This window comes from Bos indicus x Bos taurus, chromosome 9 (assembly GCF_003369695.1).
Source record: "Bos indicus x Bos taurus breed Angus x Brahman F1 hybrid chromosome 9, Bos_hybrid_MaternalHap_v2.0, whole genome shotgun sequence".
Lineage (NCBI taxonomy): Eukaryota > Metazoa > Chordata > Mammalia > Artiodactyla > Bovidae > Bos > Bos indicus x Bos taurus.
The window spans coordinates 50,514,935-50,659,113 of NC_040084.1; the positions used below are offsets into that span (position 1 = coordinate 50,514,935).

The 144,179-nt window shown below is 43.1% G+C and overlaps 1 protein-coding gene across 4 annotated transcripts; it reads left to right on the forward strand.

Moving 5' to 3' along the window:
* The first annotated feature begins 712 nt into the window (after positions 1–712).
* FAXC (failed axon connections homolog) lies at positions 713–78,728 on the forward strand. Of its 4 annotated transcripts, XM_027551356.1 has the most exons (7): positions 1,139–1,327; positions 1,806–1,927; positions 7,346–7,481; positions 17,706–17,902; positions 27,657–27,880; positions 50,988–51,104; positions 70,141–70,430. In XM_027551356.1, the coding sequence occupies exons 2-7, from the start codon at positions 1,821–1,823 to the stop codon at positions 70,428–70,430; spliced, it is 1,071 nt and encodes a 356-aa protein (XP_027407157.1). In that variant the 5' UTR covers positions 1,139–1,327; positions 1,806–1,820. The 4 variants fall into 4 exon arrangements, with proteins under 4 accessions (XP_027407158.1, XP_027407159.1, XP_027407157.1 ...); XM_027551357.1 differs by lacking the exons at positions 1,139–1,327; positions 1,806–1,927 and adding an exon at positions 713–796; XM_027551358.1 differs by lacking the exons at positions 1,139–1,327; positions 1,806–1,927 and adding an exon at positions 855–1,039.
* The last annotated feature ends 65,451 nt before the right edge of the window (positions 78,729–144,179 follow it).

The following is a 144,179-nucleotide window of genomic DNA, read 5'->3' on the forward strand; positions in this document are numbered from 1 at the left end:
CTTTTCTGGTTGGGACTGACAACACGCCCGGATTTTATTAGCTATATGGCAGCACTCACTTGGAGAAGGAAATGGCAACCCATTCCAGTACTCTTGGGTGGAAAACCCCATGGACGGAGGAGCCTGGTAGGCTGCAGTCCATGGGGTTGCTAAGAGTTGGACACGACTGAGCCACTTCACTTTCACTTTTCACTTTCATGCATTGGAGAAGGAAATGGCAACCCACTCCAGTGTTCTTGCCTGGACAATCCCAGGGACGGGGGAGCCTGGTGGGCTGCCGTCTCTGGGGTCGCACAGAGTCGGCGGACATGACTGAAGCGACTTAGCAGCAGCACTCACTGCCTATTCTAAGTGGCTGGCGTGGTAGGGGAAGTATCAACAGAAAGGGGGAGTCCCCCCTTCACTCCAATCTCCCCTCCCTCATACAAAAGCTTAGATTCCTATATCCATCCATTCATCCTAAGAGTGATAACCCCTACTACTTGAATTTTTTTCAGTTCCTTTTAACAATTTTAAACTGTCCATGCTCTTGCTAAAATTTGTGTGTACATCCTACACTTCTATGAAGCGCGACCCTGTTCTTAGCACGAATGAACTTTTAAAAATCAAGTTAAAGGCAAAAACAATTCAACACACGCGCACACACACACGTTTGACAGATTTTCTGCACCGAAAAGGAAAAACACCACTCCCCCCGCCCACTGCCCCTCCCCGGGCCCACCCTGCTCCATCCCTAAGTTCCCTGATAATGATTTCCAAGGGGAAAGACTAGGACTTGGGCTGTGTCTCTCAGAGGGTAAGTCTCTCTAGGATACACTTTTGTAAGGGTACACTTTTGCTGTTGTTAAACCAAACATCTCTCCGGGGGCACATGGCCAAGACCCAGGTAACCGTGTACTGTGATAAGAGTGTTTTTATAAGTTCTGCAAAGACACGGCGCTTTCCCGATGGCCAGAACAATGTAATTCGCGACCTGGCCCGGGCCCTGGTCCCCGGCTCGCGCGGGGCGGTGTCTCGGGGGAGCTCCGCGCGGTCCCAGGTGAGTTCTGCGCGCGCCCCGCTCTCGCGCTCGCGGGAGGGGCTGGAGCGGAGGCGGAGGACAGGCCGCGGGGTGCGGGCGGGGGGACGGAGATCCGGGCCCGACTGCAGCTTCCTCCGAGCGGAGCCGCATTTCCAGCCACCTCCGCAGCCCTGCCCTCGCGCGCCGAGCCGTTCGCGGCCGTGCCGCCTGGAGGCGCGGAGCCCGCCCGGCGCGCCCAGCCCTGCAGCTCCGGCCGGGGCGGAGGCCGCCGGACCGCGGAGATGCGGGGCGGGGGCAGGGCGCGGGGTAGGTGACTTTATCCCGCCTCTGTTTCCCTGCCCCGGGGAGCAATGACATCACGCGGCCTTCTCCCGGCGCCGACACAAAGAGCGGCGCGGAGAGGCCGCTGCGGGGGGAGCCGGCGGCCGCCGCTGCCGCCCAGGGCCCCCGGGCCCCGCCGGCCAGGCCCGCCGCCCGCGGCCCGCGCCCTCCCTCCTCTGCCGCCGCCGCCGCCTCGGTCACCGCTGCCCGCGCCGCCCGCCACCCCAGCGCGCCGCTGAGCCCGCGCCCGGCCGCGCCGGCCCCTTCCCATGCGGGCGGCGCGGGCCCTGGGAGGGGCGCCCGCAGCCAGCCGCGCAGCATGCACTGGGGGGTTGGCTTTGCCTCGTCCAGGCCGTGCGTGGTGGATCTGAGCTGGAACCAGAGCGTCTCCTTCTTCGGCTGGTGGGCCGGGTCCGAGGAGCCCTTCTCCTTTTATGGGGACATCATCGCTTTCCCTTTGCAGGATTACGGTGGGATCATGGCAGGGCTGGGCTCCGATCCCTGGTGGAAGAAAACCCTTTACTTGACCGGGGGAGCTTTGCTGGCCGCAGCTGCGTATCTGCTCCACGAACTCCTGGTCATTAGGTGAGCCGGAGAGAGGGCCCCGCGCAGGGGCGCAGAGAGGGGCACCTGGCTAGGGCCGGGCCGGAGTGAGGGGGGACCCATGCCGGCCCCTTGGTCACGCTGCCCAAATGCCCGAGTCCTGTCCTTCTGTTTCGCCAGAAGACAGTCCGTGGTCACCCGGCCATGAGGGGCAGTTTCGAGTTGACAGGAGAATTAAACTGGTACCGGGAGGGGAAAACACTTGAATCCCTATCGTTTGGTGCTAAAGCAAAAATTCTCTGGGTTGTTATGGAGCATACTAGTATGTTATGAAGATCATAAGTGCAGTGTGTTTGCGACAATAGAAGTAGGCCCTGTAGAAATACTAAGTTACATTTTTATGAAACGCCCTGTTTGTTTATAGATGATCATGCTGGAATATTAACCACTCCTTAAAGGTTAGTTTTTCATTGTCCCTCCCCAAGTGTCACCATCATCAAAAGGCTGAAATTGCACAAGCTCCAGAGAGCTCTGGGTCCCTGTGAGGGATGCACAGCGGAGTGTGCGAGTTTGATGCAGCCTTAGCCCGGTTATCTGCTAACCTGGTATTTAAAGCTAAGCACCATCTTCAGGTTTAAATGCCATTGTTGTGCGAACAGTAGGGGATCTGAGGACTGAACGAGCACATGGGCGTGCACAGGAGTTGCCCAGTGCCGGAAACACTTGGATCTGCTGCCTGCCGCAGAATGTTTACAGGATTGACACGGAAATATCAGAAAATGGAGGCCCCGGCTGTTGGTACATTCAGCCGGACGCCAGATCTTTGAATAGAATAATACCGTAGGCTCCTGGGACTAGTGGTTTGGCTAATTGGTACAATTTATGGTTAAAATTTCCATGCGTTTTAGACCTCTGTCTCTAGGAGAGGACCAGGAAGAGCAGTTTTCAGTATCTCAAAATGTCCCTCTTGGCCAGTATTTTCTAAAGAGTGAGAAAATGTGTCTGCATGCCTTTTTCCCATGGGGAATCCTACACAATAGGTTTATAAACAAAGACAGTGATAGGTGACCTTTAAGGGGCCTGCAGGGATTCCAGGAGGACATTGTGACAGCCTAACAGGTATTTGGAAAATTTCTAGTCTCGGAGAGAGGAAATTATTTAGGTCTGGGGAAGTGTATTGGCTTGCATATTTAGCCATAATTGAGAAGTTTTACTTTAAGCTTATCATTGAATTCTCTGACTTAGCGCAGTGTCTTGAATATCGTTGAACCAAATTTTAAAAAAATTACATGAATCGTTTCCCTAGATTATTTTATATATTTGCCAGTTTTAGGACTCAATTTCAAGTTAGGTTTCAAGCTATATGAAAAACGAAAACATCTGTGCAAGTAACTAAAATGTCACCCACTTGTTCTGAAATTAGATACCTGTCCAAAGCCTTTTGAGGATCCTGAACCATGTGGCCTCTCACCAGTCTTCCACTCTGAGGATGGAGTGAGGCACAGCTTCAGGGGACTGAGTCTAAAACTTGCTTAAATGACCTTGCAGAAATGGGGAGGCGGGTAGGAGAACTCAGAGTTGACCCTGGGAGCAGGCCATACCGTGGTAGGTGTGGTTGCAACTCTCAAGAGCCCTCTGCCCACTTGGATACTTATTTGAGAAAGTATTTTTGGTCTTTGGTTTATTCACTTTTGTTTCTTGACAAAAGTTTATATTGAGTAGGGAAGCCCTGTTGTAATGCAAATAATAAATAATTGCCCATTTTTGAGCCCTTAGTAGCGGGCTCTGCTTAGAAGTGCTTTACCTTCCTGATTGTGTTTCGCCTCCTCCTCTGCCACTACCATTGACTGCTTGATCTCCACTTCGTAGATGAGGACATTCCAGCTGAGGGAGGTTAAGCGATTTGTCCGAGAGCACGCAGTAAGAGTAGTGGGATCCAGGTTCAAATCTGAGAATGTGTGTCTCCAGCGCCCACACTGTTACCACTTTCTCCTAACAAGCACTGATTTGGGAGTAAGTTTTGATGGTAGAAAGAAAGCAGAATTGGGGCAGTTCCCAGGGAAGACAAGCCTGTGGCAGCGACCTGAGTTTTTGACAACTGCTAAGGGCACGGAAGGGATAGGGAAAGAAGACCCAGGAAAGTGGGGCACTGAGATTCGGAGGTTACAGGATAGAGACCGTACCTTGATGGGAAATCCGAGTTTCAGTTGTCAGTGTAGTTTAGGCAAAAACTCAGAACAGTCTGAAATACATGGGATGGAAAACCCATCTTGCAATGGCTACACTGTCTGAGTTTATTGGCAATCATAGTCTTCACCGCTGCACTTGGATTTCCTGCTGTGTTGACTTAACCATAATCTATGGGTACATCTCCAGAGTGGATAGTAAAGTTGACAGGTGAGAATTATTTAGGATGTTTACTTAATGAGTACCGTATAATAACTAAAGCAGGTACTTTGGATTTTTCTCGTATTTTTCCCATCCTGGTATTTTTAAAGAAATACAGTCCCAGTCCTTTACTTGATTCTCTCCTAGTGGAAAGAGACTTGCAGCTCTCCTGAATTCAGTCCAGCGTTTGGAAATGTGTTGTTTGTAAATTGTATGGTACTGAAATGACTTGTTACCCACACAACTTGTCTGCACTAGGCACAGGGGCTCAGCCTGCCCTAGAAAACTTAGAGAATCAGAGCAGCCCATGGGTCATGTGATGTCTGTAAACTAACAGCCCATCGACAGTACACAGAGGCATGGTCATCTGTGATACCCTTCACCATGGGAGTAGGGCTAGTCTTGCTGCTCGACAAGTGTTCTCTTGTACAGTCCTTATCATAAGGCCACTTTATGTCTAGAGTACCTGCTCCTTTGATCCCATGTTAGAGAGTTTCCTGATGTTGAGGGAGGGCTCTGGAGCCAGACTGGGTTCAAATTCATTCTGCCTTAAACCAACCATGTAACCTTGGACCCAAGAGTAAACTTGGTTACCCAGTGTGAAATGGAAATAATCTGTGAAGTAGGAATAATAATACTAGCCTTCCTCACAGAGGTGATTACATAAGTTAACATGTGACATGATTAGCAGAATCAGTTAACTGTCAAATCTACAGAGTCTGGCCTTATAGTGAGCATTGGCTAAAAGTTGGCCATCATTAGTTATTATAGGCTTTCATCAGAAAGTTCCAGGCTTGAGTGGTCTGAGTCAAACTGGCTACTTTAATAAAATTAACTGGGAAATTGCCCATTTTGGTGTAGTCGAACTGCTTGTGAGTTTGGGAACTAGAGTTATTAACAATTTGATCTTAAATTGATACTCCTTGGGCAAATTACTTAACCTCTCTGAACTTCAGTTTCCTTGTCTACTATAAAATATAAGTATGGTATAATATACTAAATTTAGGGACTTCCCTGGTGGTCCAGTGGTTAGGGCTCTGTGCTTCCAATGAAGGGGGCTTGGGTTCAAACCTTGGTCAGGGAACTAAAATCCCACATGCTGTGTGGTGTGGCCAAAATAAATTTTTTCTAAGTACTAAATTTAAGCTATAATGATATTCACTCTATGGTGTTACTGTCAGAATGAAATAATATATATAATGTCCACAAAGTCATTGGCATATGCTAGTCGCATCCATTTTTATTATGATAGGGCCCAAATTAACCATCAGAATTAGGTTGTTCTGGCCAATGGGCAGGGAATTTTATGCTTATCTTTTCTTCTTTCAGTTCTTTAATTTTTGCCTGGCTGAATTTATATGAACTTACTCTGACTTGAATTACTTGACTGGACAAGATCAGTTAATTGTCAAATCTACAGTTTGCATTTTCTAGAAACATAGTCTAAATGGCTTCTTAACTTTAATATCTGACCTCCCAAACATCTCATCTAAATGAAAAAGTTTGTTTTATAGCAAGTATTGTCAAGAGGCAGCAAATATTTTTATTCTTTTGACTAGTATTTTCAAAATGAGTTGTTTTTAACTCTTTAAGCAGGAATGACACTCACATGCTAAACTTCTCCAAGACAGTTTGTTTTTCTGGAGATTCTGCAGGAAATGGGCATCCTTGTGAAGCTGATACGAAGAGCCTGCCCTTACTTGCTTGGGGAGAAGGATGTGTGGGATTAAACTGGGAACAGTGTGAGAGAACCCGAGGCTCAGGGAATGCCAAGGAGGAAGAGTGAGGTTTATCTGACTCAGAAATGGTTGGGTAGAGTGAAAGATGGAGGTTGCAAAAGTTTCCGAATATGGTGTATGAGTGGCGCTGTGTGGAATGAGATTTTGTTCCTTAAGGGGATAAGACCATATCTCTTTGAATGAGAATGAAGTCCACGGCTGGTACATAGTGTTTGGCAGCCACCAAAGGTTTACAGATGCTGTCTTATTTAGTCCTCACGATGAAGGAGGCAGAATTGGTATGGTCCTCACTTTCCACCTGAGAGTGTAGACGAGGTCTCAGGTGACATAGCTAGTAGGAAGTAGGGATTGCACTTGACCCTACGTGTCCAGAAGTAGAGTCCAGCATTCCTTCTACTACATGGCGGCTGTTGAAAAGCTGTACCAAGAAAGTCCTCATCACCCAGAGAAGTAGCCAAAGGAAAAGATAGGTGTGTGGATGAGAAAGAAGAAAGGGAAAAGGTGGAGGTTCGGGGGTATATGCTGTGTGGTGAAAGTGTGGAGCCTTGAAGGGAGAGAGGAGGAGAGAGCACCCAGAGGGTAGGTTCCTGGGCACCACGGGTGAAAGGCCAGGGGAGGGCACTAATGGTTTGGAAGAGGGATCAGCAGAGTCGAGTCTCAGGTTCCCTGCAGACTTGAGTCATGGCAGAGCAGATCTGCACTGTTCCTCTGAGGTCCTGTGGGTGAAGAGACTGCTTCAAGGTACAGACTCATAGTCGAGAACGTAGGTTCTGACTACACGGTTTAATCCAGGGTCTGCCATTTACTAGCAATGGGACTTTGGGTAAGTTTATCGTCTGTGCCTCAGTTTCCTCATCTACAAAACATAGATAATAGTGGTACTGATCTCATAAGGTTATTGTGAAGATTAAATGAGATAATACCTGTGAAGCCCTTAGAACAATGCCTGATGCACAGTAAGCACAGAATACCTTTTTTTTTTAATCCATCCAGCTTGTCCCTGGCAGGTAGATGTAGCCAGGAGAAGAGGTGGACCTATCCCAGAAAGTATACCTCCATAGGTTACAGGTGCTAGAGAGAGGGTGACATATAGTTACTCCCCTGAGCCCACGCTGTGAGCCTGTGTCGTCATGGTAACAGCAGACTTTGTGAGGTTCTCTTGTGTTTTGACCAAGCTTTCCCCCTCAAAGTGCTTCTGGGTGAGGTAAGGCCCTGTGACAAACAGATGTATTTATTCCTTGAGGAGCTGCACCTAGCAGGGACCTCTGAGGAACTAAGGGAATCACATGTATAACACATGGATTGTTCTTTTTTTCTGTTTTGGTTTTGACAGGAAACAGCAAGAGATTGACTCCAAAGATGCTATTATTTTGCATCAGTTTGCAAGACCTAACAATGGTGTCCCCAGTTTATCTCCTTTCTGTTTGAAAATGGAAACTTATTTAAGGATGGCTGACTTACCCTATCAGGTACTTGCGTGCAAATATGTTTTATCCTCGTGGCAGCAGTATTGGCTGGCAAGGCAGGGTGGTGGGTGATGGGCGGAGGGGAAGTACTTACTCTCACAGTGGGGCAAGGGTTCGCTCTTGGTGCCAGAGGAAGTGGATATGAAGCAGCAGTGCCCAGTTCTTAGTAGATGCTCAGGAAACTTAGTTCCAGTCTTTTGATTTTTATATCCAGTTTAATGAGTGATCTCATTAAATCCAGAAGGGTCTGGATTTTTCATAGGTTTCAGGCAGGGACCATGTTATTTTTCTCCTGACAAAGAGTATTCTTTGGTTAATAGTGTGGATAGGCCTGCTGGGCGGCTGTAAATAAAGGTGGGCCTGACATGGTTCTTTCCTTTAGGTTTCTATTTATTGAAAAAATTGTATTTATCTCTCATGAATCTTGGGGGCAGAGGATCCAGCAGGCCACCAAGGAGATATTTGCAGATTTTGTGAGTTTTTCCCCTGGAACTTTTCGCATTCTCTTTGGGTGATTGTCAGCGAAACACTTGCTTATTTCAGCCTTAGAGAGGGAACGGAGGAATGAATGCATTGAAAATATACATGTTTTTCTGAGTAAGGCTGGAACTGTCTCACAGATTTGACAGGCTGTGTTTTCATTGTTGTTCAGTCATATTTTTTAAAATTCCCTTATGATTTTCTTTTTCACTTAATTTCTAGCCATAGGCATCAGAAAAAAACAAACTTCAATTTTGTTATTTTTTTTTTAATTTTATGGTCACAGCAGGTAGTCTTTGTGATATGAATTCCTTGGAATTAACTGACACTTTAGCTTAGTGTATGGCTACTTGTTACAAACGTTGAGAATAGAGACATTCTCTGAGAGCAGAGCTCTTTTTATATACTTGTTTGAGTATGTTTAGTATATCATTTAGAACCGTTATATCTGTTTATTTTTTGTCTGCCTCCTCTAGCAGTTTCTGGAAGGACTGAGTTAAAATATTCAAGTATATTTTTTGATTTGTCTCTTTCTTGTCATTCTGTCTATTCTGCCTTTAGGTAAGAGTATGTATATATTCAAGGTTATATTGTTTAGGGCCATATGATATGAAAGATTACATCTTTTACTGTTTTATTTCTTTTTGTGGTATATAGCATCCATCTCTGTCCCTTATGAATTTTTTAACCTTGAGTTATGTATTATCAGATATTCAGATTGAGTCTCCAGCTTATTTGCCTGGAATATCTTTCTTCATCCTCTTTCTCTATTTTTTTTTTTTTTTTTGTATTTGTCTCTTGTAGGCAATGTATTAGTTATAACCAATTGGAGAGTCCTTAATTGGTGAGTTTAATCCATTTTTACTTGTAATGATTATTTTATTAGGACATATTTCTAACATCTTTAATATTTTTTTCCTCCCTCTACTTTTTTTTTTTCATTTTCTGCTGTCTAATAGGTAAAATTTTTTTTCTTGTCATTTAAAATAAATCTATTTTTGTTCTTACGGCAGTTGCTCTTAAGATTCAAATTCGTGTTTATTTATCCGTACTCACTTCTTATACATGTCAGAATCTGTGTTTGCCCTCTAATGATACAAGTCTGCTAGTAGGTTCATGTTAGTCTTGGGCTTCTTTCTTTTCAGGGCTCATTCCAGGTGTGTTGCTATTACCTCATGTTTTAAATCTGGAATTCTGGAAATCCTTTCTCTTTTTATAGTCCTTTTTTTGGCTAAGAAAACTTACCAAGTTATTTGACTAGCCTTATTTCCCATATGTCTTATCCTACAAGATTTATTTATGTTTTTCTATAAGTACTTCTTTGATGAATATTTTGAGTGAGCCTTTATGGGGCAGACCTTCAGTGGATTTGCATGCCCCAGAATGTCTTTATTATGCTGCACTTTTGATACATCTGTGTCCAAAGTTCTTTTCCTTTGGTGCTTTAAAAATATTACTCCATTGTCTTTTTGCATTGATGTTGCTGCTGATAAGTCTGATGTTCATCCGGTTCTCTTTCTTTCTTTTTGGAAGTTTTTAGAACTTGCATTTACGCTCGACTCTTTTTTTTTTAATATCTATTTATTTGGCTGCACCATGTCTTAATTGTGGCAGACGAGACCTTTTAGTTGAGGCATGTCAGATCTAGTTCCCTGACCAGTGATCGAACCCCGGCCACCTGCATTGGGAACATGGAGTCTTAGCCACTGGACCACCAGGGAAATCCTTAATCTCAACATTCTTAACTATCATCATTCTCTGGCTTGGTGTGGATTTGTATGTATTTTCTTTGGTCCTTTATATACGCTTTTCATCTGAAGTCTTTAATCTCTTTTTAATTCTGAGAAACTATCTATGTTCTTCACGTATTTCTTTTTGTTTTTTATTTGTTTGTTTCCCCTTCTTCTTTCCTGTTCCTGATTATCTTGGAATCTGGATCCTGGAATCTCTGCTTTTATTTTCTGTTTCTCTGAACCTATCCTTTATCCTTTATTCTTTTCCTCTTCCTCCTTGGAGAATTCATTTTTCCGAGCTTCCATTGCATCCCTCTATTCTCTTCTTGTAACCATCCTACTATTTATCTCATCCATTGTGTTCAACTTTGCGTTTTTCTTCTATTTCCCCTTGGTTTGTATTACAATCCCTTCCTTTATCCCTTGGAGGATATTTCTTATGCTCATTAATTAAATTAAATTAAATTGGTATTTCCCAATCATTCTGCTTTATGTTGTATATATTCAGTGTGCTGCCCTTCTCTTAGTTACTGTACCCCTTAGATGTCTAGTTAATTTGGTTTGAGATCTCCTCTTTCCAGGGATGTTAGCTTCCCTGCCCAGGACTTTGCACTGGGAAAGGTCTAAAGCTTAAGATGCAGGCTGTGTGCCTCTGAAGGAATATAAGTAAAGTAGGGAGGTGAGCCCCAGGCATCCCCACACTGCTGAGATTCCTCCAGTTTGCTGCATTTCCTTCAGATGATCAAGGTTCAACATTAAGCTCTTACAAAGTAGTAGCATTGGGAGGGGTGGTCTTAGCAGGAAGCAGAGCAGCTGGGAGGTTAGAGAAGAAGTCCCTCATCTAGCCAAGCTTTTGGTTGCCCTGCTAATGATATTACTCCTCCAAGTCCTACCTCCCAGTGGCCTATGCTTTCTGAGCTCGTTTCTCTACAGAGAAGGCATGTGGGATGGAGGGGTGTGGCACTGATCTTCCTAAGGCAGGGCTGGGAGAGTTGAATGAAATGCTCAGTTTGGTCACTGGTCCTCTGGGAATATGACACTGAACCTGGATTTCAGTCTGGAGATCTGGGAGAGCAGAAGGTGCTGGAAAAGATTGAAGGCAGGAGGAGAAGGGGACAACAGAGGATGAGATGGTTGGATGGCATTACCAAGTCGATGGTCATGAGTTTGAACAAGCTCTGGGAGTCAGTGATGGACAGGGAAGCCTGGCATGCTGCAGTCCATGGGGTCGCAGAGTCGGACATGACTGAGCAACTGAACTGAAGGTGATCCAGGTCTTAGACTCACAGAGGGTCTTTGTAAGTGGAACTGGAATGCAGGGGGTGAGTCTGGACAGAGAGGCAGGGAGATTATTCAGGATTTTGGAAATGGAGGAGAAAATAGCAAAAGACCCCACAAGGCTTGAATCATTGTTCAATTGGATTTGAAAGACCCTTGTTTAGCTCGGTGTGGACAGCCAGTGCTTGAAGGTGTGTATCACTGAGGGACTCCCATTGGAGGGAGAGACTGCTCCCCAGCGGCTGCTTGCCACTGGTCCCTCATCACTATGACCGCTTCTGGACATGAGGGCCCAAACCTGAATTTTCTGCTCTGTGGCCTCTCCTGGCTTTCTATATTTCCTGTGCCCCCCATCCTTGATGAAGTCATCCTGTGGGCAATGGTGTGGCAGCTGCCACGCTGTGTTACCTTTTCCTTCCCTGGTGGCTCAGACAGTAAAGAATCCACCTGCAATGTGGGAGACCTGGGTTTGATCCCTGGGTCGGGAAGATCTCTTGGGGAAGGGAATGGCAACCCACTCCAGTATTCTTGCCTGGAGAATCCCATGGACAGAGGAGCCTGGTGGGCTACAGTCTATGGGATCACAAAGAGTTGGACACTAACACTTTTCTTTTAAAAGAAAGAAGGTAGATGATACCTTTTTTTTTTAAATTATTTATTTTTGCCTGCACTGGATCTTCACTGCTGTACATGGGTTTTCTCTTGTTGTGGCTCCTGGGCTCTAGGGAGCAGGCTCAGTAGCTCTGGTGCATGGGCTTCATTGCTCCATGGCATATGGGATCTTCCTGGATCGAATCTGTGTCTCTTGCACTGGCAGGAAGATTCTTCACCAGTGGACCACCAGGGAAGTCCTGCCCTTTCCTTGCTTGCCTTCAAGCCCTCAAGCTCTAAGTGCTCTACCAGCAGCCTAACCACCTCTGGTCGTGTTTCAGGCTTCTGCTTTTCATTAGTATAGCTGGAGCAGCTGGACACACGCCTAGCTCTGAAGCCTGGAGAAACCTTCATGAAGGGGACTGCTTACCCCTTCTAAAATTATTATTTCCTGTTAAGTTATATTTTTTATGAAAGGAGTGATATTGGAGTGTTTCTTCTGTGAGGTCTCTATGGAAAATAAATGAAGTGAGTGTTCATCGGGGTAGGTAACAGGAAGATGGTTTTATGATTTAGAAAGGGATGCTCTGATTCCGTCTTGGGGTGGGGGTGGGGATCCTTTGAGACCTTGTGCATCCTCAGTGAGGGTTTGTGTTGTTTCTGGTGGCGCCTGGGAAGTACTATTTGGGCTCTCTGCTTGGAGGATCAGTAGAGAGGTATTTTGTCATCAACCCAGGGAGCACTACCCTCTGCCCCTTCTTTGCCCTGTGCCTTTTAAAAAAAGATTAAAATGTCATGTTCCTAAGAGCATGACTTTATATTTGAAGCTTTTTTATTTTTTAATCGAAATGAGACAGGGATAAATATTTGATGACCATTAGTAGGAACTCACAAGGGTTTTCTTAAAAAGCCTGATGTATTAGTTGCAGTTGTTAGCTTTTTAAAATAAGAATATAAATATTGGTAGATGAATTTTTAAAACTTCATTTTGTTATAATTATAGATTCATAGGAAGTTACCAAAAAGATGTAAGGAGGTCCTGCAGATATGGTGATTTTTTTTTTTTTTTCAAAATGAAAACAGCTTTACCATTTGTTTTTTTTTTTTTATTACATTTGGATGACATGGCCCTTATAAGAATTTTAACAATTTCAACAAAGCGTCAGTGGAAAATGAAAATCGATGATATCTTACTAGCTGGAGATTATCATCACAAATACTTCTGAGCATCTTTCCATACTTGTTTTTAGACATACATACATACATAAAGGGCTTCCCTAGTGGCTCAGATGGTAAGAATCTGCCTGCAATGAGGGAGACCTGAGTTTGATCTCTGGGTCGGGAAGAGCCCCTGGAGAAGGGAATTGCTACCCACTTCAGTATTCTGGCTGGAGAATCCCATGGACAGAAGAGCCTGGTGGGCTACAGTCCATGGCGTCGCAAAGAGTTGGACACGACTGAGTGACTTTCACATAAAGATCATTTGCCATAACTGATTGTAAAAGAAGCATGTATTTCACGCAATCCTTCTTTTTAAATCTGAGAAAGAAAAGAGAAGGAAATGGCTCTTTTTGAAACTCTCTGCTCTGGTTCTTAGCCCTAACTTCTAATGTTCTATTTGTTTGCTCTTTTTGTCTGTACACCACACTCCTGCCCTATACCACCCCACCATCTTTTTGTTTTGGAAATTTTCGGAGCTACAGACAAGTTAAAAGAATAGTACGTGAACATCCATATGCCCTTCCCCTAGACTCACCAATTGTTAACATGTTGCCTTCTTTCCTTTACTTCTTTTTATGTATACCTTTATGAAAAAAAAATTTTAATGCAACATTTGAACATAAGCTGTAAGAATCTCAACACTTCACCCCTCCATACGTTAGGGTGCATCTTCAAAACAGAAGGACATTCTTCTACAAAACTATAGTGTGTAGTTATAAAGGGAAGTACTCAGATTTTTCCTTTCTGTGTTGGGGAAACCAGTCCCTCCCTACTGTGTGTTTCTCCCCATGAGTCTCCTTTTCGACTCACATGAAACACTTCATTTCTGACACTTCTGGCCAAACACGAGGCCCACAGCAGTCAGTCCTCTCTGACACCAGCTGGACGTTGTTATTCAGTTGCTCAGTCGTGTTCGACTCTTTGTGACTTTGCGACCCCATGGACTGCAACACGCGAGGCTTCCCTGTCCATCACCGTGTCCTGGAGCTTGCTCAAACTCATGTCCATTGAGTTGGTGAAGCCATCCAACTGTCTCATCCTCTGTCGACCCTGCCTTCAGCTGGACAGCCTACACTTTAGTTCAATCCTGACGCTACCCAGAGGCAGCATCAGATTCCCTGGGTTAAGTCCCACAAGACTGCCCCCTGGTTTAGATGCTAGTTGCAAGCCCAGATTGTCACCTGTGCTTCTGACCAACCGACTGTAGATCAGAGGTTCTAATGACCCCCCTTAGGTTTGATTACTAGGCTAGAGCAGCTCACAGGACTCAGGGAAACACTTATGTTTACCAACTTACTGAAGGATTTGATAAAGGATACAGATGAACAGCTACATGAAGAGGGACATGTGGGAGGGTCCTGAGTAGGAACGTCTGTTCTTTCGTATTTGGGAGTATCACCCTCCCAGTGTGGATGTGCTCACCGGCCTGGAGGCTCTTCAAGCCCCATACTTAGGGGATTTTGTGGAGGCTTCCTCAAGTAGTGTGCACATGTGTGCTAAGTCATTTCAGTCATGTCTGACTCTTTGTGACCCTGTGACCCGTATGACCCTATGACCCTGTGGCCTGTAGCCCACCAGGCTCCTCTGTCCATGGGATTCTCCAGGCAAGAATACTGGAGTGGGTTGCCATGCCCTCCTCCAGGGGATCTTCCTGACCCAGGATTGAACCCGCATCTCTTAACATCTCCTGCATTGGCAGGTGGGTTCTATATCACTAGTGCCACCTGGGAAGTCCTCCTCAAGTATTTATGACCAGTTAATAACTCCATGTCCAACCCCTCTCTGCTCTCTAGAGGATGGGGGAGGAGGTTGAAAACGCTAAGCTTCTAATTGTGACTTGGTCTTTCTGGTGACCAGTTTATCCAGGAGCCCACTCAGAGTCACCACCTCAGAACAAAAGGTTTTCCTCATGCTCTGAACACTTAGGGATTTATAAGGATTTTAGGAGCTCTGTGCTGGGAGCCAAGGGCAGAGACTAATGCATTTATTTCTTATTCACAATAATGGATGCATGAATTTTTTTTCAACGTGTTACATAATCCACAAAAGGTGCTAAAATTTAGCTCAAATTTACCCAGTGGGGGACCTTTCAAGGTGGTTCCAGAGGTGCTGTGAATGTAATGGATATAAATTTAACTGAAAAGTTTGGGGCACTGTGGCCAGTGTAGCACGTCAAAGTTCCAAGATTGGGATTTCTCTGAAGGTTGCAAGTTCTCCATTTTGAAATGGGGATGGTGATGTCAATACTTCTGATAAAGGCACTCTGTCAAACACATTGTGTGCATTTTCTCATTTAATTTTAGCCACTGCTATTATCCTAATGGGCTTCCCAGGTGGCACTAGTGGTAAAGAACCTGCCTACTAATGCAGAAGGCATAAGAGACGTGGGTTCGATTCCTGGGTTGGGAACATCCCCTGGAGGAGGACATGGCAACCCACTCCAGTATTCTTGCCTGGAGAATCACATGGACGGAGGAGCCTGGTGGGCTACAGTCCACAGGGTCGAAAAGAGTCGGACACTACTGAAGCGACTTAGCGTGGCATAGCATATTATCCCAATTATATATAGATGAATCCAGGGGGATTAAGGGAGACCAGGGAGGTTCAAGGTCACACAGTGACTAAATGAGGGCACCAGAGTTTTAAACCCAAAGCCTATGGCTTTCACTGCTGTGCTAATAATGTAGTGTAAATGTAGATGCATTAATCTCATCTAGGACAGACTTGCAGGTGGAGACATCAGCTTGGCAAAGATAAAGAGGATTTACCTCTTCATCATTCTTCTCAAAACTACTTTCAGAAACTGTTGTTGGTGGGCCAGTCAGACTCCAATTGCCTAAATAAAATTAGACCAGGAGTTCTTTAATATGTTTAAGGAAGTTAAGAAATATTAAGTATTATTTAAAAATTATATAGATTTATTTTAAAAGGAATATAACATTCAGAAAAATTGAAATTCATGGAAAAAAGATTACCGTCATCTCACACTTAGTTTTACTGGTTACTTTTGTGTCTCTTTTTAAAAATATTTTTTGAATTCATCTAATCTTTAGATATTTTCATAGTATCTCTAAAATGTTGTCTCCTGCTTCCTGGAGTAGGAAGTGGCAACCCGATCCAGTATTCTTGCTGGAAAATTCCATGGACAGAGAAGACTGGTGGGCTGCAGTCCATGTGGTCACAAAGAGTCAGACACAAACTGAGCGTGTGAACGTGTGCGCGTGCACACACACACACACACACACACACCCGCCACAAGAAAGCATATGTACAAGTCTTTGCATGGACATATGCTTTCTTTTCTCTTAGATAAACACCTAGGAGGGAAATGATTGGATTGAGTGGCAGGTGTGTACTTAACCTTTTAAGAAATTAACAAATGGTTTCAAAATGGTTGTACCATTTTACATTCCCATCAGCAATGTCTGAGAGTTTAGTTTCCTCCACAGGAACCAACATTTGGCTACTAGTCCGTAGTATCTGTGGAGAAGGCAATGGCGCCCCACTCCAGTACTCTTGCCCGGAGAATCCCATGGACGGAGGAGCCTGGTGGGCTGCAGTTCATGGGGTCGCTAGAGTCGGACACGACTGAGCGACTTCACTTTCACTTTTCACTTTCATGCATTGGAGAAGGAAATGGCAACCCACTCCAGTATTCTTGCCTGGAGAATCCCAGGGATGGGAAGCCTGGTGGGCTGCCGTCTATGGGGTCGCACAGAGTCGGACACGACTGAAGCGACGCAGCAGCAGCAGTCATAGTCTCTGAACTGTTGACTTGTATGAAGTACCAGGAGAATTTTGTAATAATATGATTAATTTAAGCTGTGTAGACCACCCAAAACTGGATTCAGATTTAAAAATCAACTTTGAGGTTCACACAGTCCAAATTTACTGAGAAAAGCAGTTGGATAAATACGATCATTATCACAGAATCCGCTCCAGCAGTGTGGTTAAGATCTTTTTATACAGGGATCAGAAGATGTTATCCTGTCATTCTCAATGCTTATAAACTCTGACTTCACCCCCACCTCCCACCAACCCCGTTTTGGGATTAGAATCTCCCCTGAGACACCATAAACTTCTAGTGTGGGTATAAATCAAAGGGAGGTTGTCAAATGTACAGATTCGTGACCACCTTTCCCTGGATTCTGACTCAGTGATCTGGGTGTGGGCCTAGGAATCTGCATTTTCATAGGCACTGGACTTGAATGTGTTGGGCGCACTTTGTTATACCCCGCTGTTGTAATTTCTGGTACCACTTGTTTGCAATATAGTGGTATCATGATAAGCATTTTCAAGTGTAAGGTACTGTTACAAGTGAGGTTTCTGATCAGTAGCCCTATCAGTATATGCCTCCTTTATTTTCAATTTCTGTGTTTTTAGATTGTTCATAAATTATAATTAGACTGACTCTGACCAGGATGAAGATGATTTCAGCTCTCATCTTCCTTTCTGCTCTTAAAACAAACAAACAAACCAGTAAGCCAGAACAGTAAGGGCTTCCCTGGTGGCTCAGATGGTAAAGAATCTGCCTGCAATGTGGGAGACCTGGGCTCGATCCCTGGGTTGGGAAGATCCCCTGGAGAAGGGCATGGCAACCCACTTCAGTATTCTGGCCTGGAGAATCACCATGGACAGAGGACCAGTCCACAGGGTCGCAAAGAGTCAGATACAACTGAACGACTAAGCGCACACAAGCCAGAACCATGATAAAATGTATGGGAGTAAAGTAATATTTTCATGTGAGATAAGCCTTTTTTCCCCCAAATTAACTGTTTATCCCCTTAAGAGTTTTTATGCTGATTTCATTCACTTGAATAGTGCAGTCACTATCAAATATACTGTTGGAATGTTTGTTTCTGTTAACCATACAGTGAAGTTTAAATAAAACTTTGCTTTTCTCTTTACAATTTACTCTGCTTAGAATTATTTTGGTGGAAAACTCTCTGCTCAAGGGAAAATGCCTTGGATTGAATATAATCATGAAAAAGTTTCCGGGACAGAATTCATAATTGACTTTCTGGAAGAGAAACTTGGAGTGAATTTAAACAAAAACCTTGGTCCTCATGAAAGAGCCATCTCCAGGGCAGTGACTAAGATGGTGGAGGAGCATTTCTACTGGTGAGTCCCCCCAGGGGCCTGGGTGGGTGTCTAGGGCACGTCCCCATCATGTGAAGCAAGCCAGTGGTTTCACGTTTCAGGCCCACCCCCCCCCCCACCCCCCACCTGCTGAACCTTTTCCAAAGTGTTCTACATTCTGACCGACTTAGGGGTCAAAACTATGACTGTTAAGTCTCTAGGTATCTAGAGCAGAATTGACGTTTTCTGTTGAGGCCCAGCTAGTACATATGTTAGGCTATTTGAACTGCATTTGTCTGTGGCAACTACTTAATTCTGCGGTTTTAGCGCAAAAGCAGCCATAGATGATACACACATGAATAAGCATCACTGTGTTTAAATAAAACAACAAAAGCACTGACATTTGAATTTCATTTAATATAAAATACTGTTCTTTTGATTTTTTTCCCCCTCAACCATTTACAAATATGAAAACTTCTTAGCCCATGAGGGAGATAGACTGGGCTTTTTACAAATACGAACTCCTGAATTAATGTTGCATCAGATACTCAAAGGAGGGAACAGAAGACTAAGGCAGATAGAAGTCTCAGGTGAAATAAATTATGCAAGCTTTGGCAGAGTATTGTCAGTTTTCCCTGTATGACAAGAGCTTCTCCCTGATCCAGAAGTAAAGCTTACTACTGTTTTCTGAGTACCTTTGCCTTGATTGGCTGACTCCTAGCTTGTACTTTGTCCTGATTGGCTGACTCCTAGCTTCCATATTCCCTGAGTTTGAAGCATTGCAGACACTGTGTGGGTTAGGTGCCCCTGTTTTGCAGGTGGTATGCTGCTGTGACATTGCATGAGTTAGGCAGACTTGGTTCTTCTTGCTTTACAATCTCATTGAAATGTGGGTTTTGTTGTTTTTTTTTTCCGTTTATCTTCTAGAGTTTTAGCCTTTCTATACATTCCAATAGGTAAAAAATATTTTCTCCCTGATTTCTGCACTTCATCTTGTTCTAAAGATTTAATAAAGAATTGCTGAGTCCACTTTTTTGGGGCATTAATTGTTACTACTAGGTCATTGCTCACTGAGTAGCTTTCACCTCTTCCACGGAGACTTACAGTCAATGTGGGGTTGACTAGAAACTTCCTTGGCTTCACATTCCTATTTCATACATTCAGCTCTTGCTAAATGGAAAACTTGCCTCTTGAATTTTGTGACCTTCTGCTTTTTTTCTTTTTCCGCTTTCAGTTCTTGCCCACTTTATTCCAGGACTGACCTGAAGCATCACTTTCTTCTCTTTCTCACTGCAGAGATGAAGGTGGTGGGAGGAAGGAGAGAGTCAGGCAGAGTGGAGGCAGGGCTGCAGATCAGCGTGGGAATGATCACAGGCTCAGTGTGGTCTGTTCCTTATAATACTTATGGAGAACTGCTTGCCCTTCCCTCTCAAAGAGTGCAGGGGTTACAGGGTGGACCAAAATGCATGAGTGCAGGTCATACGCTTAGCCTCACACAAAAGCCCTTGGGGGACAGAGTCGTCTCACTTGCTCGCCTGGGGTTGCAGGTCCTGCTCCGCAGTGATCAGGAAAATGAAGAACCAGCATAGGGCCACCCAGGCTCTCTGTGCCTTCTCTTGCTAAGCCGCCACCCCCCACCCCCAAGTGCTACTTCATTTGATGGATGGGCCATTAATATGGAGAGCTAGCACTTTTCAGCTGCCTGAAAAGCTGAAAGCCTTACAGTTAAGTTGGTACTTTTGCGACACTCTTTGATTTCTGTGTGTGCTGTGTGTGCGTGCATAAAATTTATATTCGGCTTAGAAATCCAGCAAGATTTCAAGGATCACCTGTCACTGCTTCTTGCTCTGGGTGTTAGTGACGTGTTATGTATATTAACTTCCTGAGAGAAGTTCATCTTCTGTTCTTCCCTTCTCTTATTTTCCTAGTGATGTGATGAGGGGGCAGGGTGTGGTGGGGAGGGCTGGGAGGGAGCCTTGGGAGGTGGTACTCCAGTGGGTGAGAATCTTAATTTTACAGATCACAAACCCCCAAGTGCTTGGGAAGTTGCAAAGGTCATATGTAGATTCTTCTCTTTTTAATTAAAAAATAGTAATTTTAAATTAGTACTTTAAAATTTTTTTTATTCTTTTAGCTGTGCTGGGTCTTCGTTGCTGTGGGTTTTTTTTCTAGTTGCTGGCGGGGCTACTCTCTAGTTGCAGTGTGTGGGCTTCTCGTTGTGGTGGTCTCTTGTTGCGGCACATGGGCTCTAGGTTGCCAGGGCTTCCGTAGTTGCAGCATGAGGGCTCAGTAGCTGCAGTTCCCAGGCTCCAGAGCACAGGCTCAATAGTTGTGGCACATGGGCTTAATTGCTCTGTGGCATGTGGGATCTTCCTGGATCAAGAATCAAACCTGTGTCTCCTGCACTGGCAGGTGGACTCTTTACCACTGAGCCACCAGGAAGGCTCTTAATTAGTATTTTTAAATTAAAATACAAATAGCTTACTTTTGGGGGTTAGCTACTATTTCGCATTTGTGTCTCCTCAAGCGTTTATTTGAGAAATGAATAGTGAAGGTGGGAGGTCAAGTCTTGATTGAGATACAAATATCCAGTGACCTTTAAAAAAAAAAAATCCTAGTTCCTCCAGTTTCTTTTAGTCTTCAATAGCAGAAGGAAAAACAAACTTTCTCTGTTTCTTTAACTTTCCAAACCTTTAGCTAACTTCTTGCTTTGGGGAGATCCTGAACAGTCTTTCTTGAGAGCTCTAAATCCCAACACTTACCCCCTTTACCCGGCGCAATCCATGGTAAGAAAGTGCATGCCTGTGGAAACCGGGGGCCAGCATAGGGAACTGACCACAGTATGTAGGAAAATATTACAAGTATGAGCTTTCCATGAGAGCTTGTTGAATTTTGATCATCGATGAGCTCTAACGTTGTGTTTATACTTACAGAAGTGTAAGAGGGAGAATTAATTATTGGACTCAATTGATTCAGTTATCTGGAGTTTTCAGATATGTCTGTCTTGGTCTGAAACTTTAAAAATACTCTACTTCAGATATGGTTTTCTGAAAAACAAAGGCTCCTGATATTATATAATGAAAACATTATCTAACATCATATAATTCTGAAGCTCTGAATCAGGTCTGTACAAAAAGCACACTCAGCTATAAAGTGGTTTTTTCTTGCACTTGAAATCCATACAATTATATCCCACTTGCGTTATAAATACTATTAGTGAAGATGAAGGACTCAGGTTTTTTATCCCCTTTATTTCACTGGATGCTAAAGTTAAATACAGGGAAGCCAGAATAAAGCAAAGTCTGAGAGACTTGGGGTCAGATTACTGGAATGAAATTGTTTTGATAACAGATGCTATAGTGGCTTCTAGGTGACATACTGTCCCCTTGTGGACACTACTGAGTATTGTGTGTGTGTGTGTGTGTGTGTGTGTGTGTGTGTGTCAGCAGCTCAGTTGTGTCCGACTCTTTGTGACCCCATTGACTGTAGCCCGCCAGGCTCCACTGTTCATGGAATTCTCCAGGCAAGAGTACTGGAGTGGGTTGCCATTTCCTTCTCCAGGGAATCTTCCCAACCCAGGCAATGAACCTGGGTCTCCCATATTGCGGGCAGATTCTTTACTTTCTGAGTCACCAGGAGTGTCTTAAGCTCTTCTAATCTCAATTGTCAAACTCCCTATAATCATAACAATTTCACCCATAAAAATATAGATGTTAGAAAAGAGGATTCAAATCACTTCTAGGTTGGCTATAATTAAAATATTTTTGATGTGGACTATTTTTTAAAGTCTTTATTGAATTTTTTGCAATATTGTTTCTGTTTTATGTTTTGTTTTTTCCCCCCCTTGAGGCATATGGCATCTTTGTTCCCTGACCAGTGATCAAACCTGCACCCCCTGAATTGGAAGGTCAAGTCTGAACCACTAGACTGCCACGGAAGTCCCATTTTTTAAAATTTTGAGCTTGGCTTTTGGTGAGTGGGAGAGATGGGATGCTTTAATAAAAGGACTTACCTGAGATTTTTCTCTAAAAGCCAGGAGACTCTCTCTCCTTGATTACAACTCGATTGAAATGGTCCCCTCTCCTTTCTTTTTTGTATCCCTCCCCCCAGTTTTAGATGTAGTGAGGGCCCCATTCAGAGAGGCATTTCTAATACTGTGAAAGGTGGTGAGATTGCAGAAGCATATCATATGCTCCTGCACCCTAGAGCATCTAGACTACAAGTGAAAGGTGGCAAGGAGGTGGTAGCATGACCAGGAAAAGGGCGTTCTCATGGTTGGAAAGGCCACATGCTAAGATTCATTCAGCAAACAGTAGGTTTGCACTTTCTTCCATATGTGCTAATAGTCATTTCGGCCACAGCCCAGGCTTCATGGGAGGTTATAATGAGAGATATCCTTAGTAAAGCATCAGAGATCTTCTTTCCTTCCTAGCTTCTTTAAAAATGTCTCAGCTGGGTTTACTCTTCAGTTCTAAGATCATCGATAGTGGGGGAAAAAAACAAGCCTATTTGACGTCATTTTGTAGGAAAGACCAGATATATCAGTTGTGATATATAAAACAAAATGAGTATCAACTTCCTGACAGAGGCTCTCAGAATGAGAAATTATTTTAATTGCTCAGCCTGGCCCAGTTTCCAAATTGGCCCTCCCTATCCTCTCTAGTTTATAATTCACAATTCCCTGAGTAGTGGCCTCTTCCCAGCAGAGAGTGAAGAGACAGATCCCAGAAGGAGAAAGGGGGCAGCCCTTTCTTCCTCAGTCTCTGCAGGCCTCTCTCATTGCATTTTCCTGCGTAAATATTGTCAGCCTTTAGAAACACTACTTTGCAGCAGCTGGCTCAGAACTTTCCATTCAGTCAACAGTTCATCCTTTCAGCAGAGTTCCAGGATGAATGACCACTAGGGGCTGGATGTCAGGGAAGACAAGGTGCCTGTCCTCAGCTGGCTCACAGGGGAGGGCGCCATCCAGCCTGCATAGCCAGGCAGCGCTGGGGGAGAGTCTGAAGAGCACCTGCTGGAGCGATGTGACGCAGGCACGCAGGCTTCCGGAGGAGATGATGTCAAACAGGATCTAGGGCCAGAGTAGTGGGGGAAGGGATCGGTTGAGAGGGTAAGATGAGGATGTCAGGGGGAGGGGGCAGCAGTCTGCAAAAGTTTAGAGGCAAGAAGGAGGCAGTCGGGGAGGCATGTATAATTCTGTGGGGAAGCAGTGCCATTTTGGGGTCAGGCTGTGGCGGGGGGTGGGGGTGGGGTTGGGATGGGGGAGGCTGAGGTGCCAGGTGAAGCAGCTATGGGGAGCAAATGCATGACTCCGAGAAGCAGTGTGATACCATGGGATTTGTGTTTTAGGAAGCTTTTTGTGGCTGACTAGGGGAAAATGGATTTCTAGAAGTCCTTAAGAGGCTGTTGGGAGACCTGTGAGGAGGCCACCGTCCTCAGGGTTGGGCAGTGATGCAGCCTGAATGATAGTGTCAGTCGAATTGGTGACAAAGCCGCAGGGTGACTGGCTATCAGGAGGGAGGGGTGGGGAGCGGTGAAGAGGATCTCCCGGGATTCCTTCTGGTTTCCGTGCAGAGTGGCAGATTTGCGAGGAAGAAAGAGGGTGAATCCAACTTTGGAAATGTTGGTTTGAGTGCCTGAGGCTCCCTCATTGTATCTGTGGATCTCAGGACAGGTCTCGTGGGCTGTGATATGGAGTTGGGAGTCCTCACTTTGAAATCATGAATGTGAAACATAGAAACACCCCACGAATGAGGTGTAAGAAGGTAGAAGGGATAAAGATAAAAATCTTGGCAACATGTAAGAGGTGAGAGGAAAGTAAGAGACGTAAGCCAAGAGAGAATTCTAAGAAAGAGGCTGATAGTGTTGGATGCTGCAAAGAGTTCAAGGAAGATAAAGATGAAAAGAAAATGTATTTGAACTTTGCAATAAGACGGGATTGTTGACTTGGACGAGAGTGGTTTCGGTGGAGTGGTCGGTACGGAAGTCCCTTTCACGTGGAGATGTTCAGGAAGCTTTCATGTGGGAAGGTGTGGACTTGTGGTTGTCAGGAAATGGCAGCATGTGTGAGGGATGTCTTTGATCTGTAGAAATTGACTTAGGGACCCTTGAAGCACGCATTTTCATTGACATTGCATTTTATACCCACTTCACAGGACTTGGCCATAGAAGAGCCTGCCTGGCCCTCATTTGCTTCTATTCCCTGATACTGGTCTACAGTTTTGGGCACAGGGAGTGAAAGAGAGGAAGGAAAACGAGAGCAGGGTGGGGAAGAGAAGGAAAGAAAGCCAATGTCTGAGGTTATTTTCAGCTGCCACATTCTGAATCAACCCAGTATTTCTCCTGTGCCCTGCATCTAACCTACTAATGCAGGTGGAGAGCCTTACACCATAGCCTGGGGCTGGGGATGGTGTGTGTTTCTCTTCCCTGCTCAGCTGTGTGGCCCAGACAACAGCCGCCTCCTCTGTCCCTATGGCTCTTCTAACTCATTAGTCTTCCCAGACTCTCTTCCCACTGCTGCACCCTCATCTTCTGCGCATGCCCTCATTTCCTGCTCTCAGAGGAGACCGAGTTCATGGGGCGGAAGCTTGGGACCTCCTTGCAGCCCCTTCTCCATCTCACAGAGAGTGGTGTCCCTACTTCTCTCCATGCTGGCCCTTCCAGCCTGGCCCTCTAGTCTTCTCACTTGCCTTTGAACTAGGCTTCCCCCCAAACCACTCCTTATCCTAGAAACTTTCTTAGGCAACCTCAGCTCCTCTTGCATCTTTGAAACTGCCACCGCCATGCCCCTGCCTGTAGAACCTAAACCTTCGGGATCCTCCCTTGCAGGTTTTATGGAACTTTCAAATGCAACAGGTTAACTCATCTTTCATCACCTAAATCTGTCCACTTCGTGTGTGCTGGGACTGGTTACCATCCACGCCAACCATCAGCCTGGGAGATCGTGTCCTCTATCATTTCTCTACTTCCGGTCCTTTCCTCACCTTGCCACACATCTGATTATGTGTCTCATCTGCTTAAAACCTTTTGGTGGTTAAACTTGGCTTTCAAAATAAGTCTTAGTCCCTTTTTAGCAGGCACATCTTGACCCAATTCTTGCCCATCCTTCTGGCTCCAGCCCTTCCAGGCTCCCTCAGGCATCCCAGGCCCCACCTGCCCATCCTGAAGTTCTTGCCGTTCATGGAGCAGCTGGGATGCTTCATGCACACGCCTCTGCCTCTGGTCTACCTAGTGAACTGCTGCTCATTCTTCTAGATCAGTTGTGCTTGTGATCAAACCCATGTGATTTGCCTACAAAGAATGAATTCTTTTTTATACCAATCTATCTGTTTAGAGCCACCCCAGTCCTCATTTTTACACTTTAGATGCTTCCTGGATGCTATTATTACCTGGTCATGCTTAACTTAGGGTAATTTTAGTTTTATTTTCAGATCACTGACTACTTCCAGAATAATCAAGGATGGAATTGGCCTTTGTACTGTGAATTTAAGTCTATTACTAGAATCAAAGTGCTGATTAGTGGAATATGAAAAGTGACACCCTAATTATTGCAGGTATAAAAAGAACAACTAGAAAAGCATTTTATTTGCACATTTATAAAAAAATGCGAGAATAAATGAAATCTTTTATATCAGAAGTTTTATTGACTCTCTACATACTAAGTAGTTACCATTTTAGTGTACTTTTTCCTCTTTTCAGTCAAAATTTCTTGCCTCCTCAATACTTTATTTTGAGATCCTTACTAAAAGAGGTGCACAAATCTTTCTAATGAGATTTGTAAGCATCTTTTAAAAAGCTGATAAAAAAGAGTTATAGTTGTAGAGTATGTTGACATTGGTTGTGAGACTTTTTAGTGAAAATCAGGAAGACTTTAAAAATTAGAAAAATCTGTTTTTTCCCCCTTATTTTCATACTTTAAAGAGTAGAGCTGTATAAAATGATCAAAATATCAGGATCTTATTTTCTGCTTTTGTTTCTTTTTCTTGAGATAGAAAGCAGCTACAATTAGCTATCACCCCTTGTGTTCTCTCGGTAAAAAGTATTTTCACTCCTCTGATGTTTTCCAAGTGACCATTGCTGCTGTATCAACCAGCAGTGGGAGATGACTCCAGTACAGCTTTTATTGCTCACTGTGAGGAAGAGCTAAAATATCTCTTTTACTTTTTAACGCCCACAGCTATGTTTTTCTTAGCCTCCAGTAGGAAAACCTTTTAATTTCTATCTACCAACACTAGGAACCATAAAAACAGTCTGGCGATCACCCCAGGTTCAGAGAACAAAATCAGCAAAGGCCTGAGTATTGCAGCCAGCACACCACACAGGCAGCTGTTAACCACTTAGCTGTGTACACAGATCACATAGGAGCCTCTGGACTTTCTGCCACAACCATCACCTAGTTGGGAAGAGTGATCCAACCAAGTTCCTTTGGTATTTCTATACTCTCTAGGGTCCTGGAGAACAAACTGAAGCAGAGAGCTGCCTTTCTGGAGAATGAATCATTTGTATACTATTTATAATTTATATAGTTCATAGTAAACGTGGACAGCTATAACTATTCTGTGAAAGTGAATGTGTTAGTCGCTCAGTTGTGTCTGATTTTTTGTAACCCCATGGACTGTAGCCCACAGAGGAGGCTCCTCCTCTGTCCATGGAATTCTCCAGGCAAGAATACTGAAATGGGTAGCCATTCCCTTCTCCAGGGGATCTTCCCAACCCAGAATCAAACCCGGGTCTCCTGCATTGCAGGCAGATTCTTTACCATCTGAGCCACCAGAGATTCTGTCAAAAAGGCAAAAAGATTTCTTTTTGGAAAAAAATCCTTTTATATCAGGAAATATAAAATGTATACATAAAGTGTACAAAACAAAAAATGTGCAGCTTAATCAACATGGAGCATAAAAAAAAATGAAATAATGCCATTTGCAGGAACATGGATGGACCTAGAGATTATCATACTAAGTAAAGTAAGCCAGACAAAGACAAGTATCATATGATATTGTTTATATATGAAATCTAAAATAATGACACAAATGAATTTATTTACAAAGCAGAAATGGACTCACAAACATAGAAAACAAACTTATGATTACCATAGGCGGGGAGGGGGACAAATTAGAAGTTTGGGATAAAAATATATATACTACTATATGTAAAATAGATAATCAACAAGGACCTACTGTATAGCACAGGGAATTATATTCAATATCTTATAATTACCTATAATGGAAGAGAATGTAAAAGAGAATATAAATATGTGTGTATATATACGTGTGTGTCTGAATCACTTTGCTGTATACCTGAAACTAGCACAATATTGTAAATCAATTATATTTCAATAAAAATTAAAAACACAGAACAGGCTTGTATAACCATCGCTTTGATCAAAAAAGAATGAAACCAGCACCCCAGTCACTGCCATCTCCTTCCCATTGCCACCCCCTGCAACCCACCCACATAGGTACTCACTGTCCTTTTAAAACCCTTTTAAAGTGGGTTTCTACTTGTTTTCTGTGGGGCTGCCTGAGAGAGAGCAGAAGCACGGCCTTGGGGGGTTGGGGGTCTCCGGGCAGGTTCAGAGGAGGCTTGTTGGATAGTAGCATGGCGAGCTATCTGACCCTAAGTCCAGGCATGGACTTGAGTCTATTGTAGTATCTGCCATGCAGACTGCTCTTTGTAAAAGCTGCCGTGATTCAGTCCTCTAGCATGTGCTGAATTCCCAACCCCTCACTGGAAATTGACTCTGTGGACCTGCTATGTATCTAACACACAGTAGTAACTTCTTTCCACGCAATTCCAGGACCTTAGCTTATTGCCAGTGGGTGGACAATCTCAATGAGACCCGGAAGATGCTCTCTCTTAGTGGTGGCGGTCCCTTCAGTAACCTGCTGAGGTGGGTCGTGTGCCACATAACGAAAGGAATCGTGAAACGCGAGATGCATGGCCACGGCATTGGCCGCTTCTCCGAGGAGGAGATTTACATGCTGATGGAGAAGGACATGCGGTCTTTAGCAGGGCTTCTGGGTAACGTACCACACCTTCTATTCTGCATTTTTTATCCTTTTTGCATGATTAGTAAAGCACTGCTGGTTTCCTGCTTTAAAGCTTTATTTTGGTTGATTTCTTTGCTTCTACATGTAGGTTGCAGTCCCACCTTTTAACCAAGTCCCCAAATTTTCAGGAACATGTGTCTCTCTTCTGAATCACTAGAGGGTGAGTGTTTCTAGTGTGGTGAAGCTCCCGGTGAAGAGAACATAGAACGTGGCCTAGCATTACTAACTGGCTGTAAGTGATGGTATTTCTGAATGTGTTGTGAGCCAAGGAGGAATTTGAGCAAGGAAGCGCCTCTATTTATAAATGGGTCAGGGTGAAAGGCTATTTATAGACATGTCTGCTCAGAAGATTCGACTGGGTACTGTTGACCTCCAGCTAAATGCCAACCCAGCCCAAGTGAATGAGAAAATTTGACATTTTCTCACGTCTTTCATTTCTCTTTGTAATCTGAGTCCTCTTCTTATTAGCATGTTTGAGCTCTTCTGATTTTGTATTTATTGCACCCAGTGGGTTTAACTGCGCTTGGGAAGCCTCTCAAAGAGAAGCACCGAGGGGCCTCTCTCCATGGGTGCGTGATGATGCTCAGTCGAGTGACCCACCTTTGCTCACCTGGTCGGCTGGTGGCTGGGCTGATGTGACATTGTCCTGAGTGAGGCTTGAGCCTTAGCTCTGACAGTTCACAAACGGATCATTTGAATTCGGCTTCGATGTGTGAAATAATGGCCTCTCCTGGAAACAGTTCGTGTATACGGAACCAAGGTCATAGGTCCTAGTCCTCCAGAGCTGCCGATTTTGTCCAGCGACTGTGGTTTTCCTTGGGCCTCCCTTGGTACCCTCATCTCTGTTCTGGAGCACATTAAGTACCTCCTCCAGGAAGTGGAGTTTCGGATTTGTTTTGTTCAAACCTACCTCGTACCCAGGAACTGGGGGGCGTTCTGTCACCTATGCAGAGTGACACACTCTGACTAGCTCCTTCCTGCTCCTTGCTGCAGATGCTTACTGGACCTGGAGTCCTCCCTGGAACCTGCAGAAGGAGATCCGAGCAGCACACCCAGCTCTTGTTCAGCTTTGTTGTGGGGCAACAGCAAGGGGGGGTGGGCCTTGATGTGCTGGGTTCCTGCTCTAAACAGACACTCCGAAGCCCCGCCTGGCTTGGAGGTTGATGCTGTCTGGACCTGCTGGTGCTTTGTTTCTGTGGGCCCAGGGGGGCCTGCCTGATGTAGGTATGAGTGGAATTTGCCTCCAGTTTGTCTCGTTCCTTTGGAAACTTAGTACTGGACTCTGGGCCACACAGAAGCCAGTGGAGAGAGGACCATTTCTTCTCAGCAGTGGCTTCATCTGCTCCTGGCTTCTTCCCCAGTTTTCACTGTAGGGAGCCCCAGAAAGCCAGGAGTTGAGCTTCCAAAGTGAAGATAGTTCATCTCTAATGGTTTAACAGCGCTGGTTCCTTAACCAGAGTGGGGTGATCATCTCCCTTCTAGAGCATTTTTGGTTGGGGAACTTGGAATCAGGGTGGTAGTCATAGGATAACACCAGTGTCTCTTCCATGTTTGATTTCTCCCCACTGCTGGTGAGATGGGAGGCAGTTGCATCACTGATTGCTAGCCTGGGTCCCTGGCAAGTATCACAATGGCATTCTGAGTCCAGATGAGTTTCTAGGATGAGAAACTGAGTGGGTTATTTGAAAAGCTAAAGTTTGCTAGAGTTCTATTCTGAATGGGGGTCCAGGGAGCAGTCTGGTTTTGAATTCTATCATAAGAGAAGCACATTTTCTGTGTCTAGGGAAGAAAGGCTCTCTGGCTGAGCATCATAATTTTCTTACTAAATGAGGCAGAAAGCATCTACTTTTCCCTTCACCCAGGATATAGCTTACTTATAATATCCAGCTGTTTTATGATTTTGCTCTTGGAGGCTGAGGGCAGCATGGACTATGGAGTCTCATCATTGAAATCAGTTTCCTGGGCTTTGTGAGTTGAAGTCATACTCGTCCTTAGGAGGCTGACTTCCAACAAGGAGATGTATTAAAACTCCAAGCTTAAGCGTACAAGTACTTGAGGAGAAAAGGTCTTTTTCTTTTTTAGGAGCTGCTATTGAAAGAGCCCTGCTGGCTCAGTAGTAAAGAATGTTCCTGCCAATGCAGAAGATGCGAGTTTGATCCCTGATTCAGAAAAATCCCCTGGAGAAGGAAATGGCTAGCCACTCCAGTCATTTTTGCCTGGGAAATCCCATGGACAGAGGAGCCTGGCTGACTACAGTCCATGGTATTGTGAAAGAGTCAGACAGGACTTAGCAACTAAACAATAACAACAACAATGGAAAGAGCCAAATAATAAAGTAGAATTTGTAAATGAAAGTGAGAAAAACAAGCTGGTTTCCAGCCAACTGTATTAGGCTAAAGTGAAAGTGAAATGCATGTTTCCCTCCTGGTCCGAGGCTTTATTGATTCATGAAAATGGCTCGGGGCATCTTTATTTTTCAGAGTCCTTGTTGCCATTGGGTTGGCACATGTCAAAAAGTCAGATCTATTGGTTATTTGAATAAACATCAGTGTGTAATCTTGGCTATTTAATAAAGAGTAATGGGATGTAATTCTTTGGAAGGAATGATGCTAAAGCTGAAACTCCAGTACTTTGGCCACCTCATGCGAAGAGTTGACTCATTGGAAAAGACTCTGATGCTGGGAGGGATTAGGGGCAGGAGGAGAAGGGGACGACAGAGGATGAGATGGCTGGATGGCATCACTGACTCAATGGACATGAGTCTGAGTGAACTCCGGGAGTTGGTGATGGACAGGGAGGCCTGGCGTGCTGCGATTCATGAGGTCGCAAAAAGTCGGACAGGACTGAGCGACTGAACTGAACTGAATGGGATGTAAAGTAGTTCTTCTTTCAAAGGAAGCAAAATGAGTCACTTGCCATGTGTATGCTTCATGTCACTCTTATCAGCATGTAGAGTTACAATGTGGTATAGTTTTTCAGAACGATTGTATTTTGCTGTTGAACTAAAAAATAAAATCATTTAAAATTTGTTTATTTTTCAATTTGTAAATAACTTTGTTTTTCAAATATATAGATATTCAACTGATCACTTAGCTCTTAGATAAATAATATGTGAAAGTGAAAGTTGCTCAGTCACGTCCAACTCTTTGCAACCCCATGGAATGTAGTCTGTGGAATTCTTCAGGCCAGAATACTGGAATGGGTAGCCTTTCCCTTCTCCAGGGGATCTTCCCAAGCCAGGGATCAAACCCAGGTCTCCTGCATTGCAGGTGGATTCTTTACCAGCTGAGCCACAAGGGAAGCCCAAGAATACTGGAGTAGGTAGCCTATCCCTTCTCTGGCAGATCTTCCCAACCCAGGAATCGAACTGGGGTCTCCTGCATTGCAAGTGAATTCTTTACCAACTGAGCTATCAGGGAAGCCCATAAATAATATATAGAAGATTAATAATATATAGGCTTTGTGACTAGTAATAGAAAAATCTCTAACTCTTTTTGAACCTGAAATACTTTTGGGGTCCCATCTGTCCAGACTGAAAAGGCTTGCTATGGAGCAGAAGTGGTGATGCAGTATATTAATTTTGTATCTTGCAACTTCACCGAATTTATTGATGAACTCTAGTAGTTTTCTGGTGGCATCTCTAGGATTTTCCACATATAGTATCATGTCATCTGCAAACAGTGACAGTTTTACTTCTTCCCTTCCAGTTTGGATTCCTTTAATTTCTTTTTCTTCTTTGATTGCTGTGGCTAGGACTTCCAATACTCTGTTGAGTAAAAATGGTAAGAGTGCTCATCCTTGCCTTTTTCCTGATCTTAGGGGAAATGCTTTCAGCTTTTCACTGTTGTGTATGATGTTAGCAATGCGTTTGTCACATATGGACTTTGTTATAAGAGAACTGGTCTTAGAGTGTTGGGACTGCAGAGCAGGAAGCTGGGCTGGGTAAGAAATAGATTGGGGTGAGGATCTTGTAGCTGCAGTACAAGAACTTCCCTCTTTGGGGAATGTGACTTAGGTTGTTGCCAGACTGCAGTTTTATAGTCCTTGTTTTGTGGTTCTCAAGCGCCTGATTGCAATATGAAGCTTTTGGAAAGCAGCTTTTGTCAGGTGGACCGGAACTAAGGAAAGGTGAAGCGGTAGCTCCTCGTGTGTGGGCGTTGGGGGTGGATGAAGCTGGACCGAGTTTCTTCTCATATCTCTGACTGCCCCTCAAGTTCAGGCTGGGCAAACAGTCTGCAGGATGGGGGTGTAGGTGGTAATTCATACAGTTATGAAGGGGTCTTCAGGGAGCCGTGCATTTATCTGATCATAATGAAGCAGCACAGATGACTGAACTCTAGTGTTTCTTTGCTTTTGATTGCACCTTTATAGACCCTGCATAGTGACACAGCACTTATGGGAAAAGCAAATGAATAATTGGCAAATAGAGTTGGTTTGGGAGACATAATCATATAGGGGATAGAATAATAAGAATACAATTTCAGTTATGAGGCTCAGTTGGGCACTGTTGGTGGGCAATAGATACCTGCTGGATGAATGAAGGAGAAGAATGAATGAATGTCTGGAGATGTTTAGCAGCCAGCCAATGAGGCGCTCCAGGATCTGTGCATCTGAGGGTACTTTCTGAGCAAAATTTGAAATCTGTGAATGCTTTTAAGAGGCAGGATCAGAAATAAGCCTGGGCTCTCTAGGTGGAAACTGAAAAATCCTATGAAAGAATGTTCTTTTTAAAAATATATATATACATTTAGTTTATTTTAATTGGAGCCACGGCTGGAGACCTTACATGGGAGACTGTACTTGGAATGATTGGAATGCAGACAGAAGGGTAATGCCTTTGACTCAGGACTGTATGAGTCTGACTGTAGGAGCGTAGCTGCCTTCAGCTCTTTGTAAGGGACTGTGAATGAGTTGGGGATATTTATTGATTTATTTTCGACTGCGCTGGGTCTTCCTTGCTGTGCACGGGCTTTCTCTAGTTGTGGCAAGTGGGAGCTACTCTTCATCGCAATGCACGGGCATCTCACAGCAGTGGCTTCTCTTGTGGGGCACAGGCTCTAGAGTACAGCTTTTCCATAATGGTGGTGCAGAAGCTCAGTTGCTCCTCAGTGTGTGGAATCTTCCTTCACTGGCAGGCGGATTCTTTACTGCTGAGCCCCCAGGGAAACCAGATCCTCCTGATTTCTGCATCTGCAGTTCAGCCAAGCCTGGATCCTGTAGTACTATGTTTAGGACATGGGATTACCTGAGTCTGTGGATGTGGAACCTGTGCATATGGAGGGATGACTGAGGGACTTACTTGAGCATCTGCGATTTTGGTATATGTGGGAATCCTTTAACTGATATCCTAAGGGACGACTGTAATTACTAGATAATTAAGCCTTTCAGGGTTTTTCCTAAAAAAAAAAAAATTACGAGAATTTTTATCTATAAAGAGGATTATAATGCTGAAACATTGATTATGATTATTAATAGTATGGATTTTTTTTGTCCAGAGTGCTTGGTTTTTGTTTGATACGGTAACAGGAAGCTTAAGTTACTAGGCACTCACCACTCTCTTTTTCTTCATCCTTATCTGCCCCCTTATATTGTCAGCTTTCCCTTCTCTTAGGGCAGCTGAAGGTTTAACCTTAGGTGGCTACTTATGGATCGTTTGTAAGTAATTTGCATTTTTCTCCAGAAAGAATGATGCATTTCATCCTTTCTCTTTGATCACAGGCATACCCAATGAAATTGTTACTACTGCAAAGGGTGCTCTAAAGAGCTGAGCAGAGAGCTGTAATGTCAGGAGACTGAGGATTGTGGTTTGCAAGAGAGCTCAGAACATTTAAAGGTTTTTTTTTCAAGGATGCAAACTTAAGTGACAGCGAGGATAAAATCAACACTCAACTCATAATTTGCTTCTACATAAAAAGTTGAATTGAAATCTAAATTAAGTGAGAAGGTCAAAAGAGAGCATTTCAAGATTTTTAAACAACTAAAGACTAACAGGAAAACGACCTGAACATTATTTTTGTATCAATTATGCACTGGCTGCTATGCTAGGCTCTTGGGAAACAAAGATGAATAATAATGGTATAAGAGTGTCCACTTTCAGGAAGCTTATAGTATATTGGAGCTCATGTTTCTAGGCTGACAATATCCTAGGATGTGAAGAATTTCCCCATGTGATCTTAGAATTCTGACTGTACTCTTTCAGAAATGAGGAGGCTAGGAAAAATGTCAGAAGATGGAGATAGGAAATCATCCTTGTTTCCAAAAGAGGGAGAGAGAAAGTAGATTCTCATAATGAAATAAAACACTAGAATGAATTATTGAATAGATGGCTGGTTTTCTTGAAGGACTATTATTGGTTCATTGCGAATGTCATATCAAAAAGTGATTGCAGTCGTCCCTCTGTGTCCATGGGAATTGGTTCTGGGACCTGCTGTTAATACCAAAATCCGCGGATGCTCAAGCCCCGTTGTTGGGTCTTTGTATCTGTGGGTTTCACATCAGCAAATTCAACCAGCCTCGGATCATATATGTGAACAGTGTATTTACTGAAAAAAAATCTGCATACAAGTGGACCTGCAACAGTTAAAATTCATGTTGTTCAGGATCAGCTGTTTATTTTTCTTGACTTGCTGGGCCTACTGATTGGATAGACAATCTCTTGATTTCTTCAAGAAATTGGAGACCATCTCTCATGATATGCTTGTGGAAGATGGCTCATTTTCAAAGGCCGCTTCATGGATGCCTATGGTACCACCAAGGTTTCTTGAGTGGTTTGTTGTGGGGGAGAGGGATCCCTTGATGGCTAGACTCTTTCTACCCTTTCTTCACTTAGATCAGCTCCTCTGTTACCTCTCTGTGTATTGGGAATCTGTTTCATTTTGTTTGATAGAGAACTTCCCCTACCAAAGAAAAAAGTTGGAAACCCCCTGGATTAATTGGTGGTGGATGTGCGCTTGGTTGAGTATCTGTGTCCTCACAGTACCCATTAAGGGACTGATATCCCCTGAATCTCCAGGGACGCTACTCTTGTCTTTTCTCAAAGATCTATTGACAACTTCAAAGACAACTTTTTTTAATGGTTTTTAAATGACTCCAAGTGGAACGATAGCTAAAAATTGGATGGAAAAATCAGGAATCAAAACTGTCAACCATAACAAGAAGAAACCCAGTAGGGATAAATGTCAAATTCTATACTTAGGACCTCAAATTGAATTGCACTAATACAGGGTGGGGAGAGATATATGAAAAAAGATATGAGGATTTTAGTTGACTTCAATCTCAATATGTCACCAGCATGATGGACTTCCAAAGAAGCTAATAAAAATGTAGCCTGTTTAAACAAAGCATAATGTCTTGGATTAAGTTGTTTCCTCAAGGAAGCCTTTCTGGAACTTTCTCCCAGACTGTGTCAGGAGAGCCTGTTCCCTGCTCCCAGGCCCCTGGTGCTTTCTCCCCCAGAGCACTTCCGGTACTATCTCTGAATGGTAGGCTTGACTGTCTCCTCAGCTGGACTGGGTGCCAGGCCTGGTGGATAAGTTTCTGTCTCTAGAGCCCGAACAAGCCCCTGGTGCATATGAGGCTTTTAGCAAGTGTTTGTTGAACAAAGGATGCAATACTCAGTTCTGAGGTCCATCTTTTAAAAAGAACATGGCCGAACCTGGGTGCATCCAGAGAGGGGTGATTAGGAAGGTGGTTAGTCTCAAGATAATTTCCTGTGAGGAAGAAAGTGGGCATAGATAGTCTGGAGAATTGCAGATATAAGGGTCATAAACTAGTTTTTTTCCCGTTATTTAAGAGGGTGCCTTAGGTGTTACTGCAGGTGATGGGCATGTTTGGGCAGAGGAAAGGAGGGCAGAGGGGTGTGTATGAGGTGAAATGACAACAGATGGCAGCTCAGGGTGTGACAGCACTGTAGAACAGACCCATCTACAGTTAGAAGGGCTTGTGACAGAGAGGCCTGGTGGGCTACAGTCCATAGGGTTGCAAAGAGTCGGACACGACTGAAGCGACCTAGCACGCGTGCATGCACACATTTGTCATGTGGTCGGAGCCACTGTTTTTTATGTGCTCCAAGAGAGTGAGGACCACCATCCAGATAGCCGGGGAGTCTTTTCACAGGCAATATGAAGCTTAACTAGAAACTGTAGTGGGGATCCTTTCAGTTCTGATGGTTTGATAATTTTGTATTCATTCTCTAGAGAAAAGAGCAGAGGCGGGTTTCCACGTTATAAGACGAGGCAGAGTTATTCACTCATGTTCTCGTTCATCTCTTGGATTGAGATTTATGTTTGGGCTGCCACTCATGACTTCCAAAAGCAGAGTGCTTTAAATGATCTGCATTTACTCTGTGCCCCTTGTTTTTAAATCTACTTTTTGAACAAGGTTGATTTCCGATAAACCTCTCTTCTAACCTTCTACTTCTTTTGAAGTGATTTTTACTCCACGGCTTTTGGACAGTAGCACAATTGTTTTTTGTTTTTTAAGAGAGCTTGAGAATAGGCTGTTTTAATAGCTGCTCATCCTACCCTGTTTAATTGCATCATGTAAGCTGCACTGCCTTCTCATGAGGCGTTCAGGCTGAGGCTGGGAGCCTAGCTGGCACGCAGCAGCCACACGCCATGCCTCCCAGTGAAAGTGGCAGGGCAGACTCTTCACAACTGGCAGCAGAAAAAGATGAGAAACATTAGGTTATATCTATGTACATATTAGCATATTTAGCATATGTTGAGTAACTGAACAGAGGGCAGAGGAGGAGAACAAAGACAGGAGTAATTATGCCTGTCAATCTAGCTTGAAAGAGAAAACCCACAGATAAAGAAGAATATAACAGACACTATAAGGTATGTTCTGGAACCTCAAAGCAGTGTTTCCTAATGTAGATTCTAAGCCCTTTGCAAATTACAGGGGCCTGTCTAGGACAGTGATTCTCAGCCTTCATTGCTTATTAGGATCAGGGCTGGGAAAGGTATTTTTAAAATCCAGGAGGTGATTCAAATATGTTTGTCATTTACTATAGGGCAGAGAGAAGGGCGGCTGTGTGTTCTGGGAAGGGGCCACATGAGGGAACTGTGTCTTGGTTAGGGTGACCCTGGTTGGGTCTGTCTGCATGGGCCTTGGCCTACTCCTTCCTTCTCTCCATGTCACAGACCTACTATGCAGACTTCAAGGGTTTTTTGTGTGTGTGTGAATAAATTTTAGACAGTATTTTTAACAGCATCCTGAAGATGTTGTAGTCTTACAGCACCCGTGGGAGTTAGTTATTTCAGATGAGAAAGCCCAACGGGAGTCAGAGAGGCTAGGGAGCCAGTCTCAGGCTGTGCAGCTAGCTAATGAAAATGCATTTCTTTTGCTTCAGGACAACTTCTGTGTCTGTACATTGGTGGCTTGTTTTTAAAGTCACCTGCAAGAATAGTAATAATTTGACTTGGAAACCATAAATTTTATTTTTACCTGGATTGATGGGGTTCCTGTGAGAACTTAAGCTTTGTACAGATTCATACCGGAATCTGATGTGACTGAAGTGAAGTGATCCATGTACTCTGAAAGATCTTTACATATTGTTGAGTAACTGAATTGCTGCAGCTTCTAATGGAGAGGGCCATTAGCTCCAATCCTCAGAGAGCAGCAGCTCTTCTCTTCAGGCATCACATCCATTCCAGGCTTCCAGAAGGAGGGAGCAATGGAGGCCTGGGGGGCCTGGCCACCTTCAATAGCCCGGGATTGATTGGTGGGGCCAGGCCCTGCTCTTGTTAAAATCTTTATACCCTTATGGGGACTACACAGCTGTGGCCTTGAGTTGTGGCTGATTTCTTTTCTAGTTTCATCGTTGCTATCTCAGTTGGTAAAAATGTGTTGATTATTAATGAAATAAAAAAGTCACTTAGCAGATTAAAATGAAATGCTAATCAGTGTTGAATTCTTAGAATCTTTATGGCTTATTTAGCGGCACAAATTGGTTGATGTCATTCTGACAGAAGCAGTCTGGTTTTTGCTTCATCCTGGGGATCTTCTAATTGTTTCTTCCCTGAGAAAAGTCACTTTATGTTTAAATGTAGTATGTGTGTGTATCCAACTTTCTGCGGCCCCGTGGACTGTAGCCTGCCAGGCTCCTCTGTCCATGGAATTTTCTGGGCGAGAATACTGAAGCGGGTTGCCATTTCCTATTCCAGGGTATCTTCCTGACCCAGGGATTGAACCTGTGTTTCTTGCATCTCCTGCATTGGCAGGCAGATTCTTTACCACTAGTGCCGCATGGCAGGCCCATGTATTTAAATGTTTCAGATTCCAATTCCTGAATGATTAAAAGAAAAGAAAAATATTCACAAGATAATGCCATGCAGACAGTAGATCTTTAAATCCCACTCCATACTGAATATTGTATAATAACCTATAAGCCTATAAGGGGAAAAAATATATATATATATATATATTTAACACTTTGCTGTACACCTGCTGGGGTCCTGCCTTCTTTCCGATTTCACTTCTTTTTTTTTAATTTATATTTTTATTGAAGGATAATCACTTTACAGAATTTTGTTGTTTTCTGTCAAACCTCAACATGAAACAGCCATAGGTATACATATATTCCCTCCCTTTTGAACCTCCCTCCCATATCCTTCCCCATCCCACCACTCTAGATTGATACAGAGCCCCTGTTTCCTGAGCCACACAGCAAATTCCCCTTGGCTATCTATTTTGCATACAGTAATATAAGTTTCCATGTTACTCTTTCCATACATCTCACCCTCTCCTCCCCTCTCCCCATGTCCATAAGTCTATTCTCCAATTTCATTTCTTAAACTTTGCCCACTCTGTGAAAACAACAGTTGTCTTCTCTCTACTTCGCAAACACACCATGCTTACCCTGACCTTGTGATACTTCTCTTAGCTGTTTTCCCTGACTAGAATTCCCTTCTCCGGATTTGTGCACCACTAGATCCTTCTTGACATTCATGTCTCTGGGTAACTATCACCTCCACAGAGAGGCCTTCCTTGACCACCAGTCTAACATAACTGTCAGTCACCCTCTATCACATCACCTTACTTTAATTCTCTGCATTGCACATATCACTGGCTGATGCTTTCTTATTTATTGATTGATTTGTTTATCATCTCTCCATGGGATGTAGACTCCATGAGAGCAGTGACCTTGTCTGTTCTGTTAGTCACACAATCCCAAGTACCCAGAGCTGTGTCTTGCATATAATCAAAATAATATTAAAAGCTGACATTTATGGCACATTTCCAGTGTGCTTAGGCAAATAGTAATACAATACATAGTACTTACCCTCATATGGTAATATGTATGTACTTTTATAATAATATACATGTGTATTTGAAAGAAAGTAAAAGTCTCTCAGTTGTGTACAACTCTTTGTGACTCCATGGACTGACTATACAGTCCATGGAATTCTCCAGTCCAGAATACTGGAGTGGGTAGCCTTTCCCTTCTTCAGGGGATCTTCCCAACCCAGGGAATGAACTAGAATCTCTCTCATTGAAGGCGGATTCTTTACCAACTGAGCCACAAGGGAAACCCCACATGTGTATATACATTAATTATATAATATACAACATAATAAAACATAATATATTATACATATGATGTATGCATGATATGTAAAACACACAGAGAAGTAGAATAGTATTTAATAGTCCAAATAATAGCTTTATAACCATCACCTCTATTTAATAATGTTTTGTCATACTTACCTCAACTATTTTTTCTTAATGTGGAAATGTTTTAAAGTTACAGATATCATGACATTTAACCTGTAAACACTTTTAAATGCTGTGCTGATATTTTTCTTCTGTGGTTGTCAGCCTCCAAGATGCCCCAGTGATCCTTGCCTCCCAGGATTCATCCTCTCGGGTAATCCCCTTCCCTTGAGCACAGGCTGAACTTACTGCTTTGCTTCTGACAAACAGAATATGGCAGAAGCAATGGGATGTCCCTTCTAAGATTAGGTTTTAAAAAAAATGGTAGCTTCTGTCTTGCACATCTTGTCTCTCCTGCCCTTGATCTTTCACTTGCTCTGATGGAAGTCTACACCATCGTGAGCAGCGTGGTGGAGAGGCCCACGTGGCGGGAACTCATAGCCAGGATCCAGCAGTGCTATATAGTCCTGTTAACAACCTTATGAGTGAGTTGGGAAGCGTCTTCCCCCAGTCAAGCCTTGAGATAACTGCAGGCTGGCTGACATCTTTTTTTTTTCCCCCAATATTTGGGATTTTTTGTTTTAATTTATTTTTTTTATTGAAGTACATTTGATTTACAGTATTGTGTTAATTTCTTCTGTATAACATTGTGACTCAGTTATATATATATACACATTCCTTTTTATATTCTTTTCCATTATAATGTATCCCAGGATATTGAATATAGTTGCCTGTGCTATACAGTAGGATCTTGTTGCTTATGCATTCTATTTGTAATAGTTTCCATCTACTAACCTAAAATCGCAGTCCACCCCTTCCCCACCTCTCCTCCCCCTTGACAACCACAAGTCTCTTTGCTGTATCTGTGAGTCTGTTTCTGTTTCGTGTGTGTGTGTGTTAGTTGCTCAGTCGTGTCCGACTCTTTGTGACCCTGTTGACTGTAGCTTGCCAGTCTTCTCTGTCTATGGAATTCTCTAGGCAAGAATACTGGAGTGGGTTGCCATTCCTTTCTCCAGGGGATCTTCCTGACCCAGGATCAAACCTAGGTATCCCACATTAGAGGCAGATTTTTTTTTTTTTTTTTTTACTGTCTGAGCCACCAGGGAAGCCCCTATAGATGAATTCATTTGTGACATATTTTAGATTCCACATGTAAGTGATATTGTATGGTCTTTGTCTTTCTCTTTCTGACTTGCTTCACCTAGTGTGATAATTCTAGTTGCATCCCTGGCTGACATCTTCATTGCAGCCTGTGAAAGACCCTGAGCCAGAGGCACCCAGTGAAAGCTGCCTGGATTCTTGACTCACAGAAACTGTGAGGTAATAAATATTTGGCCTTTTAAGCTGCTAAATTTTTGAGGAAATTTGTTATGTAGCCATCAATAAAAAACGCACCTACATAGCCCCAATCTCATTAATCCTAGGATGAGCCTAATCCTACTAGGATGAGCCTCTTTGAGCATTGCTGAACCGTGAAGGGTACAGCTGGGTTGGCAAGAGGAAAGGGTGCTTATCCTGCTGTGATGGGCAATAGGCATCAAATCTCTGTTGCCTTAAGTTATGTGGATAAAAGATTTTACATCTTTTGGAAGTGGAATCTTATCTTTCAGTGTCTTCCGAGACACTTATTACCACTCATTCTGGTTTTAGCAGTGTTCTCGTCTTGGCTGTAAATAAACCCGGATTTCTTCCGAGATTATAGAGCTTGACTCACAGGAGGTTTCTGTCTCTGGATTCAGTGATCTTTGAGAAAGTGGTGTGCTTTGGGGAGACAGTTCTGTGGGACATTCTTAACCATCTAATGGTCAGGATACATGGACAAGGGGTTTAGTAGGGGAGTAATAGGTCTCCCACAGGGTAGGAGCTAAAGACTGAGTCCTATGCTTGAAAAGACACAGCACACAGAATTCTGATGTGATACCCAGCATACTCATGGGTATATCATCTGAGAAGGAATCAGATTCCTTTTTTTTTTTTTTTTGCCATTCCCAGATCAGGAATCGAACCCAGACCCCAGCAGTGAAAACACTGAGTCCTAATATTGGACTGCCAGGGAATTCCTCAGAAAGATGAGGTCGATAGCAGTTTGATTTCATCCCAAGGGACCTGTGCCTATTGTGTGAATCAGGTCTACCACTCTGGCCGGATGCTAAACAGTTCTGGTGGTTAAAGATTTTCACCAATTTTTGGTGATTGCTCAGATGTTTGAGTGGAGAAGGAAATGGCAATGCATTCCAGTATTCTTACCTGGGAAATCCCTTGGATAGAGGAGCCTGGCTGGCTATAGTCCATGGAGTTGCAAGAGTTGGACACGGGTTAGCAACTAAACAAATGTTTGAGAATGGTTGAAGATCCTGGATTCCAGCTAAGGTGAAACCTGGGGTCCATAACATGAAGAAAAATCCTCCAGGAATGTGGAGTCTGCTTGCAGGACCCTGATGGCCAAACACAAAACCTGCCATTAGAATCTGCTTCTGTTCAACTTTCTTAGAAGAAGGATAAGTTCCTTACAACAGGATTTGATTTTAAACTTCAACATGACATTGAATTCAGTCTGATGTGTTATTTTATTAACTAAATCATATTTGAGGGCAACCAGATAGTCTTTATTGAATAAAGAGTACAGCTGCCTCCTCTGTTGCCCAAATACAGAACTGCCAGGACAGAAATGAAATTAAGGAGAAAGCCTCTTGGGAAGTGATTTGACTTGGGGTGCTCTATATTCTTTACCCTTAGAAGGTGTAGCTGGGAAAGTGAAACTGGGGAGATACATAGAGCTTTTGTACTCCTCAAATCTCACTATTTCAGTTAAATGTCTAATCAGACCCAAAACCAGCCATATTGCAGCAACTTCAAGAAGAGAGATAAATAAGAAGGCCGATCATCAGTGAGTCAGTAACGCTGCGTCATTGTTAGAGATGTCAGCTATGGTTCTTGAAAACTTCCAGAAGCTGCTGTTTAGTGATATTAAATTATAATAATAAGTGAAGCTAATCAGGTATTTGCCTCCTCCTGGGAAATGTTTTCCTGCTCTAGATCTCCCATATATGAATTTTTTCTACGACTGCTGCAATTCCTTTGTCCCACTTCCTTAAAATTACAAGGTATGTGCATGAATGCTTTGAGTGTGGAGTTCAGAAGGTGTTCAGACACATTAATAGGAGGACTGAAGTTCAGAAGAGCAAGTGCAATCCTGTCCTTATAGTGGAGAATGTATGTGCATCCTTGTTTGATCCACAGAAAATTTTAAGAGCAGGGACATCAACAAAGAGAAAATCGGGAGGAAGAGGTGAGATGGCAATTAGGGAAGGGGTCAAGATAATGCATGTACACTGAAAAAAATTCTCTTGTATGTTCCTCTAGGGAATTTTGTAGAAGATTATAGGAGTATCTAGTTGCCTTCCAGAATGCAATCTGAGGAGCGATTAAATTCAGGGGCTTCTTCTGGTGCCTGCCCCCCACCCCCACCCCCAACCACCTTAATTTTTTCCCAGAGTGTAAGCCAATTGGTGCATTGCCATCTATGGGGTCACACAGAGTCGGACACGACTGAAGTGACTTAGCAGCAGCAGCAGCAGTAAATGTCAGAATGTTGTAAAAGTTAATGATTTTAATTCTGATATTTACCCATAAGGACTGTTAATCATCTCTTATATAAGATAGCACCCCCTGCAGTTGAAAGAATCACACATTCAGTGATTTTAGAGTATGCTGGGAATATGAACAAGAGCTTTTTAAGAAGTGGCCTGTCCTATTGTTTCTGACAAAGAGAAGTCTGATAAGAGTGTAAGAGAGACTAGAACGCAGATTTCCTGCTGCTTTGCCCTCTGGGAGAGTCTCATGCAGAAAAAGAACTTCAAGTGTGTGTTCTTTGAAGGTTGGAACATTACTGGGATCTGTGCCATCCTTGGGGAAGGTACTCAAAATTTTCTTTCTCAATAGTCCTTAGTCTCAGTTAATTGAGAGAGGGACAGTTAGAAAAGGAATGATATCGACATTGACTTCACTGGAATTATCTGCTTATAAATGGTGTTGGTGCTCAAGTATAGGGAACACTAAGTAGGTGAAACATATTAATTATCATTTATTCTTAGACTAATAGAAAAATGAGTGCTTGAAAGTCTTTTGACTATTAATTTTTAATTTCTCTCTAGAACAATATTTTCCTGCATAGCCAGTCTTTTTTGCCACTTACAGCACTTGGAAATTTAGCTAAATGGCAGAAATGGAGCTGATAGTGGCCAGTAAAAGCTGGGAACAGAATTAGTAAGGGAGTAAGTAGATGTAATTCTGTGTTCATTTCTGTAGCTGCTTCCCAAACACTCTACTCACTATCCTACAGTGATACATGTGAAAACAAGTCATCAGTTTTTACCTAGAAGCATGTTAATGGAGATTTAATTTTCCTAGGAGTGCTATGCAGAGTTGTTGTTTAACGTCTAAGTCATGTTTGACTCTTTGCAACTCCATGGACTGTAGCCTGCCAGAATCTTCTGTTCTTGGTATTTCCTAGATAAGAATACTGGACTGGGTTGCCATTTCCTTCTCCAGGGGATCTTCCCAACTCAGGAATCAAATATGCATCTCCAGCATTGGCAGATGGATTCTTTACCACTGAGCTACCAGAGAAGCCCTGCCATGTAGAGTAAATATGGCCATAAATACTTTGTGTGCTTCCAGAGGAAAGATCTGGAATCAATGGTAGATGTCCCCAGGAGACATATTTTGTCTCAGTATAAGGAACTGACTAACCATAAAATTGCCTGCCTTGCCCAGGAAATGATGGATAAATTCCTGGAGGGCTTGGGTGTGGGAACTGTCTGGTCAGAAAGTGGGTGAAGGGATTTCTATACTGGGAGGAAAGTTGGAGCGTTCTGCCCACAAATAGTACTTGTTCTGTTATTGGTGATGAGTGTAAAATAATTGCATATGTTAGAATAGCACCTTGTAGTTTGCAAAATGCTTTCACATTTTTACGTTTTAAAATCCTTACAGGAGTTCTCTATGCTAAGAAAGCACAGAGATCAAGCATACTTAAATCTAGTTGCTGTTGTTCTTGTTTAGTTATTCAGTCGTGTCCAACTCTTTTGTGATCCCACAGACTGTAGCCTGCCAGGCTCCTCTGTCCTCATGGGATTACCCAGGCAAGAATGCTGAAATGAGTTGTCATTTCTACCTCCAATGGAGATCTTCCAGACCCAGGGATCTAACCTATTGGCAGGTGTTGGCAGGTGGATTCTTTAGCACTAAGCCACTAGGGATAAAGGTGGTTAATACTTAAGGCTATCAACACCTTATTTGATGATTTCTACTATGATAGATTTCAGATGGACAGAAAAGTAAAAGAGGGTTACCTGCCCTCAAGGAGATTAAACACTACTTGAGGAGATAGGACACACACATAAATAAGACTATGAGATGACATGTGTGAATTACCTAATGATTGATTTAGGTGAGTGTTTCCCAAAGTGTGGTTCCTGGACCAGCAGCCTTAGCACTACCTGAGCTCTTGTTAGAAAGGCAGAGTCTTGAGTCCCACCCATACCTACTGAATCCAAAACCTGGGGATTTGTGGGAGACAAATCAGTATTTTTAAAAAGCCCTCCAGAGGATTATGATGCATGCTTGAGTTTAAGAACACTGATATACTCTAGTCTAGACCAGCACTTCTCAAACTTCAGTGTACATGAGAATCATCTGGAACAGCACTATTCAAAGCGTGGTCCAAGAATTACTGGCTGTCTAAGAATCACTGACCCAAAAGCTTGTTAAAACACAGATTCTCTCCCAGTCTCACTCTCAGTCATTTTGATTCAATAGGTGGCATTTGTGATGCTGATGCAGCTGGTCCCAAACTGCTCTTTGAGCAGCCCTGCTCTAAGCAGATGTGCCTCTGGGGGTTGGCAGAGGAGAGGTGCTCGGCACTGGACGGTGCAGGTAACCTTTCTGGAGTGGAGGAGGGAGCCTGTGATCTGAGCCTTAGGGAAGTGTTGAGTTAGGCCAGTGGAGGTTATCTGAGGAAGGATGAGATGGGAGGTGGTGCTGGGAGTACTGTCAACTGCTTCTGTGCATCTCTACACATGAAAATGAAGCTGGAGTTGCCTCATCACCCAAGCCTTCTTCCTCAGTGCCCTTCAGAAGGGCCCTTCATGTTCTATTTTTGCTGAAACCCTCCAGTAGTTAGAACTGGGGCCCACTTGGGGAAGCCTGGGGATGCTACAGACTTGAGACTTTGACTTGGCCTTTTCATCTCGAACCAGAATCTAATCTAAATTCAGTCTTTTTCTTAAAAATACTTCCTGCTAAGCTCAAAAGACCAAATTTGGAACAATTTGAGCAACATAAGGAATAAGGAGAGTACTGGATTACTCTTTACTGGAGTAAAAGAAATATTGACAAGTGCATGCTTATATAAATAATTGAATATGTCAGTAAAAGGGGGATGAAGGGAATAGTAGTATTTGAATCAATAGATGTAGAAGTAATAGAGCAATAGAAAATCCTGATTAGGCAAACTCCACAGTATTTAGTTGTTTCATTTGATGTCTACTGATGGATGCTAAAATTAGTGGGCCAAAGTTTGAGGAGAAACAGGATAGTGATAGAGTCTCAAAGTTTCTCCCCCAAGGTTATTAACTGCAAAAGGAAAACTAGTGACATTACAGGGAAGAAACCTTATGGATACTACCTTTACCATGTGGTCATGGTTAATATCCCCAGTGATAAGACGTATGGACATTATGGACCTCCTGATATGATGCTCTGAGAAGGGGTATTGGGGGTCTCCAGAGAAATAAACCAATAGGAGATACAGATCTAGATATCTGGATCTATCCATGTCTGTTTCTCTCATATAATAAATTTATATGGGTTCATACAATTATGGAGGCTGACAGATACCAAGATCTGCAGAGGGGGTTGGCAAGCTGGAGACCAAGGAGGGCTGATGGTGTAGTTCCAGGCAGAACTGGCTCAAGACCCTGGAAAAGCCAGTGTTTCCATTTAAGTCTGAAGTCAGCAAAGGCCTCTGTCCTAGTTGAGAGGCAATTAGGTAGTAGGAATTTTCTCTTCCTCCGGGGAGAGTCCGCCCTCTTGTCATATGAAGGCCTTCAACTATCTGGAGGAGGCCCACCTGCACGACGGAGAGTGCGCTACTTTGCTCAGCCTATCACTTAAATGTTAATCTTGCCCTGCTGCTGCTGCTGCTAAGTCGCTCCAGTCGTGTCTGACTCTGTGTGACCCCATAAACGGCAGCCCACCAGGCTCCCCCGTCCCTGGGATTCTCCAGGCAAGAACACTGGAGTGGGTTGCCATTTCCTTTTCCAATGCATGAAAGGGAAAAGTGAAAGTGAAGTCGCTCTGTCGTGTCTGACTCTTCGCGACCCGATGGTCTGCAGCCTACCAGGCTCCTCCATCCATGGGATTTTCCAGGCAAGAGTACTGGAGTGGGGTGCCATTGCCTAAATCCCAGAATAATGTTTGACCACATCACTTAGCCCCCCATGCTGTAGTCAGGTTGACATATGAAATAACCATCACAGGAGCATTTGTAAATGTGGATGACTACTCTAATGATTAATCACCTTGGACAAACCCAAGTTGATGACCATTTTGCAAAATAGCTGATCAGTATTCTTTAAAAATGTCAAGGTTATGAAAGACAAGGAGGGACTTCCCTGACGGTCCAGTGGTTAAACCTCTGTGCTCACTATATGGGGTTCAATCCCTGGTCAGGGAACTAAGATCTTGCAGGACATGGCTGTGTGGTGGGGTAGGTGGGGGCGGGGGTGACAAGGAGAGACTGAGGAACTAGGGCGACCTGACAACTACATGCAATGTGGGATCCTGAGGCAGAGAAGAACATTAGTTGAAAAACCACTAACATTTTAACGAAGGGTACAGCACTGTTAATTGAATTATATTGATGTTAATTTCTTAGTTTTGGTAAATGTACTGAGGGACTTTCCTGGTGGCTCAGTGGTAAAAAATCTGCCAGCAAGGCTGGAGATGCAGGCAGGAGACATGGATTTGATCCTTGGGTTGGGAAGATCCCCTGGAGAAAGGAAATGGCAACTGACTCCAGTATTCTTGCCTGGAGAATCCCAATCCATGGGATTGCAAAAGGGTCCAACACGACTGGGCGACTAAGCAACGACAGCAACAATAAATGTACTGTGGTTGCCTGGTTCCGTTCAGATCAGTCGCTCAGTCATGTTGACTCTTTGCGGCCCCATGGACCACAGCACACCAGGCCTCCCTGTCCATCACCAACTCCTGGAGTTTACTCAAGCTCATCTCCATTGAGTCGGTGATGCCATCCAACCATCTCATCCTCTGTCATCCCCTTCTCCTCCTGCCCTCAATCTTCCCCAGCATCAGGGTCTTTTCCAATTAGTTACTTCTTTGTATCAGGTGGCCAAAGTATTGGAGTTTCAGCTTCAACATCAGTCCTTCCAATGAACACTCAGGACTGATCTCCTTTAGGATGGGCTGGCTGGATCTCCTTGCAGTCCCAGGGACTCTCAAGAGTCTTCTCCAACACCACAGTTCAAAAGCATCAATTCTTCGGCGCTCAGCTTTCTTTATAGTCCAACTCTCATATCCATACATGACCACTGGAAAAACCATAGCCTTGACAAGATGGACCTTTGTTGGCAAAGTAATGTCTCTGCTTTTTAATATGCTGTCTAGGTTGGTCATAACTTTCCTTCCAAGGAGTAAGCGTCTTTTAAAATTTCATGGTTTAGCCACCATCTGCAGTGATTTTGGAGCCCCCCCAAAATAAAGTCTGACACTGTTTCCCCTGTTTCCTCATCTATTTGCCATCAAGTGATGGGGCCAGATGCCATGATGTTAATTTCTTGAATGTTGAGCTTTAAGCCAACTTTTTCACTCTCCTCTTTCACTTTCATCAAGAGGCTTTTTAGTTCCTCTTCACTTTCTGCCATAAGGATGGTGTCATCTGCATATCTGAGGTTATTGCTATTTCTCCCGGCAATCTTGATTCTAGCTTGTGCTTCCTCCAGCCCAGTGTTTCTCATGATGTACTCTACATATAAGTTAAATAAGCAGGGTGACAACATACAGCCTTGACGTACTCCTTTTCGTATTTGGCACCAGTCTGTTGTTCCATGTCCACTTCTAACTGTTGCTTCCTGACCTGCGTACAGATTTCTCAAGAGGCAGGTCAGGTGGTCTGGTATTCTCATCTCTTTCAGAATTTTCCACAGTTTATTGTGATCCACACAGTCAAAGGCTTTGGCACAGTCAATAAAGCAGATGTTTTTCTGGAACTCTCTTGCTTTTTCGATGGTTACCTTAGCTGTTCATTTTAGCAGAAGCTAGTTGAAGGGTATACAGAAACTGCTATTTTTGTAACTTTTCTATAAGTCTAAAATTAACTAAAAAATTAATTAGGAAAGTTTTTTTTTTAAAGTTTCCTGCCATTGGGTACTCTGAGGACTTCTTAATAACAGAGTATTTTTATACTCTTTAAATTTATAACTGTAGTGTGTGTGTGTATACATGTATAATTGTGTGTCTACCATGAATGCTAAATTCTATCCATTTTTTGAGGGAGGGGGCAAGTACCTTTAAAAACCCTTAGACTTTTCTTCCTTTCTCCTTCTATATTCTGTATTCCCTCCTGATGAAAAGCATCCTTTTGTAAACATTCACAGCTTAGCCCTCCTGCTGTTCCTTGGGGTCTTTATCTCATAGATGAAGCTTTCTGTGGCAGCTTGTGCAGAGCAGAGAGTATCAGGCTGGGAGTCAGGAGACTGGGTGCTGGCATTTTTAGTCTGTTTCTGTTGTTATTAATAACTCAGGGTCCTTCTAGCTTTAATGTTCTGAGCCAAAAAGCAAATTTGGGCTGAACGCTATATGTATTAGTTGATGTATGGATTCAAATGATTATATTTATGGTTATTATTTTTCTTTTTTTTTTATCAAGGTCTTATGTGCTCTATTTTTAGGTTTCCTAAGTTTTTATAAAACTCATGTACATTTTTTCCTCTTGCTCCCCCAAATTTTTGGAGTCTACAACAGACTTCACATTGTACTCTAGCATTTCCCTTAGACTCTTTCCTTTTAGCAGTTTAAGGAAATTTCAGGGGAGCCAGGAAGCCATTATAGCTCTCCTTTAACCTGTTTTCTTCCCTTTGAATCTGGGTCGTATGTGTAAAAGTGAAATTTGAAAGAGAGCTGTCTGACTGAAAGCTTCCATTGCCATGAGAGGGCTTTGAAAGAAGGCTCGTGCTGGAAAGATGAATATAGTTTATGAGATGGAGAGAAGTAGGGGGCACATATGGGTTTTGGGAGGGCAAGGAGATGTGTGGGTGCAGCATGAGCAGAGGTGTAGCAGTGGGAAGCATGAAGTGGGCTGGTGAATGGGGCTGTCCCAGGCCTGCTGGGTTAAAGAAGGGTGAGGGGCAAAGCCGGAATGTGGGTGGGAGCAGAATGTGATGAGCCTTGGACTACAGGTTGAGTTTGGACTGTATTTCATAGCCCATTTCATAAATCATTAAAAGTTGTAAAAGGCAGTGTCACTATGAAAAGAATGTCCTAGAGATTTAGCTTTGGGTGAGATATGGAATAGACTGGAAAAACAGAAGGGCTCTTATCATGAGTGCTGGTATTTGATGAGTTACCCAGATTTGGTGCTAAGTGCTTTACATGTGTTATGAAATTTAATCCCCACAGTGGTCCTAGGAAATACCTTTAATATCATCTCCTTTTCCAGATGGGAGAACCGAGGCTTGGAGAGGTTGATTAATGAGCAGGCTTTCATAGTGAATAACAGTGGGACCAGGATGTGAAGGAGGATGGATCCATTTCCTCCTGGGCCACCTTTTTATCCTAAAGTTTTAAAGCTTCTCTTTATGTTTGTTTCCTGTTGGTGCTCAGTGGTGAGAACCTTGCCAAGACCATGGAGACATCATACAGAGCCTTGCTTCCTCCAGACTTCCTAAGTAGCTTAGGGTTCTGGTTCTCCCCAAGGAAATGTAGTAATTTAATAAAGTAAGTGCCGAGGCTGGCTGTGCTTGACTTGAGATGGTTTAAGCAAATGTCCAGATGTTCTTAAGCATTTCAAGCTTTAACAACTGGAGTTGGAGACAAGGAGGTGCCTCTGGGGTTCTAGGGGTGATAAGTTCTCCCTTTTCTCCATGAACCCCCTCCCTCATCCGCTTACCTTGGTATATTCCCAGTTACTTCCCTGCTGTGCTATCATATCAGTTGATATATCGCAGAATTGTTTGTTTTACCTTTGTTTCTAGTTTTTGGTAAAAGAAGGTGCATGCATTTGGTTTTGCAAAGCTTCTGATGCTCTGTTAAGCAGATGTATGATGGAAGATGCTGAATGCCATTGTGACTTAGCAGGACAGCAAGGGCCAGCCAGTGACCTCTCTCTTTCTCTGCTGCAGGTGACAAGAAGTACATCATGGGGCCCAAGCTCTCCACCCTCGATGCTACTGTCTTTGGACACTTGGCCCAGGCAATGTGGACCTTACCTGGGACGAGACCTGAACGGCTGATTAAAGGCAAGCCCTATGAAGCTCTCAGGTTTGGGGAGTTGCTGGGGGCCGGGGGTGGGGGCAGCACAGTGGAGAATTCTGGGCCCAAGCCTGTGAGCTTGGCTGTGCTTTGTGGAGACACCAGGCTGTGGTGTCCGGGGCCAAGGTTGGTTTTCTGTGTCAGGATCGGTAGAGGCAGAGGAGGAGAGATGGAGCTTCTCGCCTGTCATCCTGCACAAACCATGTTCCTAGCAAAGCTGACACAAGTCCTGCCACGTTCTACACAAGGGCTTTTCTTCCAGCAGCCTACCTAGTGGATTTCATACTTGTCACTGAAACAGGACTTAAAGTCCCCTAGTGTCCTAGTTTTGTCAGTCTGCCTTAATTTCCTTTGGATGGTGGTGGCTTTCCAGTTTCTGGTTTATCCAGCACTGCGGCACCTGAGGTTGGGTGGTCGCGATGGACTCACTGCCTATCTCGCATGCTCCTTTTGAGTACAGACTGGTCTTAGATAGTTCACATGTGGATATAGGTACATAGGATTCTGTGTCATAAGTTCAAAACACTCCCTTCTATTCCAGTTGGGTGTCTGTAGATCATACCTGGAGAGTAGTAGAGCTGGAAAATTCAAGAACTTTGTGGGAAAATGAGGAAAAAATGTCAACAGATTCTTTGTAAGTCTGGTGCTATGTGAGGTATTATTATTGATATTATATGTACGTTTTGACCAAAGAAATACAATCTTGTATCTTTGTTGTGTGATCTTGATGTAGGCCTGTGAGAATTATAATTCTAAACTGGTGGAATAAAAGTGGGCTGAATGGGGCCAGAGCTAGAGGATGAACATATGTGTGAGGGTAGGGATGGGGATGGTTGCCAGGGGTCAAGTTCTTGTTGGCAGTGGGGCAGGGAAAGTCAACTCAACCTGGGTTGATGTTAAGGGACCAGATCGTCATGTGTGTTAGTTTGTGTGTATGTGTGTGTGTGTGTGTGTGTGTGTGTGTGTGTGTGTGTGTGTTGGAGTGGAGTATTGGAATATGCATGGCTGCTGGGGCCTCTGAGAGAGGCTTCTTCTGCATGGATGAATGGAAACCACTTTGAGTCGTCTCTGGTTTGAAACAGTACCTAAGCAAGTACCTGGTGTTAGGAATGTGGGGATCAAGGTTCTATATTTTGGTTTGGGGAAGGGGAATGAGAGGAGTTAATCAGGGCTTTGGTAGCTTAATCAGTAGAGCATGGGACTCTTAATTCCAGGGTCATGCGGTCAAGCCCCATGTTGGGTGGTTACTCTTCAATATTTGGGCTTCCCTGGTGGTTCAGACAGTAAAGAATCTGCCTGCAATGCAGGAGACCTGGGTTCAGTCCCTGGGTTGGGAAGATCCCCTGCAGAAGAGAATGGTAACCCACTTCAGTATTCTTGCCTGGAGATTCTGATAGCTTATGGTGAATGGTACTGCCAGATTCGTGGTCTCCGAAGGAGAAGATTTAACTCTGGGACCAAAGACAACCTCAGTTACTCAAAGTTTTGTGTCAGTTCAGTTCAGTTCAGTCGCCCAGTCGTATCCGACTCCTTGCGACCCCATGAATCGCAGCACACCAGGCCTCCCTGTCCATCACCAACTCCCGGAGTTCACCCAGACTCACGTCCATCGAGTCAGTGATGCCATCCAGCCATCTCATCCTCTGTCGTCCCCTTCTCCTCCTGCCCCCAATCCCTCCCAGCATCAGAGTCTTTTCCAATGAGTCAACTCATGGCATGAGGTGGCCAGAGTACTGGAGTTTCAGCTTTAGCATCATTCCTTCCAAAGAAATCCCAGGGCTGATCTCCTTTAGAATGGACTGATTGGATCTCCTTGCAGTCCAAGGGACTCTCAAGAGTCTTCTCCAGCACCACAGTTCAAAGGCATCAATTCTTCGGCGCTCAGCCTTCTTCACAGTCCAACTCTCACATCCATACATGACCACAGGAAAAACCATAGCCTTGACTAGACGAACCTTGTTGGCAAAGTAATGTCTTTGCTTTTGAATATGCTCTCTAGGTTGATCATAACTTTCCTTCCAAGGAGTAAGCATCTTTTAATTTCATGGCTGCAGTCACCATCTGCAGTGATTTTGGAGCCCCCAAAAATAAAGTCTGACACTGTTTCCACTGTTTCCCTTTATTAAAGTAACAGGGATAGAGAAAGCTTCCAACAAGAGGCACTGGAAGGGGTCAGGAGAGTACCTGCCTCACAGATTTAAGTGAGGCCTTATATACTTCTCCGGAGAAGGCAATGGCAGCCCACTCCAGTACTCTTGCCTGGAAAATGCCATGGGCGGAGGAGCCTGGTAGGCTGCAGTCCATGGGGTCGCTAAGAGTCAGACACAACTGAGTGACTTCACTTTCACTTTTCACTTTCATGCATTGGAGAAGGAAATGGCAAACCCACTCCAGTGTTCTTGCCTGGAGAATCCCAGGGACGGGGGAGCCTGGTGAGCTGCTATCTCTGGGGTCGCCAGAGTCGAACATGACTGAAGTGACTTAGCAGCATATACTTCTCAACTAGCTGCTAAGAATAGATAAAAAGGATACCTCAAGATTGTAAGTTCCCCCAGACACTTTCCCAAGGCATACATCCTGAGATAACTTTGGCACAAGATTAGCCAGGGAGAACAGTTCCAGCAATGTCTCTGGATGAGATATACTGTTGCTGTTAATTAGGGATACAAGTCTTGAGAAACAGATTCCCAGCCAAGATCTGTTACAATTACAATCATTAACATAGAGTTTAAGAAAAGCATTTCCATGAGTAAGATGTTCTGTGTGATCATTAGTTCCTGGACCTAAAGAAAGGCCAGTTCTCAAGTAAGATACATTGTTGCATAAGGCTCAAGGAAAGCATGAGCAGCGACTTTTCACATTCTCCTTAAAGGGCTTTGGACTGCCTGCCCAAGCTTTAATTCTTTCATTCCTCCCTTTTTCTTTTAGGAGAATATGGTTGCCAGGGAAAGGGGTGGAGCAATCTTTTGGTAACTTCTTCCTGCTGGTAAGGGGCACAGACCCTAAATTGTTGAGGCAACATATTCTCCTTACCCTCATATTGAGGGTCTCTGATCCAGGAGCCCTGAGTAATAGCTAGAGGAGGCAGTAAAAACTAGAAGCATGAACAATCATTAGTAACTTAAATGTCTCAAGCTGCTTAGATACAAAATTCATTATACAGTTACATATATAAGGAGCAAAGAGCAAGAATAAAATGATTACGATTATTACTTTCAAGATAGTTTACCACTAAGGAGAGCTTCTAAATCAAGATTGTATCTGTGAGAAGAGTGGAACATCAGGGGAGTCCATTTTGAAGAGTGACCAGAATCTCTGCATCACTGTTACTTTGGGAAGCCGTTGTATCCTTTAGAAAGAACAAACTAGACAAGTAGATTAAAAGGCAGAGATTAAGTATCAGTAAAAGAATTACTGTAATCAGCAGCCCAAGCAAGAGTCAAAGAATCAGGTTACATTTGGAAGTAACTTTGATCCTGGTCTAGATAGAGTCAACACTTGGGCTGTCCTATTTATAAGAATGGAGCCATTTGGCATGTTCATATACATTTTCAATGTAGGTATCCCAGACCCAGTTAGAAGTAGTTGAAAGAATGACAACCTGAATCTTAACAGACAAAATAAATATTACCATTTCTTTTTAGAAAAATGAGTCTGAACCCCAACATAGACAGATATTTTAGGGAGACTTGTAGCCGCTGGATCATTGAAAAAGCAAGAGAGTTCTAGAAAAACATCTATTTCTGCTTTATTGACTATGCCAAAGCCTTTGACTGTGTGGATCACAATAAACTGTGGAAAATTCTGAAAGAGATGGGAATACCAGACCACCTGACCTGCCTCTTGAGAAACCTATATGCAGTTCAGGAAGCAACAGTTAGAACTGGACATGGAACAACAGACTGGTTCCAAATAGGAAAAGGAGTACGTCAAGGCTGTATATTGTCACCCTGCTTATTTAACTTATATGCAGAATACATCATGAGAAATGCAGGGCTGGAAGAAGCACAAGCTGGAATCAAGATTGCCAGAAGAAATATCAATAACTTCCAATATGCAGATGACACCACCCTTATGACAGAAAGTGAAGAAGAAAGAAATGATGAAAGTGAAAGAAGAGGGTGAAAAAGTTGGCTTAAAGCTCAACATTCAGAAAACTAAGAACATGGCATCTGGTCCCATCACTTCATGGCAAATAGATGGAGAAACAGGGGAAACAATGTCAGACTTTATTTTTTTGGGCTCCAGAATCGCTGCAGGTGGTGACTGGAGCCATAAAATTAAGACACTTACTCCTTGGAAGGAAAGTTATGACCAACCTAGATAGCATATTAAAAAGCAGAGACATTACTTTGCCAACAAAGGTCCATCTAGTCAAGGCTATGGTTTTTCCAGTGGTCATGTATGGATGTGAGAGTTGGACTGTGAAGAAAGCTGAGCACCGAAGAATTGTTGCTTTTGAACTGTGGTGTTGGAGAAGACTCTTGAGAGTCCCTTGGATGTCAAGGAGATCCAACCAGTCCATTCTAAAGGAGATCAGACCTGGGTGTTCATTGGAAGGACTGATGCAATACTTTGGCCACCTGATGCGAAGAGTTGACTCATTGAAAAGGACCCTGATGCTGGGAGGGATTAGGGGTGGGAGGACAAGGGGACGGCAGAGGATGAGATGGCTGGATGGCATCACCAGCTCGATGGACATGAGTTTGGGTGAACTCCGGGAGTTGGTGATGGACAGGGAGGCCTGGCATGCTGTGATTCATGGGGCTGCAGAGAGTCAGCCACGACTGAGTGACTGAACTGACTGATAGCCAGGTAGCCAGTTGTCTAAGTTTGTCCAAGTAGGCTTTAGCCTCTTATTGTGGTATTAACATATTAGCCAAAGTAGTTGTCACCACTGACAATTTTAGCATTTTTTTAGGTATGAGAAGATACAAGAATTTGGGTTCAAGAAAATCTTTACCTGAAAATATCTAACTTTCCGAAGGCCTGTTTTGTCCATTTTTCCAGAGCACAGAGTAAGTGCCTAATTTCTGATTTCCACCCTGAATTCCATTCAGGAGATGTTGAAGGTCAACAGCTGTAGTGTCCATGATTTAATCTTTGTAGATGCCCATGGCAAGTGCCAGTTTCCAGTTGCAGGGCCCCTGTATGGCCCTGAGTTTGACCATAGTTTGGGGGGCATTTCATGACCACCTTGTCCCACAGTACTGGGAAGGCTCATTCCCAGATCTGTCGAAGATTTCACCGATGGGCCACTCAATGTGCTGTTATTGGACTAGGCCCTGTGAGTAGCAAAAGTCTCTCGACCTCACCTGTCTCACTAGTCTCTTGGTCCAGGAAAACATTCCTTCTTGTTGCTTCTTCTCATATACAGAGTCACACCATTATAACTATGGGTTTCATATGGAACTGTGACTCAGTCACACACTTGATAATGTAAGGGACAATACTTCTTGAAACAGGCAATATAGAAAGCAATATAGTTAGCAGTAATAGTAAAATCATAAGTAAGAACTTAAGTCAAGAACTTCCACTAGGTATAGCCCAGTGACATCTCCAGGAGGAGATGACTTAGTTTGTTAAATGACTACAGCCTGTTGTTAATCTCCTGGTTGCATATCCTGGAGCATTTTATCTTTATTCAAAGACTGGCTACTGAGATAAGCTTTAGAGATAAGCTCAGAGTGTCCTTTTTAATAACTTAATTAAACCTCTTAGCAATGTAACATAACCACAGGGAACTATCTCAGAAGTGAGTTTTAGTAAATACAGACCTTAATTAACAAAACTAGAACTTAATATTTAGGGAAACATAATAGATGCTGTAGGCCTGACATCAGTTTGGTGGATTTTTTCTTTTAGAGCTCCCCAGTATACTTTGAGATTTCTGTATATATCCAGAAACAGTCTTTTTTACCTTGATGAGGCTGTTCAGAACCCAAGTGTCTCCAGTTTCTCGAGGGACGAGGCAGAGAGAAAAGAAAGATGTTTTAATTTTACCCACAGGTGTAAATCACTAAATTGTTTTAAACCATCAGTAACTTAAGGAGAGAGCTTCTTTATATCTGAAAACAAAGATTAGAAGCCAGTAATATGTCAGAGAAAAAGTCATAAAAATTGAGTCATATTTAGCGGTCTATTCAATCTCATGTAACCTAGCCTTTGTTCTGTCATCCTTGCCCGACGACCGAGGATGTCAGTGATAACGATAGTCTCCAAGAAGCTTGTGAAGTTTCTTGCCAATGTCTGTACTACCTGTCCAGCAAAGTGGGTGCCCCAGTCACTGGAGATTGTAGAAAACATATTTTAGACATTTGTTCTCCATTGTGAGATACTAACCCTGAAGCCAGGAAAGGCTTTATCTTATCAAATAAAAGTGAGGTTTGTCGGGGAGCTAGGAAAAGCCAAGTGGCTGTCTTGGATTTCCCATAACCCCAACTATTTAGTTTCTAGCCATTGTTTATCTGTTTTAAGTTTCCCGCTGCTGCTGCTGCTGCTAAGTCTCTTCAGTCATGTCTGATTCTGTGTGACCCCATAGACGGCAGCCCACCAGGCTCCCCCGTCCCTGGGATTCTCCAGGCAAGAACACTGGAGTGGGTTGCCATTTCCTTCTCCATAAGTTCCCTGATGAGGGGTTAATTTTTGTAGAAGCAGAATGAGCTTTGTCTATGTGTGCCATAGTCTGTCATCAAAGGCCACATTCAAAGAAAACTTTGTTCTTTTAATAGGAAGAGAAAACCAAATTCCAGATTGGTACCAGCTTTTATTCACTGTGAAACAATAGTTATTCACTTAGTCAAAGTAACAATAAAATGTTTCAAAGACAGTTTAATGTCTTAAGAAGCTTGCATCATACACAAAACTCTCTTCCCCTTGCCACAAGCCTTTTTTATACTTCTGTGTGGTTATTTTATTTGCCCATTCAGAGAACAGCCACCTTTAAGTTCAGATTTACTTCCTTTCCCTTAATAGAATGTTATTCCATTCCTTATGCCTTTTTATTGAAAACACACATCCTACTTTCCTTCAGCAACCATGACCTGTACTTTATATCATCATTTTGTAGAATGGTAAATATAAATCACCCAAAGCTATATCATTGGCAAAAGTATCTTCACAATGTCTATGTTAATTAGATCAATAAACAAACATCAATACCAGGTATCAATTCAATAGTGAATATTTACCAGTTCACACAAGCCTGAAATTCATTTTAGTTTAATTTTCTTAAATTAGAATTGTTTGATTCGTAAGCACTTACTTTTCTTTGGGCCAATTAAATAGAGCTCACTGACCAATTAGCCTTTAGCAATGTTGTCCAAGGACGGAGACACACGCTGGGACACACATATCTGGACAGACAGAAACCTCACAGTTTTCTGCCTGAAACTTAAAATGTCTATTTGCCTTTTTTTCCTTTGGCCTGAAGTTCTACCAGTTTGCTCATGGCTGGAGTCCCAGACAGAATGGGCTGTGTATCTCAAGGACATGATAAGAGGTAACTTCAGAGTTTTTTCCCAGGCATGTTTTTTGTTTCTCAGGCAGGGTTGGAGCTCCAAAAAAAAAGTATTTTAATAAACCAGCTTTTTCCTAATTGCACAAGCAAAAATAACCAGTTTTGCAATTTCAAAAAGATTTCATTTTAACCAGTGTTCTCCGGAGTCTAAAGAATATCATGGCCATTCAGTATCAAAAATGTCATCTCTCTTTTTTGTAGTCATAGTTTCATAGCTAAAATTTAAACCAGAGAGTGTTCAAATTGGCTTTGATGACAGGGGTAGCCTGATTGATAAGGTGTTGTCCCAGCAGGGATTGTCTCTCCGGGAAGGTGAGGGCTTTTCTTAAAGTAAAGAGATCCTGTTTAGAAGGGGCTTTTTAGGCTCTGGGGATCAAACTTATCCCAGTTTTTCAAGATACAATTCAAAGGGGTGGTTCTGGAACTGTTAGCTCCCATCTGTAAGAGAGAAAAAAGCGGCACCCAGTGCCGTGGCTTTTTTCTACCAGAGGCATCCCTCCCTGCTCTAGATGGGAGTGGAGACAGGTCTTCCACCTAAGCTTCCTTCCCTGGCCAAGTTAATCTGTCCTTACCAGCGCGGGTGTCCCACTGTCGTCCATCCCGGTTCTACCACCGAGGAGGGGTGGAGATGCACCAGGGGCAGACCTGATGGCATCCCAGATTGATGTCCAGTTCCTCGCCATTAAAACCTTTGCCTGGTTTCTGCTCCTCCTCTGAGGTCACCTGGGGTAGAGCAGAGTAGCCTTCCAGAATGTCTCCCAAGCTCAGACCACTAGGGGAAACACCCATCTTCTGTGTGTCTGTGCACATTCCTGAGCACATTCCTGACCTCAGTAGAAGCAGTAAGTTATAAAGGGCCAAACAGAAAAGCCAAGATGTCCCTTCTGAGAGCTTCCATATCCGCCTATGTGATAAAAAAGGAGGCGATGGAGGGCTGGCCTGCTAGGAAAAGAATAATCTTTCATGTTCATGGAGTGTCAAGGTCAACCTTTCTATTCCTGTCCAGCAGATTGTACAAAAAGAATATCTAAAGAGTTGAAATAAGGGTCACTGGAGGGCTTTATTTGGTCCACAAAGAGCTTGCATTACCAAGGGAAGAAGCCCGCTGCATTTCCAATCTGCCCAAATCTGGGGTTCCCTGATCTGAGTCCTCAGGAATCTCATGTTCACCAGTAATACATCCATCCGTATAGTCTGGAGGCATGGCCATAACAAGAACTCATCTCTGGGTCTCTGGGGTCAGGAGGGTGATTTTCAGTCTGAGAGATGTCCCTGGAGCTAGAGCTCCACTTAGCTCCCTAATGTGTTCCTGCCTGCAGTGCCCTGTTGGAATGATGGTCTGGCTAGAAAAACTCAATAACAGCATGGATTGTAAGTCTCCTGACAGTCTACAATCCGGCATATTAGGTTAGTACCTTGACTTCCTCAAGCAGTTATGAAAGCAGTCAGAGAGACCAGGAAAGGCTGACCGGGGAAAAGAAGTTTGGTCCATACTCTTCATCCATTTTTGACCACTCCCCTCGTGAGGACATTGGTTCTTGACACTGGCAGGTCAGTATAAACCCCGGCAGGCATACTGCCATATGAGGATCACCATGGAACCGTGGAGCAGGACACAGCTCTTGCTTCTTGCACATTCACACAGACAGACACACTGAGTTAGGAAAGTAGAGACTTTACATTAAAAGAGCAAAAGAGTCCCAGCTCTGAAAGTTCTTACTTTGTCTTGAAGATCCCAGACGAGACCCCAAGATGATAGCTTACAGTGAACAGTGTTGCCAGATTCATGGTCTCTGAAGGAGAAGATTTAAGTCTGGGACCAAAGGCAGTCTCAGTCACTCAGAGCTTTGTGTAGATTTTGTTAAAGTAACGGGGATAGAGAAAGCTTCCAGCAAGAGGCACTGGGAGTGGGTAGGAGAGTGCCCGCCTCACTAGTTGAAGCAGAGTCTTATATACTTGTCAACTAGCTGCTGAGAATCAATAAAAAGAATACCTCAAGGTTGTAAGAGTTCCACCAGACCCTTTCCCAAGGCATACATCCTGCGATAACTTAGGCACAAGATTAGCCAGAGAGAAGGGCTCCGGCAGTGTCTCTGGGCAAGATACACTGTTGCTGTGTACTCAGAGGTACAAGTCTTGAGAAACAGGTTTCCAGGCAAGATTTGTTATAATCATTAACATAGAGTCTAAGAAAAGCATTTCCATGAGTAAGACATTGTGCTGTGATTATTAGTTGGGACCTAAAGAAAGGCCAGTTCTAGGGTAAGATACATTGTTGCATAAGGCTCAAGGAAGGCATGAGCAGAGAATGTTCACCTCCTCCTTATAGGGCCTTGGACTGCCTGCCTAAGCTTAGCTCTTTCAGATCCATGGGCCAAGGAGCCTGGTGGGCAACAGTCCATGGGGCTGCAAAGAGTTGGACATGACTGAAAAACTAAGGCTTTTCACTTTACATATCCTGGCTGAGAGACTGGGGGTGTACATGAGATCACCAGTGAATAACATATATAATACTCTTAATTAATGTTGGATGGATGGATGGGACCAAGCAAGGAAAATCATATAAGAAACTGAGGCAGGTGAGCAGTCATGTGTGGTAGTCACGGGTGGGTGGGTAGGGAGGATGGTGAAGGCTGTAACTGTGTCTGTGTGTGTCTACTCATGTGTATGTCCAGAGGTTCAGACCAGGCTAATGGCAGCAGGAGTACGCTCCAGATTGGTGGGGATAGGACTTCAGATAACATTTTACCAGGCTTAGTTGGAAGGAATCAGGCATTTGTTGAAGGTCTTCTGAAACTACCACTGAGTGGGGGTAAGGATAGTATGGGCTTATATTTAATTTTCTAGATAATCAGCATGAAGATATTCCTTGTCTTGTGATGTGTTGGGAATTATCTAAATTGAATATTCAATTCATAAATTGACTATCAGATTGGTGATGCTTGTAGCACTTAAAATAGTTTCCCTTTAATGTAATCAGATTTTCCATGGTGGTCTAAAAGATACTGATTACTTTTAGTTCATTTAGGGGTGTGTTTTGTATATATTCTCTCTTCCTGTTACTTCCTACTCTCTCCTTCCATTTCCCTGCACACCTGTGAATACAAACACATTTACTCACATAGTTCTGTACATACTCACTTATTCACACACTTATACTTTTACCCAAGTGCAAACACATACCCTGTACACATACAATCACATGCCCTATGCACACAGGCACTACATTTGGCGCTTGAACAACACAAGTTTGAATTGCACGGGTCACTTATACGTGAATATTTTTCAATAGTAATGACTGTAGTGCTACACAATCCATGGTTGGTTGAATCCATGAATGTGGAGGAACCTTGGATACAGAGGACTGACTATAAGTTCTATGTGAATTAACCCCCACTTTGTTCAAGGGTCAAGTGTATGAGGTCATCTGTTATTTTAGAAGGATTTAGGTATCCAATATCAGTAGAACTCTTAGATTGTACAGAATCCCTTCTTAAGGAAATGAGGCATCTTTAACTGATTTATTTATGACTTGGCACTTTCCTCTGTTACTTCCTGGAGGGACTTGAGGCATTTAGTATTCTTTTTAAAGAAATGATTGGTGTTTTTGGAGAATTGATTTTTGAGTCTCACTTGGAGATGCACACACTGGGAGAATCTGATGCTATCATCTGCAGGGCATTGTTGGCACATAGTTGCAGGCACTTTGATTCTTAGAACAAGTTAGTAGCTTCCAGCTCTCCTTGGGGACTGGAGGAGCACAAGTCATTCAAGTCCACAGTGACTCTTTAAAAGTCATTTCAGTCATTATTCCAGGCCCCTTCTAAGCCTTTGATCAGAGCTGCTAGTGCAGGCAAGCTACTAATCTGGTCTCAGCTTCTTTCTCTGCCTTTGCTTTTTCTGTGGTGGAGACTTTCCCAAGAAGTAACAAGAGGAAGGAGAAGTAGAAACAAACCACCAGGAGCCTGAATAGTGGAGACCTGGCTCACACCCAGGCGTGCAAGTGGCTTGGATCTGGCAATTTTCTGCTGTAGCTTTGGGACAGCCAGGGCGACATTGTCCTTGCCACCTGTGTGAGGGTGTGTGTATAAATATTAGCTTCTTGGGAGTTCCCTGGTGGTCCAGTGGTTAAGTGGTCCCTGGTGGTCCAGTGGTCCATGCCTCCATTTCAGGGGGCAAGGGTTGGATCCCTAGTCAGGGAATTAAGATTTTGCATACCTCATGGTGCAGTCAAAAAGTTTTAAAAAATTAGCTTTTTGATCCTAGATATTATTTACAATATCTAGTTACACAAACTACTCCAGGAAACATCCAGAATAGTGGGCAATTTTCCTTAATTTCAGTGAGTAGGAGGACAGACTTTGAACATTCGACAATTCTTAAAATATATATAATATGTTTGTGTATGATGTGAAATATTTCCTGACTGGAAAAATTTAGAAAAGATAAAGATTTTTTAAAAAAGATTGTATGGAACAGTCTTATGGAATCTGTGGGAGAGGGAGAGGGTGGGAAGATTTGGGAGAATGGCATTGAAACATGTAAAATATCATGTATGAAATGAGATGCCAGTCCAGGTTCAATGCATGATACTGGATGCTTGGGGCTAGTGCACTGGGATGACCCAGAGGGATGGTATGGGGAGGGAGGAGGGAGGAGGGTTCAGGATGGGGAGCCCATGTATACCTGTGATGGATTCATTTTGATATTTGGCAAAACTAATACAATTATGTAAAGTTTAAAAATAAAATAAAATAAAAATAAAACTCACCAATCGTGAAAAAAATAAAAATAAAAAGATTATTAATAACTTGTGACCCTAACACCCACAGAGAGCTTCTGTTAATATTGTAGTGTGTTTCTTCATCTTTTATCAACTACATGTATGCATTTATGTTTCAAAATTGAGATCATGTTGAAATAGTTATATCCTGAAGTTGGCAGTTTTTGATTAACTGTATTATGGCCATTTCCTTTGTTATTAAATATTCTTCAAAACAATGTAGTTAATCATTGCAAAATATCCTATAGCTACACTGTAATTTATGTGATTAATCTTTTTCTGGACTTGTGGGTGGTTTGTTTTACTTTTTCTTTAGTTTTGGCTGCACTAAGTCTTCGTTGCTACATGCCAGCTTCTCTGCTTTCAGTGGTCAGGCTTCTCATTGCGGTGGTTTCTCCTGTTGCAGAGCACGGACTTGAGAGTGTGCAGGCTTTATTAGTTGTGGCTCAAGGGCTCCAGAGCACAGTCTCAGTAGCTGTGGCACACAGACTTAGGTGCCTCAAGGCATGTGGAATTTTCCTGGGCCGGGACTGAACCCATGTCCCCTGTACTGGCAAGTGGATTCTTTACCACTGGACTACTGGGAAAGTCTCTTGCTGGTGATTTTAAATAATTTTTACTAACATTCTATAGTGAATATTGTGTATTTATTGTATACATATATATATACGCTTACCTCTGGTTGTTTACTTAAGCTAAATTTCTAGTTGGGGAATCACTGTCTCAAAGGGTGCAAACTCTTGGTCTACACAGCTAAATTGCTTTCTAGAAGGACTGTTTCAATTTATATTCTCATCAGCAGTGTCTGGAAGTACCTCAAATGGAATGGAATTGCTGTATCATATGGTAGTTTTATTTTTAATTTTTGAGTAACCTCCACGTTGTTTTTCATAGTGGCAGCACCGATTTACATTCCCAACAGCAGTGAATGAGGGTTCCTTTTTCTCCACATGCTCACCTATACTTGTTATTTCTTGTCTTTTTCAGCAACCCTTTTAATGTGGAGTCACATTTGATATTTTTACCAGAGTATCCTTACTAGAGAACTGCATGTGGATGGCCCTCTTTAACACAGGTGTGGAGCATGGAGAGCCTGGAAAATAAAACAGCAAAAGGGAAAGGGTTTTGCCACTCCACTGCTCGCCCTGGGGAGCCAGATCAAAATCAAAGAACCTAATGCTATTTTTCTGAATTTGTAAGAAACACAACCCTCCATTGTTTTTGTTTTTCAGTTGCGACCCCATGGGCTGCAGCACGCCAGGCCTCCCTGTCCCTCACCATCTTCTGGAGTTTGCTCAAATTCATGTTCATTGAGTTGGTGATGCCATCCAACCATCTCATCTTCTGTCGTTCCCTTCTCCTCCTCCCTTCAATCTTGCCCAGCATCAGGGTCTTTTCCAATGAGTCAGTTCTTTGAATCAGGTGGTCAAAGTGTTGGAGCTTCAGCTTCACCATCTGTCCTTCCAGTGAATATTCAGGATTGATTTCCTTTAGGAATTGACTGTTTTGATCTCCTTGCTGTCCAAGGTGGGGCTCTCAAGAATCTTCTCCAACACCACAGTTCGAAGGCATCAATTCTTTGGTGCTCAGCCTATTTTATTGTCCAGCTCTCACATCCATACATGACTACTGGAAAAATCATAGCTTTGACTAGACAGACCTTTGTGTTTTAAGAAAAACCCTGTTCAGCAGATTTTCTATCAATAATTATTTATTGTACTTGGATGTATTCTTTGCTTATTTTTTGATAGATTATAAGATAGAAAGAATGCTGGAATCCTTGAAAAACATACTCACCCCATACTCTTACTGTTCCCTATTTGGAGGTGTTTAGGAAGAGGTTGTGGGGGAATTTGGGTCTTGGGAAAAGGTTGGCTTGAGTGACCTTTGCTGGTGTTTGTATTTTTAGATCTGTGAATTAGCTTCAGGGAGACTGGGAAAGGGGCGGGGTGTCCTCATTGCCACATTCAAGTTTGATAAGAACTTTTCTAAAGAGGAAATGTTCAGCACCCTTGCTGCTCGTGTGACACGGGGTTAAAGGAAGCAACCACGGGCACAGCTGGCACCCTGCACAAGCATGGAGAGGGAGGTGCTGAGGGAACGCCTTGAAAACAGAGTGTGTGTGGGCGCCAGCCCCGTTTTCTAGGTATCAGCTGGTTAAGGGTCCAGGGCTGCAGCGGTGCTGGGAGGAGCTGGAGTGATACAGGAAAATGAAATGAGTCACTTTTTCCAAAGAGTGGGGAATATTTCCATTAGCGAAACTTCAAGAGAAAAGTTCTTTATCCTGTCTGGGAGTGTCCTCGGGGTGAAGGGCCATTTGGTTTTCTGATAAATAACCTCTCCAGTTTTCTGAAAATATTAATAACCACTCATTAGTCATTTTACTAATTTATTTTATTGGATCTTTAAATTAAAAAGTAATACACAATTGTCACAATAAGTTGAATTAGGCAGGTGTGTTTTAAAAGATTTATCATCTCCTCGCCTATATTGTGTGTGTGTGCTAAGATTGCTTCAGTCATGTCTGACTCTGTGCAACCCCATGGACTATAGCCCATGCCCTCCTTCAGGGGATTTTCTCCACCTAGGGATCGAACTCATGTCTCATGTCTCCTGCATTGGCAGGCAGATTCTCAACCATTAGCACCACCTTCCTATAGAATATTGTGCAGCTATTAAAAAGATATAGTATTCTATTTAGTGAAAAGATTATAATGTGTATAGTGCAATTCCACTGTTTAATTTTAAAATAATAAAATAAAAAGACAGTTATATATAGGTATGTAAATTTGTGTATGAAAAATAAAGGCACAGATGTCCAAAATCACTCCCATAGAAAACCAAGATTAGGGATTTGAAGTGAACCCTTCTGTACTTTTTATTTTTCATATACAAATTTACATACATATATATAGCTGTTTTTATATTATTTTAAAACCAAATGGAATTATGTTATACATATTACTTTATAATTTTTTTTTGCTAAATAGAATATTTATTGTTTTAATAGCTGTACAATATTCTATAGGATTAATATGACAAATATCAGTCAATCCTTATTGGATATTCAGGCTGTTTCCATCTTTGTTTTCTTTCTCTTCATTGACATAATACTACATTCAACATCCATGTGCATCTGTCTTTACATACTGATGCTTTTATTTTAGTAGAAAGTGAAAGTGAAATGTGAAGTCACTCAGTCGTGTCTGACTCTTTGCGACCCCATGGCCTGCAACCTTCCAGGCTCCTCTGTCCATGGGATTTTCCAGGCAAGAGTAGAAGAGAGTACTAAAAGCAGAGTCCTGAGCCAACACACAAGTGCATTTAAAATTTCAATAGGTAACCTCACATTACTTTCCTGAAAAGCTTTTAACAATTTATACTTCCACCAACCATGTTGTACAATGTCTGACTCTCCACATTGGATGGTATCAAGCTTTAATTCTTACCAGCCTGATAGGTGACATTATCTGTTTGTTGAGTACTCTTTGAGAAAAAAACCTCCTGTTCTAAAAAATTATTTCACAAAGTTTACATCTTCAATATAGGCATTTATGTTAACATGAGCATATCACACACACACTACACACACAACCTGTTTCTCTGCTGACTTTTTTCATTCTTTTTGGCTGGTAGCATGTTGAGTGGATCTGCTGGTAGAGGGTCTATGCATAAGAAGGGATTGGCAAATCCAGATAAAGGGAGAATTGAAGTGTAAATTTTCACTCTTTGCTTCACTCTTTTTATCAGGGCCAGGATATGAGGATGGGCATGTGAGCTCCCAGTCTTTGCTTATCGAAGCAGACCATTTCTTAACGGCATGATAGAATGATTGCTTCTTCATGACAACCCATTGTCTTTGAGTGACAATACCTGCCCTCTCATAATTCTTGAGACTCTAGAAAGAATTACTGAAAAATAATCTGTGATAGGTAGTTGGAAGCTATGAATTCCCAGGCCAGGCTGTCAGCTCATCAGGAGAGAGGCAAGGTCAAGTCTTGGTGGAGGGCTTGGAGTCTGGGGACTGCTTTTGTTTGAATCCTGGCTCTGCCACTGTCTAGCTGTGTGACTTCAGGCAAGTTAATTAATTTCCTTGTTGATTCAGTTTTCCTATCATAAATGCACATAGTAATAGCTCCTCTCTCATAGGATTGGTGCCAGGACTAGGGATGGGAGTTAATATGAATTCAGTAGTAAATAAAGCACTTCAAGTATTGCCCGGTACACAGTAAGGCCTATATACATGTTTGCTATTTTTATTATTATTAATTTTTATTGTTCCTGATTGAAAAGGTTCTAATGAAACATAGTCATGAAGGGGGGCAACTCTCTTGGATGAAAGGTAAAGAAAAGGGCTGTAGAGAGGATAGCCACAGAAGGCGTGCACAGTCATTTATCATCTGGATTCCGTGCACTTTGTACCTAGGTTCTGGCTTTCTGGGAATGGACTTGACTGAGGCAAAGAGGTGGTCCCCAGCTGTGAAGTGACCCCAGTTCATCTCTGATATCCTCCACCCCAGTGGCCCCTTGCTGCCGCTTCCTCATCTTTATCTAATTTTTGGTCGCCAGCAATACCAGATAAAGCATCTTCACAACTGCTTCCCTGAGGGAGAAAATAGGTGAAAAATTTGCGTGTGTCTTCCCAAAAGGAGCAGTGATGTGGGCTTCTCGGCTTCTGGCTCCTGAGCTCATAGATCTTCAAGTTGGGGGCAATCAGAATGGACTCAGAAGCGTGAGTCGAGCTATTTTGATCTGAGAAAACTGAACATGGTGAACCATGTACAAATCCAGTAGTTTACAGGATCCATGAGGCAGGGGGATTCGCCTTATGTTTTGTAGGGGATGGGTTTATTTAAGCAGAACAGTAATCAAAGTTTTGAAAAACTTTAGTGGGAAAATGTTTACAATGTTACAGGAAGTGACAACTAATGATAATAATGACAATACATAAATTGAAAAAATACTGAAAGAAACACACCAAAATGTTAATTGTCATTACCTTGCATTGGTGTGATTATTGATGCTTTTGTTTTCTTCTTTATATGTGTGTGTGTGTGTGTGTGTATTATATATATTTATACCATTTCTATATACAGACTTAGGATTTTCCAAAATGAATATATATTATCTTCTTTGATAGAAAATGAGATAGAGTAGTTACTGTAACCGATAAAGCTATTAATATAGATACAGCCTAAATGGCTATAATAGGGAGCTGAAGTAAAATGAAACTGTGGTACATCTATATAATGAAGTAGAATACAATTATCAAGGTGGTCATAGAGTAAAATTAAAAGGTTTTCATCATATGTTGTTAAGTGAAAAAAGTAGCATGGGAAACTAGGAAAAGCTCACGGGCAGTAGGGAAGACCCAGCACAGCCAAAAATAAATAAATAAAAATTTTTTAAAAAGTAGCATAGGAAACAATATGTAGTAAATGCTACATTGTAAATGTAAATATATGTAAATATATATATGTGAAAAGTGAAAGTCAGTCACTCATGTCTGACTCTTTGTGACCCCATGGACTATAGAGTCCATGGAATTCTCCAGGCCAGAATACTGGAGTTGGGTAGCTTTTCCCTTCTCCAGGGTATCTTCCCAACCCAGGTCTCCTGCACTGAAGGCAAATTCTTTACAAGCTAAGCCACAAGGGAAGCCCACATGTATATATAAATAAACTTAAATTTCAAGAACAGCATAAATGAAAATGTTATGACAAATGGGATTATTGGTAATTCTTTTATTTTTTGCTTACCTGTATTTTCTAATTTTCTGAAATAAAACATGGATTACCTACACAGTAAGTGAGTGTTTATATAATTAAAAAAAATAAACATCCAAAGACTATTAGGGCAATAAAATCCTGTAAGAGTTAGTGACAAATTATATGCTTATTGAGCAGTGTTGCCATCTGGTGGCTCAAAAGCAAAAACTCACTCTCTTTTTGCAGTTTGCATTTGAAATTAGGAAATGAAAGCCAAATACTGTGTCATGTTTCAGACGAATGCCTGGATAAATTTAGCAAGTTAATGAAAGTGTTCCTTTGATTCACAGTAGAAAGAAGTAACCTGGTGACCAAGCAAGAACCCAATCATGGGTGTAGTGTTGAATTTTACTTAAAAAATTAAACAATCTCTGTTTTACTAAATGTGCTTGCAGGCATGTTCATCCATAAAGACAGTTCTGAGTTATCTATTTTATGGATGATTCAGGGCAAAATTTCCTTCCTAACCTATTTTTTTTTTTTCAACTACTTGGCACAGCAGCCTGTAACAACACTACAAATATTTGTGGAATGAATGATCACTTCTGGCTGACTTAGTCCAACTAACAGTTGGTGTGTTTTCATGGACTATAAATTAATTTAGAGATGAACCAGCTGAAGCACTAGTTTTCTTGACATGCAAACATAAAATAATAAAATGTTTCACAAAGCCAAACGATGGGTAGTTTAGCTGCCATTTTGAATCAGCTACCCTGCTCACTCCTCACCATCCTAGGACTCACCCCTGAATTTCATCCAGCCCACTCACTGAATTTATTTTTTCCCACTCACCTTTCTTCTGTGTATAAAATCTAAACATTTGAACAGTGCCTCTGTGGAAAAGCATTGTTCATGCCTACCCTACACAGTTCTTCTGAGTTGCCCAGAAAGCCAAGTGGCTGGTAGATGGTTGCTTCTGAGAACTAACCCTTGCTTTCCTTACCACCCTGCAGGTGAGCTGATCAATCTCGCTATGTACTGTGAGAGGATAAGGAGAAAATTCTGGCCTGAGTGGCACCATGATGATGACAACACCATCTATGAGTCAGAGGAGAGCAGTGACGGGAGCAAAACACACACACCCCTGCTGGATTTCAGCTTTTACTCAAGGACAGAGACCTTTGAAGACGAGGGAGCAGAGAACAGTTTTTCCAGAACCCCAGACACAGATTTCACTGGACACTCGCTCTTTGACTCTGATGTGGACATGGATGACTACACAGACCATGAACAGTGCAAGTGATGGGCAGCCTCGCTGACCCTCCTCTGTTGGAGCTGCCACTCCCTGGGGTCAGTCCAGTTTCCCAGGCAGAAATCCCATTGAGCTGGGAGGAGATCTTCGTGCTTGGCACAGTTCTCACAAGCTAACTGGAGTAGAGCAGCCTTATTTCTTTTTTGTACAAACAAGACACAGAACCATTCCAATGGCTCCATTTAAAACAAAGAGGCAAAAAAATAAAAAAGTCAGCATGGTTCCTGAAATCCATTTTTGTTTTCATTAGAAAACTAACATTGTGTGGTAGAGCAGTGCAAGTGCGGGTTGTCCACAGACAGCTTATACGTTGATCCCCTGCAACCTGAGGGTTTAGGTGTGAGATGGATCCTTGAACATCCTTCATCCAGTAGGATTCAAAGTCATGAGTGATGTCATCAGAAGGAATGCAGGAGATAAATGTTCTTTGGTGGCCACTTGTATTTTCTGTGTGTATATTGTATGTTGAAATATAAGTCAAATAAAACCCATAGATATTCAGTGAACACCTACTATGTGCAGAGCACTGTGCTAGGTGCTAGCCAGTACTGGTTTTATCCTAAGCCCTGCCAGTGACTAGCTGTGTGATTCTGGGCAAGTCCCTTAATTCTTGTGTGCCTCATTTCCCCCACCGGTGAAGTGGGGGACAATAGTCTCCACCTACCTACCTCACAGGGGTGTTGTGAGGATTCATGTGGTAACATTTGGCGCTTTCAACCTCTAGGAAGAGGTGTGACATAAACACATTTTATTCTTTAATGTGCTTCGTGCGTGTGAAGATCGGCGGGCGGAGGAATTCCACATTCAGGCAACAGCAGCCACGGTCACTCGCCCAAGCCGAGCTGATGGAATACACACCAAGGCACAGTTAGGACGCGCTCATCATCCTCTTTGTGATCTTGCTTGAGTTGAAACCTTTCGTTGAAAGAACCTTGGAAATATTTTTACAGATCATCAACAGCTACAAACAGTCTTCAACTCTACTGTATATTTGCAGAGAAGTCTCTTTTGTTGTCTGAACTCACACTGGAAAGCTGTCCTTTGTTGATTCCGGAGTGTTAAGTTGCCTATGTTTGGATTACCTGGAGGGTATAAAGCTCAGGAATAAGATCTATTTAATAGAAGTGAAGGGGAAAGGATTTGATTGATTTTTTTTTAAGCAGAAGCTCGCCAACTTGTAATGTCTTTTTTGAAAACAAACTTTGCAAGATGTACTGAAAAGATGAAGCAGGAAGAAGATCGTTGTAAATGGTAGCAAAGCACTTTGTGCCGTGTAGACTCTATGCAGTTTTTATTAATGCAACTTTTCTGGTCTTCTCGGCCCTTGTCCAGTGAGGGGAAGGCAATGCTGAGGAGAATCTTAATGTTTCTTAAGGATGTCCCCTCCCCTTCCTGTCCTCTCTTTCCCTCTCCAGTGTTGACTAAGGCACTCTATCTCTGAAGACATGGTTTTGGTTGACTTAGAACATTTTCCAGTGAAATATGGGGTGAAGATCCTAGGGCGATGGCTGTGGATCTGGGCTTCTGACCACAACTGCCTGGGGAAGGGCTATTCCTAATGGGGTTAAAAAGGAACTTCTTAAAAGACAGCAACTTCTGAGAAGTTCATATACTTTATTTGAAAAAGACTGAATATAGTTTTGGCAAAACAGTCCTAGAATGCTGTGGATTCACAAAGATGTAATGGGAGAGAGTTTTTGAGGTGATTTACCGTTTAAGCAATGTATAACTGGGAAGAAGTGCTGAAACACTCTAAGCTAAAGATTTTTATTCCACATAAAACTCAGTTGTTAGTATCTTATCAAACCCTTCATCTTTGAGGGGACTGTTTGCTGCCTAACGAGAATGTGTTGGAAGATATATGAATGGATAAGCCTATCTTGTTTCCAGTATCATTTCCAGGATTACCCACCTCTTATCTCTTTCGCAAATGCATTCCAAGACCAACTGGTGGTAGTTCTGTGTGACAGGGAAAGTCCTGGCCTGAAAATGTGAATGGAGTCGACAGACTCTGGACCTAGCTCTGCTAAGACTGAGTTGCCCTTTCCCCATCTTCAGCGGAAAAGAGTTGTGTTTGAAATTTTGTCTATAATTTATTCTTCCTGTATAGCACAAAGTATACTGTATCTTCATGACAAGAAGGTTTAAGTTATGAGTATGTGGGGTCACATATTTTTTATTGTGTATTACTTGGAGGGCACATCCATGGAGAACCAATATTAAATATGTGAAACCTTCATTCATTCTCTCCAGGTGCCTCCCACGGGGGCTGAGTCCTGAGTACTGCCCGACCCCTCATGTTTGGGTACTCAGCATTTTGTAGGTATAACTTGATTAGGAACCCCAGAATATACCCAGGCTTTACTTTCCCAAAGTGGGTTATGGAAAAATAATGACTAAGACAAAACCCACAGTGATGTGGGTGACTTACGCAGTCTTGATTAGGTGGGCTTTAATTTTATATGTTTCATTCTTAGGCTGCCCAGATTGAACTGTTCTCCTATTTGATGAACAGGTGCTACTTATAAGAAAAATAACAAGAAATTAGGGGATGTTTTGGTCATCTAACTCTCTTGTTCAAGTTCTGTATTTCTTTTTTATTGGAAGATAACTTAAGGAAGTGTGATCTTTAATGCTAAGAGATGCTTTTGGATGGCCAGAAGACCTGGGGGCTACCTGTTCTTTTTAACCTTTCATTGTAAAAATTAAATTCTGTCTTTTTCTCTACTTCCCTTTGCCCCACCCCACCCTCATCTCCACTTGTCTGGATGAAGGAGCAGCCGAATTATACTTTGCCTTGCATATGTCAGAGTAGATAACAAGGATGATTTAAATTTATGCAGAGGTAAACTGTCTTGCCAGAGGTTCCCATTTTTTTATAACATCATGATTTGTGAATATTAATGCTACCAAAGTGATGGGCTGCCCAACTGACTGATCACAGACTTAGAACAAATGGACTTGAACTAGAATTAGAACCAGACTTTGAACTAGAACATGAGCCCTACTTGTGTGTACTGAGGTATGAGGATATGTGTTTGTGAAACAACTAGGGTTCAAGGAAAGGAGGTGTTAAGGATTGTAGCTGTGGGAGTCTTGCCCAGATTACTCGAGAGAAAGTATAGACTCATAGACATGGATAGCTGGGTGGTGGATTTGCTCTGGAAAGCCATATTTATTTGAAGGGCAGGCCCAGAACTGAGGTCTTTCACCTTGCCTTACAGAGTTGTTGCCATTACATCACCTTGACTTGGATTATTTTTAAAACCACCTCCCTGAGCACTCACTCCATGTTTGTAGAACCAGCTCATCCCAGCCTCTCAGAGAGTGCTCGAAATCTTTCAGTTTTGTCCCCTGTATCTCTTTACCCTGGTCAGTTCAAGGGATCTTTGTTCGGTATCTACTCTGTACAAAGTGCTGCTTGTGCTCTGTGAATGTCACCAAGATGGACATTTAAGTTACCAAGACCCTTGTTCTTGGATTAGATCTTTTAAGGAATCCGTGCCCATGTGATCTCTCACTAGGTATTTAGTTACTCACTGATGAGTTGATAGCCCCTTACCCTAAGCCTGGCCCTGGAATCCACACTGGATATAGAGTGGTGAACAGATGTGGCGTCCTGGTTTTAGGTATTCTCTTTTGCCTAAGCTTCTGTGATAATCTCTTTTACATGCATCGCCACTTCCCTGATCCATTCTACCCATCATCTTAGATTAATATTTCTCAAAACCCCCATAAGGCACTGTATTGCTCTAGGATGAGGTATTCCTTTGGGCCTGGTGTCCACAATTTTTATTCATCTTGTTTGCCAGGGCTCCTCCATGTAAGCCATCCAGTGGATCCAGGCTGGTCCATTTGCTGTTGCCTAGACATGCCTCACGTGCTCTGCTCTGTGCCTCCATTCATGGCAGCTCCTCTCCTGAAATGCCTGCCCTTCCTCTCCTTTGGCTCACACACCTCACATGGCCCAACCTTGTCAATTCTGCAGGACGAGGTCTCAGCTTATTGTAACTCCCACTTCCTCTAGAAACACAGCTCCCATCACTTCCTTCCCTGAAGGTTGCATAGGAGAAGGGATTCCCAGGAAGAGGGTCATACTCTAGAAAGATATTGGGCTTCCTTGGTGGCTCAGCAGTAAAGAGTCTTCCTACAATGCAGGAGACCCAGGAGATGTGGAGTCAATCCCTGGCTTGGGAAAATCCCCTGGAGGAGGAAATGGCAGCCTACTCCAGTATTGTTGCTGGGAAAGTCACATGGACAGAGGAACCTGGTGGGCTAGAGTCCATGAGTTTGCACAGAGTTGGATACGACTGAGCACACACACAGTGGTTTTTTAATTTTTGTGTCTCCATTGATAATCTAATGCAAGTCCTATGCCCTAGTCCCAGAAAAATATGGAGATATATGAAATTTTGCATGTAAGTTCAGGAGATGTAGAAATGTCTTGAAACTACCTGTGGATTCCTTAGAGGGTTCATGGACCACAGCTGAAGAAACCTTGTTTGAAAAACAGCCTTTAAAATTCACAGCCTTTAAAATTCAGTGTTCATTCTTGCTTGATTTTATCCCAGCCAGACAGGAGATAAATTAGAATGGGAGGTGCAAGCACAAGTAATCTGTATCGTTATCCACATGGAGAGTGCTCTGTGACAGGGAAGGAAGAAGAGGTGCTTCACACTGATTGAGAAAATATCCTTCTTCTGACAAGTTTGGCATTTTGAAAGTGAAAGGATTTTGTTGTCATCATCATTGTCATCTACCTTCTGACCACCCAAAATGTTGATTTTGCAAAATCAGTTCAGGGACAGGGGCTTCACTTCAGCCCTGAAACGCACCACTTCTGCATGGATAAGCTGACTGGTCTGTGGCTTAAGGTACTAGAGAAGAAGCTGGATTTTTCCTTATAGGAATAAGTTCTGCACAATCAGGTTTTTCTGCATTAATTAATTAATTGAACAATTGTTGAGTGTATTTTCAATAAAAGGATGGTGCCTTTTGTTGATAGGAAACAACTCAGGCTTTTCCTCCTCTTCGTTTTCTTTCCCTTCTCCTTCTTCATCTCCCCCATCCTCTCCCTCTTTCATCTCCTCCTCTTCCTCTTTTTTTTTTTTGTTAACGGGTGAGACTATTTTCATTGCTCTTGGCTATTACCCAGGATCCTTTGTTCTCCTGTCTATGCAGTGCTATTTAAGAAGAACAAGGACTGATGAAAGTACATTCAATGACAAATATTTCTTGAGTCTAAATGCGGAACTCTGGCAACCCATTTCTAACAGGTCCAGGATCGATTGCCTGTGACTGTGGCATGCTTGACTTTTATTCATTTACTTTTGATGGTCTGGATGCAATTTGCAAAGTTCAAAAGGACCCCTTGGTGTGTGAGCAGGAGGCTCCTCTGGATGGCAGAACGCTTGCTAGTGCCAGGAGTAAATGCAAATGGATGTGGGATTTTTTTCATTTTTTTAGGTTTTTAGTCCCTGACTTTAAAGAATATCTTAAAGGTAATTAAGGCACTTAATCTTTAAGGTAACTGGAACCAGCAACACATTGGCCTTGCCCCTTAAAGGTTACAGAGAATACTGAAAACATTCTCTGTAAAAGGAAGCAACTCACTGTTTGGGGGCTGACAGTATGACCTCCTTAACAATTCTGGCTCTGGCCAAACAGGGACTTTGTCCCCAGACCAAAGCTCTCTGAAACTTCTGCTGCTGGCTAGACCATTTGGATGCTCAAATGTCAGGTGGATTATTGCCCCTAATTATCAAATTTGTAGACAAATAAAGGGGACCATTGCAATAATAAAACAGCTTATGAATATGGTCCAGCCAGCACCAATACTCTTGACCATTTCCATGGGGAAACAAGTTATCTAGAACCAAACATTGGTACAGTACTTAGGTGTTCCATACACAAATAATTTCAGCAATTAACTTGATTACTGTTATAATGTTCTTCTTAAATATTTTTCAGCTGCTCTTGTCCCTAATTACAGCTTTAAATATTTTGAAACAATTCACTAGCTATAGAGTGATATATATTTATGATGCTATTTCATTTTATGAAAAGTAGTATTACTAAAAGTGACTAATTCACCTCCCATCCCCCATTGGCAAGCATCTTTCCCCTCCCTTTTTTATTTTTTACTTTTAGCTCTAGAATAGAGTAACTTTGATTTATTAGTATAATTTAGACCTTCTTTAGTATTAAAAAAAAGTTACCCCATGGGTTTGAAAACAGTAGGAGTTAGCTCCTAAATTGTCAAGTTAATCAGCAGTGGCTAAACAGATAGCAGAGGGAATGTGATATAATTCGAGGCTAGAAAGGAGTAATGCTTTGGGTACTTACTACCTCCCTCCCTTAAAAAATACTACAATCTATAGACTGTTCCCTTTAATAGTTGTTCAGAATTGGAAGTCTTCTCTCATACTTGTTTCTATCCCCCAATAAGAGATCATGTTTGGCTTATTAAAACATCAACCATGTCCAAATGATTGTATTTTTATCTTTAACAAATTATATCTGAATTTTTTTTTTAGCAATAAGACTAGAGATAATGTTCAAATTTTGGAGGGAATCTCTGCTTCAGTAGGAGCAACATGTTTGTGTGACTCCTGTCAAAATGACTTCACCTAAAGTAAGCAGTCTCGTGGGATCATGTTTATCAGAAACGTGTTTTTCCTAGTTATCTGTATCCTGCTGAGTGTCTGACAACTCCACCCTTGATGAGGGTGACGTTCCCCCCATGGTGGTGGTTGAAAAGATGAGGATCCAAGTCCTTCCTCTGGTGGTGTTTGAATTTCACTGAGTGGGAGGAGAAAAGGAAAGATGAACAGATACTGGACTTCAAGCAATTGTGCGGTGTGGCTGTGTTAGAGAAGTGTCAGGCACGTTGAGAGTGTTCTGAGTGGTGGCATCTTACTAAAGCAATCCAAAGGACTACGGGTTTAAATGAAAGATAAATGCAATCTGTAGGGAAGGACTGTTGTGGTTATTCCAGTGGCCCGTGCAGCAAGCCCTGGAGTAACCTTGATCTTTATCCTAGTTTCTGGCTTGTTCTCGTCCTACCTGAGTCTGAGCCTGGGAACTGGAGGAGTGGCCCTGGTGTGTTCACTCCTTTGATTCTGGAACTTCCTTCTTGTCTCTCAAAAGTGTTTGTGACATAGAATTTCCATTTTCTAATATAAAAAATGTACAGAGTATATTTGTATATTTGTTTGATAGAAGACCCTTAAATGTTTGGAGACACCCACCTCATCTCTATGTAGGCAGTGGTCTCCAAACCTCTGCGCTCATTGACCTCATCAGTAAGACTTTCTAAGCATGCCCCGCAAGGTATTTATTTAAACTCACACACACTGCTCCAATGATTTGTTATTAAAAACATAGCAAACATAGAAATTTACAGGGAATAGTCTACTCGATAGAGTTTAGAGTATGGGGCAAGAAGGACTTAAAGGTAGCACGTAGAAGGCAGCAGTTGGTTAGAGAGTGTGTCTATATTGTTGGTGGGCAAGTAGATGTAAAATAGGCATGGAAGCATGATTTTAGATCAAGGTTATTCATTCATTCATTCTTAAGAGCCATTTTTGGCTAGAAGAAAAGAGTGAATAATTAGATGTTACCTTTATAAGAACTCTTTTCAATTCTGTTTTGGGGACCACTTGATATAGTACATCTCTTAAATTCCTGAAAATTTTCTCAGTACGCTGATTTAAGCAAAACAAGCAAAGAAAGGAGGGAGGGAAAAACCTCAATAATGCAAATGCTGACTCTCATGCCTGAGAATTTCTGAATCTGAAAAGCACGTTTTGATAATTCCTGGTAATCATCACCTCACTGATTATTTGTTTTTCTTCTATTTGTTTATTACCCCGTGTCTCCAAATGTGTGGAAGATGTACAGATTTATTTTCAGATACCTGAGATAGGAGGGGCCAATGTTGGTATAATTGAACCTACATTTCAGCTGCTTGGGGGCTGATGGGTGGACACTGCCCGGAAACAATGACTCGCACCCTCTGTTTTGCAAACACAGTGGATAGCATCTTGCTGAACGAGGGCCTCGATATGGAGGCGGCATTCCAGTGTTTACTTCTGGACCTATGAGTTCCTTTAGCACAGTTATTGTTAGTAGTTTATAAAGCCATATTTAAACTTGTACACTTGATTGTAAGATAGATTTGAATTGTGCACTATGTTGATTACTGTATATAAATGTGGAGATTCTGTATATTTGGTCTCATTGCTGTATGTATTTGATGTGTATATGATAACTAATGGATATGAAATAGCTGGCTGTGAATGTCTTTATTCCAGTTTGCTTCTCTTTTGCAAATTTGAATGTTTAAACTTTACACCCATGGGGAAAATCTGAGATATTTTTTGCATCTAATATACTGTTAAGTGGTGGTCTCTTAGATGATTGGGAGAATATTTAATTTTAAGGCTCATGTATAATGAGAAGGGAGGTAATGAATTTTTTAGGCGTATGACTTTCTGATAGAATTTTAAATGAATGTTTTTTAAGTAGAAAAACAGGTCTCTGGATTATGCGGTCCTTCCTCCCTTGCCCCTGTTTCATGCCCAGTGTGCCCGTCAGAGCTCTGTCAGGACTGATGCCCACTGGCAGAGAGGAGAGAAGGAGATGCAGAGGGGAACACGTGTGAAGACCGTCACTGTGGCTGCTGAGCCTGGTGGGTAGACCAAGTCCCCTCTGGATAAGTAAACATGCCTCAGTTAGTTTTCCCAGCTATTCAGGGAAGTAATTCTGATTCCTATTTTATAGATAAGAAAAGAGGCTTGAAGTGGTAGATTAGGGTAATGTGGCTAAGAGATGCTCAAGTCAAATACTGGGGTCAGAGATTCACAGTAAGGTTTTGGAAACACAAATCTTACTAAGTGTTTCACACACATGCCTGGCAAGGAACTGCGAAGGAGAGGTGGGCCTGTGGGCATTTCAGAATGGGTGGAGGCATTCAGAATGTTTAAAATCTGTTCTACGAATTTGAGCAACTATTATTCAAATGTTAGCTTTTTACCTGTTAGAGCAAATTACAACAAGGTAGCATTCAATATCTCAAACTTGGGAGTTCCCTGGTGGTCAAGTGTTTAGGATTTGGGGCTTTCATTGCTGTGGCCCCAGTTCAACACTGGTCAGGGAACTGAGATCCCCAAAGTCACGCAGCATGGCTAAAATCACCCCCCACCCCTAAACAAAACAAAACAGGAAAAAACCCAAACCCCACAAAATCCCAAACTCTTCAAACCATGGGACTATCTATTAGGTAAATAATGAAAGAACCCCCCCTTTCCACATTCAGAGATAATAATTTGCTTTTTATCATTTAGATCACCTTTCTCTGGTAACCTGTAAAGCCTGACTATTCAGCCTTTATTATTTATTGTCTGTGTTATTAGTAACATAGACCTCAACTGGAAATGCTCTGGGGCAAATCTACAACTCTTTCAACTTAAGTGGGTTCAAACCCTTCTAGAACCTGTGTGGGGGTCCTGGACTCAGGCTTGGTGTCTGTCCCTTCAGGGAAGATTTGTGCTCCTTGCTTTTAGAATGAAGGGGGTGATTTGCCTTTCCAAAACACTTTGCTCCCAGAAGTGTTAAGAGAAATATTTTGCAACCAGTTGTACCGAGTATTCCATGATGCCGTTTTTCACATTTTCGTCTTTTTCCTTCACGGGGGAGATGGCACAGTCGGTCTCCGTGTTCTCTCAGGGGCTGCCTGTGTGGTTTGCAGATGGTGCCACTGTCAGCGCCTTTTAAACACTGCCCAGCTGGGTTGGTGCTCACTGGCCACAGAATTTCCTTTTAGTGGTAAAGAATTCGCCGCCGCTGCAGGAAATGCAGGAGATGCGTGTTCGATCGATCCATGCATGTTTGATCAATCCCTGAGTCAGGAAGATACCCGGGAGGAGAGCATGGCAACCGGCTCCAGTGTTCTTGCCTGGGAAATTCCATGGACAGAGGAGCCTGGCGGGCTACAGTCCACGGGGTCGCAATGTGTTGGACACGACTGAGTGACTGAGCACGCATAGGCACAGGCAAGGTTAAAGCAGCTTGTCCTTTGGATGAAAGGGAACTTCGGAAAACAAAGAGGAAAGAGAACCCACCTCCTTCATCATGGTAACGTCTGCGTTGCTGCCCCGTGTGCCTAGTGGTACCTGGTCTATTTCCCTGACGGTGTTCTTATGGTGAAGACTTGGGGGTCATCTCCAGGTGAGGGATGGGCAGCATTGGAGTTCCCCTCCCTGGGCTGTTTGGTCTGGGGAGAGCTCACTGGGTCACTTGTGCTCCACACAGAATGGAAAACCCTGATTAAAACAGCATCCCAGGCAGCCTTGGAAGGGAGGGGACTTGAGAAAAGGGCTGAGTGTGGGAGGGAGCAGCCCCAGGCCTCTTCCCAACCCTACTGTGCCAAGGGTTTATTGTGGGGCAGCCTGGTGCTGCTCTTCCATTCTCACAAGCCTCCTCCAGCCTTAGCTGGTGCATTTCAAGGAAAATAGCAGAAATTCTAAAGACTACTCCGGCATGTCAATAGTCTTGATTCGATAGTGGCACAAAAATGGGAAGGAGGGTAAGTGGGGAGAAAGGACCCGGGGGCTAACTGTTTGGAAAGTCATCCCTTTGCAGGTGAGGAAAGTTTCTGAGCTGTGGACTAATGTAAGGAATGAGTATTTAGACGAGATTCACTGATGACAGCCTGCATGCAGCACTGGTCAGAGAGCAGCCAGACCTGATCTCATGGCTTGGAGTGAAGTCAGAGGTGGGACATGAGGACAGGGATGGGACATGGGGAGAAGGGAGAGCAGCCACCGTGCACAAGGAGAACCCGAGACTCCCGGCAGTGGTGAGCCTGGGAGGGGGTGGCGGTGGGGTGGGGGGAGATGGTGAAGGCGGCAAGGTAATGCTGGAGACTGTGGCCTGCTGCTGCCAGTGCAGAGAAAGGGGAGGAAGCGGGGACTGATATGGGGCAAGAGCAGTGCTTGGTTTTAGCCGCCCTGAATTTGAGGAACCAGTCTCTACTGGACTGGAGCTTGTGAAGGGGTAGAAGTGAAGCCACCTCCCTGAAGGGATTGCTGAAGCAAATGGGCTGGAGAGATAATAAAAAATTATTGGCATCTTGTATTTGCATAATGTATATCTTTAAGGTACTGTTAGAGTCAGTAACACTGAGACCACATCACTTAGTGTCTTCATTTACAAAATGAGGCTTCCTACAGGTTGATCTTTAAGATAGCTTCTGGCTCAAACTTCCTTTTATCCTTCCCTGAGGCTGAAAGCCACTCCTCTGGCAACACCTCCTGCTCTGCTGATTCTTACAGTGCTGAAAGGAGGAGTTAATTGACCAAATCAACTAGTAATAGCTAATTAATAATATTAACTATAGTGATACAATAATGAAGCATTATGCACAATTATTGTGTTATATGTATTTTAATATTACTGATAGCTAATTAATTATTAGTACCTTATTAATTGGACTTCCCAGGTGGCGCACTAGTGGTGAACAGTCCACCTGTAATGCAGGAGACACAAGAGACCTGGGTTCGATCCCTGGGTCGGGAAGATCCCCTGGAGAAGGAAACGGCAACCCACTCCAGTATTCTTGCCTGGAAAATTCCATGGACGGAGGAGCCTGGCAGGCTACAGTCCATGGGCCTGCAAAGAGTCAGACATGACTGAGAACATACACACCATATTACTCTGTGCCAAGCACTGTGTTCTTAGCAACCTCCTTCTGTTTATCATTTAATCCTCACCATAGCCCTGTGAGGTTTTATCATTCCTCATAATCACCCTCATCACCACACCTTGCCATCAGCATCATTGGTTTACAGATGAGGAAAATGAGAGAGAAGTCAAGTAACTTACTCCAATCTCTGTCAGATGATCAGCAGAGCTGCAGTTTAAACGCAGTGAGTCTGAGAGTTCAGCTTTTACACTACTGTCTACCGCTACCTTAATACCGCTGAAGAGATAAAGGAGGCAGAGGTATTATAGACAGGCTAAAATGGAACAAGCGTATCTGTGTTGCTCAGAGGCATCGTGCCAGCTGCTTGGAGCCAGATGGTGGGGGCTGATTGGGTGTTTGTACCTATGTCTTAGCATCAGGGAAATAAACCCCCTTTTCCCTAAAAGGAGCTTTTCCCTGTAAGCAGGGCCTGAGAAACTGCTTAGAGAGAGCCCCAAGGATGGAGTTCTCAGGGAACCCCGCCCCCAAAAGCTTGTGGTTGTATCTTCCTTAAACACTTGTGTTACTTTTTCATTGCTGTTGACTCCCCAGGCAGGGGTCTCAGCCATGGGATGTCTGATTTCTGGTGTTGGATAACTTTAAGGGTTTAAAGCCTGCAGCAACTGGAGGTCCCCAGGGAAGAGGCACAGGGCAGCTCTCCGCATGGTATGGTGCACATAGTAAATGATCAATAAAGGTTAGTTACAGGAATGGACAGATTCTCAGGTAAAAGACAAATCAAAGTGCAAAGAAATATCCAAAGTTTAAGATTTGACAAGACAGACTGTGCCAAGGCAGCCCATAAATTACTCATAGAACAAACCGCAGGTGACTGAAATACGGGGTAGTAATTTCTGGAGGCTCAAGTGGCTTATGCAGTCCTCAGGATCCCTTGATGGAATTATAGCCCCATAATTCAAACAGCTCGCATTTCCTTGACACACACACACCACACATCTGAATCCCAAATCCTGCCCGTGGTTGGCACTGTCTTCATCTCCACCCTTGCACTCTTGTTAGAGCCTCCGGTGTTAGGCACATTCGCCTACTCTTTGTCCTGTAGTGTTGCTATGTATTATAGGATATTTAACTTATTAAGGAGACTGCATACATTAAAACTCTGTGTATGGCTTTATTTAGGGGTTTTGGAAGTTTATTCCTTTTAGCTCTGGTTTTGCATCCTATAGGAACTAGAGCAGAGTTAGAGATGCTTTCTTTGGATTCAGCCTGAACCTGTGCCTAAAGATAGAGGGAGAAATTCCTAGTAGGGAGGAGATGTCTTCCTCTTTTTTTTCTCCTCATGCTCTAAGTCTTTCTCTGTATTAGGAATTTGAATTCATAGTAATACGGTATTGCTCTTAGCCCTATTTCCTATATCATCTTGTGAGTATGCAACTAGTAGCTTAAAAGTAGACATGTCAGGTACAGTCATAAATTACCTTTTTTTTTTTTTTTAATTATAACTTTCCCTGCAAAGCTGCTCTGTAGGGCTAGTTTTCTCCCTAAAGTTGGATGAAATTTTAGGCAAGTCTCATCATTTATCTGCTCACTCTTAGATGACTGAAAGATAGGGATCCCTTAAGTCCCTCAAAACAGTTGCAGTGCTGAACTTATGGTTACCAGGGGGAAGGGTTGGGGGAGGGATAGTTAGGGAGTTTGGGATTGACAGGTACACACTGCTATATTTAAAATGGATGACCGACAAAGGACCTACTATATAGCACAGGGAACTCCGCTCAACATTTTGTAACAACCTAATTGGGTAAAGAATTTTAAAAAGAATAGATACATGTATATGTATAACAGAATCACTTTGCTGTACATCTGAAACTAACACAACTTTGTTGGTCATCTTTCAGTTCAGTTTAGTTCAGTTGCTCAGTCGTGTCCGACTCTTTGCGACCCCATGAATCGAAGCACGCCAGGCCTCCCTGTCCATCACCAACTCCCGGAGTTCACTCAGACTCACGTCCATCGAGTCGGTGATGCCATCCAGCCATCTCATCCTCTGTTGTCCTCTTCTCCTCCTGCCCCCAATCCCTCCCAGCATCAGAGTCTTTTCCAATGAGTCAACTCTTCTCATGAGGTGGCCAAAGTACTGGAGTTTCAGCTTTAGCATGATTCCTTCCAAAGAAATCCCAGGGCTGGATCTCCTTTAGAATAGACTGGTTGGATCTCCTTGCAGTCCAAGGGGCTCTCAAGAGTCTTCTCTAGCACCACAGTTCAAAAGCATCAATTCTTCGGCACTCAGCTTTCTTCACAGTCCAACTCTCACATCCATACATGGTCATCTTTACTCCAATATAAAACAGGAAGTAAAAAATAAAAATGAAAAACCACAAACAAACAAAAACCAGTTGTTTGTCAGTTGCTCAGTTGTGTCCGACTCTGAAACCCCGTGGACTGCAGCATGCCAGGCTCTTCTGTCTTGTTTGTCCAGTTTTCTGTCCAATTATGGTTCTGATATTAATATGTAGAGTTAAGGGCAATAATACAAATTCTGAATTGCACTCAACACTGAAGCTGCTCCTCTGCTTTGCATTTGTTGCCATCAGAAGAAGGGCGAGTTTCATTATCTTTATTCTGTCAGCTTCCTCTCCCTGCCTCCTTCTTTCCCACTCCACAGGTATTGATTGGCTAGCCTCAGCTTCTGAGGCCACTAGGGATGAATTAGAGAAAGGCGGAGGAGTTTAGGGGGACGTGTCTAACTTAGCTGCTGCCAAAATGGTTGCCGGTATTTGCAGATGTTTGAAGATGATTCTCATGCGCACTTTCCCGGGCCATTTGGAGACCTCCCTAGTACCAGGAAATCTTCTACCTGGAAGTTCCCAGGATACAGGTGAATGCTTCTCTGGCTGATCACTTATGATTCTGTTGTTGTCCTCTGGTTGGACTTCTAGCACTTTTCCAGAAGTCCTCGTAAGCAAAGTCTCTTATTTATTTATTTTAAAAAATATTTATTTGGCTGTGCTGAGTCTTGGTTGTAGCACTTGGGGATCTTTAGTTGCAGCAAGTGAACTCTAGTTACAGCATGGGGGATCTAGTTCCCTGTTCAGGGATCAAACTTGGGTCTCCCAGGGAAGACCCAGCAAAGTCTCTTTTAGATGGTACGTTATCTGTGTCTCTCTTTGTGCTAAAATGTTGGCCTCTCCAGCAAAATGTCCAGCTCTCCACCAAGCCCTGCTGGCTCACTAAGCCTGAGGCAACTGGAAATTTCCCTTACCTCTCACTTCTCCTTTTGTGTCTAAGACCCCGCTACAGAGTGGGATTAGTTGATGCCGACTGTCTCGGGGCCTCAGCGGAAGGTGAGGAAGCAATCCTATAAAATGTAGCATATACCTGTGCTTGGGAACCAAAGGATATTTTAAGGTGAGTTTGATGGTCCTGAGTCTGTGAATGTCCTTCACTGTTCTTAAGTGGGCAGTATTCTGGCGTCTCTTCTCAGGCTGGTTATGGGAGGCTCTTATCACAAGGACTTTGCTCCAAGCATCCTCAGCTTTTCTGTTCCTTCTCCTGGGCTACTGCTTCTTCCTTTATCATTGCAAAATAAGAGAATGAAAAATGCTCCCTTAGTTCTACTAAACTGGCTATCTCCCCCTCTATTTTGTCTCTGAAGTGAGATTCTGAGAAACTCTGAAGTTGTCCCCTTAGTATGTAGGGTTATTTCCAAATGTACTCCCCACTTCCCACACACACCGTTTTTAGTAACCTAGAATGAAGCTGACACACACATATGAAAAATCAATCATATAATTAATCTACATTCATTGCTCGTCTGTGCTGTTTTCTGCTGGTGATTTGGAGGGACTAAATAAGACTGATTTTAAATATGGGAATATAAAACTATATGACTGTGAAAAGTCATCTGGCAAGTGGGTAAGAGGACTATCAAGGGGCCTGGAGACGGACTCATGAGAGCCTTGGCCTTATGGAAAGCAAGTGGACTTTGGTGGGCAAGATTAGTTAATAAAGTTTCTCGTCTAAAGCCAAAACTGAAGGGTAAATTGGTTATATAGGGGATTATTCCCAAATAATGATTCAGGGAAGTTATAATGATTTTTGTTTTTATTATGCCTATGTATACGATTTAGGGTTAATCTAAGACGTATGAAAAATAGAAATCCATGCTTTTCAAGTCTGGGTGTTAGGTGCTGTTGTCCCCTCAGCACACTATTGCCCCCTGCTGTCAGCATGTGCAAGTTGCAGGGGCAGTAAGTAACCAAGAATAAAAACCCATCTTAAGAGCTGATTTTTTTTTTAAGTGAAAACTTTTTGACATGTTAAAATTATAAATGATGAATTACAATAATAGAATGAATGGAAAATATTATAAGCATATATGAATTCCTAGTAAGTGAAGCCAGCCTGGGCAAGAGTGATCATTGATGGCTGTGAGGAAAATGTGGACTTGAGCTTCTTCTGGATGAATAGGTAGGAGTGAGGCACAAAACAGTAGGAGGCGTGTTCCATTAGACTGTGGGTCTTCCCAAGCAGTGCTCTATTTTATGATCCTTTCACTCTCACATCTAGCACAGAACCGGGCACATCATGTGTAACCATGCTGCTAAGTCACTTCAGTCGTGTCCGACTCTGTGCGACCCCACAGACGGCAGCCCACCAGGCTCCCCCATCCCTGGGATTCTCCAGGCAAGAACACTGGAGTGGGTTGCCATTTCCTTCTCCAATGCATGAAAGTGAAAAGTGAAAGTGAAGTCGCTCAGTTGTGTCTGACTTTTAGTGACCCCATGGACTGCAGCCTACCAGGCTCCTCTGTCCATGGGATTTTCCAGGCAAGAGTACTGGAGTGGGGTGCCATCGCCTTCTCCGTGTGCAACCATAAATGTTTGCTAATGTTTGCTAATAATGAACAGTGTGTATGTTGGAAATAGTAAGCAGACCGGTTAAAAGTGGAAAGGGCCTGTTTGCAGTAAACGGCAAATGATAGATCTGTGAAACTCCATAACATACGGCAGGTGCCAAGAAGTGGACCTTGGACTTTGAGTGGGATGCAGCGAGGACTTCTGAATGGAAGGCTCATAAGATGATACAGGAAGATGGATCCAGCAGCAGCGGGCATTAGAAGGGAGGAGCAGGACATCCTGTACGTGTTTTCTTTCCTTTCTGTTCACATTGTTGTTCTCAACTGAAGTCTTTTTTGCTCTTGCTCAAACATCTCTGGTGACTCTCCCCCTTTACAGAAGAGTCTCAACTTTCAGCCTGCTTGCCAAGCACTTCCAACACAGATGTCCCCGGCTATCAGAAAGTATGAAAACTCTCATGAGCTGAAATGATGTAAAGTGAAGAAGCCATTACCCTAGGACACATCTTGATAATGAATGCACAAAGTAAACTGAGATAAACCCAGATACTCACAGACAGTTCAAAGTGGTGGTGGCTTGAGGCTGTGATGCTGAGGGTAGTTCCCAGAGAGGAACCTGGGGAAACCGCTCTCCCTGCCTCTGTAACAGCTTACTGAAAAACAACCACTTTTCTTTTCTCCCTTTTTTTTTTTGGTAAAAGTGAAAACCCTTTTTGGATTTCTTTTGGTTAGTGGAAACAGGTACTAATGTAGGTCTTTCTTAAAAGTGAAATCACACAAAGCAAACTTTCAAAAAGTGGGGGATACCTGTATTTTGTTCCTAACAGCTTCATTTTCCTCTTCTATGTGAAGTTCCTCCCATGAACTCCATCCTTTACCCAGACAGATGATTCATTCAAAATTGTGTCAAACCCTTGGCCACTTCCAAGCTTTGACTCTTGGGATTTTCATCGTTTGCTTATCCATGCCATGATTCCATGCATGATGCCCACATCACGTTCATCCTTCTCTGCAAGTCTTCCTGCCTTCAGAAATGGCCCTTTCTTCTTAATTTCTAAAGCAATCCTTGTTCATCTGTTCACTGATCACCTAGCATGTGCTTACATGCTCTCCTAGACATCTCTTGCTGTATACCATATCCCCCTTTCTAGATTATAAACTTTCAGAAATGACACCTGAGTTCTTGTGTTTTGTAAAAATTCCTCTGAGGCTTCAGTAAATGTATGTTGTCCAATATGGGGATAGTGGAAATAGAGAGGAAGAGACAGAAACATGAATGATTTTGAAAGAAGAATTCACAGAATTTTGTGATTACTGACTTATCTAAATCTTTCATGGGGACTTATTTTTATTTGTGTGCTGTTCAAACTCTTGGAACCTATTATCATAGGTTCCATATAAATCCATACTCCTGTGCAAAGAAATTCTTCCTTTTATTTGTCCTAAATTGCCCTTTATACTGATGATCCTATTTAAAGCATAAGGGTCTATATGCCTTTTAAAGGTTAGGGCACTGTTTAGCCAGACGCCCAAATATTTATATACGGAGACCTACAGGAGTGTTGTCTGATTAATACCTGTCTTCTTGGGAAAGCTCTGAATAATGTCAACATGAACTACATTATTCCTGCTAAAAATTCATCCATTTAGTTTAACTTGCATGTAACGACACCTGAAAGTCAGGAGCTGTTTGCTGAGCACTGTTGCAATACTGTTGTAGCTCATTCATAACGAATGGTGATGAAGTACCTTCAGCATACCAAATGGGAGTCTCAGCATAAATTGGAAATTTAGGGGCTCCTGGAAACCTTTAATATGTGATGAATATAAAAGGAAAATGCATTGGGTCTCAGAGAGATACTTGTTTGGGAAAAAAAGACGCCTTTAGTAATAAAATTGAATTGGGTGTTAAAACTATGGTATTAACCACATGGTTTATGTTAATGCAAGCTGAAATTTATCAAGATAGCTGAACAATAAAGAAGGTGGAGATGGGACTATTAAATAGAGCTGGGAGGGGCTGGGTAAGGCAGAACCTCTCCATTGTCATTTCGTCTTTCTCTTTTCTGCTTTTTGATTTCTTCTTTTCTCTCCTGTTACATGACTCTCCCTGCTTTTCCTCCCCTCCTGAAAGCGTTTATTTCTCTTCCTCTTTCATCAGCTTCTCCTCTTTTCCCTAACTGCAGCGTCCTTTCCCCGCTCCCACTTCTTTCCTTCTGTCTGGGAGTCCACCCTCCCTCCACCTCAGATGACCTGTTGCCCCTCTGTTGTAAATGATAGAGGTTTGCAATGAGAGGGGCCCTGAGACCGTCTAATTTAGTTTTCTCTTCTTACAGGTGAGGCTGAAGAGCTCAAGGGAAGTTAAGTTACTTGTCACCCGGATAGCGAGTGATAGGGTCTGCACAAGAGACCCCACATCTGAGTGTTGAAAGGGACTGGAGTGTCATCCATGTCGCCCTTCTAGCCAGAGGAGAAGCATCTGCTGAATGTGTGGACATATTTAGCCTGTTTGTGAACATTTCCAGGAAGAGTAGCTTACTTCTTGTTAGGTACCTTATTATATTGTTGAGAAATTCTGATAGAAAGCCATTGTTTTAGATTAAATTCTGCCTCTCTTTAATTTTCTTTCCCTATTCCTACTTCTGTCTACTAGAATTACAACAGAGGCTTTCTTTCATGTGTTTGCTCTTCAAATATATGATGAAGCAATTGGACTTTCTTAATCCTGTCCTTCCCCAAACCAAACATCCCCAATTCTGTTAATGGTTCCTGGTGTCACATGGCGTACACATTTCTCGTCATTTTAGAGCCCTCTCCTTGACCATCCTGATAGGATGACGACAGATTGACACAATACTTCAGCTAGTATTTAATCCATGTCTCAGACTACAGAGTCATTATTACATGTAGTAATAATAATCATTATTATCATTATCTGGGAACTTTATTAGTGCTCATCATGTTAGGTAAGACTGAGATTAGATTCAGCTGAAACCCTCAGGTCTCTTCCATTTACACTGCTGAGAAATCAGAGCTTTCCAGCTCCTCTTTTCTGATTATGTAGATAAATATAATGTTACTTTAGGCCTTAATTTCTACTCCTATAAAATTCGATCATGTTGGCTTTGTACCCTTTCCTAGTACAGACTCTTTCTAGGTTGGTAGCTTTCAGTCGTATTCTTGCACCTACAGTGCACTGACAGCTTCCAACTGGTGAACAACTTTGATCAATGTGTAAATTCACTTTAACTATAACTGAATAAAGTGTCCGTAGGTTATAGGGATACCTGCCAGATAGAGCATTAAGTGACAGAGTTCTGTTACAGAATGGAATGGAGGACACCTTGGCTTGTATCGGTTAAAGTTCATTTGATTACAAGCAATAGAAATCGATTGGAAGAACCCTTGTATCTCACAAAGCTAAAGGAAGAATGGGACAGCTAAACCTCAGAATAGGCAATTCTACTGTAAGTGTTCAGGATGTTTTCCAGAAGTGGTGACTCTCAGTTTCTGGGTGTTTCCATACTACCTTTCAAAATTCATGGTGAAAAAAATCTGATTACTCCAACTGGGGTGCCACTGAGTTCCCTGGAGCAGTCTTGGTTTCTAACCCCCTCCCCCGGCCCCATTGTCTCATTCTGCTCTGTGTCACGTAGCCAGAGGTACAAAATTTTGTTACATATATACAGAGCCAACACGAGCCAACTCCTATGTCCTGACTTCCTAGTGAAGTGGAAATATTATAAGTTATTCTCCCAATGATGCCTGCTAGAGGCATAGCAAAGTATAAAGACAGTGCCAAAGGAAGAGAGTGTGCTTACTGGGACAGGAGAATGTAGCCTTTTTACTGTATAAGATAGCAAGGTCAAGGCAGTAAAGAGATCTTCTTAAATAGCTGCACAATCCTGAAGAGCAACCACAGAGACAGTGAGAGGTTTAAAGACACTGCAAGATGTAGCTATCCTGTAGGAGTGATTCTACCATAGTTTTGCTGACCTCATTTGCTCATCAGATAGTCCTCAAATACTTATTAGGTGCTTACCACATGCAAGCCATCATCATAGGGGCTTAAAACCACAATAAATAAGCTGGATAGTCTTCCCCTGATGGGGCTTATATTTTAGTGAGTATTTGGGCACACAATCAATAAGGAAACAAATAAACAAGAAAGATAACTTCAGACGATGGTAAGTGTTATAAAGAACACAGAAGGGAGTAGCGTGAAGGAGAATGTCATGAGTGGGCCAGGTGCACAGTCAGGGAAAGGCTTTCTCAGCTGATGCTTGGGCTGAGCCCTGAACATCTCAGGAGACTGTGTATGTTAATTTGGGAGAGCTAGAGATATCTGACTTGTTTTGTGTTATTTTGAGTTTTTTTTTTTTTTTTTTTAGCACTTTTAGCTATCCTGAATAATTCTAGTATTTGAAAGTTAATTACAAACACAAGACCAAGAGCCCAGCCCTACGTAGACTGACCCCTGACTTGTCTATAAGAATCTGGTGACTTGACTCCTGAGGTAATAGTCCTTGGAGTTATCCAGCTTGGTGTGAATGAGGGGAGAATAAGGAGAGGTTTAGATTTAGTTTCCAGAAGCTTCGTAATGAAGAAGGGGGCATTCTGATCCCCCAGTTTCACCAGCGTGTATTTCTACCATTTTCCCATTGGCTACCTGCTTAGATGTAGGCCCTGGACGAACTTAGACAGTTCTTAGGAATAACCAGACCCAAAGCTCCATTTGATAAATGAGAAAGCAGAGAGTTTTAGACCCTTGCCTAAGATCACACAGCTAGTGAGGATGGAACCAAGGATTTGACTCTGAATTTCCTGTTTTCCAGTTCAATTCTTTTTCTCCAGAACATCCTAACCCTGAAGATAGAGGAGCTGTTTTTTTTTTTTTTTTTTTGAGAACTGTATTTCAAACTAGGGTGGGATCAGAGCTCACATTTATTTTTTAAAATAATTATTTCATAAAATTTCCAAAGATACAATGACTATTCTATAATAATAATGACTATTACTAAATAACAAAATATTACATCTTAGTAAAATATATTATTAAGCATAATTAATATCACGCATATTTAATAAAGAAATAAACAGCTATGGAATTACTTATAAGAGGCCAATGAACCTCCTAGTTGTGGGATGGGGGAAAGTATATCTTGGAGAACTGCAGGGAGGAGGTGATATTTAACCTGGATTTGAAGAATTAGGAGCAATTCACAGGTAGTGGGGGTGGAAAGTACAGGGAAGACATTCCAGGGAGATCAGCAGAAGTGGTGGGTTAGAGGGCCAAATAATGGGATGTTTGGAGGAGAGGCCAGAGAAAATGGTAAGAAGGTGGATGGGACCAGGTTGTAAAGGGCCTTATTTGCTTTGCCAAAGATTTTCAACAATATCCTATAGAAAAGTACTGTTCAAGGGCCCCTTTTGTGGTCTTGGAAATGTTTGACATTTCTATTGTCCAATTTCTATTGAACACTTGAAATGTGGTTGATACAATGGAGGTACTTTAATTTTAATGCATTAAAATGTAAATTTAAATAGACATAGGTGGTCAGTGGCTACCATATTGGGCAGTTCAACTTTATAATATGTGGGGGCTTCAGAGATGCCAGGTAAGTGAGTAGTGCAGTCAAACATATGTCTAGTGATTCCTCCATTTGAAGAATCATGACTATGAAGCTGAATCTATGTAATGCTACGACAGTCAATCAAGTAGGAAAAAATAAATTCATGGATCAATTTTTGCCCAGACCAGCCTCAGAATGAAAACAACAGCTATCCTGGGATGGAGAATGCTCATGAAACAGGCTTTTCTAACATGAATTCTCCTGGGATCCGAATGCACGCTGCTTTAAAACCACAACTCCAGGAGTGCTATCAGTAGCCTTTGTATCGTGAGACACCAATAAAGAGATAATAGCAAATAAAATACTGTTTTATTAAGTCTCTCCTCTTTCCTTAGATTATTAGACAGTGCTGCTGCATTTCTATAAGGTTTCTAAAATTTCATGTATCTATTAAGAATGCAATAATTAAAAAAAAATCCATTCTGGTTCATTTATCTGTCACTAGTTAAGTTACAGATGATGAGTTGGCTAACAGGGACATCAGTCTTTTGTTAGCACAGGGTACTCTCCAGAGAGACAACAACTTCAACACACATTTTAGATGTATTCCAAATTAGGGAGGATATCTTTCAACAATTCTAAAAACACAAACAATTTTTTAAGCTTGTGATGGGCTAAGGCCTCCTTTGGCCCAGTGGGGCTGGGACTAGGGGGCTGTGGTGGGTACAGCACTTGCTCCCCAACCAGGCTGCCTTTGGTGGGATTGACCTCGCTTCCAGCTCCCTGGAGCCGGGTTTGGTTTCACTGTTGATTTAGTCCAGGATTTTGTAATGGGCCTCAACTGCTGACCTCAGTTGTTGAGAAGATGCAACCATCAGGACCGGTTCTGGAATCACTCGCCTTCTTGGTTCTTCCCCATCTCCCATCACCCCGCTGGCCAGGGTTAGGCCAAGAGCCCTGATCCAGACTGTAGCACAGGAAAATGATAAAAACTATAAGCCAGACCTTTTATTCTTTGTCCTCCTTGCCCTTTTCCTCCAAGGCTAAAGGCACACTCAGACTTCCCTTAAGTACACTGAACCTTGGCCAGAACTAGACCGATTTCCAGACATACATGGGATGGTCAGGAACAAGCAGACGTGCAGTGTTTCCAGGTCCTTTGCAGAAGGGAGCAGAGCTTTTAGACACCAACTCTATGTTCCTCCTTTTGCTTGGGTCTTATCTTGAAAACCAGCGGGACAGGATACCAAGTCGGCCACAAGAGGGCAGCAAATGATTTCTGTTCTAGCTTTGTTTCTTTTCCACAGAGCTGCTATTTAGTCAAGAAATAAAAATTTGATGTTGATGAGAGGAATGGGACCTGGGGCTCATTTCCCTTCGCAGCTTTTGCACATTTTCCCGGGTATCCTTGTTAGTGCAGCTTATCGCTGGAGTGTGGCAAGTTCTGGCTGGCGGTCCCCCGGCCCAGGCATGCAGGATGGGAGGCCTGTGGGGTGGGGCCTTCTCTCCGCTCAGCTCTCGAGGTCAGGGTTTATCCCCAAGGAAAGGAACATCACAGCCCTGCCTTTAGTAGAGTATTTATACATTGTCTTGTTTCAACTTCCCTTCTTCTAAAAGATCCCTCAGATCTGGATAATTTTTGGACCAAGTTATTAGATGCTGCTCAGTTGCCAATTTACCTACACAGGAGACTGAAGGCAGAGGCGATGTCTGGAGGGCAGAAATCTTTGCTTCATGGAGAGGATTGCTGCTTTGTTGGTCATGAGGTGTGATCATTCTTGTGTTCCCACCTCTGTGTCTGTGAGGTGCAGACCAGGCCTAGGCTGACTCGTGAGAGTGGCCCTAACCTGGCATCATTTGATTACCTCCTTCTCTATGTCCTTCTCTCATGGGAGGAGCTTTTTATACTCTCCAAATTCAAATCAACAAATATTTATTAAGCACCTCTGGTGCTGAGTCACTGAGTAGATGCTGAAATGGCTATCAAATGGCACTAATAATAACAACGTATTTATTAAGTATGTATGCTCAGCTCACTTCATGAATGTCCTAAACAACACTAGGAGGCAAGTATTATTCCCAGTTTGCAGATAAAGAAATTGAGGCTTGGAGAAGTCAAGCAGTTTGTCACTTAGCTGGTCAAGGGGAGGAACAGAAAGTTGAACCCAGGCTTGGCTGACTCCAGGACCCTAAGTACACTGCTATCTTGGTTTTCTTCTTAGAAAGACCTGCACACTCAAAGACCTTATAATTTACTGCAGTGGGTTTATAGACTTGGGTCTACATCAGAAATCACCCAGGGAACTTTTAAAAATCCCAATACCAGGGTCTTATCCCAGGCCAGTTAAAGCTGTGTGTGTGTGTGTGTGTGTGTGTGTGTGTCTGGGAGAGGGTGTAGTGCCAGCACTTAAAAAATCTCCCCCAGGTGATTTCCCTGTGCAGCCTGATTTGAGAAGCCCTCCTTTTGTGGAGGGGAAATGATGGGTGATATAAAGGCCAGGGACCAAAATGAAGAACAGAGTATATTTGTTTTTGTTGAGATTGCCTGTCTGTGTTCCTGCAAAGATGGGTACCTGTGTCTAAAAGGAGCTCCTGGCTAGTTACAGTTATAATAACTAACATTGCTTTGAGTACTTGTTCCTTTTGAGGCAGTTTTTAAATTTTTACCTTTATTAACTCTTTACATTCTCACGAAAGCCTATTCAGGAAGTCCTACCTTTTCATCAGGTCTAAGAGGGTTCCAAGACTGCATCATCATCGTATGTGCACTAAGAAATAAAGAAAAACACCACCAATTCATTTTAAGTCACCATAAATGATGATTGTTTCTTTCAGAGATGTTAAAATATGAGAAAACATGCATCTTAAAATTAATGGATTGTGTTTTTTTTAAGTGTATTTTCACTTATAGTTGAAGAAACAGAGGCACAGAAATCTTCAGTAAGGTGTCCAAGGTTTCTCGGGTAGGAAGCGCTGTAAGCATTTACCATGTCATCAGTATTCTTCCTAGACATAATTTCTCTCATTTTGGCCACACTGCATAGCAAGTGGGATCCTAGCTCCCTGACTAGGGATCGAACTGGAGCCCCCAGTAGTGGAAGCTCAGTGTCCTGACCACTGGACTGCAAGGGCTGTCTCTTCCTAGACATAATTTTTAATGGTGACAGTGAGTTTCATATACATAAACCCTAATTACTTTAATTATACCTCTAATTTTAGTTGATCGTATCTCAATGTAAGTTTTTATATGTCTTTTCCCAGGGCTTGGTCAACCCCGCTTTGGGTACTATTTTACATATAATAATAATTCAGTTAAATTGTCCCCACTTGTGTGAGATAGATGCTGGGACATTGCAGGCCTCCTGTAGAACTTTCTGGTTTTCAGCCCATTGGGTCACGGGTTGGCTGGTTTCATCTGCTGGCTTCTGATTGGTCCTCCTCTCTGGACTCTGGAGGAAAGTTTGTTTTCATGTTTGCTCGTCTCTCTGTCAGTCCTTCGTGCCTTTGAAGAGCTCACGGTGGAGCTGCTGTGGGGCTGAATGACAAGACAGAGTTGAGCTCTTCCCGTGTGGACTGTATCTCCTGGAGGACAGGCCAGTGTCTTGGCTCCGTTTGTAGCTTTAGTGCCTGGCACGGGGTACACAAACAGTAGACTTGTTTCAGTTGAGCTACAGATATAATAAAGGAGACTGGGCTCACCTAGGCCAGGTCAGATAATGGAAGCACAGGAGACAAAATAAAAGTACTGTCTTCCTACAAGCAGCCTCGTATTTGGTGGGGGTGGGGTGGGGCAGAGAACAATAAGGGAGAGACTTGAGGCTGAAATCAGGAGAAAAGCATTAGGAATGTCAGTCAAAACAGGGAGGATTCAGAAGGTCCAAGTGGGTGGAGGAATAGAAAGAATGTAATGCAGAACAGAATTTTCAGACGTTTATGTGTGAGGAAATCACGTGGAGGGAAGTCTTGATAAGAGGCAAATTCTTAATTAGTAGTCTGGATGGACTCTGAGAGTCTGTGTTCTTGACAACAGCCCAGGTATTGCTGATGTTGTCTGTCTAAGGAAGATCAAGTGGAAAGGAGAAAAATGAGAAAAGTTTTCAGGATGAAGAAAAGTAGGTAAAGCTTGGAGGTGATGCCGAAGGGCATTGCTAAAGGAGTCCTTTTCTCTGGACAGCTCTTACCCCAGGAATATTTCTCTGGCAGGACTAATAAAGACAGTGACCTTCCAGAAGGCAGGTGTGTGGGAAGGAATGGAGGCAACTGTCTCGGGTTTTTGTCTATTTATTTTGTGCAATTTCAGCAAGTTGAGTTCAGATATTTTCTTAAACATTTCTCGCTTCACACTGCCCACCACCCCCTCAGGTGTACTGGGATTTCATTTTTCTAGCATTTCCTGTAAGATGGTTTCAGAGATTCCTTCTTGGGGAAATAGGGAATTTGCTAATTTTGAAACCGCTTTGATATTGTGGACAGATGCCATGAGAGCCCCAAATTCATTTGAAGATGAAAATGATGTTTGAAGACCTCAGATGGTCAACAAAGATGAGAAATAGTTGAAAAACATATCTAAAGACCATTTGCCATTTAAGGATATTATTTATTTTCATTTTTCTTACCCACTAAGACTTTCATTTTGCCAGTTCAATATGGTAAACATTTTAAGTCATGTGGGGTTACTTTTACTTTTAAGAATATGCTTCTAGGCTCCCAATAAAGTCCTGTTCATCCTAAGAGAACTCCATACTGACTGATTAAAGGGGAGATTGTACCCAGGAAAGCACTGGCTTCCCCCGTAGCTTCATGGAGTTCAGTGTCCCTATTCCCTCAGAGACAGACAAGTCCAGAACCCCCATTCCTGCCATGGTGAGAGCTGTTATAAACTGTGATGAGAAGTGGACTCCGCTGCAGATTTATGATTCCCATCCACCTCCCAGTGACTATTCGGACAGACAATATCTCCTCTTATCCCTTCTGTCGTATGACATCCCTTCTATCATAACTTGGGAGATAGCGGTCAGGGCCCAGGTAAATGGTAACACTGGAGTTCAGTTGGTGATGTTTTGCATCAGAGTAGTGATTTCAGGTGTATACTCCCAAGCTCTGTGACATGCAGGCTCATGTCTTTCCTGTAGAAGAACGGTTGATTTGTAACACTCATTTTTCAGATAATTGTTTTCTTTGGTCTTGTGTTGCTGCAAACCACTCCCTAGAAAGCTACTATTGTATTTTCTTCTTTTCAAGTGGTCCAGTTTAGAGAAGGAAATGTGTTTCAGATTCTTATCCAAAGCCTATGCAAACCATTTCAGTTTAGAAAATTGGTCTGTAAATCTTAACAGGGCTTGGGATTTTCTCGGACACTTATGTGGTTTCAGGTGGATCAAAAATGGATGCAGTCTGCCCTGAGGACTACAGCGTGGCTGTCCGAAGCCAGCCTGTAACTGCAGTAATGGGCAGTGTTATGAATGGGAAAAGAGAGGTAACCAGATGTTTTGCACTCTGAAGAGAACTTCTGTTTTATTTCCAGTTTAGCTTCAAGTTCAGTCCTCTCCAATGGCAAAGTTTGTCCTCTGGGGCTCACCTCACCTTGATGAGAACAGTTTGCCTGCTCTCCAGGGGTGCGAGCTGATGGCAGCCAGATCGGAGCGATGCTGCAACTGCCTTGTCTGGTGAGGTTGAGCTGTGTGTGGCGCTTGTGGTAAACGGTGACAGAGGAGGTAGCAATGGTGTGCAGGTTGCTGGTGTGCCTGGCTTGTCAGGGGAGAGAACAAAGCAATGGTGTGCAGGTCACTAGTGTGCATGGCTTGTCAGGGGAGAGAACAAAGCAATGGTGTGCAGGTTGCTGGTGTGCCTGGCTTGTCAGGGGAGAGAACAAAGCAATGGTGTGCAGGTTGCTGGTGTGCCTGGCTTGTCAGGGGAGAAAACAGTGTGACACCTGCCGACATGTATTGTATGCCTGCTGCATGCTGGGCTCTGCGCATTCGTTGTATCGTCTAACTCTCTCAGCAGCTATGTGAGGTAGGTATTGTCATCCCCTTTTCCCTGTAGAGGTAACCACAGTTTGGGGAAGAGAGATTTTCAACTTTCTGCCAGGATGACACGGAAGAGTCCTGCCTCCCCAACCCTGCTTTACCCTTTAGGGAATTCAGGAAGGGCAAGAAAAGGAGGACCGTATTAGTGGTAAAAGCTAGGACAAGCTCTCAAAGGGAAGTGGAGGGGAATGGAATAAAGCTGCTCTGTTTTGAGTCTCTAGGCTCTGACACACATGAGCATTTTTCCCGCCATGGGAAGAAGACAAGAGCAGTCCAGTCAAATTCTTGGAAATATCATGGAGGGTCTGCATGGAGGAGAGGGTCTTTGGGGTGGGACCTCCTCGCATCATTGCTGGCACTAAGGAAGCTGTGGTGTGAAGATCCAGGAGTCTTTCATTAGTGTGAGGGGTGCTCTCCTGTTCTTTAAAATCAGCCTGGTGGCTGTCTTATTAACATTCAGATTTCAGATTTTTTTCCCACTTTTCTTAGCACAGGGAGCCAGACTTTTGTAAAAGTACTTCCTTTCCTCTGTTAGAGCCACACGGCCCCCAGGGGTGAGGATGCTGCCACATGGCGCTTCACAGAGCTGTGGGATGAGGTCCCCCAGACCCTGGTTCTCGAAAGTCGAGTCTCCGAAGTGGAATCCTCCATTGCGGCTCTGGTTTACAGGGCAGCTTGTCTCTCTTTGAAACTGGGGTTATTTGCTAAGCAAAGGCAGCACAATCACATCTTGCTGATGCTCCCAGCAAACATCAGTAGCAAATGATCCTCTTAAGCAAGTGCGCATGGCTGGAGGCAATGCTGGGGGCTAAGTATATGGAATGGACTCAGACCCAAACAACTGTTCAATCTCAATGCCACTTCATCAGAGGACGCCTTCAGAATACAGATGTGGAGAAGGCACCTCGGAACCGTAGGCGGAGGGAGTGGGAGAAGGGGCTTCTCTCCACATGAACAGACGGCTGTATCCTAGGGCACTGGGTCCATGACCTCAGCTCCTCTGCTTTGTCCTTCTGGCTGGATAGAGGCTCAGCCACTGAGGCCGACCTGGATGAGGGCATCACAGGACTGAACCTGGGCTGGAACGTGAAGTGCCTTCTGCACACTTTGGCTCTTTGATTGCAGCAAGTGGCATTCCTATGAGTCCAAATGGACCATTTCCCATCCATTTTATTAAGTGGCAGAAGTCCCTGCTACTTGAATGAATGGTCTTCTTTTTGATTTTGGAAGAGAAAATCCTTGGCTATTTTTCACATCATCACTGCTCAGTCTTACCATTCCTGTCATCAGTTTATTCTAAATAGAAGGAATTCCATTTTCTGATGGGAACCTGGGACAGGGCTATTTGCACAGAAAGGAAGTCAGGGAATGTTGGTGGCTGGTGCTGCTGGTATTACCAGGTTACTAGTGTAACAGGCAATGGCAACCCACTCCAGTACTCTTGCCTGGAAAATCCCATGGATGGAGGAGCTTGGTGGGCTGCAGTCCACAAGGTCGCGAAGAGTCGGACACGACTGAGCGACTTCACTTTCACTTTTCGCTTTCATGCATTGGAGAAGGAAACGGCAACCGGCTCCAGTGTTCTTGCCTGGAGAATCCCAGGGACGGGGAGCCTGGTGGGCTGCCGTCTATGGGGTCACACAGAGTTGGACACGACTGAAGCGACTTGGCAGAGTGTAACAGGGGCATGTAGAAGTGGGACTGCATGAGCTTTCAAGCTCTTAGCCACAGTGCTGTTTGTCTGTAGGGTGGATGTGCTTTCAGATGACTGTTGGAAAGGCCCTGGGATTTGATGTTTGTATTTTTTTCTGGATATCCATCTCAGTTCTTTCCTTTTTTTGTTTGGTAGGGTTCTGTTTGCTTCCTAGGCTGTCTGATTTCCAGCCACTGTTTCCTCTCCCCAAGGCTGGATCTTCCTAAACACATTTTTAGGCTCAGCCCTGGGAATTCATTTGCAGGCAAGAGGGATTTAAGGAGTTTCAGATTTGAACATCAAGTGGCTTTTGGTGCTGGTACAGCCTTCATCTCATTCCCTGATTCTAATAACTGAAGTTATGGGCCAGTTCTGAGACATCATCTCACCCTGTGCCTTACATCTGAGAACTGAGCTCTGTCTAGCTCTCAGGACCTAATTGTTCTTGCTTCCACTGGAGAGTTCAGTTTTTGTATTATTTGCCTATTATAAATGATTGTTTCAATGGTCTTCCATATATTTTGCTTTCTCCAGGATGGAGATTCTGCCCTTATTAGATTCCTCTCCATTCTCTCTCCCTGAATACCTTCTATCTGTAGAAGGATCTCTCTGATGCTGCCTGCCTGTCCAGGCTGCTGGGGTTCTCCTGGGTCCCTTATATTCCCTGATGAACTGTCTTTTTAGGTAGCATGCTATCTCTTTTTGGACTCTGAGTCTGAATGCCCATTCATCCACCCATCCACCCTCCTGTCCCCCCTTTCATGAACTCATCTATTCACTCACCAACCCATCTACCCATTCAGCCACCCACCCATCCATCCATCTATCCATCTGTCCATCCAGGTGTACCTGCTGTGTGTCAGCCATGTGTTCTCTGACTGTACCTTTTAGAGATGATGCTGCACCTGTCAGGCTGTGTTTCCTGCCAGTGCTTATAACTAGATCTCTCATTTGACTCCACTGAGTGGGTCCAGGTGTGGTCATCTTCCTTGTTATCAGTCCCTTCCAGCTACTCTGTCCAGTTGTACTTTACTGAAATTCTCATTTGCCCTCATATGACAGAGATTTCAAATCAGTTTTTATTCTGTCTTTTATGATTCTGATCACTGTTATGAAAAAAATACATAGTTTCACATTTTTAATCCAGTTACTATTAACTCCATAGTATTCCTTGAACTTTATTAAGACTCAGGGTCTGGTCAGAGTAAATATAATTCTAGTGGTTTAGATATGCTCACCTTCTTTGTAAGTTGTACAATTTGTTCATATTAATTCCACTCCTACTTTTATCAGGATAAATTTTGATGTGTCCTTTTGAGAAATTTTGTATCATTTTGTTAAAATCTCTCATTTTTAATAACTAATGGAAAACACAGAAAAAAACAAGGTGAAAAAGAATAGATATCTTGTACAACTCAGGCAACCTCAGAGAGGGAAAAGGCTAGGGAGAAAGCCATCCCATGCTTTTTTCAGATTCCTCAATGGAGTCAGCTTTGCAAATGAATTGTTCAAAGCTGTTTCCTTTGAAGTGACAGATTTGTTCTGCAAAACAGTAAAGTGGTAGAAATGAGTCAAAAAATTAAGAGGACATTATAAAATTATTAGGTTTAAGGGAATATGAAAAACATTTAATTGTTTGAAAATATGGTGCAGGAAAATACTTTTTAGCTTAAAAGTTAGTGGCATAGATCATAAGTGAGTCCAAAAGCAGGTGCTAAATGCAAATTAAGCGCTAAACTCAGTGAGTGGGTAGAATACAGAAATATCCCAGGGAGAGGAGATTGGTCCTTTTGGAGGAAGACTGTTGGAATCTGAGTGACATTCTCAGGAAGGTCAGAGGCTTCAGGGTTGGGTGGAGATATTTAAAGACAAGCAGAGCCCACTGGAGTCCTGGACACTTTCATTTACACTTCCAGCCAGTGTGTTCTGAATGAGCACTTGAATACTACCTCTGGGCAAAGTCCTCAGATGTGGTGGCTGAAAGCCAGTCCTATTATTTCCACAGTCCTCCTCACTCTTAACTTTATAACAATTCACTTGATTCCCAAATGAAATGTTGCTCGCCCGTCTGTCTTTGATCTGTCGTGTCAGCGTCACATCAGATTGCGTCACCTGCTCCCTTCTCTCATTGCTATATCGTCTTACTCTGTTCCTTCTGAGCTGCATTGTCCCTTCACATTTGGATGATTATGTTTGAAAATGCTGCCTCGACATTTTCCCTATTGTATCATGTGTCTCGTGCTCCCACTCTCTGTTGGAAATGAGAATGCACAGTTAAAAGAAACCCAAACATTTCAGTTAACAAGATAGGATGAAAACCTCCCGATGTGTACCATGCGCTTGAGTACATCTGATGAGAACACCCTTAAAAAAAAGCACTCTTTTGTGTTTTTTTTTTAAAGCATTGCATAGAATTCACTTAAAGTAGTTAAAAGTTTAGCAAACTCTAAATTCCAACCAGACCAAACAAACTCTGGTTGGTTCATTTTCTCTTGCATCTTTAGCAAATTGAGACCTACCTGCTGAGTTATTTGGTTCTCTCTGCTCTTTATTACAGCATGGTTCATATTATTTATTATAGAATAGTATCATGGTATGTTATATGTTACTTAAATGTGATTACAATCATCTGGACCCTCATCAAATTTATAGTTATGATAGGCCTTACTTATTAAGCACTTCCTATAGGGAGTAGTTGGAGAAGGCAATGGCACCCCACTCCAGTACTCTTGCATGGAAAATCCCATGGGCGGAGGAGCCTGGTGGGCTGAAGTCCATGGGGTTGCTAAGAGTCGGACACGACTGAAGTGACTTAGCAGCAGCAGCAGCAGCATAGGGAGTAGTGGTTTTCAAACATGAGTATTCCTATTCTAGGGTGTACCTAGTATCACCTAGGGAGCCCTTAAAAATCTCAAAGCTCAGGTCACACCTCCAGATCAACTAAAAGTGGGACCCAGTCATCAGTATTTTTAAAACTTTCTTGACAAGGTGTAGCCATGTTTGAGAACCAGTGATGTAAAACCTTGCTACTCAAAGCTTGGTCTGTATACCCACACCACTGGTGTCACTGGAGAGCTTGTTAGAAATCTCTCCTCAGACTTAGTGAATCTCAATCTATATTTTTTCAGGATCTGAAGGTGCTTCCTTATGCACTTTAATATTTGGGTAGCACTGATGGAAACAGAAGGGCACTCTGCTAAGGATTTTAAGGCCATTCATTTGCAAATAATTTATTATGTTGCCATAATATACTAGGCACATGACAAGGCTTAAATTTATCACTAGAAAAGTGGTTCTTGAGCACTATTTTATAAGGAAATTGAGGCTTGGCCAGATTAAGTATCTCAGAAGACACTCAGCCAGAATTTGAATCCTGGCCTCTGTTACTCTAAAACATAGTGTTCTCCTCAGTACCAAGCAGCTTCTAAGTATAGTTCTTGGATATTTTTTACAGTAAATCAAATAATAGAAACTTCCTAAATCTTTATTAATAGCATCTTTAATCTGTTTATCAAGAACTGAAATAAAGGTAAGATCACCTGGTGAAACATGTAGTTCCTGGCAGGGAAACAGTAAGGTGAGTTGTTTGTTAGTAACCAATGCAGAAGGCGGAAGGCAGGGACAGAAATATTCCCCTCTGGTTATGAGGGAGTCCCAGGGGACACACTGAATATTCATTTTACGGATGAAATATCCTCATTTAGTTATGTTGGGGCTCTAGTGTGCCAGACTTCAGGTAACAGGTCTGGAAGAACCAAAATTGCCCGTGGGGCAGCTTCACGGAATTCGACATACATTCTTGTCATCTCACTCCTTTGTTTGCCTCAAGGGCATCATTCTGGGGCTACTTGTTCGAAGATTTTGTGTAAGCAATTCACAGGAATTCTAGAAGCTAGCATGTGAGGGATATTTGATATGACTGAAAATGTGCTCAGGGATGTATATTGTATGTACGAATATTATTTCAACTAAATAATAATAATGATCTGCCACTGTAGTTCTCTTCCACAGATCTAGTTTTTGGCTATCTTGTGTCAGTTTCTCTCCCAAATTAGAGATGGTTTTAATGGGACATTTCTAAGATATATTAGATGTAATAAAATAGAATAGGTAAAATAAACCTACCTTTTCACTTCATCATAAGTATTTTTTCCTATTGTTAAAAACCATAAATATGCACCTGCTTTTCAAAATTATTGTTTAATATTCTAATTTATTTGTTGTTGTTGTTTAGTTGCTAAAGCATGTCTGACTCTTTTGTGACCCCGTGGACTGTAGCCTGCCAGCTTCCCCTGTCCATGGGATTTCCCAGGCAAGAATAATGGAGTGGGTTGCCATTTCCTTCTCCAGTGGATCTTCCTGACCCAGGGATTGAAGTCTCCTGCATTGCAGGCAGATTCTTTACCACTGAGCTACCTGGAAAGCACATTCTAGTCTATGGATACACCATAATTTATTTCACCATCATCATACTTTGGCCATCTTAATTTTTTGTTGTTGTTTTAAATAAACACTTTTCTCCATAAATTTTTGTTTCACAACTTAGTTCATTTCCTTAGGATGTGTTTCCTCAGTGAAGATAGTGAGTTAGAGAGCATGAACAGTAAAATTAGAGAGGGAAGGTATTCATTTACAATGAAAAAGGTAATTATCAAAAAGAACACTCATCAACATATTCTTTCTTCGTCATAGGAAAGTACAAGAGTAAGCTCATGATCTGTATTATAAAGTTGCTTTCTATACGAGTGTGTGTCTGCACCAAAGAGTTGGCATTTGAATACCAACTGCCCTTGCAGGACTTGTGACGGTGATCAGCATGGTGGAACAGCTATTAGGATGGGAACTGGTACAATGGGGAGCTAACCCACTGGAGATATATTGGAGACTTAAATTAGGTGGGGGCAGACTTTGTCTAGAGAATTAATTAAGCTTCTCCAGGAAAGTGATATTTCTACTGAAACCCAAAGGATGCGTTGGCTATATGAATGATGGCAGAGAATCTTTAAGGCAGAGGGACTAGCTTATGGGGAACATAGGAAGGGCTGGGGTTGAGAAAGAGTGTGGTCCATTTAAAGAAGCCCAAATTGGCTGGGACACAGAAAACAAGAGTGGTGCAGGCCGTGACTGGACAGGTGAGTAAAGGCCAGATCATGGGAGTCTTAGAGGCCGTGGTGGAGCATTTGGGTCTTTTTCTAAAGGCTAACCTTAAGGTTTAAGCAGCAGAAGGACATGATTATATTTGCATTTAAAAATATCACTCTAGCTGAAGTGTGGCTAATGGAGATGAGCAAGACTGGGGAGCATGGGGCCACCAGGAGCTACTACAGAGGTCCAGGCAAGGCAGAGTAGTGTCTAGACCAGTATGGTGAAGGTAGAGGAAGGAGAAGAGGTATTGGAGACAGCAGGAGACAGAATTAATAGGATTTGGATGCAGGGGAGAGGGAGGAGAAAAGAATGCCTCTGCTAAAGGGTCATTTAGAATCTTTTGCACCTCTGAGGTGATGAGCTGGGGCCAAGGTCACAACAATTTGAATTTTTTTTTTTTTTTTTTAAAGAAACACACTTGGCTCTTGGGAGAAAAGGACAATCTTTAAATCCCAGGAGGAATTCTCAAAGCCAGGATAAAAATAAGCATAAGAATGATAATATTTTTTAATATTTTAGGCTTATTTATTTTCTTCTAAATAGCTTTATTAAGAGATAAATGACATTTGGTAAACTGCACATATTTAAAGACTACAATTTGATAAGTTTTGACATAAGACACCATCATTGCAATCAAGATAGTAAACAAAACCATCACCACAAAATATCTCCCAGTGCCATCCATCCCTAGGCAAACACTGATCTTTGCTTACTGTAGATTAGTTTGTATTTTTTAGAGTTTCATATAAATGAAATCATATAATGTGCTCTTTTGAGGGGAAAGCTGGGGCATCTTTTACTTATGAAACTCTTTTATATACCTTATCTGATAATTAAAAAAATAACCCTTTATCTAAGGAAATGATATTCAGAGAGGCTAAGTCCCAAGTTTACCCAGTTGAACAGTGGTAGTCCTTGGTCTTGGAGGCCATGCATTCTCCATGGCCAACCACAGCCTGGCTAGGGCAACTCCTGCAGTATGCATAGTCTCTGAGATGCTTCGTGAGTCTAAGGGGGTGCTTAGCCCACATCTCATGGGTTTGGAGGTTGGAATCAGGACCTGCAGAATCTGAAGATGAGCCCCTTACCTCCAGGACGGTGCACATGTGAAAAATTCCTGTGTCAGAGAAACAGACACAAATGACCTGAATTTTTGTAGGATCTTCATTTGTGAAGGCCACAGGAAGGCTAGTGGAGATCGCAGAGACGAAAAGGGAGGGATAGATGGTGTGCTTCCTTGGTTTTTAAACAGAACTCAGTGCAGATTGGGTTCAGCAGAAGATGGGGGGAGGGCTCTGGTGGCCCTCCTTTGCCTCTGCCATAGCTGCTTTGTTCTACCTATTCCATACATTGTGCTTCTGGTCAAGACTTTTTTTTTTTGCCTATCAGTTCAGTTCAGTTGCTCAGTCGTGTCCGACTCTGCGACCTCATGAATCACAGCATGCCAGGCCTCCCTGTCCATCACCAACTCCCGGAGTTCACTCAGACTCACGTCCATCGAGTCAGTGATGCCATCCAGCCATCTCATCCTCTGTCGTCCCCTTCTCCTCCTGCCCCCAATCCCTCCCAGCATCAGAGTCTTTTCCAATGAGTCAACTCTTTGCATGAGGTGGCCAAAGTAGTGGAATTTCAGCTTTAGCATCATTCCTTCCAAAGAAATCCCAGGGCTGATCTCCTTCAGAATGGATTGGTTGGATCTCCTTGCAGTCCAAGGGACTCTCAAGAGTCTTCTCCAACACCACAGTTCAAAAGCATCAATTCTTTGGCGCTCAGCCTTCTTCACAGTCCAACTCTCACATCCATACATGACCACAGGAAAAACCATAGCCTTGACTAGACGGACCTTTGTTGGCAAAGTAATGTCTCTGCTTTTCAATATGCTATCTAGGTTCGTCAGCAAATGGGAACTTAGTTCCCTGACGATGACTCAAACTCGTGCCCCCTGCAGGGGAAGTATGGAGTCTTAACCACCGGACCGCCAGGGAAGTCCCCAAGAATTTTTTTTTTGACAAGAGAACTTCATCCTTCAAAAAATCTGAAAATCACTGATCTAGTTTTAATATTCCATCTAGAGATAAGGAAACTGAGGTTTCCTCATCATGTTGCCAGATGAATAGCAGGAGGCCCAATCAAATTTGAATTTCAAATGAACAAAGACAAAATTTTTAGTATAAGTATATAAAAAATATTGCATGGGAAGACTTAACATTAAAAGTATTCATTTTTGCTGACTCTGACAATCCTAAGCGTATAGAGCATAATTTGCATGCCCTAGAGAGGGTCAGGGCTGAAGTGCAGGATCAGGCTATGTGCCTGATGCAGACAAAAAGCCTCTTGTCCAGATGTGGACCGTGGTCAGGCTATATAGTGTAAGAATTCAGGTCTTCCTTTGCTGGAAGCCTAAAAGTTTGTTTTCAGAGCCACACAGCTCTCGAGGCTGGAGAGAGGCAGGCTCGTGAAGGCAGAGCCCTGGGTGAGGCCGATGGCCCTGCTGGGATCCATCGTGCCAGGCTCCTCCCTGTGTGTCTTCCCGTCCTCCCTCCACTGTGTGCTCTGGCGTTTGGGGAGAGAGCAGCCTGTGACACCTGGGGTGGTGGTGAGCCACCTAGGGTCCAGCCCTGGAGCCGGCTGAAGGGGGCGCGCTGGAGTCTTCGTGCAGAGAGCGCCCAGCTTCTCTCTGGAGCAGGGGAAGAGGAGAAAGGGTCGGGGTGGGGAGCAGAGAAGAGGCTGAAAGTTAACTAGCAAAATCACTCAAATGATCTCCTGTCTTCCTTTTCCCTGACTCGGCCTCATTAACACGAGGAGGCTAATATTTGACTCGGGAGCGAAGGCAGAACTGACGCTCTCTCCAGGGGCTCTGTTAAATGTCATAAATTGCAAAAGCGCAGCTTGAGGAGTTTGTGAATGGCATCTGAGCCTGAGGCCATCTAGTAATATTTATACTGTGGAAGTTCAGCCTTTCCCCTCCTTTGGAAAAAGTTTCCGATTTGTTTCAGAGGATGTCCATCTTAATCACTGTTTCGGGCGCTCTAATGGGCAGGCTTCTCAGTTCCCCGCTGCCAGGGGAAGGGCCGGGAAAGATGCGAGACTCCGTACTGCGGGGCATGCTCGCCCAGGCTCAGATTCCGGACTTTTATTCCACCCCATGCCTTCTTTCTCTTTGGGGTGCAGTTAGGAAACAGGTTTCCATCCGTCTTAGGCCAAGAGACTCATACTTATTTTTAGTCTATAAAATCCAAAGAATGAATTATATATTCCTGTTTAGTCATGTCCAAAGGGTGTGAAACTCTTGGGGGGGGGGGGAGCGGTGGTGGGGTGGATGAATGTCACCAGTAATAAGGAAATAATAAGTTATACTGAAAACTTATTACTTGCCAGGCCCCCTGTTCTACTGCTACTGCTAAGTCACTTCAGTCGTGTCTGACTCTGTGCGACCACATAGACGGCAGCCCACCAGGCTCCCCCTGTCCCTGGGATTCTCCAGGCAAGAACACTGGAGTGGGTTGCCATTTCCTTCTCCAATGCATGAAAGCGAAAAGTGAAAGTGAAGTCACTCAGTCATGTCCAACTCTTCGAGACCCCATGGACTGTAGCCTACCAGGCTCCTCCGCCCATGGGATTTTCTAGGCAAGAGTACTGGAGTGGAGTGCCATTGCCTTCTCCGAGGCTGTATGTTATTATATTATTTATGTTTATCATGCTATGTATTAGGTATAAGCAGTCTGTGCTGTGTGTGCTTAGTCACTTCAGTCTTGTCTGACTCTTTGCTACCTCATGGACTATGGTCTGCCAGGCTTTTCTGGCCATGGAATTCTCCAGGCAAGAATACTGGAGTGGATTGCCATGCCCTCCTCCATGTGATCTTCCCCACCCAGGGACTGAACCTGGGTCTCTTGCATTGCAGGTGGATTCTTTACCCACTGAGCCACTTGGGGAGCCCAATAAGCAGTATACGTACGTATATACTACATATGTAATTTATCAGCTTAGATATATAAGCTATATAAATGTATATATTTATTTTCATACACACACATATATATAACAGTTCCATATATATATATATATATATCAGATCAGATCATATAACTATAGGAGGTGGGTATTGTTCTATCCCCATTTAAAGGCTGAGAAACTGAGGCTGGCTCTTCACCGCTAATCTCTCTTGCAGATCCAAGTAAAGGGTCATTCTAGCTGCTCACAGTTAGGTTAGCTTCTGAACCCCCAAAGTCTGGCCTTCTAGGCCGTTCACAGTTTGTCCCAATTTGCCTTTTCAGACTTATTTTGCACAACTTATCCTTGGATACAACTCAGATGTGGCCCTACTGTCCCTGAAGTCACCAGGCACATTCCTCCTCTGAGACTCCATCTGCTGGGCATGTTGTGAATGTTGTCTGCCCATCTCTTCATAAAGAAAAAAAAAATTCCATCCACACAATTCCATCAGGTCCTACCTTCTACCCAGACACCCTCGTGGCCAATCCAAACCGTCGAGATTTCTCTCTTCCTCTGACTTATTGGAGAACTGCTCCTCAGTCGGGTAAACCTGGACAGCCTTGAAGTTGCTTTGTGTGGCTGCTCAAGTCTGATGCTGTTTCTTGATGACTCACTTCTTTGTCTTGTTCCCAAACTAGATTATAAACTTCAGGAGGGAAGAGGCTTTGAATGAACATAATGGCCCCTCAGTCAGAAATACTGGAGGATAAGGGGTAAGTGCTTTGTTTTATACTTACTGGCTCTTAAAAGAACCACAAAAGAGGTAAGTGGTTCTCTTCTTTGGCAATTGGGATGCTCCTGGTATCTCTTGGAATAGGTGAGGTCTGAGATTTAAGACTGAACATAAGCAGACACTCATGCAATACTGGCCTTACCCAAATTCTATTTTCCTGAGATTATTCCATAAAAGCCATGATAAGATTGTAGCACTGCAGAGAGTTTGTGTTCTTACAGGAACACAGAGTCAGTGGTTACAAGCAGCAGGCCACTCTGAGCTGGGCTTTCCCTTTCTTTCTGGCATGACTTGGGTGACCACAGACTCAGGTGGCATTAGCGTGGGGTACGTCAATGTTACTTGAATCATTGTCCCATCAACTGTCATGAGTTCCCACTAATTGCCTCCCCTTAAGTGCAAAGCAATGACTTAGGAAAGGCTGGATATCCGACTGAAGATGTAGGGCTTAAGTCTAGCGAAGCCAGCACCAACTTGGTGTCCAGTCATGGATGGTTCACTAAATTGAGCTCGTGCTTATTTTTTGATGTAAAAGTGAGCTAAGATGGGGGATTGAAAGGAAGAAAAATTATGCTGAAGTGTTTTTGGCTTTCACAAAATTTGGTGGGTTTTGCAGGACTTTTTCTAATTGAACACTTGGGTGTCTTAGGGAGCATTTTTTTTGTGTGGATGAGATAAACCAAAGGTGAACTCTTTCTGGAAATGTGTAAGCATTTTGTGCCTATGCCCTTGGTGAAGTAGCCAAGCTTACACCCATGGTCCTCTGGTCTCCACCTTTCCTCAGCTTTCTTCACTGCCCAGAGAGGGCTGTTTGTTCTCATGGTAAGGGGAGGAGAACTTCTGGGGACAGAGAGTGATGACTGCTTTTCTTTTGTGTTCATCATAAAGATTGATAATCTGCATATAATTTCCATATTGAGCTGTAAGTAGGAGTAATTATAAAATAATTAAATGTGCTAAGAGTGGTCAGGTCTGTTAAAAGAACAATTATGTAGCTAATTCCTCTGTGTTGCCTTCACTTTGAGTTAAAATGAAATAATTTGAAATAGAACGTCAGCTTTCAGAATGAACATATCAGAGCCCTCTTTTGTTACACAGTTTACCTGTGATAGAATTTCTTTTTTCTTTCTCAAAGCTTAATGAACAGATTTCGTCTTAGGACTTCCAACCAGTGCGGAGACAAAGAGAAGTCAAGGCTGTGCCATGGTTGGACTGTCCCCATTGCATTTGTTCCTGCTTCTGTTAGAAGCCTGCCAGTCTTTCAGCATCTAGTTCAAATACCACCTTCTCTTGAAGAAATTCTGTTATCTGAATTATCTTGAGTTCCTCCCTGATCATAGTACCCCCTACTTCTATAGTAGAACTTCAGTTCAGTTCAGTCGCTCAGTCATGTCCGACTCTTTGCAACCCCATGAATCGCAGCATGCCAGGCCTCCCTGTCTATCACCAACTCCCAGAGTTCACTCACACTCACGTCCATCGAGTCGCTGATGCCATCCAGCCATCTCATCCGCTGTCGTCCTCTTCTCTTCCTGCCTGCAATCCCTCCCAGCATCAGAGTCTTTTCCAATGAGTTAACTCTTTGCATGAGGTGGCCAAAGTACTGGAGCTTCAGCTTTAGCATCATTCCTTCCAAAGAACACCCAGGACTGATCTCGTTTAGAATGGACTGGTTGGAACTCCTTGGAGTCTAAGGGACTCTCAAGAGTCTTCTCCAACACCACATTTCAAAAGCATCAATTCTTTGGCCCTCGCTGGGAGGGATTGGGGGCAGGAGGAGAAGGGGACGACAGAGGATGAGATGGCTGGATGGCGTCACTGACTCGATGAACGTGAGTCGGGGTGAACTCCGGAAGTTGGTGATGGACAGGGAGGCCTGGAATGCTGCAGTTCATGGGGTTGCAAAGAGTCAGACATGACTGAGCGACTGAACTGAACACCTTTCTTGACAGTCCAACTCTCACATCCATACATGACTACTGGAAAAACCATAGCCTTGACTAGACGGACCTTTGTTGGCAAAGTAATGTCTCTGCTTTTGAATATGCGATCTAGGTTGGTCATAACTTTCCTTCCAAGGAGTAAGCCTCTTTTAATTTCACAGCTGCAAGCACCATCTGCAGTGATTTTGGAGCCCCAAAAAATAAAGTCTGACACTGTTTCCACTGTTTCCCCATCTATTTCCCATGACGTGATGGGACCAGATGCCATGATCTTCGTTTTCTGAATGTTGAGCTTTAAGCCAACTTTTTCACTCTCCTCTTTCACTTTCATCGAGAGGCTTTTGAGTTCCTCTTCACTTTCTGCCATAAGGGTGGTGTCATCTGCATATCTGAGGTTATTGATATTTCTCCTGGCAATCTTGATTCAAGCTTGTGCTTCTTCCAGTCCAGCGTTTCTCATGATGTACTCTGTGTAGAAGTTAAATAAACAGGGTGACAATATACAGCCTTGATGTACTCCTTTTCCTATTTGGAACCAGTCTGTTGTTCCATGTCCAGTTCTAACTGTTGCTTCCTGACCTGCATACAGGTTTCTCAAGAGGCAGGTCAGGTGGTCTGGTATTCCCATCTCTTTCAGAATTTTCCACAGTTTATTGTGATCCACACAGTCAAAGGCTTTGGCGTAGTCAATAAAACAGAAATAGATGTTTCTCTGGAACTCTCTTGCTTTTTTGATGATCCAGCAGATGTTGGCAATTTGATCTCTGGTTCCTCTGCCTTTTCTAAAACCAGCTTGAACATCTGGAAGTTCATGGTTCACATATTGCTGAAGCCTGGCTTGGAGAATTTTGAGCGTTACTTTACCAGTGTGTGAGATGAGTGCAATTGTGTGGTAGTTTGAGCATTCTTTGGCATTGCCTTTCTTTGGGATTAGAATGAAAACTGACCTTTTCCAGTCCTGTGGCCACTGCTGAATTTTCCAAATTTGCTGGCATAATGAGTGTAGCACTTTCACAGCATCATCTTTCAGGATTTGAAATAGCTCCACTGGAATTCCATCACCTCCACTAGCTTTGTTCGTAGTGGTGCTTTCTAAGGCCCACTTGACTTCACATTCTAGAAAGCCTTTTATTATGTTTATCATCAAAAAGCCATAAACTAAGACAGATTTTACAGAGTTCTAAGTTCTAAGTTCGACATTCTAGGAATTAGCAAACTGAAATGGACTGGAATGGGTGAATTTAACTCAGATGACCATTATATCTACTACTGCGGCAGGAATCCCTTAGAAGAAATGGAGTAGCCATCATGGTCAACAAAAGAGTCCGAAATGCAGTACTTGGATGCAATCTCAAAAATGACAGGATGATCTCCGTTCGTTTCCAAGGCAAACCATTCAATATCACAGTAATCCAAGTCTATGCCCCAACCAGTAACACTGAAGAAGCTGAAGTTGAACGGTTCTATGAAGACCTATAAGACCTTTTAGAACTAATACCCAAAAAAGATGTCCTTTTCATTATAGGGGACTGGAATGCAAAAGTAGGAAGTCAAGAAACACCTGGAGTAACAGGCAAATTTGGCCTTGGAATATGGAATGAAGCAGGGCAAAGGCTAATAGAGTTTTGCCAAGAGAACACACTGGTCATAGCAAACACCCTCTTCCAACAACACAAAAGAAGACTCTACACATGGACATCACCAGATGGTCAACACCAAAATCAGATTGATTATATTCTTTGCAGCCCAAGATGGAGAAGTTCTATACAGTCAGCAAAAACAAGACTGGGAGCTGACTGTGGCTCAGATCATGAACTCCTTATTGCCAAATTCAGACTTAAATTAAAGAAAGTGGGGAAACCACTAGACCATTCAGGTATGACCTAAATCAAATCCCTTATGATTATACAGTGGAAGTGAGAAATAGATTTAAGGGCCTAGATCTGATACACAGAGTGCCTAATGAACTATGGATGGAGGTTTGTGACATTGTACAGGAGACAGGGATTAAGACCATCCCCATGGAAAAGAAATGCAAAAAAGCAAAATGGCTGTCTGGGGAGGCCTTACAAATAGCTGTGAAAAGAAGAGAAGTGAAAAAGAAAGATATAAGCATCTGAATGCAGAGTTCCAAAGAATAGCAAGGAGAGATAAGAAAGCCTTCCTTAGTGATCATTGCAAAGAAATAGAGAGAAACAACAGAATGGGAAAGACTAGAGATCTCTTCAAGAAAATTAGAGATACCAAGGGAACATTTCATGCAAAGATGGGCTCGATAAAGGACAGAAATGGTATGGACCTAACAGAAGCAGAAGATATTAAGAAGAGGTAGCAAGAATACACAGAAGAACTGTACAAAAAAGATCTTCACGACCAAGATAATCACAATGGTGTGATCACTCACCTAGAGCCAGACATCCTGGAATGTGAAGTCAAGTGGGCCTTAGAAAGCACCACTACGAACAAAGCTAGTGGAGGTGATGGAATTCCAGTGGAGCTATTTCAAATCCTGAAAGATGATGCTGTGAAAGTGCTACACTCATTATGCCAGCAAATTTGGAAAATTCAGCAGTGGCCACAGGACTGGAAAAGGTCAGTTTTCATTCTAATCCCAAAGAAAGGCAATGCCAAAGAATGCTCAAACTACCACACAATTGCACTCATCTCACACACTGGTAAAGTAACGCTCAAAATTCTCCAAGCCAGGCTTCAGCAATATGTGAACCATGAACTTCCAGATGTTCAAGCTGGTTTTAGAAAAGGCAGAGGAACCAGAGATCAAATTGCCAACATCTGCTGGATCATCAAAAAAGCAAGAGAGTTCCAGAGAAACATCTATTTCTGTTTTATTGACTACGCCAAAGCCTTTGACTGTGTGGATCACAATAAACTGTGGAAAATTCTGAAAGAGATGGGAATACCAGACCACCTGACCTGCCTCTTGAGAAACCTGTATGCAGGTCAGGAAGCAACAGTTAGAACTGGACATGGAACAACAGACTGGTTCCAAATAGGAAAAGGAGTACATCAAGGCTGTATATTGTCACCCTGTTTATTTAACTTCTACACAGAGTACATCATGAGAAACGCTGGACTGGAAGAAGCACAAGCTTGAATCAAGATTGCCAGGAGAAATATCAATAACCTCAGATATGCAGATGACACCACCCTTATGGCAGAAAGTGAAGAGGAACTCAAAAGCCTCTCGATGAAAGTGAAAGAGGAGAGTGAAAAAGTTGGCTTAAAGCTCAACATTCAGAAAACGAAGATCATGGCATCTGGTCCCATCACGTCATGGGAAATAGATGGGGAAACAGTGGAAACAGTGTCAGACTTTATTTTTTGGGGCTCCAAAATCACTGCAGATGGTGCTTGCAGCTGTGAAATTAAAAGAGGCTTACTCCTTGGAAGGAAAGTTATGACCAACCTAGATCGCATATTCAAAAGCAGAGACATTACTTTGCCAACAAAGGTCCGTCTAGTCAAGGCTATGGTTTTTCCAGTAGTCATGTATGGATGTGAGAGTTGGACTGTCAAGAAAGCTGGGGCCGAAGAATTGATGCTTTTGAACTGTGGTGTTGGAGAAGACTCTTGAGAGTCCCTTGGACTCCAAAGAGATCCAACCAGTCCATTCTAGAGGAGATCAGTCCTGGGTGTTCTTTGAAGGAATGATGCTGAAGCTGAAACTCCAGTAATTTGGCCACCTCATGCAAAGAGTTTACTCATTGGAAAAGACTCTGATGCTGGGAGGGATTGGGGGCAGGAGAAAAAGGGGATGACAGAGAATGAGATGGCAGGATGGCATCACCGACGTGATAGACGTGAGTTTGAGTGAACTCTGGGAGTTGGTGATAGACAGGGAGGCCTGGCATGCTGCGATTCATGGGGTCACAAACAGTTGGACACGACTGAGTGACTGAAGTGAACTGATAGTGCTTTTTAATTTATGAAGCATTTTCACATATCTCATTTTTATCCTCATAATAACCTTGTAAATGCACACAGTATTGCAGATTTATAGCTTACGAAACAAAAGCTGACATGACTCAAATCAAGACTTTTAAATTCAAATGCCCATAGGAGCTAAGCAAATATAAATACAGAGCAGTCTGTTCAGGTGTGTATTGGTCAGCATAAAGTATGGACAGTAACAAAATGATCCCCAAATCTTGGTGGCTTGTATCAACAAAGGGTTATTAATATTTCTCAATCAGGTTTCATGTTCATTGCAGATGCACTGTGGTCCTGTTCCATCTGTCCTCACTCTGGAATTCAGGCTGACAAGCAGGGACATTGCTGGGAATGAGGCAAGAGAAAATATGGTACAGCCATGTGATGGCTTCTAAAGATCTTACCTGGAAGTGGTGCGCATCTCATTCGCTCACTAATTAAAACGTGTCCTTTTCCTCAAGTTTCTCTAGTATTAATAGATCTGTTTGAAAAGGACAGGACTTCCCAGGTGGTGCTAGTGGTAAAGAACCTGCCTGCCAGTGCAGGAGACATAAGAGATGCAGGTTGAATCCCTAGGTTGGGAAGATCCCCTGGAGGAGGGCATGGTAGCCCACTTTGTATTCTTGCCTGGAGAATGGAATGGACAGAGGAGCCTGGTGGGCTACAGTCCATAGAGTCACAATGAGTCAGACATGACTAAAGTGACTCAGCATGCACAAACACACACACATGAACAAGACAGCCATCCTGCATTCAGATAAGATCAGATCAGATGAGTCACTCAGTTGTGTCCGACTCTCTGCAACCCCATGAATCACAGCACGCCAGGCCTCCCTGTCCATCACCAACTCCCGGAGTTCACTCAGACTGACGTCCATCGAGTCAGTGATGCCATCCAGCCATCTCATCCTCTGTCATCCCCTTCTTCTCCTGCCCCCATTCCCTCCCAGCATCAGTCTTTTCCAATGAGTCAACTCTTCACATGAGGTGGCCAAAGTACTGGAGTTTCAGCTTTAGCATCATTCCTTCCAAAGAAATCCCAGGGCTGATCTCCTTCAGAATGGACTGGTTGGATCTCCTTGTAGTCCAAGGGACTCTCAAGAGTCTTCTCCAACACCACAGTTCAAAAGCATCAATTCTTTGGCGCTCAGCCTTCTTCACAGTCCAACTCTCACATCCATACATGACCACAGGAAAAACCATAGCCTTGACTAGACAGACCTTTGTTGGCAAAGTAATGTCTCTGCTTTTGAATATGCTATCTAGGTTGGTCATAACTTTCCTTCCAAGGAATAAGCATCTTTTGATTTCATGGCTGCAGTTGGGGTTGGCAAACTGATTCATGTCCATGAGCTGGATCTGGCCCACTGCTTGTTTTTGTGTGGCTTGTGAACTAAGAATGATGTTTAGGTTTTTAAAAGATTGAAAAAAAGTCAAAATAAAAATAATATTTTGTGAGATGTGAAACTTACATGAAATTAAGATTGTAGCATTTTTGTAAATAAAGTTTTACTTAGATGAAGCCACTCATTTGTGTATTGTCTGTGGCTGCTGTCATGATGCAGTGACAGAGATGAGCAGTGGTGGCAGACTGTATGGCTCACAAAGCCTGAAGTATTTGCTGTCTGGCTCTTTACAGGACAACTTTGTTGTACCCTGTCTTGTATCATTGGTCAGAAATCAACTGGGTCAGGTAGGAGTTCAGACGGTCTCAGCTGCTTTTTTTTTTTGGACAGTCTTTGTGGACAAAGTGTTTGGAATCTAGGACCACTGTAAGGGGTGGCGGGTGTGTGCTGTTCAAATCACTACCAGTATGACTGGAGCCCCTGAACTTGTGTGATGTGCCGCCTTGCTCACTCTAGTCGATGTTAGTTAGGGTCTATATGCAGAAAGTTTCTTATCTCTTACTTGGAACACTTTCAAAATGGCATATCAATTGTAACAAGTGTAAATAAGTGATATTATAAAGCAAATGTTAGGCCATGGAAAATCCTGGAAACAAATACAGTAGACAAAAGATGGATATTTTTGATGCATAAAGAGCTCTTAAAAATAAATAAGAAAAAGATAAATACCATAATACAAACAATGCATAAAAATTATAAATATTTAAGCAAATGTCCAAAAAGCATATGATAAAATGTTTAAGCTCGTGAGTAAACAAAGAAATGCCGATTAAAATAGCATGCTCTCAATTTCACCTATTAAATTTCCAAAAACTGGAAATGCACTCTATTGGTTAAGGTACAAGAAATAGAGCATATTCTACAAATATCTACAATTTTTGATGGGCAACTTGTTAATATAAAAGTAAATCTTAAAAACACTCACACTTTCTAACTTTGTCTCCTTCAAGGAATTTATAAGGAACAAGTAATAGAGATGTACAAAGAGTTTTATGCACAAAACTTTTACTATTGATGTTATTTATAATATAGAAAATTAGAAACAATTTAAATAGCTCACAGCAAATACTATTCAAGCAGTAATATTGTGTTATAAAAGAAAAATTAGTGTCATCATCTCAGTTCAGTTGCTCAGTCGTGTCCGACTCTTTGCAACCTCATGGACTGTAGCATTCCAGGCTTCCCTATCCATTACCAATTCCCAGAGTTTACTCAAACTCATGTCCATCGAGCTGATGACGTCATCCAATCATTTTATCCTCTATCATCCACTTCTCCTCCTGCCTTCAATCTTTCCCAGAGTCAGGGTCTTTTCCAATGAGTCAGTTCTTTGCATCAGGTGGCCACAGTATTGGAGTTTCAGCTTCTGCATCAGTCCTTCCAATGAATATTCAGGACTGATTTCCTTTAGGATAGACTGGTTGGATCTCCTTGCAGTCCAAGGGACTCTCAAGAGTCTTCTCCAACACCACAGTTCAAAAGCATCAATTCTTCAGTGCTCAGCTTTCTTTATAGTCCAACTCTCACATCCATACATGAGTACTGGAAAAACCATATCTTTGACTAGATGAACTTTTGTTGGCAAAGTGATGTCTCTTCTTTTTAATATGCTATCTAGATTGGTCATAGCTTTTCTTCCAAGGCGCAAGTGTCTTTTAATTTCATGCCTGTGGTTACCATCTGCAGTGATTTTGGAGCCCCCCCGAAATAGAGTCTGTCACTGTTTCCATTGTTTCCCCATCTATTTGCCATGAAGTGATGGGACCAGGTGCCATGATGTTTGTTTTTTGAACGTTGAATTTTAATCCAGCTTTTTCACTCTCTTACACTTTCATCAAGAGGTACTTTAGTTCTTCTTTAGTGTCATAGGAAATTATTTAAGTATATCATTAAATGAAATAAGCAGGATACACATAGTCTATACAAAATGTTTCTGTTTTTGTAAAAAACAAAAAAAAATAGGTGAGACAAATGTATATGCACAGAAAAAACACTGGCATATAGTCATTAAAGTGTTAATAGTGGTTATCTCTGAGTTAGTAGATAATGACTGATTTAAAGTTTTACCTTTGTGCTTTTATGTACTTTTCTAATTTTTTACCATAGATACATACTTGGTAATGAGAAAAATGGCTTCCCTGATGGCTCAAACTGTAAAGAATCTGCCTGGAATGCAGGAAGACTAGGGTTTGATACCTGGGTTGGGAAGATCCCCTGAAGGAGGGCATGGCAAACTACTCCAGTGTTCTTGCCTGGAGGATCCCATGGACAGAGAAGCCTGGTGGGCTACGTCCATGGGGTCACAAAGAGTTGGACACGACTGAGCAACTAACACTTCCTATTAAACCTATTTAGACTGAGGAAGTGTAGTACTTCCAGGATTCTCATGACTATATCAAGGACCATATAATCCTCCTAATTTATTTCATCAACTTGGAATAAATAATTTTGGAACCACTTTTTGGGTGAATCATGAGCTTTGTCTTCCTTGATAAACTAGACATATGAGTGTTGATCATGCTGGAAAAGGAACAGCCTGACTCAGTTTCTTTTACCTGGGTATTAATGAGGAAATGTTTCGCTTGTATCATTTCAGTTTGGTTCAGTCACTCAGTCATGTCCGACTCTTTGCAACCCCATGGACTGCAGCATGCCAGGCCTCCCTGTCCATCACCAAGTCCCAGAGTTTACTCAAACTCATGTCCCTTGAGTCAGTGATGCCATCCAACCATCTCATCCTCTGTCATCCGCTTCTCCTCCTGCCTTCAACCTTTCCCAGCATCAGGGTCTTTCCCAATGCAAAGTCAGTTCTTTGCATCAGGTGGCCACAGTACTGGAGTTTCAGCTTCAGCATCAGTCCTCCCAATGAATATTCAGGACTGGTTTCCTTTAGGATGGACTGGTTGGGTCTCCTTGCAGTCCAAGGGACTCTCAAGAGTCTTCTCCAACACCACAGTTCAAAAGCATCAATTCTTCAGGGCTCAGCTTTCTTTATAGTCCAACTCTCCCATCCATACATGACTACTGGAAAAAACATAGCCATGACTAGACGGACCTTTGTTGGCAAAGTAATGTCTCTGCTTTTGAATATGCTATCTAGGTTGGTCATAACTTTCCTTCCAAGAAGCAAGCGGCTTTTAATTTCATGGCTCCAGTCACCATCTACAGTTATTTTGGAGCCCATAAAAATAAAGTCTGACACTGTTTCCACTGTTTCCCCATTTATTTACCATGAAGTGATGGGACCAGATGCCATGATCTTTGTTTTCTGAATGTTGAGCTTTAAGCCAACTTTTTCACTCTCCTCTTTCACTTTCATCAAGAGGCTCTTTAGTTCTTCTTCACTTTCTGCCATAAGGGTGGTGTCATCTGCATATCTGAGGTTATTGATATTTCTCCCGGCAATCTTGATTCCAGCTTGTGCTTTATCCAGCCCAGCGTTTCTCATGATGTACTCTGCATATAAGTTAAATAAACAGGGTGACAATATACAGCTTTGATGTATTTCTTTCCCTATTTGGAACCAGTCTGTTGTTCCATATCCAGTTCTAACTGTTGCTTCCTGACCTGGATACAGATTTCTCAAGAGGCAGGTCAGGGTTCTGATGTATTTAGAGAATTGCTTCAGCTCAACAGATCACTTTATTACAACAGCTATGGCTGAGACAGGACTTCCCAGGTGGCTCAGTGGTAAAGAATTCACCTACCAATGCAGGAGACACTGGTTGAATCCAAGAGTGGGATGGCTAAGATAATCAGAAGCCAGAGTGCTTTTGGAGATGCAATGATCCAGCTTGGAACACAAACACTCTTCTAAATTAGGGCAGGACTTTGCTGCCTGCAGTTTTCACTGAGAGTCAGTACACTTCTCCACCCCCTGAGATGAGTGGGCACTTGCTTGCTCAGCCTGGGCAGAGCATGCCTGAGCTCAGAGGATGCCGCCTGATGGGGCCTCTCTTTGGAAAGGTTGCCATCTGCTCCTAAAGAAAATTGCTTTTGTTCTAAAGGTCTCCTTTCTGCTAGTCTGGCCCTGGTTGTGTGTGGTAAATGAAATTCTAAGAAAAAGTTTGGAGAAAGTTTAATACCTTTCTTGGGTCTGAGGCTGGGCTTCCCTTGTGGCTCAGCTTATAAAGAATCCCCCTGCAATGCGGGAGACCTGGGTTTGATCCCTGAGTTGGGAAGATCCCCTGGAGAAGGGAAAGGCTACCCACTCCAGTATTCTGGCCTGGAGAATTCCATGGACTTCATAGTTCATGGGGTTGCAAAGAGTCGGACATGACTGAGTGACTTTCACTTTGGGTCTGAGGCCAGAGATCTAGAAAGTTCTGGGCAAAGCCTGTTCTTTTTTTGGAAGTCAGCTTTTGCTCTGTCTCTTGGGCCTAGTGCCATCACAGAATCTATTACCTGCCATCTCTGGTGTCCTGATATTTTCTGTCCTTTTTTGGGGGGTGCTTCACACTGCCCTGGATCAGTGCTTCACAGGCAGGTGGGGCAGACTGAGGGGCACCGGGAGAAGAGGCCAGGAATGACACTTGGTCAGCCTGCAGGGGCCGAGGGAAGATTGGTCTGGCCAGAGCAGGAGAGATTCCAAGGAGTAGGGACATAGCCTCGAAGAGCCAGCCATGCAGTCAACAATAGGGATCAAGACAAGGAAATTGGGTGCCCCAGAAGAGAGACAGATCCCAGCAGAAGGAGTTCATTAATGATTTGAAAACCAGTGAGCAGCCAGTCAGTGGGTAAGTAGGGCTCCAGGCACCAGCTGAGGGTTCAGAGATGCTAGATGCTCAGCATAAGAGAGGGGTATAGTCCAGCACTGGCCATGTGGTATGGCTGAAAGGGCATAGACTTTAGGGCCAGACAGACCTGGATTTAATTCTGGATTCACTACTGACTCACTGTTGGTAAAAACTCAGGTGTCTTACCTTTGAGCAGGGCTCATGCCGCCTAGTGCAGGCAGAGACTGTTGGGAGAATTAAATAGGTGGGGATAAATTGTATAATGCATTCAAAACAGAGGGAACGCACAAAGGGACCTTCTTAACCTTCTTGACCCAGCTCAGGATTAGACTTGGGAGTGCACCCGGGCTTGCAAATGGAGAACCAGTGGTCCCAGCCAGCAGACCTGTTGTGCTAGGCTGGAAGCCAGCCTGCATCTCTGTTGATGTGAATTTTGGGCAGTTATTCCCATTGGACTTTTCTACTTTCTTTCCTAATGGCTTCTCTTGGGAAATTTAAGGACTTTGATCTGATATGATCAGCATCTGAGATGATTAGAAAAATGGGGGTGGTCTGAAAAGCCACTGAAATTGGACCCGTGGAGAGAATTCCAAGATGCAGTGAGAAATTCTTGCAAAGAAATAAAATTATGAATGTCTATGGAGAGAGACAATAACAATGTAAAGATCATTGTTCATCTGACACATTTATTTCCAGTTTTAGTGATAGGAAATGAGTATGGACCTGTTCTTATGGTTTTAAACTCTTTGCAAATAATCTAAGAGGAGTTATTGAGGTCAATTTTTTTTATTAGTTTGTAAAATTAATATCACTGTCACCCTTTAAGCACTGCATTAAAAAATTCCAGCTTTTCTATAGCCATGACATAATGCCCACTATGACATTCAGGGAAAATAAAATAAAGATGCGAACTCCTTGAAACCTGCAGAAATGTGCCACATTCACCTCTGCCTCACTGACTTTTAACACAATGGTTCCTGCCTTCTTCTTTGAGGGCTCTCAGAAAAGAGCTGTTGAGCTGAGCTGAATGAGAAAACAGCACTTTATTTTATTTTACAGCTTTATGAAGTATAATTACTTTGTCAACAAAGGTCCATCTAGTCAAGGCTATGGTTTTTCCAGTAGTCAAGTATGGATGTGAGAGTTGGACTATAAAGAAAGCTGAGCCCCAAAGAATTGATGCTTTTGAACTGTGGTGATGGAGAAGACTCTTGAGAGTCCCTTGGACTGCAAGGAGATCCAACCAGTCCATCCTAAAGGAGATCAGTCCTGAATATTCATTGGAAGGACTGATGCTGAAGCTGAAACTCCAATACTTTGGCCACCTGATGAGAAGAGCCAACTCATTTGAAAAGACCTCAATTCTGGGAAGGATTGAGGGCAGGAGGAGAAGGGGATGACAGAGGATGAGATTGTTGGATGGCATCACCGACTCAATGGATATGAGTTTGGGTAGACTCTGGGAGCTGGTGATGGACAGGGAGGCCTGGCATGCTGCAGTTCATGGGGTTGCAAAGAGTCAGACACAACTGAATGACTGAACTGAACTGAACTGATGAAGTATAGTTGATATACAAGAAGCTGCATATATGTAAAGTATTCAATTTGGTTGTTTGAACATATGTATACACCTGTGATACCATCACCACAATCAAGATAATACTCACACTCCTCACCTTCAAAAGCTTCCTAATAAACAACATTTTTAATTGAATGTGAGGAGCCTGGTGGGCTACGGTCCAGGGAGTTGCAAAGAGTCAGACATGACTAAGTGAGTAAGCACAGCATAGCAGCTCCTCTCACAGAAAACCCAAAACACATCAAGATTTACCAAACAAATGCAGAAGATGATGCTGGTTTGAATGTGAGGGAAGTTAAAATTCATACAACAAATGGTTTCTTATTATACATAGCAAAAACAACTTTAAAAAGAAAGTTCCTGTGTTGAGTTAAAAATAAGATTCAAGCTGGAGAAATTCATCTTTACATCCCTTTTGGGGACATGTTTGGTTTTGTGAACTAAGGAACATAGATACTTATTTTTTCTCATTAAAATTATCTTTTAAAAAAAGTTAGATTTTCCTTGAGGTGTCGGAGCATATATGCTCTCTGACCCCGATAAGAAAAGGAACCTCCCCAATTCTCCTATGGACCTAAAACCTGAATTCCTGAGGCTAAGATTCTAAGCCCTTCTCTAACTCACCTGTTGAAGCCTCTACCCCAAATCCGTGTCCTTGTTCTCGAACGTGTGGTAAAGCAACAGTTCTGGGGACAGAAAGTCCCTGGACAGGAGGTGCTGGTGTGTCAGAGTCCCTTGGCTTCCCAGCACTGGTCACTCTTGGCATGGGATTTCTCTGAGACAGCTGATTGTTCCTGTGGGTGCTGGACTGTTGGGAGAAATTCTGATTCCAGAGCAGCCCAGGGGCAGAGGCATGATCTCAGGGTAAAGGTGACGATTCCTAACATATCTTAGAGATGAGATTCATCTCGTTTGCATTGCCCTGAAGTATTTGTTTACCAATACTGAGTCACTCCACTGACATATTTGCAGCCTCTTCTGTGGATTATAAAGATGGACTGTAGTTCACCAGCAGGAGCATTTCACAGTCAATATAGGAGGCCACTTATAGACACAACTTTAGCCACAAAGGCAAAGTAGATTCAATTCAAGCCTGCCTCTTGGTCAAGTCAAATAGCTTGCCGTTGAGATAGAGTCAGGTTCTTTATGCAGGGATTGAATTATTTAAATGTCACCTGTACTTCTAAAGTCATTTAAAATTATCCATTTTACATATTGATCCTATAGCGTGTTGATGTATAATCCAGCTGTCTCATACCTGCTCTACTGCATTTCTCCCTGTCCCACTCTGTGGATCCTGAGGTCCAGACTTGCTGAATTATTCACTATTCCCATGTACGGTCTGTAGTTATTTGCAACTATGCCTTTGTTGAGGCTGTTTCTTCACCTGAAATTCTCTTGCCGCCCCGCAAGTCAAATGCTATCTTTCCTTTAAGACCTTGAAATGGACTGAATATTTGTGTCTCCCCAAAATTTGTATGTTGAAACCTAATGCCTAGCATGATGGTATTAGGAGGTGGGGCCTTTGGGAAGGGATTAGATCACAAGGGTGGATGGAATTAGTGCCTTTATAAAAGAGATCTAGTCATTCGCATGGAGGTTGCAGTGAGAAGATGGCTATTTATGAGCCAGGAAGTGAGCTCTCACCAGACAGCAAATCTGTGAAGAACCAGCCTTAGTCTTGGACTTCTCAGCCTCTAGATCTATGAGAAGAAATGTTTGTTGTTTATAAGCCACCCAGTTTATGGTATTTTTGTTATAGCAGCCCAAATGGACCAAGACAGACCCTGCTCGAGTACTGATTCTCCGTGAAGACTTCAGGAGAGTAGGCTAGGTGACCCACCCCCATTCTCTTGCCCCATCTGAAAGACCTACAGGCTGGTCCTGTATACAGTGGAATTTATTCTGGAGAGTATCCTCTTGTCGCAGGCTGGGGTTTGAGCTGCCAGGAAAAGAGAGTGAACGTCACAGGAGCTACCCTCAAGCTTGAGAGATGGGAATTGTGAGATAAACACTGCAGCTTCCTCCTCCCTTCCTGTGGTGATTCTGAGATGTGTTTATGGCTCTTCCAGGGGCTCCTCAGGGAGGTGAGCCCCAGATGCTGATGGTGGTAATGTACTCACTAGAGTACCTTTTTTGTTTTTCTCCCTTTTCTGCCTTCTACTCCCTGTGCTTCCTGAGATCCCTTCCCCCACAAATACACTACTTGGACTCACATCTTTGTTTCAGGATCTGCTTTTGGGGAAACAAACTCCCAGACAGCTTCCCTGATATTCCAAGTGCCAATAACGGGACTTCCCTGGTGCTCCAATGGTTAAGACTTTGCGCTTCCAATGCAGGGGCATGGGTTTGAATCCCTGGTTGGGCAACTTAGATCGCACATGACACAGTGCTATCCGTACCGCCAAGAAACAAAAACAAACACTCCAAATGGCAGCAGTGTCTTTCCATTCCCTGGACACATGCCACTCTTCTTGTCTCATTGCAAAAACCATATATTATCTTATCTTAAAGAAATTATATCCATGACTTATCTCCTCTACTAACCTTTTTGAGGGCAGGATACTCTGGAGAGCTCTTCTTTTATTTTTCACATTGCCTAACACAGTACACAGTATCACAGAATAGATATTCAATAGCTGTCTATTGAATCAGTGAGTAAGTGAGTGATGAATGGATGGATGAATGAATGAATGACAAAGCTCTTTCTCACCGTGTGCTTTCTCAGTGTAGGTGGAGGCAAAACACATCCCAGGGCCTCTGCCTCCTCATTCTTTGCACATGGGAAGAACTCAAAGATGTTAGTGATGTGAAAGAAAGCGTATTTGACTGAAACAAAGTGATCCTCAGGAGGGGCCAGAGTCTTTTACCAGCCCTGTGTTCAGTTCATGGTAGCAGGATCCAGTGGTATTCAAGAAGCTTGCATGTTGTGCTGACTTTAGAGGCAGCCAAACCCAGTTTTCTGGGGCCTCACAGAAACAGCTAGAATGTTCTGTCAGTCTGGGCTCTGTCCCCATCTCTGTGAACGAGCCTCAGGACTGGCCGTCGGCAAGAGGGAGGCTTGCCTCCCTGACAGCTGTCAGCTGCCCATGGACGGTAGCAAACCAACTCAAGTGGCAGCCTATAAAATTCAGACGACTCTGAACCACTGAGGGGAAACCTTAAAACCCTCAGAGAGTGCCCCAGGGCCTGGTCTCGGTCTCAAGAAACCCCTGGAGGGGCTGGGGCTTGGCAGGACTCCACTGGGGTACATGGGAGGGGGAGCCCAGATAATTCTTTGGGTTGTGGGAGTGTTGAGGAGACAGAGAGGCTCTGATTCAGACTCTCAGCTGTTGAAGTTTTTCATGCCAGTGGACTGCATTGATATCCAGGGTTCAGGGTGGTAGAAGTGACACCTGCTTCCTGTGTCAAGGGAATTTCTTAGTGTGTCAGGACAAGGTCTCACCAAGGAACTAACTGACCACCTAACGTAACCCTTTGCCAGGAGTGGACGTTGGGAGCTGAAATCATTGAGGGATGGTAGAAAAAAGATAGACCCAGCTCTCATGCTCTTAAGGAGGGGGCTGTGTGCAAGTCACATAAACACACTCAGACCAAGTTGCCTTCCCTGTTACTGGGAACAATAACGATGACCTAGGACCTTTGAGAGGATGGTGAAGGACAGGGATGTAAAGTATCTTGTCCACAGTAGATACTCAAAGCGCATGTCCTTTCTTTTTGAGCGCTCCTCTTTTCTCTTCCCCTTTCCCTATTTCTTCCTCATTTTCATTACACCTTGAAAGAGTAATAAACTGGAAAGTGTTCTTGAAGCATCTAGTATTTTATCCTCATCACTAACAAATTGTCAATCGACCGCTGTAGTTTTTGAATCATTCAGACACAATGCAGGAACACATATGTTCCGGTCACTTGTCAAGAGAAGCCCCAGGCAGGGAGCCCCTTATTTTAAATCTTCTCTTGGCCAGTCAAGGCCCAGCACTTTGGGTGCTGCCCTCTCCTCCCACCCCTATGCCTTGGCTGGGCTGATTCTGACCTGAGACCCCAAGCTTCTGCCTGAGAGATCTCCCGGGAAGCTGATGCTCTCTGGTACATCTGGGTCACCTGAGGAGGAAGCTTCTGAGAGAGGAAGAATTTGGAAGCAATCTGGTTGATGGAAATGGTCTTGTACATTCCCGCCTCCTGAAAGGAAGCAGAGAGACATACTTAGTTAAAAAGAGAGAGAGATAGGGAGAGAGAGAGAGAGAGAGAGAGAGAGAGAGAGAGAGAGAGAGAGAGAGACAAAATCCCCTGGGAGCATCCCACACAACTTGGAAAAGACCTTAAAGACTTCATAATTTTCAGTATTAAAAAAGCTTATAGTTTAAATATCTATTTGATGACTGAGAAACAGAAATGTTGCATAGATAATGAATTTTAACACTTCTGTTTTTGTTGGGAGATGATGAACAATGTGGGGAAAGGGAACACTTGTCAGCCAAATCTGCTTTGTTACAGACAGAAAACAAGTTTTTAAATATCTCTTCTTAGAGATCAGTGAGAACTCTCTTCTCTTACAGTTTTGTTTTTAACATTGGCAGCTATACTTTCTATTAATTAATTAGTTAATTTCTTTAGATCCTGTTTAAAGGATTCATATTTCAACAGAGCAACAGAAGACTTTTCACGTTTCTACAGACCTCTGTCAGTTATGCTGAGGTAAAATACATTTTGGAATAAAGATAGCGTTGCTGCTGCTGCTGCTGCTAAGTCACTCCAGTCATGTCCAACTCTCGAGACCCCATAGATGGCAGCCCACCAGGCTCCACCGTCCCTGGGATTCTCCAGGCAGGAACACTGGAGTGGGTTGCCATTTCCTTCTCCAATGCATGAAAGTGAAAAGTGAAAGTGAAGTCGCTCAGTCGTGTCTGACTCTTAACGACCCCATGGATTGCAGCCCACCAGGCTCCTTCGTCCATGGGATTTTCCAGGCAAGAGTATTGGAGTGGGGTGCCATTGCCTTCTCCAAAAGATAGTGTTATAGCTCTCTATCTTGGAACACTTCTATTAATCCAATATGGGCTAGATTTGTGTATTTTAAAAAATTTTACTTATGTATCACTTTTGGCTGTGCTGGATCTTTGTTGCTGCAAGTAGACTTTTCTCTGGCTGCTATGAGCTGGGCTACTCTCTAGTTGCAGTGCATCAGCTTCTCATTGTGGTGGCTTCTCTTGTTGCAAACCGCTGGCTCTAGGGCAAGGGCTTTAGTAGTTGTGGCATGTGGGCTTATTTGCCCGCTGGCATGTGGGATCTTCCCGGACCAGGGATCGAACCTGTGTCCCTTGCACTGGCAGGTGGATCCTTTACCACTAGGCCATTAGGGAAGTCCAGGTTTGTGTATTTCATAGTCATCAAGTTCCAATGAGAATAGTTATGTTGACATTCCAAATACTCTCTGGCTTTTGGACAGTGGACTGAGCTCAAGTGAAGGACAGAGAAGCCTTGCATGTTGTAGTCCATAGGGTTGCAAAGAGTTGGGCATGACTTAGCGACTAAACAACAATGACCTCAAGATGCTTATGTAAAGGAAAGTGAGACGTCCAGAAAAAAATTGTCCCGTTTCCTCCAGTCTAACACATGTGAACTTAGTGGCTGCAATAGCTATCCACCACCTTGCCTGAAGATGGATGTCTGTACCTGTGGTTGCTGAAGGGGCTCCAGTTGTCCTTGGGGGGAGGGCATGAGGGGTTGGGGTGGGTGTGCAGATGGCCAGGGGCAGGGGGAATGTTTCCATGAAGGTCATTAGAAGGTCAGGCCAAGATGAGGGAAGCTTACATCTCCATTGTTGTAGAGAACCAAAGATCAGTGCAACCTCATGTAGGAGGAGGTGTAGGGGGGACAGGTTAGTCCAGTCTAATCATATGGGTTCTTAAGAGTGGAGAATCTTTACAGGCTATGGGCAGAGAATAATGTGACTACAGAAGAATGTTCAGAGAGAGGCAACATTGTTCATTTTGAAAGATGAAGGAAGGGGCCACAAGCTAAGGAATGCAGGTGGCCTTTAGAAGCTGGAAAAGGCGAGGAAATGGATTCATCTTCTAGAGTCTCTAAAAGGAATACAGCCTTGCAGACATCTAGGTTTGAACCCAGTGAGACTTTCGTCAGACCTCTGACCTACAGCACTGCAAGAGAATACATTTGTGCTGTTTTAAGCCGCCCAGTTTGCAGTGGTTTGTTACAGCAGCAATAGGAAACTAATACAGTAGTAGAGAACTAATAAGTACAGACTTCTCAATAGGAAACTAATACAGTAGTAGAGAACTAATAAGTACAGACTTCTCAGAGTGGGACCAGTTCTGGAATTCCTTATCAAAACTCCTCCATTATTAGACAGCTCTTCTATATGAACAATTTCCTCATTAACCTCCTATATTTCTAGACAATGTGATAGCATAAAATAAAGTCAAAATAAATAGACTTAATGAGTTGGCTTATCTTGATTTTATAAACATTTTCTCATTGATCAAAGGTAGTCTTTTTTCCCCAATTCTGTTCACTCAGAATGTGCCAAGTATTCAGTCTTGTCTGACTCCTTGCAACCTTGTGGAGTATAGCCCACCAGGCTCCTCTGTCCATGGGATTTTCCAAGCAAGAATACTGGAGTGGGTTGCCATTTTCTATTTCAGGGGCTATTCCTGACCCAGGGGTCAAACCTGTGTCTCTTGCGTCTCCTGCATTGGAGGTGGATTCTTTACCTGCTGAGCCATCAAAGAAACCCTAGTCCCATCCAAGCACACTCAGAATAGTCCCATCCAAACACACTTCTTCTGAAATGAGTTCATATGCATATCCCCTGCATATTGCCCGGGTTTTGTCCTTTAGGACCTTAGGAAATTAACTTTTACATTAACTTAACCTTTTAGATGCCAAGATGGGTCACTGACACCTTAACAGACACGATTTAACTAAAGCTTAAATGAAAATATACCAGTGTGCTACTGAGAGCAAACCAGTCCTGGCTGAAGAGTGCTTAGGACAGCTCTGATTCTGAGAGTCAATTAGGGAGAGGAAAAGATCAGGGATTGCAGAGCAGGGCATCATATTGATCCCAGTCTCACTATGCTGCAGACACCACAGGATTGCTCTAGAAAGGAATCTCCCTTAAAAAGCGGCCATTAGGCAAAACATCCTAAAATATTTTTTAATTGAAGTGTGGCTGATTTACAATGATGTATTAGTTTCAGATGTATGGCAAAGTGATTCAGAAATATATATATATATATATATATATATGTATGTATGTATATGCTGTGCTTAGTTGCCCAGTTGTGTCCAACTCTTTGTGACCCCATGGACTATAGCCCACCAGGCTCCTCTCTCCATGGAATTTAGCAGGCAAGAATACTGGTGTGAGTTGCTGTACCCTCCTTCAGGGGATCTTCCCAACCCAGGGATTGAACCCAGGTTTTCTGCATTACAGGCAGATTCTTTACCGTCTGAGCAACTATGGAAGTCCAAGAATACTGGAGTGGGTAGCCTATCCTTTCTCCAGGGGATCTTCCCAGCCCAGGGATTGAACCAGGGTCTCCTGCATTGCAGGTGGATTCTTTACCAACTGAGCTACCAGTGAAGTCTATTTGCCTATATATAGGCATATGCCTGCCTATATTACTTTACCAACAAAGGTCCGTCTAGTCAAGGCTATGGTTTTTCCAGTGGTCATGTATGGATGTGAGAGTTGGACTGTGAAGAAGGCTGAGTGCTGAAGAATTGATGCTTTTGAACTGTGGTGTTGGAGAAGACTCTTGAGAGTCCCTTGGACTGCAAGGAGATCCAACCAGTCCATTCTGAAGGAGATCAGCCCTGGGATTTCTTTGGAAGGAATGATGCTAAAGCTGAAACTCCAGTACTTTGGCCACCTCATGTGAAGAGTTGACTCATTGGAAAAGACTCTGATGCTGGGAGGGATTGGGGGCAGGAGGAGAAGGGGACGACAGAGGATGAGATGGCTGGATGGCATCACTGACTCGATGGACGTGAGTCTGGGTGAACTCTGGGAGTTGGTGATGGACAGAGAGGCCTGGCGTGCTGCGATTCATGGGGTCGCAAAGAGTCAGACACGACTGAGCGACTGAACTGAACTGAACTGATATATATGTATATATATTCTTTTCTATTGTAGGTAATTATAAGATATTGACTATAGTTTCCTGTGCTATACATAGATTCTTGTTGTTTATAAAATTATTGGTTTTCAGGATTAAAATGAACATTTACAGTCAAAAGACTAAAAGATTTTGAAAAGGTAATGGATCTATCTTCTTCCTTCCCAGAGTGTTCTTTCTGCCCTGTCTTGTAGCTCAGAAAGGAAGAGAAGGTGCAGAGATGCAGAAGCATCTACTTTCCAAAGAGAAAAACAAATTAAATTCCTACTTTTCAACAGTAAGAGAGTCACAGTCACTGAATCACAATTTTTTTTCAAATCACGGTTCCCCAGACCTCTTTTTACCACAAAACTTTCTGAAACCTCTAGACCAGAAGATATATCAAAGGCATACCGTTCCACTGATTTATTCCATTTCACTGAATTAAATTCATGTTTATTGAGCACCAATTATCAGTCAGGTGTTGTATTAAAAGTTGAGAAAACAAATCAATAAAATACAATGTTTATCCTCAAAGGACTCACTGTTAAGTGGGAAAACAGCAGAAAAATGTTCAGTTGAGAGGTTAGTGTTTTAACTATTGTTGTTTAGTTTCTCAGTCATGTCTGACTCTTTGCAATCCCATGGACTATAGCCCACCAGGCTCCTCTGTCCATGGGATTCCCCAGGCAAAAATACCGGCTGCTGCTGCTGCTAAGTCGCTTCAGTCGTGTCCGACTCTGTGCGACCCCATAGACGGCAGCCTACCAAGCTCCCCCGTTCCTGGGATCTTCTCCAGGGGATCTTCCTGATCCAGGGATGGAACTCGTGTCTCCGGCATTGACAGGTGGATTCTTTACCTCTGAGTCACCATGGAAGCCCAGTGTTACAGCAGGAGTAAATATAAAGGGTAGAGGAAGCAGAGAAGGTGCCAAGCTGAGATGGCTTCATGAATGTGGGACCTATGTAGCCTCATAGGGGCCCATACTTGGTTTCTGCTGTCCAGTCTTGAAATTCTTAACAATTTTTTAATAGAGGAAACTGCATTTTTCATTTTGCTTTAGATGCTGCAAATCATGTAGCTGGTCTTCCTGACAGGGTTGTCTCAAGGGCAGCCTGTTCCTTCTGTGCCCAACTCCCCTCTTGCTCAAGGACTGTGGGATCACACACCTTCTGGAGATCCTTGCTGGGGGAGGGACTGAGGCAGCTCTTCCTATGGGTCCTGGACATTCCTGGTACAGTGCCAGGCAAAACCCCCTCATCCACCAGCTTGTTTGGCCTTGTTCTGGGGTATTCACAAAGGTGAATTTGGCATTGCTTCTCTGCAGGGGAGGACTTCCCTGGTGGCTCAGTGGTGAAGAACACACTCGCCAATGCAGGAGACATGGGTTTGATCCCTGAGTTGGGAAGATCTCCTGGAGAAGGAAATGGCAGCCCACTCCAGTATTCTTGCCTGGGAAATCCATGGACAGAAGGAGCCTGGTGGGCTACAGTCCAAGAGGTTGCCAAGAGTTAGACATGACTTAGGAAACAACAACAACTCTTCAGGGGAAGCTCACATTTTAGAGGGTGAAGACTGTATATATTCACAAGCGACTGATGTGGCCAGTACTAGAAGCAGGGCAGTAGTTGCTCTGGGAGGCCAGAGAAGGATGTGCAGGGATCGTGGTGTGCATGGAACATTTATGACCTTTGTGTGTCGTTTCCTTCTCCTGGTTCTCTTGGCAGAGTCCTTTTCTTTTTCATGATTTTATTTTCATGAATGAGGGTCCAGAGAAAGGAAGATTTGGTAGTGCAGTTCTGAAGACTCAGAAAGGCACAAAACTTGAACTTATTTGAGCAGAGGCCATCTACCCCTGAGACTTCACAGCAGGTTCTAGAAGCTGCCCCCCCACCCCACCCCCAGACTGTGTACCTGCAGCCAGACAAAGCCATCAACAGCCAACATATGGTCCTTCAACTTATTTTCTAATAACTTTTCCCTGGGTAATCTTATCTTATCCATATCTTTTACCTCCTCACTTTATTAGAGGTAGAAGGATTTTTAAAAAGGAGTCTTCATCTGATGCTCTCAATTATAAAATATTTTCATTGATCATCCAAAGAAAGGATCTAGGGGAGATTGAGGGTTTTTTCCTTCCTCTCTGATAGAAGAATGATTAATAAATGTCTAGACTGAAAGGTAGCCCCCAATAGAAAAACTGCTCTCTCTTGGTACCGTGCTCTGTAGAGGCAGGGCTCCTGCCCCATCACTGTCTCCAGTGTACCCAGAACAATGCCAGACACCTGGTCAGGGCTCAATCAAGAGCTGGTGTGAAAATGGAGTCAGAGTGAATGCTCTCTGGAACGCGAGTTTCCAAAAGCAATTTTGAAAAGTATATCTGAGGTTTCACAGCTTAGGCTGCTGAAAGTGAGCCAACTGTGGCAAGGTCTTGGTCCACTCAGGATTCTGGACTGTATCTGCTTTTGAACACCATGGTTATGCCTCCTTGATGCTGAGCGATTGGATCAATTAATTTGGGCTTTCCCTGAATTGGTGGGTTGCGTGTTGTTCACTTGGAGAGAGTCACAGAAACCTGAAACTGAGCAGGACCCTGTGGTAGGGGTCCCTAACCCCAAGGGTCTAGGCTGGTACTAGTCTGGGGTCTGTTAGGAACAGGGCTGCACAGCAGGAGATTAGTGGCAGGCGAGTAAGTCTATGGAAAAATTGTCTTCCAAGATACCAGTCCCTGGTGCCAAAATAATTGGGGGCCACTGCCCTTTAGGGCGGTCCAAGGGCAGACCCCACCCTGATATCCTCTGCCTTAGCTCCTCTCTGAAGTAACTAGATGATAGTATCTTATGTATATTTCCAGAGTTTTTTCAGATGCTAACAGCCACCACCAAATGGAAGAAATTAACTACTTGATGATCAGGAGCATTTAGCCCCCAGGCCTTCTGATGCCTAAGGATTGCTCACGTTACTTCAGCCAATCAGAGAACTGTGCATGAGTGGATTGCTTATCATGTAGCCCCCCTCCCTCACCAGGCCTTTCAAAATACTTTGCTGAAACCTTCTGGGGAGTTGGGGGTTTGGGGGGCAAGAAAGAAAGTGAAGTCGCTCAGTGGTGTCCGACTCTTTGCGACCCCGTGGACTGTAGCCTACCAGGCTTCTCCATCCATGGGATTCTCCAGGCAAGAATACTGGAGTGGGTTACTGTTTCCTTCTCCAGAGGATCTTCCTGACCCAAGGATTGAACCCAGGTCTCCTGCATTGGAGGCAGACACTTTAACCACTGAGCCACCAGGGAGCGACCCATTTTCCTTGCATGGCCTGCAGTAAGCCTTTCTCTGTTCCAAACACCAACATTTCAGTACTGTTTGGCCTCACTGTGCCATCAGGCACAAGGACTTGGCCTTTGGGAACAAGAGAAACAGAGGCCTGAGCCCCTTTCCAGAAGATTTCCCAGCTGAGCTGATTGGCTGTGGCATTAGTCCATGTAACCAAGTACCCTTTCCACGCAGAAGCAGCAGACCCAGAGTCATAGCCAAGCACAAGCACATACGTCTTTCACAGAGCACTGCGCTCTCTCAGGGCCGAGTCTCACCTTGGAGGTTGATGATGCTCCGAAGTCACGGGGAGCTGGAGCCCATCTCCACCGACAGCCGTCTGGCTTTTGGATTCCAGTCACATTCTTCACCAGCCGAAGGGAGTGCTCACGGTGAGGAGGAGCTCTGAGGAGCTGAACTTCTGCCCCTTATTTCCTTATGAGAGGATCTAGGGCTTCTGATAAAATAACACCTAGCATTATTTTTTTTTACTGATGAGGAGAGACAGAGAAAGCAAAACCAGGTAAAACAGAATATATTTAAAATAGAATAGCTCTGTAGTTGAAAACCTGAGATCAGAATCCTGCCCTGGATGTCTTTCTCCTCCTTTGTGTGAGGAATAGCAACTCACTGTTGACCAGATGACCACCATCATCATCATTATTATTATTATTATGCATCAGATTTGTGCAAAGGGGCTTACTCTCATGTTTATGATTTATTAAAGGGGAGATAATTCTTTGAAGTGAATTGACTTTTCATCTGGGAAGTGCCTACTGAGCTCTGGTTCACTTAACTCAAGCAGCCAAAGCACATGGCTCATTTTCACTCCTGAACTTGAGCACTTTTGTACACAACCTCTGTGTTTTAGAATTTAATACTTTGGTGAAAAGTAAAAGCCATATACAGTTTTTGTGAAAACTTTTTAGCCTTTTTTTTTTTTAATCCCTTTGGGAGGACTTTTGTAATATTGGTAGTCAAAATGAAGTTAAATTAGAAAAAAGAGAAAATAGCTTACCTGAAGGAAAGAATGACTTGAGCTGGAAGCAAATGTTATCACCTGCACTGCATGATCCTAATGCTGGCACTTGGATTAGCTTATGCTGTCTCCCTATCCCCAGCGCATCCTCCACAGTGATGGGCTTGTAGAGGTGAGCATGTCCTCTCTTGCTTGAACTTGTTGATGGTTTTGAATTGCTTGCTACCCAGTGTCTGACACACAATAGATAGAAAGAAAACATAAGTTGAATTTGCTTGTTGAGATTCCCATTTATGATACTGTTAGGCCTTAGGGAAGGAGGAGAGAAAGAGATTTTTGACTGATTACTATTAAAGTTGGGATGCTTTCCCTATGCTTGTTGAACTTCTCTGTGTGTAAATTTTCTGTATCCCTCATCTACTTTTCTGATATGGTGGGTATGCTTTTCTTTTTTGGTTTCAACACATAATTGTTTAATGTTTCTGGTAAAATGTGATGGGCCAGTTCTTTGCTTTCTTGTAAAATGTGATGGGCCAGTTCTTTGCTTTCTTGACTGTGAATATGCATGTGTACACACACACACACACACACACACACACACACACACACACACCACTCTTCTGTGACCTCTGCTGTGGGCCATCATTTGGTAAATTGTGCTTAAGCTGCTTCACCAAAGAAGTCCTAAATTCATATTCTTTTCTTTAGAACCTTGCTTTTCTCCCCATCCCAGACCTGAAGTGCGCATAGGTGGTACTAACATTGTCTAGGTATTTAAGTCTCACCAATGAAGTCTTTTCATTTTTTATTTTATTTTTAAAATTTATCTTATTGAAATATAGTTGATTTACATGTGTTAATTTCTGCTGTACCGCAGAGTGATTCAGTTATGCACACACACACATATATATATACACACACACATATATATACACACATGTGCTTTCATATTCTTTTCCATTATGGCTTATCCCAGGATATTGAATATAGATTTCCTATGCTATACAGTAGGACCTTGTTGTTTATCCATCCTATATACAATAGTTTGCATCTGCTAATCCCAAACTCCCCATCCAACCATTCCCCATCCCTCTCTGTCAACCACAAGTCTATTTTCTATTGCCAATGTAGTCTTAAGGGCAGTGTTTAAGTAAATTTCTTCGTGGGGGAGGCCCAAGGTGTGTTCTGAAATAAGCACTCTTCCATATGTTGGGAATCCTTTCCAGGATCCTTGCACTGCCCATTGCCCCCTTCTGCAGCCTGCTCCATTTCTCTTTAGCTCTGCCTACAGCTGGGAATGAAGGAGTAGGAAAGGAACGGATGTGCAGTGAAGGCATTAAGGAGCACTTCCTGTGCTCTTGTCATTGGGCAACTTGTGTGAAAGACATATCCCTTCTCATACCCCTTCCTCCACTGCTGAACTTGGCCAACTTGGGTGGTTGAGCCATAGAGACAACATAGGCTTCAGTTATGACAAAAAACATGAGTCCATAAGTGGTTAAGAATTTGAGGGAATGCTTTAGGTAATAAGTGCCATAGAGATCAAAGAAAGGTGAGATCCTTGGGAACTAAAAGGATAGGGAAATATTGCTAGGGAAAATGGAACTTGACTTGGAATTTGAAGAGTGGCTAGTTTGAATTGCAGAGATCCTCCAGGTGAGGAGAGACAGTCTGAAATGGGGTTTCTGTCGTAGAGATAGGGAAGTGGATGGATTCATTGGGCAGGTCTGGTTATCATGTGGTCTGGGAACCAGGTAAAGTCTGGGCTCTGGGATGAAGACCTGCTGGGGACTTCTGAGCTGGTAGGAGGATGACTGCGGGCAACAGGGTGTTAATGAGAGAGGAGGAAAGAAGCTGGACAGTGGGAAAACCTTCTCCTGTCCCAGTAGTCTGCCTGGAGGAGGGCTTCATCCGAGGAGAGTTAGAGCAGACAGTCTTGGCAAGATATGGGATCTGAGAGCTGACTGTGCATCAGTTAGAAGTTTAAGACTTGACTCTTTTGCAGGATCCCTGACAGTGGTATGTAGGGTGGGAAGGAACTCCGGGTTGAAAGAACCAAAGGGCTGGTTCAGTTGTAACGCTTGAAGGATGTGCTCTGGTTCTCTGAACGTGGGTGCCTCTGTCTCTCAGCCACTCTCCTGCTGTCATGGTCACCCGGCTTCGTACGGCTCTTGGTGCTGCCCTGGGCGGTAGGAGACTTCACAAGGCCATCAGAGGGACTGTGACTTGCCTGCCACTCCTGACGCTGATTCGTCCTGCTGCTTCCATGCTTTCCTGGGAACTGGGGTGTGTGTGATAAAGTACTCAGCCTAGACGTGGTGTGTGGCTCTTTCCTCTGTGGGTGCAGGGAACTCTCCCGCACTCTGCTGCACTCTCACTCTGCTGTTTCTGGAGCTCTGTTCAGGAAGGACCCAGGTTCCCTCTGCTCTCCACTTTTCCCTGCCTGTCATCATACTTCGTGCTCTACCATAACACACACACACACACACACACACCATATGAATACAGTAGGACCTCTTTACTTCTCTGCATCTCCTTCAGCTCTTCCTTCATCTGGGGAAGAGGTTCTTTATATCTAACCCTGGGGTAGGATAGTGCTTCCCCAGTGGCTCAGTGGTAAAGAATCCACCTGCCAATGCAGGTGATGCGAGTTTGATCCCTAGGTCCAGAAGATCCCCTGGAAGAGGGCATGGCAACCCACTCCAGTATTGTTGCCTGGGAAGTCTCATGGACAGAGGGGCCTGGCAGGCTACAGTCCATAGGATCACAAAGAGTCAGACACAGCTGAAGTGACAGACCACAGGGTGGGGTAAGTGTGGGGCTTGGCGCTTCTTCACGTCACCTCTTTCCAATTGTTTTGCCTAAGATAGGGCAGAGGCATTTGAATCAAGACCTGACTCCTGTGTTTTCCACTTTTTGCTACCTCATCTCTTCCCTGAGGTAATTAATACCACAAGAAGAAGAGTAGGAATAATAAGATATATTAGGAAAAAGCCTGACTAGTAATTCAGTATATGAAGCAAATTTGGTGATGGGAGCAATCCTGCTATTTTACTTAAAATTATGTTTTTGTCATTTTCCTGTCTCATTAAATATTTTTCTAAAACATGATTTTTTTAATGGCTGCTTTATTTATTTAACTACCTTTCCGTTGTTAGGATTCATTGTGTTGTAGTCTGTTAAGGCTCCTTTAACAAAATACCATAGAAAGGTGCCCTATAAATAGCAGAAGTGTATTGCTCACAGTTCTGGAGGCTGGAAGTCTGAAGTAAGGGTGCCAGTATGGTTGGGGAAGAACCTTCTTCTGGGTTTCAAACTTCACTTTGTATCCTGACCTGGTGGAAGGAGGCCAGGGATCTTTCTGAACCCTCTTGTATAAGAGCACTAATCTTATTCATGAGGGTTCCACCTTCATGACCTATTCACTTCCCAAAGGCCCACCTACTAATATTATAGGGTTAGGATTTCAGCTTATGAAATTTAGGGAGAAACAACATTCAGATGATAGTACTTTTCTTCCAATTTTTTTTTTTTCAATTTCAAGTAACTTAGTGATGGGAAACATTGCATGTAAGACTTTGGCTATGTTTCTCTTTATTTCCTTAACATGGATTCCTAAAGAGGAATTACAGAGTCAAAGCACATAAACATTTGAAGGACTCTTGATGACTGTGTCCAAATTGCCCTCCAGTTACGTGGCTTCAAACCCTCCAAACCACAGCACCTATTCATTCACACTGTCAGCAGCCTTATTATATTGAGTGTTATCAGTTCTTAGAATCATCTCCATTTGGAGATTTGGTCTTTCTGTGTAGTTTTAAGTGGAATGTCTTTATCTGCAGTGAGGCTGATATTCAAAAAGTATTGGGAAGCTCTCTGGAGAGGTGTGGGTTTGGGTTTGTAAGAGAAGAGGGGAAGCACTTGATAGACTTGGAAAGGGATTTCCATGGGTGCCCAGGAAGGCAGGTGAGAATGTGGGGTGGGAAACAGGGAGGAGGGGGTGGAGTCAGGACATCCAGGTGCCACCTGGACCTTCAATTACCTGTGAATGTCAGTGTGGTTCACTTTTATTTTGCAGCCACAATATGAAAACAAAAAACAAAAAAACCTCTTTCTTTTTTTTCCTAAGTAAATGAGAAGACCAGAAAACTCTGAGGCTGACATACAGCACATTCCAAGTGGGACCCATTTGCTGGCTAAGCAGTAGATCAGCACAAATTATGAACATTTAGACACGTGTTAACCCACTAATTGAGGGTAGAGGGACACTAGAGGGTGCGTTCTCCCTAAATGCCCTTGATCTTTTCCCTCCTGACCCCTGAAACACCAATTAACACTCTCAGTCAATACTAGAAAACATATGGTGAAGATAAACACCGCCCATAAAGAATCTCACCCCTGCTTGTCACAGGACATTAACCAACCCAAACTGGCACCCCTAGGCGGAGGCAACAGCAAACTGTAATGGAAGAGTTACTATCTTCCTATTTAACTTTGTATTTGAGTCTAAAAGCACATAAGAAAGGTGTGTGTGTGTATGTGTGTGTGTGTGTGTGTGTGTGTATGTTGGGTCTTTGTATTATTGATTTGGTATAAGGGCTGCCTAACAGCATGGCAGGAGAAGGCAATGGCACCCACTCCAGTACTCTTGCCTGGAAAATCCCATGGAGGGAGGAGACTGGTAGGCTCCTCCAAAGAGGAAGACATGACTGAATGACTTCACTTTCACTAACAGCAAAGGTGGAGAGAGGAGTGAGTACATGGTGTATTTTGAAAGTCATCCAAATAATTTCCTAAGTGAAGTCTGCATCATCTCCCTGTGTCAAGTGGTGCCCCTTCCCCCAGGAGTACCTGTGTCATGGGAAGACTTGAGGAGTCCATTGGTGAGGATACATTCACCCTTCTCACTCTTCCCTCAAAGGAGAAGCTGCCTTAGAGGAAGGGTGCTCTCGTGACCTCCCTGGGATGGATGGCAGCACTGGCCCTTTGGTTGAGGGCTCTCTGTAGACAGTGTTCTCTAGTGTGGGCCTTCCATTTTCCATCCCAAACCACTGGTTCCCAAGAATTGGGAACTTTGCTCCCCTGTTCTGCCTGCCTGTGGTGGACAGAATGATGGCTATAAAGCTGTCCATGTCCCGAGCCCTAGGTTACATGGCAAAGAGAATTAAGGTTGCAGGTGGAATTAAGTTTGCTAATTAGCCGACCTTGAATTGGGAAGAGTACACTGAATGAGCTAGACTCAATATAATCAGAAGAGCTCTTACTAGTGGAAGAGGAAGACAGAAGAGAGAGGACCAGGGTGAAGGAAGAGTGAGAGGGGGTTAGACCAATGTTGTTGGCTTTGAAGATGCAGAAGTAGGACCATGAGCCAAGGATGCAGGTGGCTTCTGGGAGCTGGGAAAAGCAAAAAAATGGATTATCCCTTAGATTCTCAATAAAGAATGTACCCCCAATGATACCTTGGTGTTAGCCTTGTTAGACCCATTTTAAACCTCTGAGATCCAGAACCTTAAGATAATAAATTTGTGGTAATTGTTACAGGAGCAACAGGAAATGAATACAGTGTCCAAGATGTCCATTCATAGCCTGGGACCCTAGTAGGGATATTGACTGAGTCCCCAATGCCATAGCCCTTCTAAGGTTGTCCTGAATCTCTTGGCTGGTACATGTTGATTGTTTGGTAGAAGCTTATAATGTCAAAGAATGGGATACCTGGGAAGATACTGCAGAGTATTTCTAAACTGTGCAAACTGGGTTAGTGAGGAGATGGGAAAGATACAAGGTGATGCTTTGAGACCTGAAGCATTTTTCAACTCGTCAGTAGTACTTCTGTGGTTCTTGTTTTAAGTTATTTGAATCTACTGTACACTTGAAATCCTCCTTGTGTTCCCTTCAGCGTAGGCAGTTACTCCAGAAGGTCCATGCTATTCAGAACACGAAGAATCACGAAAAGAAGGTTTTTGTCCTCAAAGCAGTGGGCTGACTAGAAACATGTATTCATTATTCAATGTACATTAACTTAAAGATTTTGGTATAGAAGCTGGCATGAGGATACATATCTCCTGCTCAGGAAAGGAAAATGTGTGGGAATGTCCACCTCAAGGACATGGGATCTACCCTTGATATACTTATCCCCTAGTCAAGGAACTGAGACAGATTGAAAAAAAAAAACCACACACCTTGACTCCCAATATATAGGAGATTGTGACGACTCCCCAAGAAAGGTATCAGAAAGGGGAGATATATGTTCAGATGGTCAAAGACAAAATAGGTATGTGGGGACACTGGAACCAGTCTTTAAAGTGGGACAGATCATTTATTGCGAAGGTTCATCTGACTCTGAAAGGAATTTAGTATTCAAGGCCAGTTCGGTTTGAAAGACAAAAGTCTCAGTGTAGCCACAGGAGCAAACCAGCATTTATCCTGAGCGCCAGAAGAGTTAAACGCATTTTTAAAATGGGTTTACTTTTTTTCAGGTTTCACGATAATGATGCGTGTGTATTATAGCAGGGTACTGTTCTTGAACAAAAGATCAGGACTTTAAATCTAGACGGTCAGAGTGTAACAGTGTCCTAAGGATGCAGACCATAGGAGGGCAACTCCAGAGCGCTCACAATTGAGTTGCTTTGTTGTCTAAGCTCGAGTAATGAGCCAAGCAAGTATCTGTGAGTCATCCTACTTCTGTTTCCAAAACAGACTCACTGACCTGATTTAAGAGGCATTAAAAGGGACAAAGTTGACATTTGCAAATATATTTAACTTATTTGTCTTGCAGGCAGAGAACATGTTGGGACAACTTTCAACTGCATTATGTGTGGTCCAGGAGCTTTGATCTCTTTATGCTTGCTTTATGTTGCAAAAAAGCTTTGAAGTATTCTGCAGTAATGAATATAGTAGACGCTTGTTGTAATGGGTTGCTATGAAATTGATTTGACTCTACCAAGGGTCAACTCCTGTCTCCGGATGAATCCCTCACATGCCGTAAAAGCCTTTTGCCTCCCAGTAACCTAAGAGAAGAGTGTTAGTCATACTTCCTCTTTTCAGCTCATGGTGTGGGGGAAGTTTCTCCTTCAGGTCTTTGATTACATAGGGTATCTGTGCCAGAATGGCTGTCACATTGGCCATCACAAGTGGAGGTGATGTGATTCCCATGCATCCACCTCTAGGTGATTATTTTTTCAGTTGTAAATGAGATTTTTGAGCAAAGCTGGTGATTTTGACATGAAGCTTTTGCTTATGACCATTCCATTGATCAGGGAAACTAAAGCAAAACCTAAAAATAACAGTCTCTTGGATTTGTATTATCCATGGATCATAGATGGGTTTAGTTTGATTTTACTTGCCCCTTCAGAGCACATAAAGAATAAACCTTGTGTTTGATCAGCTGAGCAACCCTTTCTGAGCTCTTTGCCCTGGCTTTCCAAATTGGATCAAAGAATTGGGAGCTCTGAGGTCCCACCTTTGCTGGGCTCTGGGACTCGGAACCAAGAGTTCCTGAAGGGGGTGGCATGCACTTGTGCTCGTTGCTGTGACTCCCCTGCCATTCTTCAGGAGATGGAAAAGTCTGGAGAGTGTGTTCTTGTGTGCTTCTGCTAAGCAGCAAGAATTTTCCTTTTCTTCCTTCTTTCCTGCCTCCTACTGCATCCTGGTCCCTTCATGTCCTCAAGCTTCTGGCTCAGTGGCATTGCCTGCTCAGACGTAGAGAGGGGTATCTGGGAACTGAGCCCTCGTGGCTCAGGTTCCTGTCCCCATCTGCACCGAGATGGCCTGGTGTGGCATATAGCATTCTGCATTGGTTTTGCCAAACCCTTGTGAGACCTCTTGAGAAACGCTTATCCAATGGGATGGGTCATATGCGCCTACTGGATTTTACATCTTCTGAGTGAGGCTAATTCTCTACAGATGGTGCTACGTTGAGAGGAGGGTAGGGGGCCAAGTGATGGGCCTTGGTAACAAGTGTTTCCCCTGTGGTGGGGGGCGGGA

Bases quoted from the DNA above. Each gene is read 5' to 3' on its own strand.
- FAXC (XM_027551355.1), top strand. From the start codon at position 1,662: ATGCACTGGGGGGTTGGCTTTGCCTCGTCCAGGCCGTGCGTGGTGGAT. The intron at 7,482-17,705 runs GTACTTGCGTGC...TACTCTGCTTAG, and splicing joins TGGCTGACTTACCCTATCAG to AATTATTTTGGTGGAAAACT. The intron at 51,105-70,140 runs GCAAGCCCTATG...ACCACCCTGCAG, and splicing joins ACCTGAACGGCTGATTAAAG to GTGAGCTGATCAATCTCGCT.